Source organism: Mus musculus, chromosome 5 (assembly GCF_000001635.26).
Source record: "Mus musculus strain C57BL/6J chromosome 5, GRCm38.p6 C57BL/6J".
Lineage (NCBI taxonomy): Eukaryota > Metazoa > Chordata > Mammalia > Rodentia > Muridae > Mus > Mus musculus.
Window position 1 is genome coordinate 96,992,802 of NC_000071.6, and position 144,179 is coordinate 97,136,980.

A 144,179-nucleotide genomic window follows, 5' to 3' on the forward strand; every position below is an offset into this window, starting at 1 on the left:
CGCTGGGAGAGGGCAGTGATCATTCTCAATGATAAAGATGCCCAACAATCAGGTGCAGGTAGGCTAAACTTGGAGTCACCGATAGATCTGAGGTCTGAGCCTGGTCTCTACCCTTCCCTGAACCCAGTTTTACCACTAACTAGGCTTTTGGCCAAGTCATTTATTTATTCAGTGAGCACTATATGTCAGATATGCTGCTTGCCACTGGGATTTAAGAAAACAATGTGGGTCAGGCCCTTCCCTTAATAAAATTCTTAACAGTAGGCACACTGGATGGAGGCAGGCATGTGAGAGAAGCCTTATCATCAGGTGGCAAGAGCTGTTCCAGAAGTCTGAGGAGTACAGTGTGAAGTACCAGTGAGGGCTCAGTGCATTCAAACCTGCGACTGGAAAATGACAGAGCTCAGGAAAGTGCCCACGGCGGAGGCGGCCTTGCAGTTCTAGGCTGCAACCTACTCAGATGACCGAAAACAAAACAAAAAAAAAACGTTAAGCCTGACTGAACACTGGGCCCTGAAACAGCTTCATGAGAAGTGAAAGTGATTCAGGGGTCGCTGGAGTGAAATTGCTGAAAATTAGGGTCGATAAGTGATACTCTCTTTCAGGACAAGGAAGTAACATATGCAGACAAGTACTAGCCTGAGGCTTCTTCCTCCCCTCCCCCAAACCTGGTCCATTTATTTATTTATTTATTTAATTTGATTTTTTTTTGTAAATCAGTGTTGAGTATTCAACCTACTGGTCTTGAATATGATACCAACTTTCTAGATACCAGGATACACTTGTGGCCGCCTGTGACTCTTGCCATACAATAGGGTTCTCAATGTATATGTTTGCATATTGCCTAACAAATGGTTCATGCCTACTAAGGGTTGTAAAATAGGTTGTCATGAAGACTTGCTGGGCTAATGAACACAACTCACTTTAGAATAGCTCTGATACATGATACATGACCATTGCACTGCCTCGGCCACAGGAGGGAAGCTACACTTCTTAGGAAAAGGGCAGGATGTGGCTGCAATTCCAGTCTAGAACACATGCCTCTGTAAATGTAGCTTTTGCTCTCCAGTGGTATTTGTTGTCTCAGAGGCTTAATGCCTCTTACTGTCTGCGAACTTAGGTCTGGTCCTGGAAGCTTCTAGCCTCTGTACAATCTCATTTATGCCTAGAATGTTTTCATTCAGAGACTTGCCGGTGCATAAGCTCATCCTTTCTAGTTCTTTCTGAGCTCGGACTGGCTGGTTCAACTCAGCTGCTCTGGAGCAAACTGCTTTCCGAGATGACTCATCCAAACTGGCTTCTCTCTTGGCCTCTGACAGAATTGCTCTGCTTAGCTTCATACTAACTTTGGTGACATGTTCTAATCTTGCTCCTTCTCATTTTTTGGCTCCTTCACCTGTGTCTATCTTGTTCTCTCTCTCTGCAATTGTCCTGGTCGAACTGCCTTTTTCCTGTTTCTCTCTCTCTCTCTGTGCTCTCTTACATAGCTTTCTTTTCTTCTCTCTTCTTGTTGGGCGTATCCTATTCTGTCAAATCTTTCTCTAATTTGTCACTTTCTCTGACACTCAAGTAGATGTCACTATCAAACATGGTGCTTCCTTCTATTAACTAAGTTTACCTTCATTGTTTGGGATTAAAAGTGTGTACTAAGGTTGTGTCTGTATTCCAGCCAGAGCAACCATGTTGTGGGGTTAAAATTCTACTTACCTCCTTAGAAAGGATGGTATGTATACCTGCCATCAGAGTAAGTAAAAGGTACTATATACTTGGTGGCAGAACCCTTCCCAGTCAGGCATGTGGAGACCAAGGAATACATCCAGATGGTAAAGTTGTTGACTACTTAAAATTGCTCTTAAAAGCATGGTCAGTGGACAGAAGAGATGGCTCACTTCTTAAGAGTACTCTAGAGGAACAGGGTTCAGTCCTCAGTACACACCTGACTGCTCACAACTGTGTGTAATTCCAGCTCAAAAGGGTCCAATGTCCTCTCTTGGCCTCTGAGGGCACTAGGCATGTACATACTACATAGATATACATGTAGGCAAAATATCTATATACATAAAGCAATAGTTAAAAAAACCTTCAGAAAAAAACATAACAGTGTCAGGACACTAGAGTCATGAGAGAATTCTGAGTGTGAGAAAACACCAAGAAGAGAAGAGTCACAGACTCTTCTTTAAAACAGAGAAATGTTCGGAGTGTATTTCTGTGGCCCTCCAGGTGCAGCAGGTAGTTTACTTTGACTGTTGCTATTCACATGCTCCTATGGAAAAACATGTTTTCACCATGTGTGGCTTGGGTTTGTAATTGTACACATTACTCATGTGACTCTGCTTAACCCTCAGGATATAAATTGTCTGATGCTCTGAATAAAGTTGGCTATTAACATGAGACTTTAGCATGTCTCATTTTTAGGCCCTGTTCTCCATATTCATTCGGCCTAGTAGAGTGGTAAACAGGTCAGGATGTAGCTGAAGTTCTATTGCAGAAATGTGTTTCATGTTAAATGTGCCGTTGTGAACAGCTCAGTATCTTAAAACCTTTTTCTCAGATGTTTTAGTATTATGTAAATTTTTACATCACCAGGCCTGTGCTGTAAATGCCTTGACCTGCTGAGCCATTTCCAGGGCCTCACCACCCTTTAATTAAAGAATAGTTTCAAACAGTTATGAATTAGGAGTATATATGTGTGTGTGTGTAGTCAGATGACAGCTTACAGGAGCTGAGGTTGTGCCATGTGTCCCAGAGACTGACCTCGGGTTTTCAGGCTTGCATGCACATTTCCTCGAAACTCAATGGATGCCTTGGTGGTGACTTGTTTTCAGTAGGGTCCTAAACATTAACTTTCAAAATCCCCAGTCAGGATCTGTGGGTTCAAGGAAGTGCTTTTCTTTACCAAAGCAATGGTGGCCTTATGGTTATGGGTTTTTTATTCTCGTGTTCTGATGAGGTTAAGTTGTGTGAGGCCCAAACTGCTTGTTAAGCCAATCCAGTTTTGAATCGCACAAAATGACTAGATTTCTCCACTATTCTGCTTGAAAAAAACCACAACTAACTGTTGGAGAAAGGCGACTCCTAAGACTCCTCACAGTAAGGAAGATGGCCAGCTCATTTCTAAATGGAAACTCCCAAGTGCCACAACACATCAATCATCTGACATGTAATCCGACTTCCACTGAGCTGGAATGTACTTTAAATGTCAGGCCTTTGGATGAAGAATGTCAGTTTAGTGGGTTATGTGGCAGAAATGCCTGAATCTGGAGCCCTGTGTGTGTCGGACAAACAGCTTCTCTTCAAACAGCAGAGAGAAGAGTGAACAGAGGGTTATAAGCTGTCTTTTGAATAAGCATATTTCCTAATGTCTCTGCCCGTACCTCATTAAAAAGACAAAGAAAACAGCGGCGGAGAAAACATCATTAGGCTGATATTTGAGAAAATTGGAGAAATATTACACTATGGGTAGAGAGAAAAATTTACATTTTTTAGCTTAAGAAATTGGGAACTTCAAGCACCGTTATTATTATTTTAAATTAAAAGATCTTGGCATGCATTCCAGGCTGGCCTCCGATTCGTGGTTCTCTTGCTTCAGCTAGAATTAGCCTCGGGCTACCGAACCTATTTTCTATAGAGGCCAAGCTAGGCCTGATGGCGAGGCTTGCTCATAATCCCAGTACTAGGGGGCACAATGGCAGAGACAGGAAGATCACAAGTTTAAGGCTATCTCTGGTAGCTAATGAGGTCCAGGCCAGCTCAGGCTGTATGTGACTCCATGTCCAGGAAGTGGGCTGGAGCGAAAATCCTTCTCTTTGCACATTTTCTCCATTTTGCCATCCTTTCCACTCCCACATGCCCTCTGCCCGAATTCCTGTGCCCTTCCCACTGGCATGAGACTCTTGCAGTTTATGAAAAGTGAGGCAATCGGGAGTTCTTTTTCCAACGGGCGAATCTTTTGTTCGGGTGGGGTCAGAGATTGGTGCTGCCTCTGTTTCCAAACAGTCCTAAGTCTGCCGGCCTGGACTAAGGATCTGACCCTAACCTACTTTTTCAGAATGGCTGAAAGCGAGTAACTAAGACTTTTGATGCTCCAGGCCACAAGCCAGCTGTGTGACCTTGGGCGACAGGGTTACGTCTTCTCCAGCCAATGGCGATTAATGATATTTAAAAATCTTAATATCTTTTTCTGAACACAATCGCACGGCTCCGACATTGTACACACAGAGCTTTTAAAGCTCTCCCAAGTAATTCTTAAACCGCAGAACGCTTCTGAGAGCAAACATCCGGTACAGTGCGAGGACACCTGGGCTTCGCAAGTCGCCCCGTGGGAACCTGCGAGCTTCGCGCTGCTCCTCCGCCCACGCTCCGGGGAGCCCTGGAAAACCGATCCTCTCGGGATAGAGTCTGGAAAACTGGCTGAGACTCGAAGCCGGCAGCTTCCGAGAGTGGGTCACGCTGCTGGCGGCATTTAAGGACTCCAGAGCGGCACACACAATTCCAACCCGAGTAGCCCCACCGATCCGCGTGGGTTCCACCTCCTTGATAACCCGGACCCCGGACTTCACCCCTAGCCCCAGCCCCCACGTCGATGTGCCCGTTCCTCCTCCACGTGACACGGGCCGGAACCGTCACTTCCGGCGGCGGGGACAGCGCGCTTGCGCGCGGGGCTCGGCGCCCGGCTCTGCAAGCGGTTGGCACCGGCGCCGCGCCCCCCAACAGCCGCAAGGGGCGGGCGGCATCGGTGTGAGCCGGGCCGGGCCGAGCTGCGGTCTCCAGGGCACGCAGGCCGCCGGGCCTAGCGCCACGCCCCCCTCGGCCGGCCCCTCCCTCTTCCCGGGCAGCTCGCGCCCCGCGCGCCAGGCTCCGCCCCGGCCCCGCCCCGGCCCCGCCCTCCCCGCTGGCTCTGCGGGCGCCGGGCAGCTGCAGCGGGCGGCCAGGGCTGCGCGCTCGGGACGCGCGGAATGTGAGGCGCGGCGAGCCGCTGCGCACCGACGCTCGCGCGCGCGAAGGGCGGCGACCCCTCGAAGACGGTCGGCCGCGCCCGGCGCTCCGCTGTGCGACGCGCGGGTCTGGGCTCTCGCCCTCGCGCGCCCTAGTGCCCTCCTGGTGCCCTCCAGCGCGCCGGCGGGACCATGAAGAAGTTCTCTCGGATGCCCAAGTCGGAGGGCAGCGGCGGCGGGGCGGCGGCTGGCGGGGCCGCGGGCGGCGGGCTCGGCGGCGGCTTCGCAAGCTCGTCCATGGGGGTCCGGGTGTTCGCCGTCGGCCGCTACCAGGTCACCCTGGAGGAGTCGCTGGCCGAAGGTACGGGCGCGGCGGGAGGCAGGTGAGGGAGGCCGGGGTGTGGCGGCGGCTGCGGGGCCGGCCCGGCGGCGGCTGGACAGTGGCTCCGGTGTGAAGCCGCTGGCAGCTCCGGTGCGGGCACGATTGCCTGCTTAGGAGTTTGAAATCTTTCTCTGTTCTTCCTGGCGCGAGGAAAGAAATAGAAGACGTCCCAGTAAGTGATGTGGTGTCATGATTGGACCCGTGACTCATTAGGGGGTCAGATGGAGCAGTGCTGGGACACTGTCTGGCCGGTGTCCTGCGTTGCTTTCGGGTCCGAGCCTCCCGGACTTCCAGGGCGGTGGACTCCGCTGGGGTTTGTTTCTGCTAAAAACCAAAACAAAACAGGACTCCCAAACCACTGTATATGGCTATATGTATACAGATAATATGTCTCTCTCTCTCTCTCTCTCTGTGTATGTGTGTGTGTGTTGGCACGGTCTTCCAAGTTCAGTGGCTGCTTAGGGGTGGCGTGTGGGAGTAAACTTGAAGCACGTTTATCTTCGTTGTTTAGAATCTTCACACAAGGTCCCGTTTTTTGTCCTCTCTGTGTCATTTTGTTAGTACTTTAACAGGCAAAGTGGAACAGTTTAACTTTTCCATGTGAGGTTTTGGTGGCTCTTTTATTGTCTGAAGGAGGTTATGACAGCGTGTAAAAGCATAGCTAGGGAAAACAAAGTTTACTCCGTGTTAAAAATATTTCTTGACTTTAGTTTTGTATCTCTGGTGTAATTGGTTTGTAGAAAATACTTTCTGATTTCTTATTGCATGCCTTGACCTCTGAAGTTTTGAATGTGGAATATTAAGAAATATGTTGAAAAAGTCCCTGAGAAATAATCTCTTGTATGTATGTGAGTGACTTAAAAATAAGAATAAGAAAACCAGAGACTGTAGGGAGCCGTCTTGATATTCTGTGTTTGAAAAACAAGGCAGCTCCCATTTGTAGTTTTGAAATTCCATGAACAAAAGGAACCAGCACAAGAAAGAGCTGAGGGCTTCTGTCTATAAAATAAAGGAAAAGCAGACTTACATTATCAGGAGTGTGTGTCTTGATTTTGTAGGCCATTGTTCACATTAACAGCACCGCCCCCCCCTTCTGAACATTGGTGAAGTGGAGGGACGAGATTGCCAGATTTTGAGAAGGGTTTCTGAGTGGTTTTGATAGGTTTGTTCTATTGCAAACTTTGCTAGCTATTGATTCAAGAGGAATTTCAAGTGTGAACTAAGTTGGGTAGGTGTTAGCATCGGTGGCTGTCAACTCACGAGTATACTGTCAGTTGTTCAGTAGTACACTGAAGTGTAGCTTGAATGGTGTTAGCCCTTCTCACTGAGTTTCAGGTCTCTTAGTATTAAGAAAAGTACTAACATTTCATCAGTAGACTGTAAATCTTATAGCCCTCACTCTGTTACTCAGTAACGGAGCATTGATATCACTGTTAGAGTGTTCAGTGTGTGTGTGTGTGTGTGTGTGTGTGTGTGTACGCGTGCATGTGCAAGAGGACACACACATGAAGGTAGGCCCGTCACACCAGACTTGAGACAGTTCTGCTAAAGTTACTAGGCAAGCCTTGACTTTTCCATCCTCCTGCTTCAGCCTTCTAGTGCTGGGCTCGTACGCAGGTTGTTATCAACATGCACGGCTTCCACTGACTTTTGCTTTAAGTGTTTCTGTTTGGTATTCGTGGTGTGTATCCTGTGTGTGTGTATGCCTGTGGGTGCATGCATGTGTATGCCTGTGTACACTTGTGTGCAGAACAACGTTGTCTTCCTCACTTGCTTTCCACCTTAGTTTCTAAGACATTGATTGCACTCAGAGCTAGGCTGGCTAGGCTGGCGAGGTTGGCTAGTCAGTGAGCTCCAGTGATCCACCTGTTCTCTTTTTCTGCTAGCATTGGGGGCCCCCAGAAGAAGGCCACAGTGCTCAGCTTTTACATGGAAATTGGGGATGGGATCTGAATTTAGGTCCTGATAATTGCTTGGCAAGCACTTTACCTTTTGGTTTCTGCCTCATTAAAATTTATTTCATTAATTGCTGGGCGTGGTGGTGTTCTCTTTTAATACCAGGCAAGTGGATCTCTGTGGGTTCAAGGCCAGCCTGGGCTGCATAATAAGTTCTAAGACAGCAGGGCTACAAAGAGAGACCATGTCTCAAAAACAAAGAAAAAAAAAACCCATGAAAATAGGTACTTACTTGGCTTTAATGAGTGATCAGGTGGTAGGTGGAAGCAAAGGTTGAAGGAACTTTTATGAAAGATGGAATTTCCTGTGTTTACACGTTGGCTCCTGGGTCAGGTTTAACTCTAGAAGGCAGGGCCCTAGGCTTCTTTCCGATGAGCTGGGCTTCCCTTTCTAGAGCACACAACTGAAAGACTATTCACTTTAATTTTCAACATTCTGCAGGCTAGGTGAGATGCTAGGCACAAGTCTGGTCCACATATAAATATGATTAATCAATAATTGACAGACTTGCTTGTCATTTGAGGCAAGTGTGTGTGAAGAGGCGTGGCATTCAGCGTGACTGCTTGTCTTTTCAATATACCACTCTCTGTCTTACTCTGTAATTGACTGTGTTCTACAAGTTGGAATGAACACTGGCTTAGCAAATACTGAGTCACTGCTTCCAGGGGAAATGGCAGGGTTAGGTACCACAGAGCCTTGCTTCGCAGCATCCTGGTCGGCTGATTTATATGTGTGCCTATCCTTTGTGTTTAAAGACACCTTGTTTAGTGTCGTGTTAGTGATTTCTTTAGTATATCATATCTCTAGCTGAGGCCAAAATGAAGATTATCTCACAGGTTTTCTTTGTAGGAAAACCAGAACGTCTCTTGCACCTGTGTACTCTAGCTTGTGCCGTGCTCAGGAACCTTTTTAAACACAGAGATCACCAATAAAAAGTAACTGAGAAGCAGATTACACTCTCCGTGGCCGGGAAAGGACCCTTGCTGACGGACAGTAAGAGAGCTAAAGTAGGAACATGCAAGTGAAGAGACTCAGCTTTCCGCCCATTCGTTATATCTGCAAGTGCCAAGAAGTGCCAAGAATAGGGACTTGGGGAGTTTCAGCAAGTTGAAAAACGCGAGAGTGCTGAAATGGTGACCGGCTCTTGTCCTACACACGTGTGCATGGATTTGAGTAGTACCTTAGCTGCTGCAACCAAAGCATGTTCAGGGGCATACTTCTGTGTGCGCTGAACTGTTGGTGCAGTTCTCTCTGTGAAACACTTTATGTCCTGTCCTTCTAGTCAAGCATGTGTATGCTTGAACGTGCTTGGATCTCTCCCCTTCTCCCGCTTTCAGTTTCTACTGAAAGTTTTTAGGACTGATACCATAGCGAGGCATGTTCTTGTGTTTTCTCAAAAAGTGACTCAGTTTCAGGAGTTGAACTAATCCTGACTTAGAGCTTTTAAATGAGGCAGAGTCACCTGCCCGTCTTAGCGTGAAACAACATCCACTTGCCAAGCACATATAACTCAGTGCAGCCTTTCAGCTCTCATTAAGAGGGAGGGCTGGTTTGCTGTCCATCTGTCCATCCCAAAGAAGGGTTTTGATGCTTGTGTAGGGGAGCAGGAAGAATGCTTGTTTGTTCAGTTCTGTTCTTTTGAAACAGGGTCTCCTGTAGCTCTGGCTGGCCCCGACACTCGCAGTGTAGCTGAGTCCCAAAGTGTGAGCGCTTGCCACACACCACACTCAGGAAGTTGGTTCTTGTGGATAGTTATTTTTTCCACCCACATATTTAGTGTAGAGAATGGCCTTAAAGGGGATGTCAGGAGTATAACATGGAAGATGGGCTGAGCCAATCAATCTTGAGGTTCCCTGGGCCGAATAGGCATGGCACTGAGAGCATGGAGACGGTAATTCCTACTGTATGGTTGTGCTGCTCTCAGTAATTGGAGAATTACAGAAGTCTGTGAACATACTGCCTTCTAAGCATTGGCTGTGTGGAGTGAGTGAGTCTAAGCTGAATATTAGCTGCTCCTCATTGTTAATTTTATAGGAAAGTAGTAACATATTGTACACTTAATTTTGCAGTAAAGGCAGTAGTAAATGTTGAGTATTTTAGTGGAAGAAATCATCTTTGGCTACCCAGAGACTTAAGTTAATGTTACCAGGAGAGGACAGGAAGGATAGAAGGAGAGTTTCACAGAAATATCAACGATTGTTGGGTTCCATGTTCGTATTAAGTGTGGCTCATATACAGGTATTCTCTAGCTCAGTAGGCCCTTTAGTGTAATGCAGAAGACACATGTTAAAGAAGTAGAGACCTTTTGGTTAATGTGGTTAAAAGTGAAGAGAAAGCATATGGCCTTAGAGAGAACGGTTGAGTCTAGGGAACGAAGAAGAGCCTTTCAGCACTTTAGCAGAAGCCAAAGGGCAGGAAGGAAGTGTTGGTGAGTGAGCTGTGGAGAGAGGGCTATTGTAAAGTAGGCTGAGAAGGAGCAGGCCCTGTGTGAGGAAGACCTTCAGGAGCTGGAACGTGCTCAGAGAGCAGTGAAACATGGAGATGCTCTTGTTGAGCAGGGTCATGTGGACCGTGATGATGGGTCATGTTGGAGACAGCTCCAAGGTGGTGGTGATGGTGGACCATGGTACGGGGCTTTGCTCAGCAGGCTGAGCTGGGGTTTTATCTAAAACGTAACAGGAAGATAATGAATAATTTTTAAAAGTAACTGATTTTCCTACGGTCATACCGATTGCTAGATAGAAAATGGTTGAGAAATGTGTAAAGTGAAATGACTAAAAATGACATAGTAGAGATTAAAACGTTAGTGTTCAAATGTAAGGGGCCTTGGAGGGTCTTTTGAGGAGGGGAGAAGGGTCAACGTGACTTGCTTATACTATACCACTCTTAAACGGAAGTAGCATTTGCTAAGTACAGGACAGATTTGGGGAATGACCGAGGTTCCAGAGGTGTCTGAGAAGACATGCCTAGTGGGACTTGGGTGTGTGGTACCTGATACCCTTGCTGCAACGTCTGGAGCCACACTTTAGACAAGTGTGGAGTTGATGCCTGGAAACCTGGGCTGTTTCAAGAAGGGGCGTGGAGCTGTACTTGCTTGATCTGTTTGTGGGCCTGGCTGTTGCAGCCCTTGGTACTCTTCGACCCTCCTTCACGGTTTCACCCCTGGACTCTGCTCCAGCCTCAGTGTGCTGCTCTGCTTCTTGTGACTCTGTGACTCACATTGGTGTTTGCCTGTCACTTTACTTGGTGTAATCCCTGCTCCGAAGTAATGGTTATGGTAGCTGTTTTCTTCCTCTGGACACCTGTGGCCATTTGCTTTCATCTGTTGTATCACGTTCAGTCTTTTGTTTTGACATGTGATCCTGTTAGCCCTTAAAAACACTAAGATAGTTATTTATTGTTGGTCTCTTACCTCTCCTAGGAGATAGTAAACTTTGGGAAACTAGAAACACACACACACACACACACTCTCTCTCTCTCTCTCTCTCTCTCTCTCTCTCTCTCCCTCTCTATCTTTCCTCCCCTCCCTCCCTCCCTCCCTCCCTCATTTTCTGAGACAGGGTTTATCTGTGTAGACCTAGCTATCCTGGAACTCACTCTGTAGACCAGGCTAGCCTGCCTCTGCCTCCGGAGTGCTGGGGTCAAATGCATCTGGCTAGAAAGAATCTTAATTGCTGCTGTATGTACAAGTTCCTGTACTCTTCCACGGTCATTCAACTGTGATGATGTTTGAGTTTTAAAAGTAAACGTATTTCATTTTATTCATGATTACTGTAGACTTGAGAGTGCTGGTGCATGCCACAGCACCCGTGTAGAGGTCAGAGTGGCTAACTTTTGGGAACTTTTTTTCTCTTTCTTCCATGGGACCTTGAAGACTCAGTTCTTGTGGGCTGGTGCTTTCGTCCACTGAGGGAGCTCACAGCCCTGGATTCTGTTTCAAACCACATGCTTTTAATATAATTGAAGATGTAATTTGCAAGTTGAAAAGTACCAGTGAAGGGCTCTTTATTGGACCATCAAAATCTTTTACTCAGGCCAGGGGACTCTGCATTTTTTTATTATTATTTTTAAACGTTTGTGAGGGCAGGTTAATTCCGAGTGTCATTTCACTGAATTGCTCTAACGTCAAGACCAGCCTGGGGTCTGTGCATAGTCCCCTCATCCTGCCGACATAGCTTGCTTTATTCTGCAGAGGTGGCTTCTGAGAAAGAAAAGCACAGCAAATGAAAGCAGAGAAAGGCACAGCCCGTGCACCTGTGAGAGAGTTTTCTGTGAGTGCAAAGGAGGCGGCGAGGTCTCCAGGATTCCCGGTCCTTGGCTGCTGGCCTCTCGTGCATACCCAGTGCTTATAATTGTTCTTTCTGTGTTGAGTTCGATTCTTTAGAAACATTCCCTCCCTGAAACAGGGATTCAGTGTATGAGAAGACTGAAAATGGGATCATATGCCATTCCCACGGTATGCCAGAGGCCGGTCAGTGTGAGCAGAGCTCAGAGTCAGGCGAAAGCCTATCCTAGCCTTGTGACGGTTTGCTCTCAGAACAGCTGTCGGTTGCCACATTGAATCCGCCTGCATCTTTATCTCAGGCCACCTAGTCTCTAGAACTGTGAGAAATGAATGTTTTGTTTATATCCCAGCTTCTTAAACTGTGGGTCACCACCCCGTGGCTTATGTAACAGTGTGTGTGGGTGTGCGCGGGTGTGAAGAATTTTGGCAACAGTAAAAGGTTTCTGAATGACCAAAGACTAAAAATTAATTGAAAATCAAACGTGTAAGGCCTCCGGGGTGCTCTGGAGGCCTCCTCTGCAGCCTGGGATCTGAGCACAGAGCATGCACACCTTGCCTAGCGCATGCTGGTTTACCATGCAACATCAGCAAACACCGCCTGCAACATCTTGGCTCCGGTGGAGAGTTGGCGTTAGGAGTTGCAGTGCTTTTACTGGACACACTTTTCTGCTTTTCTAGAAACACAGTGCTTTAAGTACAGAAAAACAAAGCGGGAGGGTTTTCCTGTTGCCATCCCTCATATCAAATTAGTTTATATTCGGATTGCATTACATTACATTAGAATGTTTAAAAATTATTATTTGAATTGTTGGTTTGATTTTTATTAAAAAAATTGTTTAATGAATTTTGGCTTGAGTCTACGGCAGACTTTCTGACAATTTCTGAAATGGCCCTAAACTCATGTTTGCCATTTTGTACTGAGCGTCAACAACTATAAAGTGGAAATATCAATCAGTGGACAAACATTGAAAATACTTTGTGTTCTGAAGAATCAAATATTTAGCCAAGATATGATTCCTTGTGTCTAAGCAAATGAGGACACTCACTGCGTTAGTACATACATTTGCTTTTATTTTAATAAATGGGAAGCTGTGTGTGCCAAAGATTCCTTTACATTTCTGTACAATGTGTTGTCACTGAAGCATGATGGGAGTATCTGTTTTGCATACCGAGTACCTTTCTTAGGCAGAAGGGGCTTATGGGTGGACAAAGCTTAAGAAGCCCTGGTTGGTCCATCACCCAGCCTGTGGTATGTTGATCTAATTGGCAGGAGAGACCAAGACATTTCTGTTTTATTTAGCTTGTATTGTTACATTTGACTGGAGTGCAGACACCTGTTGTTGTGTCCCCTGCCCCTTGTTAAAATTGGGTATTGTAGGAGACATTTATTAATACAATTTTTTACTGCAAACCTTTTGTTTGCTCCTGAAACCTGTCTCAACCTATGGCCCCAGGTGTGGCATCTGTTTCTCATGTGATAGCACCTACTCAATTTTTTTCTGTTCCAATAAAAGTTTTTCGTTATTTTAAAATGTAGCCCATTTAGGAGTTGGCTTGTCCTGTGTTACCTCTACATGTTGTACTCACAGTAGACATTCAGTGTGTTTGTGAAAGGTGAATCTTTGACTTCCACATGACCAGAAGACCTAGTAAATGCTACCGTGAGCAGACCCACTCACTGGCATTCAATATGGCTGCCTGTCTCTGCTGGTTTGCAGCTAACAGTTGTTCCCCTGCCCCCTTACTCCTTTCCTTCACACTGCCACTGAGCCCCAGCCCTCAGCCCTGCTTTTATGTTCTTTGGTAGAAACTAAAATAGGAAGGAACTGGAAGACGGTACTTTATAATAGTGTAGGTATAGTATTAACTAGGTGGACAGAGACTCTGCATGAGATTGGGTTTTGAATTTTGGCTTTTTTTTTTTTTTCTGTTTACTTGTCTAGTTAATTTTTGTTTAAGTTTTATTAACGTTTATTTAGGTGTGGCTTTCAAAATGTTCTTGCTTGAGGTCCCTTGACTGGTATTGCTCCACTAAAGGAAGTCATTACATATTAGGAGCTGGGTGGTTCTAACTGGGCCGTGTATAACTCTTCTTTCGGCAGAACCCTTTTGGAGACTGGTCAGTTGCATGTGGCCATCTCTTGGGTGGGTGGGTGGGGGGTAGCACCTAGGCTTAATTGGATGGGTGGCTGAGAGGGTAAGAGATCAGGAGGAAGGGAAACATCTTTTGGGGCTCTCCTCTAGCTTTGGGACTCCACATTGGAATTACTTAGTTCTATCTTATCACCTTAGTAGACCTTGACTTTTCTTTCCGATTAGGACATTTGTAATCTTAGCACCAGGTCAGAGAGAACACCCGTGGTGTATATGGTTTTGTTCATAGCACATAGCACAGCGTCATTAACTTGACATTCTTCCATACTTCACTTCTAAGAGGCAAAAGAGTTCTGACACCCCCTTCCCTGCCTAAATGCTATAGTTACCCGTTTTCCCAGGGGCTTGATGGCTAGACCTTTGTTAGGACTGGCTTGGACTTTTACATTCTTAACTGTCTTCTTGTGAATGGGATTATCAGTAGGCTAGATTTTACTGTTCACTCTGGAATCATTAAGATATTTATACTAAAATCGTTAAGCAAAATAGTGAAATATTTCACAACTGAATCCTGTGAAGTGTTTCCCTAGGAAGCGTGATCTTATGCAGTGACTCACTTTCATTCTGTGACCTGCCTCATAGACTGCTGCTGAATGCTTGTTAGTGTCCTATCCTTGGTGTCAGGAAAGTGATGATACAGATTAACCAGTAGGGTGCGGACTTTTTGTTTTTTGTTTTTTGTTTTCAGAATTAGGGTAAATACATGTGTTGAGCTGTGCATAATCTTTTGATGATGTCTTCTGTGATGACTAACAACTTTATAAGATAGCTAATTGCAGTAATGTGGATATCAAAGTTTTTGTGATACACACACACACACACACACACACACACACACATATGGTCGATTAACATTAGGAGTATAGTAAATTCTGAATCTCATTAGTATAGTGCTATAGTTAATTGATCCAACCTGCCCAGTTAAAATCTTCACAAATAGTCAAGTGGACTGATAAGTATTTGGCATTTAAAAAAAACCTTTTATCAAAATACTACTTATATATTCCAAGTGAAAAACTTCAGAATCTCAACCCAAACGAGTGTTTTTTATTTCTAATCTAGTAAAGGTAGTGCTGTAGTTTCATTTTTGTGCTGACTCTTCATGGGAAGGGTGTAAAGAGAAGAGGGGGAACCTTGGGCTCATGGTATCAGGCAGACCGTCAGACAGCCTGTGGCCCCTGACTTTGTTTCTGGGCTGGGTGAGGTGGAGCCGTTCATCTCAGAGACACAGAAGGGTGTGGGACCTCAGGCACAACTCCAGTGCTCACTTCTTCTGTAGGACATCACCTCCCAAGAACTTGTTGCCTTGTGTGACTATAATTCAGTGTATTAACCCATGGGTGATGTCAGAGCCCATGATTCAGTGATTTCCAGCTGGGTCAAGTCTTCAACATGAGTTCTCTTCTCTTCTCTTCTCTTCTCTTCTCTTCTCTTCTCTTCTCTTCTCTTCTCTTCTCTTCAAAAAGTACTTCTTATTCATACTTGAGCACATTATTATCTTTTTATTATCTTATTTCAATGGTAGGTTTTGAATCTATGCAAGTAACCTAGATACGGTAGCTCATGGGGGCCTAGACTTAAGAGGGTGGTGCAGGAGTATTGCTTAGGATTTTATTATGAGATCCTGTCTTTAAAAGAAAAACAAAACAGAAGACAACCCTCCCAGGTCTGGATTTTCTTTCTCTCTTTTTTTAAGATTTCTTTATTCATGTATTTTGTATATGTGAGTGCTCTGTCTTCAGACACACCAGAAGAGGGAGTCAGAGATTCCATTAAAGATGGCTGTGAGCCACCATGTGGTTGCTGAATTGAACTCAGGGCCTTAATCAGTGCTCTTAACCACTAAGCCATCTCTCCAGGGTTTTATTGTTTTATTTATTTATTTATTTACTAACTATGTATTTGTGATAGTTTGATCCAAAGAAGATGTAGGAAGCACATTTATGAAATTTTTTCGTTGTTCAGAATTGGATTTTTATGAATCTCATGAATTTGTAGAACAAGACACTTTGATGCGTACATGAACAGTTTGTTTGTTTTTGCATCCCAGCACTGCTGTTGCTGGAAAGCTGCAGGCGTCTCAGAAAGTTAATGTTGCCTTGACAGGCGGCCCAAGAGGACAACTTAACAGAGACCTGTCTTAGCCATGGCTTCTGGGACAGCAAGGAGACAGAATAGCAAGAAGCCTGTGCTGCAGCAGAGTGGCTCACCTCGTGCTGCACAGAGCCAGAGAGAAGGGGAGAGCACAGATTGACCTGTAAAAGCACACCCCCATAGGCCTGTCCCTCCCTGCCCTAAAACCTCGGCACCTCTGAATGCTGCTAACAGCGAAGGACTGAGTACGAAACTTAGCCTTTTGGGTGCAGCTCATATTCAGATTGTAAGAGCCATGATGGATGATGTGAAGTCAGGTCTATTGATTTTCACCTTTTGGAAAACTAGAGATAGGATTCGTGTCTGGTGTATAAAATCCGGAATTAACGATAACATATCAGTCTCCCTTTGAAAATGATCTAAACATTGTATTGAATAGAATTAGTATTGTCGAACTGACAGTCTTTAGAGAATGCTAGTGCTCCATCAGATTTTTCATAATTGAACTGCTTATTTAATTTTAGTTCCCTCATTTTTAACTGCGGGAAGGGAAGTAGGTGATGGAGCCCAGAGTCACTGTGCTGGTGTTGGTTAGAGTGTAGCATGCCCTTAGACCTCATGGCTCTACCCTAGCACTTCTTCTAATGTGAATGCCTCGCATAGGCCCTGTGCACATACAGCAGGCCTCTTGATGAAGACGAGGACTTGCTCGTTGGTGTCAGGAGGCTGGAGGACTTTGGTATCTCTGAAAGACAGCTAGAGGCTTTTGTTTTTGGTTTTGGTTTTGGTTTTTCGAGACAGGGTTTCTCTGTATAGCTCTGGCTGTCCTGGAACTCACTCTGTAGACCAGGCTGGCCTCGAACTCAGAAATCCACCTGCCTCTGCTTCCCGAGTGCTGGGATTAAAGGTGTGCGCCACCACACCCGGCCGACAGCTAGAGTTTTTAATGATGGAGGAGTATGGGGGTGCAATGCTCCTAAACATTTTTATCTTGAGTTTCAGAGTTGAAGCTTGTTTATTCTTTTTGAAGATCATCAAATCAGGTGCTACAGCTTTTGGGGCAAGACTGATTAATTTGGAAAGTTTAAAATGAGTTGACTTACAATTCTATTGGTTTAGAGGTCCATAGTGGCAGGGAAGGCGTAGCAGCTAGAGAAGGACGCTGAGAGATCACATCTCAGCTTCCTTAGGAAGCAGGATGGGGGAAGGTAGAGGGAGAAGGGCCCGGTGCATGGAACACAACAGAAAGTAGTGTGAGGCTATAGACTCTCACCCCACTCCCCACCCCGTTAATGTACTTCCTCCAAACAGGCTCCATGACCTGAAATTCCATAACTTTTCCAAACAGCACCAACAGCTAGGAACCAAGGGGTCAAACACATCAGCCTCTGGGGGACAGTTCTCATTCAAACCACCACACCCGGCTTCCGTTGAATTAATCTGTAATTCTTCTGCAGAGAAGTTCTGCCCTACATGAGATAATGTATCCATGCTCTTCACGGTACACCATGTAGAACTACACCAGTTTTGTCAGCTGAACCCAGCAAAGCAGCGCCTAGCAGAGCAGGGTCCGTCCTAAATGGATACCCCTGTCCCTCCCTTCAGCCACCGAGAAGCACTAGTCTGTTTCTAGGAATCTGAGCAGTCTAGACACTTCCTAGAAGTAGAAGCAGATAGCATTTGTCCTTTCATGCCTGGCTTTCTTAGCATCATCTCTTCGGGACTAGTCTCTGGTATAGTTTGCCTCAGAATTTCATTCTTTTTTTGTTGTTTTGTTTTTGTTTTTTTTTTTTGTTTTTTTTGTTTTTTGGTTTTTTTTGTTTGTTTCTTGTTTTGTTCGAGACAGGGTTTCTCTGTATAGCCCTGGCTGTCCTGGAACTCAGGAGACCAGGCTGGCCTCGAACTCAGAAATTCTCCTGCCTCTGCTACCGAGTGCTGGGAATAAAGGCGTGTGCCACCATGCCCGGCAGAATTTTATTCTTTTATCTTTTATCTTTTTTTTTAAAGGCAGGGAGCCAGCTTGCCTAAGCCTCTCAAGTGCTGGGGTCACTGACCTGTGCCTTCAAAACCAGCTCCCCATCCTCTTAAAGTCTGGTGCTGCTCCATGTGTCACATGTCACATTTGGGTGTCTGTTCACCTGTTCATGGACATTTGGGTTGTTTCTACCTTAGGCTGCAATTGCGTGTATATATGTTGAGATGTATATGTGTGTTGTGTATAATATATATTTATATATATACATATATATATATGTGTATGTATATATGTGTGTATATATATATATGTGTGTGTGTGTGTGTGTGTGTGTGTTTGTATGTATGTATGTATATGGTATGCAAGAACACATGCATGAATCCCTAGTTGTACAACTTTTTGTTATCTATTCTGTGCCTAGTTTTCGGAGGCTTCCATTCTGCTTGTCATAGTGTTTGTACTGTTTACAGTCCCAGCAGTGCGCAGTGATCTCAACTTTCCAGCCTCCTCGTCTTTCCAGTACTTGGCCATGTTCTGTGATTTCTGTGAGCGTACCCTAATGATGTGTCGTGGCTTTCATGCACATGTGCCTAACCATTTGTGATTTTGAGCTCCTTCTCATTACCTAACTGGCTATGTGTTTCATATCATTAAATGACATGAGAAATGTGGCTTGCTTTTGCTGTGTAATGGTGAATACATGGTGAATAATTGAGAAAAAGCTTTCAGAATCCTGCCTTACGGAATACCATTTTTATTTGAAGGCATGGCTGACAAACTGATTATGCATTTAGATCTGGGTTCTGGCAACCAGTTCTCTCAAGTGCTGGAGTTGAGTGTCATTTAGGGAAAACAACTGACAGGTGTTATTAATGTTGGAATTTGAACTTTCAAAAAACAATTATAACCCTGGAGAACGTGTATCTGCTATTATAACGTTGACAGCCTCATTACTTTAACGGCTGAGGAGACAGGTGATATTAACAAATGCAATTTAAAAAATTGTATAATGGAACAGCTGTATAGTTTGAGGTGTATTTTCCAACACATCATTTACAAAGCACATGATTAACACATGGATATTAAATATAACAGCACAAAAAGTCAGTGATAAGGTTTCAGATGCCATATTGCAACTGGTCTTTAAGAAACAAATTGTTAGTGTTTTACCTGAGTAGGAAAGAATAACATACATACATACATAGATGTGTGTGTGTGTGTGTGTATATATATATATATATATATACATATATAATTTTCTAAGAAGACTATTAAACATAGTCTTTACCTACATCTATGTGAAACTGAATTTTCATTATATACTTCATGCAGCCAAAATAACATTACAGATTTACATATATAGACCTAGCACTAGTAAGAATCTTTTTCTATTCTGTATGGTAAAGCGGTCCTGGGTTAGGAGCTAGTAGTCATAGGTGTCTGCTGGCTAGTTTGGTCTAATACATATGATATGCATAAACACAAAATTTTAAAGCTTTATTATGAAAAATGTAAAAGATATATATATATTATTTATAAATGTATATTCATATTAAATATATGTATGTGTGTGTGTTGGTGCCTGAGATTGAACTTTGGGTCTCACATATGCTATATGGACTCTGTTTCACATACCTAGTTCCTGATAGTTTTATAATATTGATTATATATTGAAAGAAGATTATTTTATATATGTTCAGTCAAAGGAAATATATTATTAAAATTAATGTTACTAATTGATATTTTAATGTAACTGTCAGAACATGTAAAATTCTATATGGCGTACATTGTGTTAGATCGGTGCTGTTTATGGCTGAGCTAGTGTGTATTGTTGGTTGTATGGACTATACACTTTGCAGCTGATACTGCTTGTTTAGGACTCACAAATACCTGCCTCTGGTTGTTGTTGTTGTTTTGGTTAAAGGATTTTAATAGTTTGTTTCTTTCTTTCTTTATTGATTTATTTGTATGTTCTTAAACTGGCGTGGGACCAAAGAAACCTCCTTTCCTTTATTTAATTCCTTTGGGTAATTTGTTACAGCAACAGACAGGTGACTGACTCAGTCCATTAATTCTAAAAATGACTATTCTACTGTAGGAAAGAAAATGCGGGTAAGAGTAGAGAAAATATCTTATGTGGGCGTGGAGGTAAGTTGAACTGTCTGGCTGCATTCAGGCTCTGAGAGTGAGAGTTGTGAGGAGGGGTTCTGTCTGAGGAGCTGGCTGCTGTAGCTGGGTTAAAGTTTTTAGGACTGTGGCTTGGCTGCTCCAGCCTTTGATACAGTGTTTCTCAAACCCAACGCTCTACAGCCAACCTGGGCTTGTTAAACTGCTGCTCCCTCATGGGGCCTGCGCTCCTAGCAAGGGTGAGGTGATGACACTGCTTCTACTGTCACAGACCGCCTTGTCCTGTGAATCCACGAGAGCTACCGTGAATACCCACTTTGTTATGGCAGGAACCATCAGTAGACAGACACTGTGCAGAACTCAGAGACCTCTGCCTGCCTCTTGTTTCTGATTGTTCCTGTTGTGTGGAACCATAACCAGCAACTCCCAGCAGCTCAGTCTTCAGGTTCATCTAGGTCTTTAATCTCAAGAACAGTAATTCTGTATTGAGGGAAAGACTTGAGGTCTATAAGGATTCTAGGTGTTTCTTCACTGTTGGGAGTTTGACTGATGTGACATGAATACTGTGTAAATGAGGAAATCGTTGTTCCCATTATTGAGTATTCTTTTCTAGGAATAATCTCTTTTCCTCCTCCCTTCCCCCCTCAGTATGTGTCAGGGGTGGTAGCAGCAGGGTCTCACACTTTAGCCAAGGCTGCCCTGGAACGTAGCATGTAGCTCAGGCTGCTCTTGAGCTCATGCATCTCTTACTCAGGCACTCCAAGTGTGCTGAGATCCCGGGTGTGACTCCAGGTGTGCTGAGATCCCGGGTGTGAGTCCAGGTGTGCTGAGATCCCGGGTGTGGGTCCAGGTGTGCTGAGATCCCGGGTGTGGGTCTAGGTGTGCTGAGATCCTGGGTGTGGGTCCAAGTGTGCTGAGATCCCTGGTGTGAGCCACAGACTCAGTTTGTCTTTCTCCCTTTAAAATTCATTCAGTGAAGTTTTCTTCAGTTAGGTCCTGAAACTCCATAAGCTTAATAGCATATGCTCATATTGTGAATGAAATAACCTTTCATCATTAAAAAAAAAAATCATGTTGATTATTCTGATCTTTGAGATATCATAATTTGCCCTTGGTTGGTTGTGTAGTCTTACTTTAAGGCCTAAGAATCAAAGATAAAATGAAAGTCCCTATGTAGGAATGTCTTGTCTGGATGTTTTTAATGGGCTAGTCTCTCTAAAGGTGACTCATGTTAGTAAAGAAAAATTTTAAGTCACAAAATGTGAAATTATATCACTTGGTGGAAGGAAACAAAGGAAAATGGGGTGCCTTCTAGAAACCCAACCCGTTTCAGTCTCTCAGCTTTGTTGTATGGATTCTTTAATGTCACAGGATGGCTCAGGAAGTAACTTCTAGATTATAGGAATAACTTTGTAAACTTAGTTTTATTTTCTTTGTCACATGTTACCTTCCTATCCTCTCTTAACCCAGTCTCTGGCCACCATTCTTTTTGTCTCTGAATTGGACTCTGATAGGAGTTTCAATAATTGAAACTCTGCTGTACTTGTCTGTCTGTAGTGGGCTTCTTTCACTTGATTGTGTTAAGACACATGGAAGGGTAAAACCTAACAACTATGCCATGGTACTTATGAGAAAGAGCACAAAAGAGTGGACAAAGCAAAGTGCGTGGGCTTTACCAGCGCTAAGTCTTTGTGAAAGCGGATGCCGTGCTTGCCGGGAAGGAAGGTAGGAGGATCAGGGGCTGAAGGCCGCTCCGGCTACATAGACACTGCTTCAGACTCATAGAGATCCACCTCTTCCTTCTGTCCGAGTGCTGGCATTAAAGGTGTGTGCCACCTCACAGGTTATGGGAATAGTTTATAAATGTCGTAGTCGTAGACACCTGCACCAGTGAAAATGACTTGCTTTGTTTCCTTTCTTGATTACTTTCTATGTCATAAAATAAGTTGTTTGATTCTGGAAAGAATTTGCAAAAGCTGACCATGTTCCTTCCCAAGGGTGACTAAACCTGCTACTTAAGAAGTTTTAGGGAAGTCACAGTGAATTCTCTTACCCAGAAACCTTCACAGAATTTCACTGGACTTATTATTTAAAAGCATATGTGACTAATTGGTCTTTTAGGTAAAATGCCTGCCTTAAGCCAACCACACATCGTTAAGATCCATGCCGCTAAGTTGAGTGATAATTTATGCTTGGGTACTCAGTGCTTTGATGACAACGTACTCTGTGCTTGTGACACTGGCTCTGTCCAACATGTTAATTGTTGAATTTTATTTTATTTTAGAAGTACTGGGACTCAAATTCAGCACACACACGTTAGGTAACGAGTGCCCTTCCCAGCTGTTTCCTAGTCCTGTCTGAAAAGTTAACTAACTCTAATCAAACTGTTTCTATAAACTGTGCTCACACAGCTAAGAGATGGCAGTGGTATTATCACGGCTTTATGCTGGAACATTTGCAGAAATCTTCTAGTTGCCTAGAGAATTTCCCCATCCATTGTGACCCCCAGCCCCATCCACCCAGAAGTTGTTCTATTGCTCTTGGCCTTCTGGGGAAGATTGTCAGCCTAGCAGGGTCACACTGTTGCTGCCTGCCTCTCCCAGCAGCTCTCGGATGTTAGAAGCATCTCAGGTGGAGGCGAGCTCTCTTGCTCACCTCTCCTCTCTGTACAGTAGTGTTGTCTGGCTTGAGTGTCCCCTTCTTGCTCCTGTTGTGACAACTGCAGTGAGTCCAGAGCACAGCTCCCCGCTGTGCCTGGAAGACAGCTTTCCTAAGTTATCCTCCACCTTGGCTCCTATGGTCTTCCTGCCCCCTCTCCCACAGTGATCCTAGCCTTGGGATGAAGAGTATGATAACAGATGGTCCAGTTAGGGCTGAGCACTCTGCATTCTCTCATCCTGTGCATGCTGACCTGTTGGGAGTCTCTGCTGATTGCCATTTTCTGAGTGAAGAAACTTCTCGGGTGAGAGATGGGCAAAGCACTGATGTGGGGTTTCAGCCATAAGTTATTACAATACTGTGTCAGCTTATCAGAATGATGATAGCAGATTCTCCACGGCCCATGACCTACCTAGCCACAGGCTCATTAATAGGAATGGGTTCTAGCTTCTGGAGTGGCCTTAAATCCAGTCAGAAAGAGGTTAGTTACTCCCGGAAGATAGCCAAGGCCAAAGGACTGGCGAGAAGCTGGAAATGTGGTGGAAGGAAACAGGGGAAATGGGTATACTTGTTGGATACCTTTCGGAAACCTACCCCATCTTCTTTTCCTCTTTTTTTCTGTGCTGGGCTGGATTCCAGCGCTTTGTACATGGACCTTAACCTTTAAAAGCAGTTGAAGAGACGGTTTAAGGATGGGGAGAAACACGTGGAACGGGAGTGTTGAAAAGGCAGTTGGTTACATATTCCAATCCATTTCTATATGAGCTAGCATCTCCTTTTGAGATTGTGTTTTAATCACAGCGTTTCTCCCTTCTCTTCTCTCCCTCCAGAGCCTCCCATATGCCCCTGCTCACTTCCCTTAAGCCTCATGGCTTCTTTCATCAGTCAGCTCTTTGATTCATCAAAATTCATGATTTAAACGCTGTTGTAACATATTATGCTTATTTGCATAATGTCTGTAGCCATTTATAGTCATCATGATTATCTAAAGAATGGTGCTTTTGTTGTCCCAGGCTGTGCTTCCCTCCAGTGTCTGATGCGCATATAACTATTTTCATTGGGAGAGGTTTTCACGTTGATTGTAATGTTGAATGTGTATTGTTTAATATACAAGTTCTGTCTCAGTATGACTGGCTTTTAACAAAAGAGAACATTTAGCATTTTAAAGAATTTTAAAAGTATTATGTCATTACTACTTATTTTTAGGTATGTGTGGTGTATGCACACTTGTGGAGGCCAGAAAGGGCATTGGGTTTCCTGGGGCTGGAGTTAGAGGCCCCACGCAGGTGCTGGGAACAAACCCTGTTCCTTTGTAAGAATAGGACACTGCTGAGCCATCTCTCCAGCCACAGTGACCGGCTTTTCTATCAAAAGTGCGGCTTGTTTATAAGGCAGAACCCAGGCTGAACATGCCTGTTGGAAGAGTTTGACTAGCTCTACCCAGATGATGCCGGGTTGATCAAACTGGTAAGCCACAAGGATGCTATCCAAGTGGGTTCCAAAATAATCTCTTAGCCAAGTTCCCAAACAGCTCAGCAGTAGTGGCAGACTTTTTGCTTGTTAACCCAGGTCAAACACAGACTTCTTCATTGATGTGTTCCCGTTGTCCATGTTGTTGGAAAGCAGTGATGATGTGGGCTGGGTTTCCATCCCCAGTGGGGAGAGGACACACTGAGTCTGGAATACTAAGCACAGGGACTTGGGAGCAAATGTGCTCCACTCTGCCTGACAGATCTGATAAATAGCAACTAGACAAGCTTTCTTTGTAAGGGAAGAATTCTACAGATTGCTCCTTCGGTTTGAAAGTCTTGTTTGTGTTGAGTAACTCAAGGTAAAGTATTTGAAACACTGTAGCGCGTGCTTTTCTTAGAGCTGACACAGAATGGGTAAATATGTATCTGTTTCCTGAGCCAAGACTTTGGTATCAGGCTTGCAGTGTAACAGATAGAGGCTCTGCTGATGCCTCTGCAGTGTAGCAGATAGAGGCTCTCTGCCGATGCTTTGGCTCCGATTGGGATTTTCCTTGGTATCCTTTTCTGAAGTAATTACAGAAGGCACTGTGTTTCCTTGGCACGCTTGAGATGGTTGAAGTGCCAGTGGAAGCACTGGCGGGTTAGGGCCAGGGCCGTGATAAAAGGGGAGTTAACATATCCTGCTCACTGTGATCTGGTTCTTCTTCCACATTTAAAAAAAAAAAAGTGGATTTTCATTGGGGTGGATGTGAAATTACCACACATCCTGGCTTCCTTGTGGATAGTCAGGGCATATTTTAATGCTTTCTGTATGCTAGCTTTCTTAGTCTATCTTGTATATTTAACTACCTCAGAACTAGGTGACTGGGACGTAGTTGTATGGAAGTTATTTAATGTCAGGTTAGCTCAGTTTCCAGGTATTCTAAATGAGTTTTGCTTCCTGGGATCAAGTCATGTTAATGCTTTGTGTTGGAATGGCTTATACTATGCAGTACAGCTCCAGTTCTGAAGCAGGGCTGGGTATTTAACCCACTGGCTCATCACTTTTTAAAAAAGCATGAGTGCCGCCAGATGGTGGTGACTCACATCTTTAATCCCAGCACTTGGGAGGCAGAGGCAGGAGGATTTCTGAGTTTGAGGCCAGCCTGGTCTACAAAGTGAGTTCCAGGACAGCCAGAGCTATACAGAAAAACCCTGTCTCGAAAAAACAACAACAACAACAACAAAAAACACCCCCAAAAAACCCCCTCAAAAAAAAAAAAGCATGAGTGATATCATCACTTTAGTTCCCAGTCCTACAGAAAACAAGAGCAGAAGAGGGAAACATTAAAATAGCTATTTTTGCATAGTAAAAATAGAACTATTATTATAAGTTAAACATTTAAAATAAAAAACAGCAAGGTTAGGCATGATAGTAACAAAGTTCAGATTTGAATGACATTATTCCTGTACAGCAAATATCTAAATGTAGTAAATCCTAAATTATATTTTATTTCATATATGGGTTTGGAGGGTGACTATATTACAAAACATTAGTATATAATGTCAAGACTTTTGTTTTCTGCAAACAAGTTTATTTTTTTTTCTCCATTAAGAGGCATCCAAAATATTTTAAGATAGAAATATACATTTTATAATGCTAATTAACTGATTTTTCTTTACCTTGTACTGATACCTTACCAGTCTGTTTATTCCTCCATTAATTCTCCACATGATGGGTCAGTTCACAAACATAAGTCCTGAGAATTTATAACTGTAGAGTCCTGGCTCTCTTGCCTTTGGTACAGGTATGATACCAAACTATGGCTAATACTCTCTCTTTTTTTTTAAGTTGTAATTTTTTTAATGGATATTGTCTTTATTTACATTTCAAATGTTCTCCCCTTTCCCGGTTACCCCCTCCACCCCCCCAGCGATGCTAGGATGAAGCTCCTCCTTTAGAGAGCACAGTGCTCTTCTCAGCTGCATGCTACTGTCCAGGGTTTCCCTCCACTTTTCCTCATTCCGTAAAGAAGACAGTCAACTTACGGCCTTGTAAGTCAGGATTTTTATTCTTTTTGTTTGTTTGTTTTTTGAGATAGGGTCTTAACTATTTAGTCTTGAACATGCTGTACAGACCAAGCTGGCCTTGAACTGGAAGTGGTCTGCCTGCTTCTGCCTCCCATATGCTAGACTTACATATGTGTAGTGCCATGTCCTATCAAACAAATCACTCTGGGGTGGACTGCAGGTGAGCAGGGTGGAAGGAGCAGGTGAGCAGGGCTGCGGGGTGGAGGGTGGACAGCAGGTGAGCAGGGCTGCGGGGTGGAGGGTGGACAGCAGGTGAGCAGGGCTGCGGGGTGGAGGGTGGACAGCAGGTGAGCAGGGCTGTGGGGTAGAGGGGAGCAGGTGAGCAGGGCTGTGGGGTGGAGGGTGGACTGCAGGTAAGCAGGGCTGTGGGGTGGAGGGAGCAGGTGAGCAGGGCTGCGGGGTGGAGGGTGGACTGCAGGTGAGCAGGGCTGCGGGGTGGAGGGTGGACCACAGGTAAGCATGGTGGTGAAGAAGAAGCTGAAGCAGTGTGTAGAAAACAACACTTTCACATCTGGGCATGACAACTAGCACCACTATTTTACCTCAGAAGACACTGCTAGAACACTATTTCAGACCAAAACGTCCACATAGTCTAGTCACAGCATGTACACAGTGAGTTAGCCATACAACATGGACTTAGTAAATGCTCGTAGTGTGTCAGGCCCGTGCGACAGCAGGCGGAACAGTTAGCCACAGCAATCCATTGAGTTACTCATGAGCTTTAAATGCTGCACAGCGATTGAAACAAGACAACAGTAAAGCCTCAGAAGGGAGAAGAAATGAAGCAGGGCATGATGGTTATAGAGACTTAGCACAGTAAATCCAGGTGCCTGGAAAGGTAGGGGGAGCTGTATAGAGATGGGGAGGCAGGGAGAAAGTCTCAGGTGAGTGCATTCCAGGTAGAACAAAGTAAGAGTGAGGCCCCTGACATGGAGGGGTGTAGGGGTGTGGGGTGGGGTGGGGTGGGGGCGGGGGTGGGGTGGGGTGGGGAGAGGTTAGAGCAGAGGAAGAGTCAGATACTGCAGTCTTCTGTCTCAACGTAAATCTTTTCCCACTTTTTTCTGACTTCAGTGAAATGGGAGCCACAGAAAGGATGTGAACACAGAGGTGACATGTTGGGCCACTGTGTGGAAAATCAAACGAATGTAAATATCACACGCAGGAAAACCACCTGGGGGAGACTGTGATGTCATTTTGGTAAAGGTGACTAGGGCAGTAAGGATTTTGGGAAATGGACTCATGCTGTATTCCGAGGGAGGAGCATAAAGGCCGAGAGATGAAAATCGTACAAAGAATGCCCCACCACAGAGGACCACAGCCATGCAAGTGAAGGGGCCCAGACAGTGAGTCGGGCTGCACAGGTGCTCCATTTTGTGAGCAGTGAATGAAGTCAGTTGTCGAGAGCACAAGAGTGTATCCCTGGAGATTAAGGAGCACACCCTCTTTTCAGTGTGTATTTTATGACTTCTCTTTTAAGATTTTTATGCATTTATTTATAGTACTGGGGATTGAGCCTAGGGCCTTAGCCTATTCTACTATTGATCTACATCTCTACAGTTCCTTGTATTTTGAGACCGCATCTTATGTAATCCAGGCTGGCTGCCATCTCCTTATTGATGGAATTACTGATGTGTGCCAGTACGTCTGGCTTTTTAAAAATTTGTGATGTACTTATTTGGTACAGTGTGATATTTTGATACATGTGTATAGTGTGAAGTTATTAAATCCATCAACTTATTTGCCATTTCTTTGTGTTGACTATTCTAAGTTCTATTTTAACATATTTTGAAATATATCATAAACATTGCTGACTGTAGCCACCTGCTGTTCTATAGACTGAGCTTATTCTTACTGTCTAATTTTGTCATGATTGGAATAAGATTGCTTCCAGTTTTTATTGTAAAAAAGCAGAGCAATGAAGTTAATACTGAAAACAGTTTAAGAGTTAAGCGTGACCATTACATGGAAGCACATGAAGTGGTCTCGGACCGGAAATTCCCACCAAGTATGCTGACTGACTGCGTTTTGACCACCCAGGGCATTTTTGCTTCCAGGATGAAACAGTTTTTCTATTTGAAATAATATTGACAATTAATTGTCAAATTGAAAGTACTTTTTCTAGGAGGGAACCAGAAAGAACCAGAAAGCTGTTAAACAGCTTGTTATATTAATGTTAAACATGGTCTATGATAATGTGTAAATGCACAGTACACTGAGCTTGTCGGTGTAAATGCACAGTACACTGAGCTTGTCAGTGTAAATGCACAGTACACTGAGCTTGTCAGTGTAAATGCACAGTACACTGAGCTTGTCGGTGTAAATGCACAGTACACTGAGCTGGTCGGTGTAAATGCACAGTACACTGAGCTTGTCGGTGTAAATGCACAGTACACTGAGCTTGTCGGTGTAAATGCACAGTACACTGAGCTTGTCGGTGTAAATGGACAGTACACTGAGCTTGTCGGTGTAAATGCACAGTACACTGAGCTTGTCGGTGTAAATGCACAGTACACTGAGCTTGTCGGTGTAAATGCACAGTACACTGAGCTTGTCGGTGTAAATGCACAGTACACTGAGCTGGTCGGTGTAAATGCACAGTACACTGAGCTTGTCGGTGTAAATGCACAGTACACTGAGCTTGTCGGTGTAAATGCACAGTACACTGAGCTTGTCGGGAGTGGAAGTGGCCAAGATGAGCTGATGGTGTGTGCCCTGGGGAAGGGGTCCACTGCAGGCTGATGGGAACAACGGTCTATATTTAGTTATAATATTTCAGAGAGATTGAGCAATCTGATTGCTGTCTGAAGTATTACAGCTTAAGGAACTTTCGTATATTATTTTAATTTGAAGTGGTTCACTGTGTATAATCACTGTTCATAGTTGCTTGTGCCATAGGGATGTTTTTGTATGTGTTTTGAGATAGGATTTCTTGTGGCCTTGAACTCATTCTGTAGCTGAGGATGACCAAGTGCCTGCTTTTATTTCTCAAATTGTTGGGATTACAGGCTCACTTGGGTACCATTGATTTTTTTTTTTCTTCTTTAAAGGCTTTACGATATCCAGTTTAAAAATGGTTCGCCTTTTATAAGTAAGGTATCATGCTTATTAAGTCAAATTTTCTTAACAAAAATTTGGGAAGGGCATTGTTCTTTTTTGATTTCTTCACTTGTCTTGTTCTTCACTTCTGTTATTTCTAGATCCTTTTGTTCATTATTATACATTTTGTTTGGCAAGTGGGTAGATGTGGGCTGTAAAAATCATTAGAACCAGAGATTTATAGGGGAATAAAAGACATGGCTCTCTCTTGTTAGACTAGCTGTCTGCTTCCTTTGGTCTCTTTCTTATCTACAAAGTGGAAATATGTTAAATGCTATGTGATGTTACAGGAATGAAATAAAATATGAACCTCAATTCTGATTCATTCTCCTTACTGATAACAATAGCTTTGGCAAGAATGTACGTTGGTAATCATCCCTCGTTAGAAAGAGTTGCGCTTTTACGAGAAAGCCTTGGATTTGCTGACTTAACCTAGGGCTCTGTTGTACCAGAGATAAGCAGTCAATGGGAGGAAGAACCGTCTTATGCCTCAGATCACACAGACACACGTAAGTGCCTTTCCTACTTATCTGGAACAGGGTTTCAAAGTCCCATCGTTTTTCTGTGATTATGGCTGGAGCTAGGAGTTGCTGATAGTTAAGTCCTTCCTCTGTTTTGCTGATAAAATGTACAGGGAAGAAGAAAAGATCACATGGGAGGTTGCCCCCCCACCCCCCCACCCCCACCCCCGTTTGCTTTCTCTGGATACATTTCATAGGCATCACCACCCATGGCCAAGTCTTGGATAAACATGCAGTGTTTCATGTGTTGGGATGTTGGAGCTGAAGGTTGCTAGGCTACCAAAAACATTCTCTGTCACGAGAGACTTAATGGTCCCTTTGGGAAAAGTCTGTAGTGTAAAGTCAGCATTAGTGGCTGTCTTAGGAAAACTGCTTCTCAGTGGCCATGGTGAGGTTGGGTGGCAAGAGGGGAAACATTGGGAGAGCAGTGGACCTGGTTCTGATCCCCAGCTTACGTAGGGAAGGGTGGACTAAGCCCAGAGCCTCAGAGCTGTTAGAACTGGGTGGAAATAATCCCGGCACTTGGGAGACCGTGACCGGCTTGGACCAAGTGATGGAGTGCTGTCTCAGCACAAGGGCTATGGATGCAGCTCAATAGAGAAACCTCAAAGCACAAAGAAAGGTGGAAAGTGCTACAGGGAGTACCTCATGCCCACCTCGTAGATGTAACTAACCACAGAGCATTCACAACTTTCCTTTACAACATGTGGGCAGATTTAAGGACTTCTTCAGAACATTCTTACGCACAGGTAGAAGAATGTCAAAGAAATTAGCAAGTGTTAGTTTTAACAAGGGATTTGAGAAATTACCCCCTTTCCTTTATGGGAAGACTGAGCAGTTTTAGTAATTCAAAGGTTTTTTCATTTTGGTAGCATCCTGCTTCATGTTTAATACCCAATGAAATGCTGTATTAGTAAATAGTACCAGCTACACTGTGTGGTACAAACAGCAAGTGGTGAGAACTAAAGTTCATGCAATGAATAAGTCTAATTGTGTGAACATGCAGTATTTATGCAGTATGGCTTTATTGCATGATTCTGATATCTTGTAGTGACTTCCAAATTTTTTGACTTTTCCATGACTCCGTTTCAGTTTAATAATTTGTAATCAAGCCACCGGAACATAATCACCAGAACATAATTTGCTGTTTGATATGAGGGGAGTACTCTGGGGCTTATCCCAACTATGGGTGGATCCTGTTAGAATTGAAAGGAATTGCTTAGACCAAATATTGCTGAAACAAACAACCAGGAGAAAAGAATTGTTTTTACATTGAGGAGAACTTCTACTGATTGAAAGGAAAGGAAAAGTCTTAGGGAGAGAGAGAGATCCCAAGGACATGCAGTTGATCCATGGCAGAGGCCCACAAACTCAGGTAAAGATGCTTAAAGTGAGGGCTGGTGGCTCTCAGAGACAAATAGCAAACTGAGAGGCATTTCCTGTCAAATTCACAACACTTTCAGTGCTGTGGAGGTCTCCTGAGGGTGAAAGAAACCTGGCTGAGTTGCTTGCAACTAGAAGTTTCTTTGACATTTTAGCTAGTTGTTGAAAGCATTGAATTTGAATTTGAAGTCTGTTTTCCCTTTACTGACTTAGCTTGGGGAGCTTTTCTGTAGAAACAAAAGTTCCAGCCCTTAGGAATGTTGTGTTTCACTTCCCAGTACCAAGAAACAAACAAAACCAAAACCAGTTAGAACTGAGCTATCCCAGAAAGAAGTACAGCAACAGGAGGGCATTTAATGCAACATCATCAGAAATAACAACAAACAACCACACTCCCCAAGACACAGGTCACCTGAATGGCTTTTGTTATGTGATGGATTATATGTGCATATATGGTATAGTAATAGAATAGCTACTCGTTAAATCCTGCAGGGTGGCTCGATAGGTGCCAGCGTGCTTTTGCGGCTGCTGTGGTATCATTCTGTTAATGGTGGTTGTGGAAGAAGGCTGACCCTAAGACACATATGGTTGAGGGCTTTTCAGTATGATGGGACCCTTTGCCTAGTTCTGCTTGAACCATAGCCTTATGGTGCTGGATACTCAGTGGTCACCAAAGGTCGTCCTGAGATAGTGGCTCCATGTTGTATTATGCCAATGAAAATTTAAAAATGCCAACTCTGGTGAGAATATGCAAAGTGGAAGCAAGCTTTGTTTATAGAACACCGAGAGATTGAGACATAGTGAGAAGCTAAAGAAAAGAGAGAGACTCCTGAGAGATTGAGGAGTTTCCAAGAGAGGAAAAGGCTACTGAACTGCTCTGTTTAAGGTTTTTGTGGGAAAACTGGACAAGAGTGGAGGCAAGCTCTGTTGGGATTAGTTAACTCTCTGGGCTAACAGGGACTGAACCAAGAGAAGGCTGCATGCTCTGTGCTCTGTGTGTCCCTTTACTTAGCCCAGTCAGGGAGATGGCTGTGCATGTGCCTTGTTTCTGTGTCCTCTGCCCAATTCGGGGTGGCTGAAGCTGCCTCTGTCCTTCTCTGACTCAAGCTTTGTTGCTCCTGACCTTGACTTTGTGCTGTGAGTCACTTGGGCAACATTTGGATTTCCAGCCTTGTATCTCAAGGTTGTGCCTTAGACTGTCTCGTTGCTCTCACGCTCATGTGACTAGGCATGTTGCTCCTCGATGGTGCAGTGTCGCCTCTCTCCCAGCCACCACCATGTAGTTCTCTTGGTTACCCCATATTTAGCTTCCTGTCTAGAGGTGGTCTAACGTGGTCTCTTAGGTGGAAGCTTCTTGTTAGAAGTGGTCTTAGAACTTAGAAGAGAAGGACACTATCTTAGCTAGGGTTAGTGTGGTGATGAAACACCATGATCAAAAGCAACTTGGGTAGGAAAGTATTTAAGTTAGGTTTTCACATCATAGTCCATCATTGAAGGAAGGCAGGACAGGAACTCAAAACAGAGCAGGAACCTTGGAGGCAGGAGCTGAAGCAGAGGCCATGGAGCGGGGCTGCTTACTGGCTTGCTCCTCATGATTTGTACAGCTTGCTTTCTTATAGAATCCAGGACCACCAGCCCAAGTATGGCACCACCCACAACTGGGCTGGGCTCTCCCCTATCGATCACTAGTTAAGAAAATGTCTACAAGCTTACCCGAAGCCTGATCTTATGGAGTCATTGTCTCAATTGAGGCGTCCTCTTCTGTGATGACTGTAGCTGTGTCAACTTGACATAAAGCTGCCAGCACAGACACTTGCACCTTATGTGCCTCTAGGGCTTTGTGGTGGCCATCTGTCCAGCTGCCAGTGGCCCAGAGCCCTGGCCACTTCTCACCTGTCCAACTTGATTACGTCATACTCAATTCCAAGCCTCTGATTCGTCACCTCAGTGTGTCAGATGCTGCTGTTGCAACTCTGTCTTCTCTTTAACCAGCCTCTGTTTTCACTGTAGCAGTGTGAGCAGCTTACAGTGTTCGCCATGGTCCTTTCTACTACCAATGAAGAGCTAGCTCATACATGCATGGGAACACTCGTTAGAACAAGCAAACAAACGAAACTCATGTGTTTGTGTAATAGCTTGTAAAACCTAGGTAGAATTATCTACCAAAGCCTATCATCATTTAATTTTATGATCTTGTGTGTGCGAATAGTGGGGAGAGGGGAGGGAACACCTCAGTTCAGTGTTACATAAATTGTTTCATACAAGAACCCTGAGAGAGCGAGGTTTTTCTCTAGAGTGTAGATCTAAGAAGGGAAGTGACTCTGGGTTAATAAAGTCAGCAGTCGCTTTCACTGACACATGTACTTAGGCCAGTGTACCCTTATTCTCCTGTCAGGTCTGTATCCCTTGCAGATTCTCTTGTGCATTTTGAAAACATCTAGAGTGTCTCATATTTTCCAATAATAGCACAAGTTTAACAGTCATGCCTTTAACGTTTTAACAAAATCAACATGCCTATAAGAAAAACATGTTACAGAATGTTCTATACCAGAAAGGAGTCTTAAATGAATGTGAGACTCTTATCTTAGATTTGATAAAATAATTGATTTTTTAATAGCACTATCTATGTATTTCAAATGAACTACTTTCTCAGATGCAGTAAAGAGAATGTCTCAGTAACTGGAGTAGGTAAAGAAAGCATTTACTGTCTCTCACTTGAGTTCTGGAGGGAGGTTTGCTAATTCAGTGGTCCACCTGTCCTGAGCCATTTTCTTTCTAATCGCCATGGTCACAGATTATCTACATCATGTCTAAGCATCATCTTACAGAGAGGCCAGAAAGAAGAGTGGGGCCTTCCCTACCACACACTCTCATTTGGGCGGGAAATTATTCCCTGCCTTCTCAGTACCATGAACTAGAGCTGGTGAGTACCCAGCCCTAAAGTAAGTTGCTGATAAGCAAATCAGATCCCAGATTGCATGGGATACCATACACTCATCCCTGCAACTGGAGGAGAGGCCAGCTGTCTCTTCTTAGCTATATTAAATGTTAAGTAGTAGCTATACCTTGCCATCAAGATGGGTGGGTAGGAATTAGCATTACAACAAGTTATGTGAAGACATTTGTGTATCCTGAGTCACAGGTATCTGTGGAAAAGTAAGGTTTAGTCTGTTGCCCTTTGAGAGAGAAGCAGATTCACTCGAGAGGCCTATGGCTCTGTAAGTACTGTCCTCACTGATGCAGAGGCCTGTGACTCTGTAAGTACTGTCCTCACTGATGCAGAGGCCTGTGGCTCTGTAAGTACTGTCCTCACTGATGCAGAGGCCTGTGGCTCTGTAAGTACTGTCCTCACTGATGCAGAGGCCTGTGGCTCTGTTAAGTACTGTCCTCACTGATGCAGAGGCCTGTGGCTCTGTAAGTACTGTCCTCACTGATGCAGAGGCCTGTGGCTCTGTAAGTACTGTCCTCACTGATGCAGGAGGGCAGCAGGTGGCTCTCAAGCAGGAAGCTGCTCACTCTACTTACTTTTATCCTGAATATAGTCTGGTGATTTTCCTCTGTTATTTAGCTCCAAAATGAGGGGGAGGGGGAGGGGAAGGAGGAGGGAAAGAGGGAGGGAGAGGAAGGGAGGGAGGGAGGGAGGGAGGGAGGGAGGGAGAGAGAGAGAAAGAGAGAGAGAGAGAGAGAGAGTGTGAGTGAGTGAGTGAGTGAGTGAGTGTGAGAGTGAGTTAAAAAAATTTCCCACTATGTTGCCCTGGATGTCCTTGAACCAGTCTGGTTCTGAACTGACAAGAGATTTATTTGTTTCTTCATCCCAAGTGCTGGGACTAAAGGCGTGTGCCACCATGCCCAGTAAAATTATAGTATATACTTTAAATGGTAGTTTCTGATTGTTTTACATTAATTGGGCTTCCTCTCATAGGTGGATTCTCCACTGTTTTCCTGGTGCGGACTCACAGTGGGATCCGATGTGCACTGAAGCGAATGTATGTCAATAACACACCCGACCTCAACATTTGTAAAAGGGAAATCACGATTATGGTAAGTGAGAGAAATTTTCTTTTTTTTAGAAATTTGGATCCCTTTCTTTTGGTTTTATATCACATTCACAGTTTTTTAGGCAAGTTATGTATTAGTTTATACACACTTGCAAAACTTGAAAGGTCGTTCAGTTAAACTGTTCTGTGGGAATTGGTAGTTGATGGCGCCTGGCCACACGTGAGCCTAATGCCCAGGTCACCCTTTCCTCGACTGCCCAGTGTGGGTGCAGCAGGTAGGGCGCTCACTGCAAGTGTGTGGGACTGGGAGGGTAGAACACTTCACAGAATTATGTAATGCACACCAAGTTCACCTACCCGACACTTTAAGAAATGCAGTCTTCCACGTACCACGACTCCTTCTCTGTTTTCTTGTTCAACTGGTCTAGGCACTGTTTTTCTCATGCAGAAGGAGGCTCCCATCCTGAAGGTGGTGACTATATTAGCTTTCCACACATTCTACATTCATCTTGTGTTTATATCCACAGACAACAATTTGTGGTCCGTCCCCCCCCCCCCATTTCAACAGTACTGCTCTTCCCTGGTTTTCCTGTGAACTTTACAGTGTAGGGCCAGTTGTCCATCATTAAGGAAAGCTCTTACCAAATACTAGTACAGTAAAAACATCTTAGTAGACTACTAACAACCTCAGTGCTCTTGGGACCTTCTGGTTCGCACTTCTCTTCCCCCACCTTCTCAGTTCTTACCTGTGTACACATGCACACATGTGTGCATTCACTTAAACTCGACCTCTGGTAATAGAAAATTAACTGATTTAGTTAGCGCATTCACAGTATGGTATAATCACTACCTCTGTAGCTTCAATACCTTTTCATCACCCCTGAAAGAAAAGCCCTGCCCACTTAACTGCCCATTTCATGGTCCCTTCACCCAGCCCCTAGGGAGTGCCCTGTCTGCTTGGGACTTCTGCTCTGAATATTTCTGATAAATGGGGCTGTACAATGGGTTTTTTTTTATTCTTATCTCAGTGCCTGTGAGGTTTGTAGACATTGTAGTGTTCTTCAGTACTCCATTTCCTTTCTGTCACCACACGATATTCTGTCAGCATCCCAGTTAGGCATCTGGGCTGCTTGTACTTTTTTGGCTGCTGTGACTAGCTGCCACTGCTGCACACATGTGCATGTGTGTGACTAGCTGCTGCTGCAGTGCACATGTGCATGTGTGTGACTAGCTGCTGCTGCAGTGCACATGTGCATGTGTGTGACTAGCTGCTGCTGCAGTGCACATGTGCATGTGTGTGACTAGCTGTTGCTGCAGTGCACATGTGAATACATCTCCGTGAGTAGTTTCTCACCTTGGCTTATATGCCTAGGTTCTTCTGTAAATGTTTGAGGAGCAGCTAGACTTAGAGTACAAACTGAACCACACATGCTCTTCCCAGCAGTCCTCACTGACAGACAGCTTAGTTAATGCCAGTCCCACGTATCTCACTGCCAAGGGGACTTCCTTCTTTATATCAACCTCTTTATCAACACTTACAAATGTGATCTGGTTTTTTGAATATATGTGATCTGGTTTTTTGAATTCCAGTTGTTTCTGTCTCTTAGCTAGTTTAGAGATGATTAGGTTTTGAGACATTTTATAGATAAAGATATTAGCAAACAGGTTGATAAAGAATTGCTTCAAGATAATGGGGACGCTAGATTGAGTTCCCTAACTTGGGCCTAGATAATGCACTGCTGTGTATAAGTCAGTTTTTCTATGGCATTCCAGCCTGGATTTCCACCTTTATTCTCCCCCGAGTTTATGCCCATCTCCTCAGCTTTCCCAGGCAAATCTCCATGCCTCTCACTATTTCCCTGAATCCCCTCTCTTCCTGCTAGTGTTCCACGCCTGTTTCCTGCCTCAGCTCATCTGCCATCTGCTTTTTTTATTGACAGGTGATGCTTGTAAGAGATTATATTATATTGTAAGAGTTGTAGAGAGCTACAACTGAGCCGTGCTCTTTGACTCAATAGAGTTAGTATACTTCTGAGACAGGGAGAGGATACTAGCAGCTGCTCCAGTCACGTCTTTGCCTTTAAACAAGGAATAGTTGGAAGATTACACGTTTGCAGTGGTGGTCTTTAACTGCTGTTTGGCCACCCACCGCCCACTGTATGAGTTAACGTGTTTTGCGTATAGTAGTTCTGACTACAGACTGTTGTGCACAGTTGAAACTCAGTGTACTGCGAATGATAGTAGTTGCAGGATCCCTGAGTGGACTCTGACCCTCTTTGCAGCCCCCATATGCTGCTGCTGCTGACCTTGTACCGGGGGAAACGTTGTCAGACTTTCCATTTGTTATTCGCTTGCACACAGCACTAATAGTATCTTTAACCTATGCGCTCTTTCTCACAAATGTTTTTTGGCCACTTGTTCCTGTTTTAGCTTTAGTGAAAAGTACATGGACCCATGACTCCATGGAAGAGTTCAACATAAACTATAATGTTTAGGAAAAATGTATGAAACTCATTCATTAACATTAGTGCTTAATTCCTCTATTTTATTTTTATTTTATGTTGTATTTTATTTAGTTTTCAAGACAGTGTTTCTCTGTGTAGCTTGGCTATCCTGGAACTCTCTCTGTAAAGCAGGCTGACCTTGAACTCACAGAGATTCTGTCTGCCCGCCTCTGCCTCCTAGCAATTCCTTTTCTTTTTTTTTTTTTTTTTTTTAAGATAAATACTATTAGGATTCTAATACTTTATTCTTGAAAAGTATGTTATGCACGTACTTTGGTAGATTAGTTCTAACTTATATCTGTTTATTTTGTATGGATCTGTGGGGGCAGCATGTGTAGAGAGGTCAGGGCAGCTTACGGGGCTTGGCTTTGTCCTTCCACTACGTTGGTCCTGAGATTGAGCTCAGGTCCTCAGGCCTGGTGGTCGGTCAGTGTCTCCACTGGCTGAGCCATGTCACCAGCCCTTGGTAGATTATTGCTTTTATTACTTTCTTGATGGAACTTATAAACAAATGATTATTGGTTATTCATCTTAGATAATGACTGTTCCATATGTATTGAGTTTTTGATGAAGTCATAAAAATCCCTGACTGAAATACTGTATTCTCGTACCTTATTCCTGCTTTTAGAAATTTATTAAATCTAGTTATTTAAGCTTATAACCATTACTCTTAGAAGTTTAAGATTTATATTTTCTAATTTTAAAGATTTTATTTCTTTTTCACAGAAAGAGTTATCTGGCCACAAAAATATTGTCGGTTATTTGGACTGTGCTGTCAATTCAATTAGTGACAATGTGTGGGAAGTGCTTATCTTAATGGAATATTGTCGAGGTAAGTATCTGTCTTCATTTGTAGTGTGCTAAAAGAACATCCCTTTCCATGAGCATGAGGTCCGAGGTTTCTCCCAGGGCAGCTGCTACCTTCTTCTCCATGCTTTATTGCAATTTCAGCTTTAATGACTTAATTACACATGCTGTTAAAACTTATTTAAAATCTAATGATAATTTATAATTATGACAAGAGCCTGCAAATGGAGAATTAAACAAAGTGATAATTGGGTTCAAAACAAGAAACCCAGGCTAGTGAAGTTATACTTGTGGTTGTCTGTATAATTCTTTTGTAACCAAGAGTTAGCGTTGCAAGATGTACTGTAAACACATTTAGGCAGCACATGCTAGTTTTCTTAGTGAGTGTGTATCTGTGTGGGTGTGCCTGTAGGGGGATTTAAAAACATTTTTTATTATATTTCTTTGTGTGCATATGTGTGCTTGAGTTTGTGAAGGAGGGCACACACAAACAACAGTGCCCATGCGTAGGTCACAGGACCACTTGTGAGAGTGGCTCGCTCTCTCTCCTCCCATCACGTGGGTCTTAGGGATCAAACTCAGGTCCTCAGGCTGGGTAGCAGTGCCTTTTGCCAGCCCCACGCCCAGCCATAGTGCTTGCAGTCCACTGGCTTTAGAAACAGGGCATCCCAGTTGATCTAGAGCTCATTGAGTAGGCTAGGCTTGCTGGCAATGAGTCCAAAGGGTCTTCCTGTTTCTACTGCTCCAGCATTGGGATCACAGGTGCCTGCCGCCACACCTACTTCTTACAGGTGCTCTGGGATCTAGCTGAGGACTGCACACTTCAGTGCAAGCACTGTACCTACCGAGTTGTCTCCTCAGTCACCGTTGAGTTTCCTCTGTGAGATAGGATTCATATAGCACAGGCTGTTCCCGGAACTGATTCTCCATTCAAGTTATAGAGCCTGCAGTTTTTAAAAAGTGATTTTTAAATTTTTATTTTATGTGCATTGATATTTTATCTGTGTATATGTATCTGTGTGTGGGTGTCAAGCCCCCCAGAGCTGGACTTACAGACAGTTGTGAACTGCCATGAGGGGCCTGGGAATTTAACCTAGGCTTTTGGGAAAAGCAATCTTAACCACTGAGCCATGTCTCCACCACCATAGAACCTGCAGTTTAAATCATAAGCTCAATGGCTTTTATTCATTTGTGTCAGAAAATAGGAAAGCACATTTATTTAGACCTAACATAGTATTTAAAATAACTGTTTACTTGCACAGCGACCTCAATAGTAATAACACATACAAAGTACCCCTGACTTCTACTCTTCGCATGTGTGAGGAGGAGAAGGGCTCTCAGTCTATTCCCTACAAACGTAGTGTCACTCACTTGGTTTTTGAGAAGAAATATTTACCTGATGTTTGAATCATCAAGGTTTTTTTTTCACAGGAATTTTAAAATAAAGCATGATTTCTGTAGGGGCTGGAGAGAGGGCTTGCAGAGAACACAGGTTCAGGTCCCAGCTACCTATGTGCTGGCTTATAACTAACTACCAGGTTAACTAGCTCCAGGTTCAGGGGCTCTAACTCCCTCCCTCTCCCTCCCCCTCCCCTTCTCCCCCCCCCCCCACATACACATACACACTAATTTATGTGTATGGTTCAAAAAACCCAATAGCTACTGTGTTGCCACACATCTTTAATTCTTGTACTAGGGAGGCAGAGGCAGGTGACTGCCTATGAGTTTGAGTCCAGCCTGGTCTATATAGAGAGTTCTAGGCCAGTCAGGGTTACATAGACTCTTCAGAAAAAACAAAACACAAGCAAACAAACAATAGCAGCAGGAACAAAAACCCAAAAGCTGGATAGTTCTGTTCAGCCCTGGGTTGGCTAAGCAGCCTCCTGACGACTTAGGTTCAACTGTTTAATTTGAAGCAGGATTTAGCTGTCCCTTGTGAATATTTTATTTCCGCCATCTTGGATCCCCTCCTCCTATCCCTCCTTTCCCTCTGTTAGGTGTTGACTCTCTGAGTGTGTGCCTCTGAGTGGAGTCTCCAGTCTCTTGGACTAATTAGTTTTTCCTTAACTTTTTGGTGAGTTATGGGTGGAGATGGTTTTGAGATCTTGAGTTTCATGTCTTTCCTTTCCCTTTCAAGTACTGGCCAGCATTGACACTTTCGCTTCCAAGGACAGAGGAGGCTGGGGCAGGGGATGGCCAGAGATGAACACGTCTGTATTCTGTGCTACATCTGACCGTCAGTTTGGTTACCTAACAGAATGTGCAGTGGTGCAGAACTTAGACGGTGTTGCTCTGTTTTCTCTCCAGTGTAGTTGATTATTCGTTTGTTTATGTGACTGACTTTCTGCATAGAGACGATCAGGTAGCTTTCTGGTTGTCTCCATTGTTTTGAAGATCACAGTATGTACACTTCACGCATTCTTCTTGTAGGACACCCTGTTTTCTCTCTGTGTCTCTCTGTCTCTTTCTTTCTCTCTCTGTCTCTGTCTGTCTGTCTGTCTCTCAACCATGCTTGTGTTCTCATTTAAATGGATGTTTGTCTTCCCTCATTTGATTATCTTTTCATTTATTTTTGATTTCTGATTCTTTGGAAGCTTCCTTGAGTGTGTGTTTCAGGTTTTCTATAGAATTTTGTGCTTTTGCTCTATTTTAATTTTTAGTAATTCTTCCTTATTCTTTCCTGTATTTTTACAGTTGCTCTTGTTTTGTTTTTAAGCCATTTGAAATTAAGAAATTACATGTTTAGAATATTTTTTCCCTTTGCTCTAACGTTCCTTGGAGTCCTCTGCGTTGTTGCTCTGTTGTATCTCATGTGGGAAGTTTGCTGTGTGCATCACAGATCATAGCATGCCCTCTGAGCTGGCAGTTTTATCTTAAAAAGAGGAATGCAGAGGCCTGAGTTGAGTGTTCATAGTTTCTTTTCCCATGTGAATCTCCCATGGGGGAGGAGTGCTTTGGAGAAGCAGGGGATGGGAGAATGAATCCTCTTTTACTTCTTTTATGGAAGTCACTTATATATTAAGACGAGGGATCCGGTATAATACACACAGTTCAGTCACACTGGTTGTGTAGGGAAGGGAGGAGAATGGGTTATGTAACCAGTACATTACTTGCCCCATAGTCTAGCTTTTCAATACTTACAGGTATCTTCTGTGCCATGCTTCTAAATTCATGGTCTTGTACTTCTTAACTTGCTAGTTTAAAGTTAAAGCAGGGTTTTCAACCTGTGGGCCTGGACCCCTTCGGGTTTGAATGACCCTTTCATAGGGGTCACATATTAGATATCCTGCTCATGAAATATTTACGTTATGATTATAACAGTCGCAAAATTAGAGTTATGAAGTAGCAATGAAAATCACTTTATGGTTGTGGGTCACCACTCCATGAGGAACTGTTAAAGAGCTGCAGCATGAGGAAGGCTGAGAACCACTGACTTAAAGAGATAATGTGTTTTGCAGACTTTCGGACCTCACTGGTTATTTGAGTATCTTTGTATTTTTTTATGAATAACTTAGGAACAAATTATGGCAATGTGTGACTTTCTAAGTTTGTTTTGGAAGATGCTTTGTATTAATTTCTCTAAGCTGTATCTGTAGTAGCTTTTGATTAATAACAAAACCCTTGAGGATTCAGTGGCAGAAAGCAGCATTTGCTCATGATTGCTTACACATCTGTCAGTAAGCGGCTGTGGGTGGAGCCTGGCAGGGTGGTGGTGCTGAATTGTCAAAGCTTGTTCAAATGTCTGTCTAGTAGCTGTGACTAGTTGGGGTAGTTCTACTTCCTATCTTTATCGCTCTTGTTGGCCCTAGTAGGGTCTCCTGGGGTGGATTTCCCTATAGAGATAGAAGGAACAGATGCCCACAGAAGCACCTAAGCTCTCTCCCCTTCTCAGTTGGATGTGAATATGTGTGTGTGTGTGTGTGTGTGTGTGAGGGCGGGGTCTGTGAGTAAGAGTGTTGGGATGATATTTAGGACTGCAAACACAACTGATACTTTCTGAAATCTTTGATAGTTAAGAGTCTCAAAAAACAAAAACATGTTTACCTCTATGCCAGGCAGAGGTGGCGCACACTTTTAATCCCAGCACTCGGGAGGCAGAAGCAGGTGGATTTCTGATTTCGAGGCCAGCATGGTCTACAGAGTGAGTTCCAGGACAGCCTGGGCTACACAGAGAAACCCTGTCTCGAAAACCAAGAACAAAACAAAACAAAACAAAACAAAACAAAACAAAAGGGAGTCTCTGCATTAGCTTGTGCCATTGAAAGGAAAAGAAGCTTCCATGACCAAGGTTGAGAAGAACACTGTCCCTGTGTCTCAACATAAATGTTTAAAAGGCAGTGTGAGAGCTGGAGAGATGGCATAGAGGTTAAGAGTAATGTCCCCCATAGATAGGTTCTGAGTTCAATTCCTAGCAACCACATAGTGGCTCCCAACCGTCTGTAAAGAGATCTGGTATCTTCTTCTGACCTGCAGGCATGCATGCATGCAGAATGCTGTATGCATAATAAATAATTTTTAAAAATGCAGTTTGACAACATGTCCACTTAGCAAGGAACACTATTAGCAACCTCTCCCTCCTGATCAGCGGTCTCCCCAGCCGTGCGCCTTGGCTAGGTTTACAGTACCAGGACCATGGTTGCTGTAGCAGCTCCTGCTGGTTGCAGAGGCTGCAGAGGCTGAGGTGAGGGGGATCATGAGAGTTTAAGTTCAGCCTGGCAGTGAGAGGCGTAAATCCCCTCCTGCAGAACAGTGTGCTGCCTCCAGCAGGCAGCCTGCTGTGGCACCGGGCAGCAGGTCTTGTCTGGCAGGCCTACGGTGTGTGTGATCCACAGCCAGGCAAGGTTGCTGATCATTTTTCTCCCAGTCCCATCCTATTATTTCTTAATAGGAGTAAAGCATTAGTGGCTTAATTCATCAGATCCCTTTATCCTATAATAAAGGCGATATTTTAAAATGCCAGATCTATAGTTCTCTTTGGCATTTGAGGTAAAAATATGAGATGCAGCTGTCAGTGTCTGACTTGTCGGGCACTCCTCACCTTTCTTTCCTGCTTCCTTGGCTGTATCAGCACGAGGCCTGTAAGTGTTATTTGTTGTTAGATGTTTGTACACAAAATCCATCATTACCCACGTGGTCCCCCAAATCTTTGCCCTGTTAGTTTGTCATCATTCTGTGTCCATGTGACTCTCACTGAGATAAGAAAAGCCTATGTTCTTCTTTCTCCCCCTTCCTTCTCATCCTTGCCTCAATCTAAATTCAGATTTTCCAGGTGAGCTCTTACATATTACTATGCAGTGGTACAAATTATAAATCATATATTTGTGTCATTATTTTTCTCTTGAAACACTATTGATCAAATGTTTGTTTGTCACACTTTATCTAATACAAAACAGTATTGAATGACTACTGCTTCAAATAAATACATCATTAATTGTAAGGAAACTTGCAATTTCAAAAGTGGCTAAATGTTAAAAAATGGCAAATAGTATTAGCAAGACACTGTCTTGTCTAGTGTTCTGATCTCAGAGCTGTAAAACGTAGGAAAGCATGCCATGAACCAGTGCAGTGGTGGGTGTCAGGAGCGTTGTGAGAGTTAGCAGAATCATGGCTAGTGCTGCAAAGGCCTTCCTGGGGCTGGCATGGTTTGGAACATGTCCTCAGAGTTACTTGTTGTTTAGCTGGGCAGGTTGTGAACCAGATGAATAAGAAGCTGCAGACAGGCTTTACCGAGTCAGAAGTCCTACAAATCTTCTGTGATACCTGCGAAGCTGTCGCACGATTGCATCAATGTAAGACTCCCATAATCCACCGGGATCTGAAGGTAAGAACTGGGCCACACGTGTTCTACACTTCCAATTTGAAATGCCCCTTTTTTCCTCCCTGCTCCTGTCCCCTCCCCAAGACGCTGTGCAGTTTGCTTACGCGTCATGCCTGCTGTTGATTTTCTGACCTTTCTCACTAGAATATAAGGATCATGAGGCCTTTGATATTGGTTTGTTTTTGCGTGTGATAGGTGCGTGTTCTTGAACATGCGTGGTACAGAGCAGAGGTTCATTAATTGTTTAGTAAATAAATGAGTGAATGCCTCCCTCGTTTGAATGATTAAATACAACGTTATATCTTATGATAAAAGTAAAGTCTCATTTAGCATATAGGTTGTAGATGGTCATGAAAGCTAAAGTAAACTTTATTAGCATTTTAGTAATGTAAATAAGAATAAAAACAAAAGACATTGCCAGAGTAATAGTAATTTATTTGGTCCTTAACATATTTATTTGGTACAGACTGTGTTCTGAGTACTTCAAGTATTCTAACTCAATTTATTTTAACAACAATTCCATGTCATAACTATTATCTTCCCTGTTTTTCTGGTTAGAGAACCAGAGTGGGAGCAGCTAAGTAAATTGTGCAGTGACGTAAACACTAGTAAGCAGCAGCCGGGGCTCTCTCTGAACCTGGGTTGTAGTATTTAGGACACTGGAGTAGCCACAGTTTGTTTTAGTTGTTTTAACTCTGATTTCCAAGTTAAAGTGTAAATTTAAGATGATGGTGTAGGCTGCATCAGAAAAATCTACATTTGAAAATGCCTACTTTCTTAAAATTTTTGAGACTTGATATGGTAGTGCCATCACTGTAAAAAACCTGACCACATGCTTCAGGTTGCATTTAGAATATTGTATAAAATTGTCAGATGTAATGTATAAGGTGAATATGAAATATGAATGTATCTTGTCTTACTCTTGAATCTGGCCCACATATAAAAAATAATTTAAAACTAACAGCACGTCTGGTTTTAAATAGTTTGCATGTGAATATTCAAGCTAAAGAAGTTAGTCAGAAATGGATTTTAAATTTTTTCCACTATTCCTTGTCTGCAGGTGGGCTGAAGTCTAGGGATGGAGAAAAAAGAGAATTTTGACAGCTCTCAGTTGTACTTCAGAGAGGGAATTTAGGAGGTTAGGATTGAACAGTTTTACAAACCCTTCTGGCCTCCTGAGTTCTGGGTTCATCAGGAATGTCCCACTGCCTGCTCTGGTCCATCTGTCTCTGGCTTAGGTGTTGTCTGTCAGTATATATGTGTGTGTGTGTGTGTGTGCACGCGCGAGTATTTCGTATATATGTACCTAGCACCTGATCCCAGCAGGTTAAAAAACAGACAACTTTCACTTTGAAAATAGTAATCACTGATTTTCTTCTCTTAAGGTAGAAAATATTTTGCTAAATGATGCTGGAAATTATGTGCTTTGTGACTTTGGCAGTGCCACTAATAAATTTCTCAATCCTCAAAAAGATGGAGTTAATGTAGTAGAAGAAGAAATTAAAAAGTAAGTTTTTATATATTTTATTTTGTCTCATAGACATTTTGATTAACTTTGAGTCTGTGGCTAGCATTAATACAAATTTTATATTATTCCATTTGTAGATTCCTTCAAAATGAAAAGGATTAATATATGAATAGATAGTCTAATAGATATTCGATAAGTACCATGAATGATTTTTTTTGTCTGTGTGGTAAAATTAATAATGAAACATGTAGAATAAACTATAGTGGCTAATAGAACCATTAAGAAAAATTTAAGCGATTTAGAAAGATTAATTTTGAATGTTTATGAGTTTGAATGTTTTGCATGTGTGTATACATGCGTGTAGGGCCCATGGAGGTCAGAAGAAGACATTGGATCCTCTGGAACTGGACTTAGAGATGGTTGTAACCACCATATTGGTTCTGCGAACTGAACCCTGGTCTTTTGCAAGAGCAAGAAGTGTTCTTAGCCACTGAGTCACCTTTCCATCTCCTTAAGTGACTTTTGAGTTGAGCATTGTGTCTGGTGTTTACTGAAATGGGACAGTGGGTGTTTTTGAAATGTAAATTGCTTGAAACATGTTAGCTGCTGTTAAGAGTATGAACATTACATGTATCAAAAGCTAGGTAGGAGGAGTGTGAATGCTGAGACTGTATGAAGTCATCTTGCAAAACTTTCTGGAAAAATATCACACATGCTTGTAAGAACCTAACTTTTCTAATTTTAGCTTTAGAAAGTAGAACAAACTGCCTTAGAGCACTTCCTGAAGTGACATAGTTGACAGCAGTCTGTCAGAATAGGGTCTTCTCGGTAGTGTCCTTCATCATAGGTTCTCAGGACGAGGAGCTGCTCAGAGAGCTGATGTCTGACCACTTGTTTAATGCAGTTACATAGGCAGTAGTGACGTATACTATAGACTACGTATTTCTACTCAGAAAACAGCTTAGAACGACTTACTAGACTCTGCAAGAACGGGCCCTCAGTAAACATGCCTGCACGTCCCGTAGAGCACAAGGATAGAAACACTGGATGTTGGCTTCCTAGAATTCATGTCATTAAACCTCTTGTGGATGAGTATTTCTGGTGGCTCCTTGAGGTCTCAGGGATCTCTGATCTGCTAGATGTTTAATTTGTTGCATTGTGGGATATAGTTAAGGCTCAGTGCATTGTGGGATGTAACTTAGGCCCAGTTAAATTTTATGATGGTTGGAGTATGGCGGGCGAGGTCAGCTCATGAAGAGTTTCCATCCTCAGTTTAGGAGCGGATGGTCTGGTTCTTGCATTCGTTCCCAAGCACTCATTTCAGGGCCCTCTCGGGTTTTGGTTCTGGGATCTAGTGATAAAGTTCTGCCGTTGTGAAGCTTCTGTTCTGGTTCCTCTGCAGTAGCACATTGAGACATCTCGCCTGTAAGAGTAGTGTGCAAAAAGTGTGGTGTTAGGATGTTTTGATTAAATTCTCCGTGCAAAATAAACACTAAAAAAGATTTTGCTGTGATAAAGGTTGTCTGTTCATACTCTTATGATTTCTGCTATGAGATTTGAACACTACTTGATTAAAAATATCTGTTCCTAGTAGATTTGGTTTTTTTTTGTTAATGGATATTGATTTATAGTGTCTTTCAATTCCAAAGAAATTAGGTTGGTATTCATATTAGAACTGTACATAATGTGTATAATTGAGTTACAGTAACAAGATAACTTTTAAGAGAATTATAAAAACTCAGAACTTTTACTACTGTGTGTGACTGGGTGCACTAACATCTATAAACCAAACTCCTGAGGAAAGAGATGAAGTTAAATTTTGAGCATGCAGTTCTACTTTTAATATGTGAAAATATTTTGATAAGGAGGCTGTTATAGTTAATTGAGTTATTTCATGTGAGTCAACAGATATTATTTCCAATAGATGGTCATTTAAGTTTTTATTAATAAAGAAATTCAACTTTTATATAACTAGAGATACTATTGCAGTTGCTGAATAAAAGTGTCTCTGGATACTTTGTTTCATTTAACTCTTGATAAATTTTAAAAACAGTGTCATTTCTATATATTTCTGAACCCAAAAGCCTTTTAGATTGTGTTTTAGAGAAGCCTATCTTACCTGTCTTCTTGGTTTTGAATGCATCTCCTTTGTTTAATTCCTGTTGCCAGATACACGACTCTGTCGTATAGAGCACCAGAAATGATCAACCTTTATGGAGGGAAACCGATCACCACCAAGGCTGATATCTGGGTAAGGCGCCAGGCTGTGCTTGGTTGTAGCTGTCTGAGTAGAGCTGCCTGCTGTGTGTCTGCTTCCCAGAGGTCTCCTTTCCTGCAGCCAGGAGCATCTGACTCAGGGGAATGCTGGGATGCCCTTGTTGAAGAGAGGGGATAGGTGTAAGTAATGCAGCTGCCTCCACAGCCATGCTTAGGGTTTAGATTATAGGTGGATGCTCACACTTTTTGGTTTTAAATGAGTGGAATTTTTGGCTGATGGCAATGTATCTGGATGGAATTGTTAAGCAATTACACTATAACTTTCTGGAATATTTTACGTTTTTTTGAATGGAAACTAGCACAATTCTAAACATGTCATTAACTACTCTTTATTGAAGGTCCTTATTTAGTATATTTTTACTTGGATTTAATTAAACCAATAGATAGTATTAATGTATAGGAAAAAACCTGCTTAGGATCTCACATCTCTTTCAAACTTGTAAGTAAAATACGTTTTGGATTGTATGTAATAGTCTAAGAAACTATCTTAAACTCTGAATGCATTAAACAATAACTGTTGGTTACATTTGCACGAGCATATTATTAGAGTACACTTTTAAAAAGTAATTGCAGAACTTACAAAAGAGATATTTTTGTTTTTTGCATTTCATTAAAAAATTACCTATTTTATGTGTAAGGCTACATGTCACAGTGTGTGAGTGGAGGTCACAGGACAACTTTTAGAGGTTGGTTTTCTCCTTAGAACTTGGATTCCAAGCATCCCAGTCGGGCATCCAGGGTTAGCAGTGATAGCTTCCCTGCTTGAGTTACCTTGCCGGCTCCACATGTGTAAGTGTCAGCCAGTGCCTGTCTGCTTGCCGGCTACCCTAGCCTGCTCCCTCCCGGATTTGGGAAGCCATAGAGAGCCCATGAAAGAGATGGACAGTCTTGCAAAGTGGTCAGGTCTTTGGGATCTTCTTATCTGCTTATTGCAACACATTTATATATTCATTTATTTATCTATTTATTCATTTTTTTGGTCAGTGATTCTTAGGGTAGTTGATTTTTTAAGATTAAACCAAATTGGAAGAAAATTTGTTTTAATTATTTTGACATTGTTCCAGTCCCTATGATTCAGTTAAATTTCCTGTCCTTGGCATTAACATTGGATTGATTTGATAACTTATAGAAATGTTGATGGTTATGTATGTACAGAAAGCAGAATGGGTTGAAAATTAATCTATAAAGTAGAATTATGACAGGAAGTGACGGTAGCGATTTTTTTCTGGCCTACCTGTGTGGCTGCTCAGTTCCATGGCACCTGAGCGGTTTCAGCAATACAGCAGCTGCAGCCGGCTTCACGGCTTCTTTGAAACCAATGGGTGGTTTTGTTTCCTGAAGCACAAAGTGATTATCTAGTATCTTATTGCAAAGTATGGGGTCGTTCTTCATTTGTCACTTTTAAAACAAGGGTTAGTATATATGTAAATAAGTACATAAAGATCTAAAAGAAAAAGCGAGCCAACCTAGTGTCTGTCTCCATGTCCATGGGGCGTGTCCAACGCTTGTTGCTTAGCGCAAACGGAGCAGAACCACTACATGTCAGGTGGGAGTCTGCTCAGTTTGATCAAAACTTGTATTTGCTGGTTCTGTTTCAAGAAAACATGCCAATTAAAAGAACCACAGTGTTCAGGTGAAGTAGCCCTATAGCATTTTATATTTTGGCAAAACTGTTTTTCCCTTGAGAGTTTCCCTTGTAGGCTATTTTTATTCTGACATCTAGTGTGCTGACTAGAAATGCCACATTAGCTTAAATGAGGAAAATGGAACATGATGATGGCCTTCAAAACCAGCCTGCTCCATCCTTCTTTTTCTTACGAAGTTCGCATTGTGTCAAGTGACTAAGATGAGCGTACTGTGCTTACACGGTGCAAAGTCGTTCACTCTTTTTCCCACCATTCCTTTTCTGGGGGGTGGGGGCAGTGTACTTGAAAGCACTGCACATCTCAACTCCATCCTAAGAGCCCACAGTCTCCTTTTAAAGTAAGCTGGCATTGCCAAATTATGTGTGGACCCTCACATTTACTCTAAACCAAGGAAAATGTCCAAGATTTGATTGGCAGGATAAAATTGGTGGAAATGCAGTTCTCATTTGTATTGAAGGTCATCTGGATGGTGGAAGGATATAATTTAATGCAAATATTATGCCTTCACTAGTATTTTTACAGTCGTTGAATGGGGATTTCATGTTCAGTTTCTTGTTTTATCTTCCCCATAGAAAACCAGTTATCATTACCGTTTTAACCACATCGACTGGGTATTTCTAGTTAGTATCATTACCATTTTAGTAATAATATAATAGCATATCAATTTTTCAAGTAAAGGTTTGGAATTTCTAGATCATTGAAATGTCTTCACTACAAGAGTGTTATCATTGAAAATATTATTTTAAAATTAGTGTTGTACTTACAAAGGTTTCTGTATAGTATAGTCTTCATAGACATTATAAAAATACTTGTTAGTTGCGGATGGTGAGATAGATATGTGGGAAATGTAACAGCAGAAAGCTTATCTGCTAATTAGCTTAGCATCAGCCATAACGCTGATGCAGCTGTATGCTAACTGCTGGATAACTTATTTAAGTTGGAAATGCCCCTTATCCTTGTGGCTTGAAGTGTTATCTTTTGTCAAAGTGATAATTTTGTGAACCAAAAATCCTTTTTTCTTTCTTGGGAATTTAGCTCAGTGGTAGGGCGCTTAAGGCCCTGGGTTCGGTCCTCAGCTCTGGGGGGGGAAAATTCTGTCAGAGGTTTGAGCTGTGACTTAGCTGTAAATGCACTCTGCTACTTTTGTAGAAAAACTTGTCCTTTAGAATGTTTTACCTTCATGTCAGTAAGTGACTTACTGATGCTGTGAGGTTTATAAACTCATGCAAGTTTGGCAGACAGAGACCTTCTCTTTTGATGCTACTGATTAGTATAGAAAAATGTTTAGTATTATATATGGAAGCAGAATTAATTTTAATGTTTGTGTGTGTGTGTGTGTGTGTGTGTGTGTGTGTGTGTGTGCACGCGCGGTCCCACTATGTGTGTGCTAGTGCCTGTGGAGGCCAGACATGGTATCAGACTTCTGGAGCTGGAGTTAGAGGTGGTTGTGAGCTTCTGACATGGGTGCTGGGAACTGAACTCAGGTCCTCTGCGAGAGCTGCACATATGAATTGTTGAATGATTTCTCCAGCTCCAGAGAGTTAATATTTTTTTATTGCACCTAACTTGTTTTTTGCCTGTGTGTATGTGTGGAGGCCAGAGAGCTATTTGAAGACCCCTCTTCTCTTTCCACCTCATGAGCTCTGGGCATCACACTCAGGTTTTCAGAGTTGTTGGCCTTTACCCATCTTGCTGTTCCTTGAATCAGTTTTTATGTTATGAAATAATGACCGGTAAGATTTATTGTTGGTTGTCTTAACTTTGATGGACAACCTACTCATATTGTGAATCATAGAATTTAAATCACGTTTTAGAGTAAGTTTTAAGATAATTTAAGACCAGCAGTATGTTCCCTTTAATTGGGGTTACTACTGCTGTGATAGGCACCATGACCAAAAGCAGCTTTGTGGAGGAAAGGGTTTATTTTCTCTTATAGCTTCTATGTCCATCACTTAGGGAAGCCAGGGCAGAAATGTAGAGGTAGGAACTGAAACAGAGACCATAGGGGAGTGCTGCTTCTTGGCTTGCTCCCCATGGCTTACTCAGCCTGCTTTCTTACGTCCCGCAGCACCCCCTAGCCCCAGGGTGTCCCCACCCACAGTGGGCTGGGCCCTCCCAAGTCAGTCACTAATTATGAAAATGCCTCCATAAACTGCCTGAGGGCAGCTGATGGAGACATCTTCTCAGATGTAGCTGTGTCAAGTTGGCAGTACTAATTAGGACAGTACCAAGTAGATACTGTTCCATCCAAAAGGAACCAGCTTGGTTTATTTTCGCTACCCATGATACAGAGAGCAGCTTATTTAACTGGTCACAGATGCAGCAGAGAAAGATCATACTAACTACTTTTAAAAAAACATTAAACATTTTACCTGGTTAAGTAATAATTTGATCTAAAGTAGGAAGGTCTACCTTGTTGTTGGTGTGAAGTGGCCTGTGTAGCTTTGGGTTTCTTGGTGGTGGTGCTGAGGGCTGTGCTCTGTCCGGCCTTGAGTATTTAAGTGAGTGGGCTACCACTTCGGTCCAGTTCCAGCTGTGCCCTGGGCTGTTTTGTGTTCTGTGGTTGGATGCTGAGCACTAATGATGTTCCCATGTCTTTGTTTTGCAGGCCTTGGGATGTTTACTGTATAAACTTTGTTTCTTCACTCTTCCTTTTGGTGAGAGTCAGGTTGCTATCTGTGATGGCAGCTTCACCATCCCAGACAATTCTCGCTACTCCCACAACGTGCATTGCTTGATTAGTAAGTATTCGGAATGATGTATTAATATTGTTTTTTTCAGATACTGTACTTTAGTGCCTGCTGTTTATATTCTTTCTTAAATCTACATTTTTCATTTCATATAATTTTTTAAACTATAGTAAAGATATTTTTAAAAAATGGCTATATTACCTCTATAGAAGAGAAAACAATCTAATTACTAATGAGTACAAGAATATTCTTAACCTTCTAGATAAGATTTTTATAGCACATGGCAGCAATGACATTATTAAGGCAGCCAGAATTGCTGGGGACGCTTATAATAAACTTTAATTGTTCAGGTTTTGTATCTTTGAAACCAGATATCCACGTAGTTAATAAATAGCCAGATTCCCTTTCCTTCTTAAGGGCCTTTGCTTCCTTTTATAAAGAGACTATAATTTAACATTTTGTACGTGTAGATTGTAAATTTCCGAGAACGATCTCTGAGGGGAGGGCGGCTGTTGGACAGTAGCTTCGTTGGGGCAGTACTCACACCGCTCCCTCTGCTCTGACTAAAGCATCCTTAGCACTGCAGCTTCTTTTCTGCACTTTAAATACACACTTGTAGCCTCTGTGGCACAGAACAGAGTATACATATGATAAAGATAGCATTTAAACTTAGCGAAGAAAATAGTTGGAAATCGATCATTTCCTTAGCCATTTGTGAACAACGATAGAGCTAAGTCTTCCGTTTTTTTTTTCTGTTAAAACATCACATAAATAAAATATTTAAATCTAAAGAATAAGATAAATGCTGAAAGAAAATAGGCATGGATTTAATCATATGCCTAGAATATAGAAAATGTAAGTGGCCAACCCCAGGAGTTATAAAACGTAGAGCCCAGTGGCATAAAGCTTTCTGCCTTTAACTGTGCCCATCTGGCTTGGGTGTTGTGGCAAATACCTGCAATTGTAGCGAAGGGGAGACAGATGCAGGAGAACACAGCAAGGGCCTGGTCACTCTGAGTTACAGTAGGAAGATTGTCTCAATAAAGCCAAGGGCTGGGTACATATGGCTTAGGGGTAGAATGCTGGCCTAGTAGGCACATGGCTTTGGGTTCATTCTTGATGTGTATTTGAGAAGTGCCCAGTGTTCTAATGCATGGCTTTCTATAAACCAAGGAGAAGGGCTCCAAGGAAAATACTGGTCATGATGTCCAAGAGAAAGGGACATAAATGATGCAGTGTGACTTGGAAACTTTTAAAGCACAGAATTTCTATGGTACAGATTTGTTCAAAGATACTGGAATTTGGGGAATTATATCATCTTGATAAACAAAGTATTTTGTGTCATCCAGAATGGGAGCCCGAATAATGGAGAAGTGCGAAAAGGGAACAGCTGAAGCTTGGCTTTGCGCTGCCAGTGTGAACACTTAATTATGAAAGCATGTAATGCATATGTGTGTGCATGTGTGTGTGAACGTGTGTGTGTGTGTGCTTGTGTGCTGTGCTCCTGCATGACTTGGTCCTAGAATCCTGAGTGGGGTAAGGAGGGAATGAAGAAGCCAGACATCCATACGGAAAGCTAGGACCCAGTGGTGTGGACTCTGATGGAGAAGCCTCAGCATCCGTGCTCACTGAACAAGGAGGCGGTCTTCATTGCCTTAAGCACTGGTCCGGGGGTGGTGAGAAGAAGCTACAGTGCATGTTTCCTGGATACACCGTCAGTATTTGCACTTTGCCCTGAGGAGGCTGTGCCATCCCTCCAAGCCTCACCTGAAGACAGCTTTGCCACTCTCATGGGGCTGAGGCAGTAGGGTTCTTGACGTGGCAAATTCATTACTCCAGCGAGACTCAGGGACTCAGGGCATCGGCAGTCATGGGAATTTTATGATACGTATTTCTTTAGGACACCACTTGCTCTCTGCACTTGCACTGAGGGTTTTGCTTGCAGAAAGCTCCACGTCTGTTCTCTTCATACCTGTGTAATGGTGTCAGCTCTCGGCATGAGTCTCCATGGTTAAGCACCTGGCAGCATTGCTTGTGTGTGTTTCCTGGTCTGTGCCAGCACCAAGTCAAATTGGAGCTGCCTGTCTGGGCAGTCTAAGTCATGGTCCTAGGTCCCCACGGATCGGCTTGTCAGTCTAATGACATTGCTCCAGCCTTATTTTTTCAACAGGAGTTCTGTTTCAGTGCACTATTTTGTAAAATTATTTTTAAATCAGCAGACATAATTCCATGTATATTTGAGTAAATATTAAACTCTTAACTTTCTCTCTCTTATATAATAATGTTCTCAAAAAGTTTAGATGAATAGAAGCATAACATAATCCCTACTAATCATAATGCTCAAAGGTTAGAATATGGGCTTTAGTTGCTATGTTCTCTGGGTAATTGAGTTCTAATGTTTTGCTGCAGACAATTTTCTATATCATTGTAGCTATAGCTGTTTTCTTGCTGAGTATAATGTTTTAGTAATAATTGAACGTGCAGCTTTGTAGGAGTCTTGAAGTGTCTGACGGCTCAGAATGTTCTCATTGACCAGTTCTGTGTGGGAAACGGAGCAGCTCATGCATTGAAAAGTGATTTCATGCCTAAGGATTCCTGAGTTTCTCTGTGTTTATGTGTGACACCCATATGTGTGTGGGAATGTGTTTGTGTAGTGCTGTGGTAAGCATGATAATGCTGTTGATAATTTTAGGTTCAATTAGAGTTTAATTAATTGCTAGTTTACCGTGTTCCATATGCTTCTTGTATTTGACCATAAATATGAGCATTTAAGTTTCTGCTATCCATTTGATTGTGCCAGAAATGAAAAATATCAGATAAACTAAAAACATTCAAGCACATTTGGAATTATACTACACCTATGGGCTTTAAAGCAGGCCAGTGAGATGGCCCAGTGGGTAAAAGTGCTTGCTGAGCAGGTTCAGTGCTGCCAGAGCCATGTGCAGGAGCCACCGTGGAAGGAGAGAACTGAGTCCTCCCAGTTGACCCCTGACCTCCACAGTGCATGCTCACAAACCCACAGACACACCAATCAACAGTTGTAAGTCCTAATAGTTTACCTCCTTGTCAAAAATTTTATAGTTGTTATTTTTAAAATGCTGTAATAAAGTATAGAGTTTGAAAAACCAGCATTTACTTACTTATAATGTAATGCTGAAAACCTATTTGAATTCTTTGAATTCTGTTGTTTATACCTTTCACATAAGCCTTGCCTGCTTCCCATTGTCATATTTAGTTGTCTCTGTGTTTATAAAAGGCAGTTAGTGTTTTCATTGCTTTAAACTGAGTCCTGCATTCAGAAAACCGAGTATTGTATAGCTGTGCTTTCATGGTTTTTGAATTTCAAAGTTTTCAGTGCTAAATTTGATTCATTCAGTACATATACTTTTACATAATTAATTGTAGTACTAATGCTATTTATATCCATTTGATGTCACTCAGAATGTTTGAATTAATTAATCACGAGGTAATAGCCAGATTGCTAAGGCTGTGTAGTTTTGTGGTTATGTAGGTATTTGGATATACTCCTGTTAGCAGTAATCCAGAAGGAGAGGTTGTGACTGTGTATTCGTGATAAAGCTGCTTTCATTAGTCTTATCTTTCTTTCCTGTAGACTTTCCTTAAAAGCAGCAATTTTCATTTGATTTCTGTTAAATCCATGATGCTGTTGCTGTGAGAGTGGGGAGTGAGCACTTTTATTTTTGAATCTAAGAGTTGAAAAGATGGCCAACAATGGAGAATGAGAAATATCAGTAACCCCAACCCCAATTGCTTCCCTTAACCCTTATTCTTACCCTATCACTAACACTAACCGGAGCCCTATCCCTCACTCGTACCTTAACCCGAACCCTAAGCCCAACTCTTACCCTTACGTAAACACTACCCCTACCCCCACCTCTACCCTACCCTTATCCCAACCCCTACTCCTTCCCCAAAACCAAACCCCACCACTACCTTTACCCCATGCCTACCCCTGCCCTACCCCCAACTCCACACCTACACCTAACCCTACCCCCTTTTAATCTTTCCCATGCCTCAGCCTTACCCTTACCCCTACCTGGGTAGTTCTGGAGATAGACAGGGCCTGCTTACGTCACTGTCAGCTTCAGTCTCTTAAAGTGGGTCATGGACACACAGATGTGTAGCAGGGCTAGTAAAACCTGTGGAGCCCACCCATCAGACTCAGGTTTACCTGCGGCTGCTTGTCTGCTATAGAACATTAGGTACCTCCATCTGTTTCAGAGGCTCCCGCACAAATGATTGGAGAAGGCACGACTGAGAGGGAGGGTGGAGGGACCGGTTAAGTGCAGTACTCGCTGTGAGATTCTGAAAGGCACTTGAGAAGTACCACCTCTGAGTTCTGGTGGGAGCTTGTGAGTAAGTGTGGCTGCCTGCCCTTCCCTGCTGCGATCCTCCCACTGAACAGCCACCATTACAACTGTGACTTTGCGTCACACTTGGTCCTGAGGGTGTACTCTGTACATCTCTATAGGTGTTTCGGGGCACAACCTATAGCTTTGTGGTGACTCTCCTGAAGGCATGCCACACTTCATACATTCCAGAATATCCTAGTCCAGCTAGGAAGGTTCTCTGTCCCGCCTCCTCTGCACTGTGATGGCTGTACCACGGAGCTTTGTTTCTCTGGCTTTTGGTTCACAAGCTGCTTGCTGTCGTGTGGTTCTGGCACTCAGCTCTTTTATTCCAATTAAATTAATTTTAGCTCCTGTGTCGTGGAAAGCTGGAGTTGTCTTAATTCTCCTAAATGTATTATGGGAAATAAGCAGTATACATACAGAATAGTCTATTTTTCCCTGTGTCCCACTTGTCTTCAGAGGTTATTAGCATATGTCTACTCTTGTTTTATCTATGCACTCACCTGTTCTCTCACATAGTTTTGTGAAAACTACCTCAGACACATTAATATACCTTTGAAAGTAAACCAAGTGTAAGATAGGACTTCCCTGAGGACGCTCACTCATTCGTGCTGGATTATCAGCTGGCAGTTAAAGGCTCTGTCATTAACTTGTAGGGCACTCATCAGGACTATCACACATGTAGTTTCCTGGCATATTTATAGTGCCACTTACTGTCCTACTTATAGTTGAGTGTATATATATTCGGTTGTTAAATTTAGAATAATATACCTCACATGTAAACATCTTTATTAATCTACATGGGTTGACAGATGCATAAAATAAAAGTGCTTATAATGTAGTTTCAAAATTACGGTTTCTCAGAAAAAGCTTCAGAATGAACAGTGAAGTTGTCCTTTTCAGTATGTTACTGTATTACTGTAATGCATGGAGTTCACTGGGAGGGAAAACTTCATGGAAAGAGAAAATCGGTACATTCTAGGCAGGAAGACTCGGATTTCTAACAAGGCATTTCCCCTTTATGTTGGTGAAGCTGTTGGATGAGAACCGGTGCAGGGCTTAGCTTTGTCTAGGCGGAGGCATGGATCTCATTCCGTGAGACTCGACTACCGTGGTCCTGGCTGAGGTCCACTGTGACTGACTGCAGAGCCCTCACTCTCCCTGCTGCCCTGTGGGGATGTGGACGGGTGCTTGCTGTCCTTTCCTCTCACAGATGTGTATGAAGCCCAGCTGCTTGATGAGTGCTTTGCGATGAGAAGTGTGTGGAAATGAGCTGGAAGTGCCGCTGGTTTCATCAGGAACTACGGAAGTGCTGAGACCCTATCCCAGGGTGTGCTGGGCGCCTTTGTCAATAGAAGGGTCACCCAAGGGTGATGGGAGAGATTGTGTTTCTCCAAGGCTAACATTGGAAAAAATGGTTTTGTTTGTAAACAGGGGTGGGTGAGAGTTGTGATAACCCACATTATTCTTTCACTTGGAGAACGTAGTGTAATTTCTGTGTTCTCTGCCTTTGCTTCTCAAGGCACTGCCACCTCTGTTTCTTAATCTATTCCTTCCCCAGAAAGCACATCTCTTATAGAGTATGTGGTTCAGTTGTGGACTAGGATTTAAGACATTTTAGACATAGGCAATCTATTTGGAAATTAAAGATACCATTCTCTTTAATTATGCATTTGTTTGTTTGTTTTACCATTAATTTATTTATTCACTTTACATCCCAATCATGGACCCTGTCCTTCTAGTCCCCTCTCACTCAGTCCCTCCCTGCCACCTTCTCTACATACCAACCCTCTTTGCCACTGAGGGCAGATAAGGCAGCCCAGTTAGGGGAGCAGGATCCACAGGCAGTCAACAGAGTCAGGGACAGACCCTGCTCCAGTTGTTCAAGACCCATGTGAAGAACAAACTGCATATCTGCTACATACGTGCAGGGAGCATAGGTTCGGCCCATGCCTGTTCTTTCACTGCGGTTCAGTCTCTGGGAGCCCCCAAAGATCTACGCTATAGTTAAGTCCCAGCATTGAATTGGACTAGAGCTGGCAACCTTGTACTTACGGCATGCAGTAACCCAGGGAGTACATTTTACAGCTCCATTTCTTAAAGAGTTCAAGATTGTATATTATTTAAATTAAATTCTTAATGATTTCATATTGAATTTTTCTTTTTTACTATTTCAGTGTTGAGTAATTTCCATTTAAAAACATCTAGAGATTTTAAAAAAAAAGGCTCTTTTTTTTTCTCCCTGTGGATTTTACTAATGATTATTAGATATCTCATTATTTGGAGTTTAAAATTAAATCTGGGGCCTGGTGAGTTGGTTCAGTGCAGTCAGACACTTGCTGGGTGCAGAAGCCTCAAGACCTGAGTTTGATCCCTGGAATATGTGCAAGTGTGGAAGGAGGGACCACTCCACAGAGTGGTGTCCTGACAGCCGCACACGTGCCTTGACACATACCCCACCACACACACATCCATCAGTCCATAAACTAAAACAGCAACAAGAAGCCAAAGGCGCAGCCATGACTGCATTGGATAAAGTCGCCGTCTTTACTGCAAAGTGAGAGCATTTCATCTGAAAGTTCTAAACCCATGATGTTCCAAAACCTGAAACGGTGGGTGTGGACTTGATGTCGCGTGGAGAGTCTCACATCTAGTATCATGACCAGTTGTGAAAATGCAGGTGCCTTAATATCACTGTGTAAGATTCCTTCAGGATCTGTGTATGTGAGTCTGAAGGCTGTGCTTACGTGTTCTAGAGAGAGAATTTCCTGATAGAGTATTGGCTAGAGCACACAGTACAGTCCGCCCCACTTCTCTTTACTGCCAGCATGACACACAAGCGTCACAGGCTCCGGTCAGGATGCTTGAAGCCCGTTCTTTGTAGAAATGGAAGAGGCATTTCTTGGATGAAGGGAGGTGTCTGAGGAAGCGCATTCTCTACCACAGTGCTCTCCTCACTCTGCAGAGCTTCTTTTCAGCTAAACTGAATTTAGAAATTATCTCCCAGGTCTCTGTTGGAGGACTGTGAGATGTGATCTGCCGTCACCACAAGTCCTTTAAGGATGCTAACACTTAAGCCATCTTTAACGAGAGTTGAAGGGATTTATCTGCCTTTGTATCAGAAGAACTGATTTACTTCATGACATCTGTATTATAGATGCTATGATTCATGTAACAGGCAGGATTGTGTTACTCTGTGGTGACAGAAACCGAATTTGGAGCCTACATTTATAGTGAGCACCACCCACAAGGGCCTCTTCCCCTTTGATCACTAATTGAGAAAATGCCCCACAGCTGGATGTCATGGAGGCATTTCCTCACCTGAAGCTCCTTTCTCTGTGATAACTCCAGCTTGTGTCAAGTTGGGGGTCATGTTTTCAAAAGTTTAATGTCTGCCACCTCTCTGGCCTAGAGATGGTCTGTGACTGCCTCTGTAGTGCATTCATGCGACAAGTTTGCTTTCAGAAAAAGTTTCTGCCATTTTCTCTAAGCATTACCAAAGTCGTCTAGAATCAAGGGATTGTGGACTAGCAAACCCCCTTCCATAATGTGTCTCTGTAGTATTTGTCTTCAGTTAAACAGCTTACTGTTTGATCTTCTATTACAGGGTTCATGCTTGAACCAGACCCCGAGTGCAGACCTGACATATTTCAAGTATCCTACTTTGCGTTTAAATTCGCCAAAAAGGATTGTCCGGTCTCCAACATCAATGTAAGTAGTTTTTCAAATAGGTAAGACTTTAAAATCCATTTTAATTGTGTGTGTAAGCAGGCATGCATGCTCTGAGAGCTACCTGTTTCTTGACAAGTGGTCCTGATGGTGTCATGCTGTTTTTGTATGAAGCCTCATTTCTTAGACTTTGCTCAGGTATTATGGAGAACGTCAGCAGGATATCCATTTTGCACTGTGCAGAGAAGCACAACATGGCACGTGTCAGTCACAGAGCATAAGCTGTTATTAACGTATTTGATAGAAGGGTTTTAAGTGTTTTGGTTTTGTTTTTTAACCAAAAGGTGTGGTCAGGGCTGGCGAGATGGCTCAGTGGTTAAGAGCACCAATTGCTCTTCCGAAGGTTCCGAGTTCAAATCCCAGCAACCACGCGGTGGCTCACAACCTTCCGTAACAAAATCTGATGCCCTCTTCTGGAGTGTCTGAGGACGGCTACAGTGTACTTACATATAATAAATAAATAAATCTTAAAAAAAAACAAAAAACAAAACCAAAAAAACAAAAGGTGTGGTCAAATAGTATGCAGATACTAAGTCCAGTGTTAAATTAAAAAAAAGGGGGGGCTTTGAAGTGTAAATAGCAGAGGCATTGTAAAGGGAGAGACCTGACTTCAGTTACACTTATCAGTAGCTGAGTTTATATCTTTATGGTGGCCTCTTGTTCTCCTGCTGTAAAATTATGGTAGCAATTATAATGATTAATGTGTAGTCCAGTAGCCGAGGCTAGGCCAAGTAAGACACTCATTTGGGGATGACTGATTTTACTCAAAGATTTTGATTTTTCTCTCTCTTTTTGCATGCTTCCTTCCTTCCTTGCCTGCCTGCCTGCTTTCTTCTCCCCCTCCTATTTTTTAAATTTAGGGGGGGTTTTGTTGTTTTTTGTTTGTTTGTTTGTTTTGTTTTTGTTTTTTTGAGACAGAGTCTCTCTCCATAGCCTTGGCTGTCCTGGAACTCACTCTGTAGACTAGGCTGGCCTTAAAGTCACAGACTGTAAGGCTCTGACTTGCAGTCACTTCCTGCACAGTGCCGTGAACTACTCATGCCACGTTTCTGCTACTGTTAACGAAGGTTTCTAGCTTATCATTGATTCCGTAGACATTCTGGTCTGACTTGCCCTGGTTCCTTCAGGTGTAACCTCACTCTCCTACTTAGACTGTGTGATGCTCTGACCTCTCAGTGGGGAGAGTCCCTTTGCCTGAGGTGTACCTGCCTTCAGCTTTCAGTTCAGCTCCTGCTTATGGTGACCCAGACTGACACAGACACGGCTTTAAGATGAACTGTCCTCCAGGCTTTACAGCCTCATGACAGTTATGAGTAGTACTTAGAAACATGATTGTTGTCCTGGTTGTTTTCTTAGTTTCTGAAGTACAAAATATCATTGATTTATAAATGTGTTATCATTTTTTTTAATTCAAGGTTTACCCAAAAGAATAGTGTATACAGTGATTCTGTGATCATCTTCTAATGATTTCTGTGGGCATCAATATGAAGATGACATGTCTGTAAAGGGATATTTACAGAGTAAATCTGAGGAATATGTCTGAATACTAGTATTTCACGCAGTGCTTTAAAAGTTTAATAGTCTATCTATAGCATAAGATCATAACATGTTCTTTTTTTTTTCTTCTTCCAAGAATTCTTTTCTTCCATCAACTCTTCCCGAGCCGATGACTGCTACTGAAGCTGCTGCTAGGAAAAGCCAGATGAAAGCCAGGTAGGCAGGGATGCGCTGTGGCCGATGGGCATCTTGTCAGAGGAAAGGCTGTAGTTTCCATTCCATAAACACTGTCTCCACTTACCCAGTATGCCGAGTTGTTCAGTCTGTGGTGCTAGAGCTTAGATGGTAGGTGAGGAAAAACAAAAGCTCAAAGGTACACTAGAGGGCCTGACAGCAGGCTCCTGTGAGCGCCCGCTCACCAGGGAGGGCCTGAGGACCGACCCGGACTGTAGGACTGTTGATGTTGCAGGGGGCCGTCTCTGTGGACATGTGGCTGTCGTCATTTTTGACTCTGGCTAGTCTGAATTCAGGGAACTGCAGAGGCGAGTTAATAGCTATTAAGCCTATTACTTCTATTTAAGGAAGGAAAAAATAATTGTCACAGGCCATTAGTGTATGTAGTTTGTAGAATTTATGTGTGTATGTGTGCTTGGTAAAGAATCAAGTTTGAAATCTTATTTTTCAGTAATTTACTCCATTAGTAAGCTTTTGCAGGCAACTTGATTATTAAAATGAACTATGATTGGCTATTATGTAAATGATCTTGCCGACTTCATTACATTTTTAGACAGCTTGTACCATACCACTCTGGTCATCTGGTCATCTCCCCTGTTATTATTAGGAGACCTCATACCTACAATATGCTTATACAATTTTCTGGAAAAAAAATTGCCTTCCAAAGTTTTTTTTTTTAATAACTTCATGCACCATAATAGCTTTTGATCATGTGTGCTTCCCTTACCATTCTTGTCTCCTCCCACTGCCCCCCTTCACTTCCTCTTCCCAAACAACCCCCTTCTATATTACTTCCTGTCTTTCTTTTTATCACCTACTGAATTCCTTTAAGGTACCAACCGGAATTTTCTGAAATGTTGTCATGCAGTTTTTTGTTACTTTCCTTTTAGAAAGATAAGTGTTGGGGGGCTCCCTCTAGTGGTACATAGAGGTATTATGAAAGAGGGGTAGTGTGTGCTGCAGGAACTGTGGGCATGATAAATCAGGCATATACAGTGTTAGTTGTTAAATCATTTGAAATCATATTAAGTGAAGTCACTAAAAATATAGGAGAGATTTATTAATGTTTTATAGAGTTTATAAGTATAGAAAGCAAAGTTGAAAAAATATGTAATTTTCAGATTATATTGGTCCCACACTCATGCACATACTGGCAGTACTAAATGGACTGAGTGGGTATCAAAAACAAACAAACAAACAAAAGATCTCATGAAGTTGTGAGGGGCAAGTTTTGAGGGAAATAAGGAGGAAGTTGGAGGGGAGAGATTTGGGGATTGGATTTGTTTCAGATACATTGTGTGCATGTATGAATGCTAAAAATAAATTTACCTATTTTTATTGTTGTTTTGAAATGTCACTTATGTCTGCTAATCCTTGTTTTCAAAATTGTGCTTGCTGTTCTGCTGTGTGCATTTGGGGCTTATGCGGAGTCCCAGTCAGACATTTCTCCTGATTGCCATTCAGTGTTCTAGGACAACAAAGGTTGGGTGAGCAGGCAGCCTGACTTGGCAAGCACTGGCTTCTCTGGTTTTACCTGCTCTAGGAGACAGACAGCATTTTCTTTCTCTTGAGTCCAAGTGAGGGGGATTATTTCTTGTGTCTTTTTAAAGAACTGGATCTGGGTTTTGTACAAAACCCTGTGAGAACATTGCTCTCTGTGCACTCTCAGTCGTAATGCTGTCCCTTAAGTCTCCTGTACTTCCAGCTTGGCAGGCTGACGTTTCAACAGCTATGGCTGCCTGTATTGTTTTCTTTATTAGCTTTATTGAGCTGATATTCTGAGGTGGATACTTAGAAGGAAACCAGATGACTGATGTGGTCATCTGTAATAATCAACTGTGTCTGTATTTTGTAGAATGAATAGTAATTTAGAGATAATTTCATTATTTGGAATGAATTATATTTTTCTATTATAGAATAACAGATACCATTGGACCAACAGAAACCTCAATTGCACCAAGACAAAGACCAAAGGCCAATTCCACTGCTGCCACTTCCAGTGTGCTGACCATTCAGAGTTCAGCAACGCCTGTCAAAGTCCCTGCTCCTGGGGAGTTCAGCAACCACAAACCCAAAGGTAATTAGCCTTTGCAATTCTGACCTTTCGATAAGGTTTGTTTGCCTTGGAGTATAAATAAATTTAATTGACCATCGTAAAGCACAGAGCCCAGTGCTTTAAGGAAAGCCTGGCTACATGGCTCGGTCAGTAACGTGCTCGCTGTGCAGGCATGAGCACCCAGGTGGAGATCCCTGCCCCCTCAGTAAAGACAGATGGGCATGGCAGTGTGCTTCCGCAACCCAGCCTGGGTGTGAGGTGGTGCACGGTGTGGTGGGAGTGGGCCGCTGCGGGGGATGGGCTAGGGGTAGAGACAGGCCTGTTTCCGGTTTGAGGGCCAGCCAGTCCAACTGCAATGACAGCTTAGTGAGAGACTTGTCTTTAACAGAAAAACGTGGGACAGTGACTGAGGACATCCAGACCCCAACCTTTGTCCTCTGCATGTGGATGAGCCCTCTCATGTACACACACGCACACACACACACGCACGCACGCACGCACGCACGCACGCACACACGCACACACGCACCACAAGAAACTGTCTACTGATGTCCCGTAAACCAAACCTTTTTTATTTAAATTAAGGACCTCAACATAAAACCAGATACACTGAATCTGAACTATTTTTTTCTAAAGGCAAAGCAGAGTTATTAGTGATATAAATGTTTATAGAAGTCTCGGTTTGCTTTGATATATGGTCATCTCTTTGATATATGGACCCAAGCTCATCTCTTGGGTCATCAGCCGAGAGCTTTGAGGCTGGCTGTACAAGCGCAGGAGACTTAGATTGGACAGGAAGGGATTTCAAGTTCATCTCGTAGTGTTACAGGTCTCTCGAGCCTTGGGGAAGGAGCCATGTGGAGATGACAGCATAAGCACTGTCTCATTTGATTGTGAGAAATCGTTTTTATAATGCTTTTTTGTTTGAGTCAGGGTTTCTCTGTGTAGCCCTGGTTATCCTGGAACTTGTTCTGTAGACCAGGATGACCTCACACTCACAGAGATCTGCCTGCCTCTGCCTCTGTAGTGCTGGGATTAAAGGGATATGTCACCACCATCTGGCCTGTTTTTATAGTCTTAAAATGCATTATGATTGTGTAATGCCTAAAATAGATATTCCTGTAGAATATCTCCAATAGAGTAAATTTAAATTTTTAAGGTGTCAAAGATGTAGTCTGAAGAGTCACCTCCAGAAGACCCTTATTTACATAATATTTCCTGACAAATCTGTCCTGTTTTAAGTTTTTATTACAGATACTGTAGTGGTTAAGAATACATATTTGAGTCATGAATCCGATTTGAGTTTCATTTCTCCCATTTTCTTTAAACTAACATACATAATAAAAGCATGTGTAGCTGTCTACTCGGATTCCTGAGACCTTTACCTGTCTGCGTAACATAAAGCCTGATCCAGAAGTGTTATGAGATGGTAGCTGTCACTTATTACTACGTAAGTCTAGGCTCAGGGACAGCAGGCGATGCTTCTCTTTGCATTCATTACCTCGCACATTGTGGCAATGAGTTTGTGGTATTGAAATGCATCAATTGGAATATTAAATCCATGGATAGGAGAGATGACATTTTGAACTCATTTGTATATCATTCCCATTTCACTTAAAAATCATTTTCTGTGTGTAGATGTTTTGGCTGTATATATGTATACCATGTATATACTTGGTAGCAGGGTCCAGGAAAGATGTCTTGGAACTGGACTTAGAGACAGTTGTGAGCCACTGTGTATGTGATGGGACCTGACCTGATCCTCTAAGAGCAGGGATTACCCGCAGATGCTGAGCTATCCCTCCAGTCCCCAGTGACATCATTTGCTGTTATTAGTAGTGTGGTGGTGAACAGCTTTACAATCAGTTCTTGACTTCCATGCCGGTGCATTTGTCTGAGGATTATATTAAACATATCTGGGGGCTGGAGAGATGGCGCCTTGGTTAAGAGCCTTTGCTGCTCTTCCAGCAAGCCCTCACTTGGTTCCCAGTTCATACATGAGGCTGCTCAAATCTTCCTGTAAGTCCAGCTCCAAGGGCACCTGCATGAACATGCTCTCTCACACACACCTCTCGTAAAGGAAACTTTAAAGAGGAATATTCATTTACAATTTGTGAACAGTCAGATTTGACCCAAAGATTCCAGGAACTTACAGCATCAGCCACAGTTTCAGTCCCCTTTACTCTGGTCTTTGCAACATTTGAGAGTTGTCCTGAGCCATCTTGGATAGGGTAAGGCATGCAGGTGACTTTACTGGAGGTGGCCCACTGTTTTTGCATGGCTGTGATGGATAAACTGAATTGCAGGGCCTTCAGAAATTTCATCTCAGGAGTGCTTCTTGCAGCTCATATACCTTTCCTATCACTATTACATAGTATAAGGATTCCTGGGCATAGCCCACCCTATTGGGTAGATTTCCTACAGATCAACATAAAGATGAACTTTCATGAATTAATACTGTTTAGATAAATTAATGACTTTATAAAATTCCTCATTTGGTTAAAATAATTTTAGGAAGAAAGTTTTAAAAGATGGTTTTATTTTGCCAAAAAGATATAATAAAATTTGAAGCAAGTATAGAATGTGCCCACTCCTCATAGAAGGTAGGTAAAGGCTGTGTAATAAAGAATACAGTAAACTTTCACAATTACACTGAAAAGAGAAATAGGCTTGAGACAAATTTGTGATCAAAGAAAAACATTCATTTTAGGTCAGATCCAAGGGTGAAGCCACAGATGTGCTCTATGATAAAGCAAGGCCATGTGAAACCATTGCTCTGAACTTATAATGAGCTTACAGATTGGAACACTGCTTTGAACTTACTGCCCACATCCTTCTGTAACTCCCCTTTTGTGTAACATTTTATTTATTTATTTTCTAAGAACTTCTGTCTATAGAAAGTCCAGAGAAAAGAAATAAAATGTGCCTTCGGGGCCTCTGCCCCATCCATCCATTCATCCATCCATCCATCCATCCATCCATCCACCAAATGTCTATGTATGGTATTTGGGGCTCAGCCCCATCTGTACATTTATGTATATATACATGTATACGTATATGTCTATGTATGTAAACACACTTAAATATTTGTGGAGTTGGTTGAGACAGGTGGTTAGAATGTATGTGTGTATGAGTGTGCGTGTGAATCTGTGCATATTGCCTGTGTAAAAGATTTAAATTCTTTTCCTTTCCTTTCTCTTTGGTTCATGAAGAGTTAAGGAGTGTAAGCCTCTCACCTGGCCAGCGAGAGGCTCCAGGGCAAAGGAGAAAGGAACTCTACACTTAGTCCTTTACTTAATTCCCTGAGGCCGCTGCCAGCAGGAATTAATTACCAAATGCCCATCTGCTGTCTGTCTGTCTATATTTATGTACGATTAAGATAAAAAAAAGAGTTCAGAATTTTTTGCTGGGCATTCAGTTTTGTTCCATCAGTAGTATTGACCCCTTAAATCCCATCTGCTATCAGCATGATCCAAATCGCCAAGACTGCTTCCTCATTGGCTGCCTTCCCCTGGAAACTCTGTGATGCTGGGAAGGTCCCTAGCAGGTAAAAGTTTTTGAAAAATGCTTGCCCAGTGGTCGGTGAAATGATTTTTCTCTTTAGATTATTTTCTCATCCAGTGTTTTTATTAATTTAAAAAACTTGCATACAAAGTAATGGATTTTATGTTATTCTTATATATGTATGAAATATATGTACATATGTAATATTATATATGTTAACCTTCTCACTGTCCTTTCCTCTTTGTCCCCCCATAGCCCTCTTGTTCCCCCCAGATACATATTCATTGTACTTTTATGCCGCATATATTCAGTTACCCTCTCTGATCTCTCCTTTCTGTTAGATTTCTTTCTCCTCCCTAATCTCTTTTTACTTGTGTGTCAGTGTGTGTTGTATGTGTGTCTGTGCACAAATACAAGCCACAGGAGGGTGTTGAACCTCCTACTGTCTCACTCTCTGCTGCATTCTTCTGAGGCAGGTTTCTTGATGAAATGTGGAGCTAGGCTGGTAGCCAGTAAGCCCCAGTCCTGGGCAGCAGGGTACACAGCTCCGTCCTGATTGTTTATCTGGTTGCTGGGATGCAGGAGCCTCAGGCCGCACAGCACAGTGAGTGCTTTTACCCACTGAGCTTTCTCACCCAGCTCCATGCACACTCTGGAGGCAGGTTTTCTCATTGTACCTGCAGCTCACTCATGTGGCTAGGTTGACTTCCTAAGATATTTATTTGTTGGCGTAGTAGATGACAAAGTGACATTTCATGAACAGTTACAGTTATAGTAGATACTTGGTTTAAACTATGTAATGTTCAAAAAGGTCTATTATGAAACCAATGTCTTAATGACTTGAAATCTACCCATCTTAGTGAAATTGTCTGTGTATTAATGTTTTTGAAATATAGGAGCATTGAGACCTGGAAATGGGTCTGAAGTCTTAATGGTTCAGGGACCCCCTCAGCAACCCCCACAGCAGCATAGAGTCCTCCAGCAGTTGCAGCAGGGAGACTGGAGATTACAGCAACTTCATTTGCATCGTCATCCCCACCACCACCATCAGCAACAGCAACAACAGCAACAACAACAGCAGCAACAACAGCTGCAGCAACAACAGCAACAGCAACAGCAACTACTTCAAAATGCTTACTTGCAGCAGGTAGTATTTTTATGACTTTATATAGGGAAGTGGTGTTGTGAAATTCACACAGCAGTTGAGTACCATTGCATTCACTTTTGTGTTATTGATTTACAATGGGCATATCATAACGTGAACTGTATTCAAATAAACATCCTCAATTTCCTAATTGCAGAAGAATGTTTTATTAATTGACACTTGATGCTAAGTAAATAGATGTACTGTTAAAATAGATTGCACCATGGCTTTATGAAGTGAAAGTGTTTACTGATATTCAGAAATAAGCATCACAGATATATTTTAAATCTACACCAGTGCTACCATGGGAAAAATGTTTTATTTTCAAAAGAAATACTGTCTTTTTATTATTTTCTTTTCTTGCCCTTCCTGTTTGTCTGTGAGCCTGGTAACCCTGGGTCAGTTCTGCAGCTCGGTTTTTAATGTTTTCTTTTATTTTATTTTGCCTGTGTTGGCACATAGGCAAAAAGGAGGCATCATTCTGTCCTCTATAAAATCCTGCAAAATTCTAGCCTCACTAAACTTTTCTACATGGCACTTCTGTAAGCACAAGCATTTTATCATTATCCAAGGCATGTGTGAGCCAGCTGTGTACAGGACACTCCACTGGGCTGCTCCCTCTGTGGTTGGCTGACAGACACAGTGGGGGTGGTGCTGGGGAGGACAGAGGAAGAGAGTGAGGAACCTGGACTGTAAGAGGGGTCACTGGAGGCCATGAGTGTGTTAGCTTTCCTACAAACATCCTGAAAGTGTGCTGGTATACTTTTAGTTACACTCTATTTTATTACTACTTTTCAAACTAATTTGATGAACATACAGAAATTTACAGTCACAGATTATTACGGTTCTTTTATATTGTTCTTAAGATTTTACTCTCTTAATTATTGTGCCGATAAAATCAGAAATATTAAAAACAAAACAAACAAACAAACAAAACAGAACTCAGGATGGAGAAATGGCCCAGTGGCTAAGAGTACTAGTTGCTTCTCCAGAGGATGTAGGTTCAAGTCCTAGTGTCTATATGATGGTTCACAGCTATCAACAAGTCCTGTCTCAGGACATCTAGTGCTCTCGGATTCTGTGGGCATTTCGAGTACACAGTGTACCCACAGACATGCAGGCAAAACAGCAGTCATACAAAATTAAAAATAAGTAATAGTGGCCGGGCAGTGGTGGTGCATGCCTTTAATCCCAGCACTTGGGAGGCAGAGGCAGGTGGATTTCTGAGTTAGAGGTCAGCCTGGTCTACAGAGTGAGTTCCAGGACAGCCAGAGATACACAGAGAAATTCTGTCTCAAAAAAACAATAATAAATAAATAAATAAATAAAACTAAAAAAGTAATTCTGGCACTGGAAGGCATGGATATTAGTTGTCTTAGTGTTCTATTACATTGAAGAGACCATCACCAAGGAAACTTATAAATTAAAGCATGTAGTTGAGGGCTACTTAGAGTTTCAGAGGGTTAGTGTATCATCATCACTGTGGGGAACATGGCAGCAAGCACACATGCATCTGCTGGAGCAGTAACTGAGAGCTCAAATCTGATTCGTAAGTTGTTCAAAGAGAGAGTGGGCCTGGACCTAGCATGGGCTTGTGAAACCTCAAAGCTCACCTGCCACTGACACGCCTCCAACAAGGCTACACCTTCTCCAGCAAGGCCACACCTTCTAATTCTGCCCAAATATTATCATTAACTGGGGAACAGCATTGAAACATATGACCCTATCGGGGGCTTCCTCATTCAGGCCTGCACAGTGTTCATTCTGTTTCTGTTTTGTCCCCTCTCCTAGTATCAGCATGCAATGCACCAGCAGCATATACTTCAGCAACAGTTTCTAATGCACTCAGTGTATCAGCCACAACCGCCTGCATCCCAGTATCCTGCCATGGTAAGGGCTTTGTCGTGTCTAGACGTTCTTACAGGCATGTATTTCTAAGGCGGAACTTACAGTATGTATGATGCTATTTAAAATTCATTCTTCAAAACTCAGTTTGGGGCCTGGGAAGATGAGTCAGTCCAGCAAGTGTGTCATGCATGCACGAGGACATGAGTGTAAATCTTCCACACCCATTCTGAAAATCTAGGCTTAGTAACTTGCACCTGTGACCCCAGCAATGATGAGAGGAGGCAGAGATGGAAAACCTCTGGGGTTTGCTGGCCAGCCAACCTAGCCAAATCAGTGAACTGTAGGTCCAGTGAGAGAGACTGTCTCAAAAAGGAGAGAAAAGGCTCAAGACAGCAGATACTGACTGTCCACGCATGCAGATTGGCTCACGTTACTTAATGAGGGATGCTGGAGAGATGCTCCCTTGACAGTGTTGCCATGTAAGCACGAGGGCTGGGTTCAGATCCCAGGCTCCAAAAGCCAGCAGCACATGCTCCACCCCGTGCCCTCTGGGTGGGGACGGGGACAGGGACGTGGACGGGTGGCTCTTGAAGCTTATTTGTCAGCCGTCCTACCTGATAAGCTAGTTGAGCCCCAGGCTCAGGGAGATCCTGACTCTACACCAAGCTAGCGATCGATAGACATCCGATGTTGGCTTTGGCCTCCGTGTGTTCTTATGCCCTCACCCCTCCCATGCTCGTGTGTGTGTGTGTGTGTGTGTGTGTGTGTGTGTTCGCATGCACACACACACTCAAGTAAAACTGTCACTTGACATATTTTCTTTGAAGGCAGATGTCTATTCTCAAACAGCCTGCAGTTCAACTCTTGCATCTGAGAGTGGCACATTCTAACTGTCTAGTGACACTTTTGGCTGTAAGAGCCCTGTTATCTTATGTCCTCTGTCTCTTCCATTCAGCAAGTGTTTGTTGTGTGTAAGTGAAACACAGGGCAACTATGCCATGCATTTGCTCCAGGAAGCAGCCTGCCTTTTCTTCTCTGATGGGAATCAGTTTACTTAACCTATTCCTTTGTCTTTTTCTTAAACTACTTAAAGGACGAGTTTTGAATCTGGCTAAGTGAGTGTGGCTTTTGAATATTAGATGGGTTTAAATGTCTCTGTGTAGTTTTCTGCTCACAGCTCCTTCTTCAAGTGCTCAGTGATGTTGGGGGTTCCATGGGTTTCTAGTTGTGTCTCCATGGCAGGGGACAGGAAGGAGCATGGTAACTAGTGGCAGGGTGCAGTGCTTTGGTGACTTGGACATAGGCTTTGTGTTGCTTCTTGTTTCAGATGCAGCAGTATCAGCAGGCTTTCTTGCAGCAGCAGATGCTAGCTCGCCATCAGCAGCCAGCACAGCAGGTATCACCCGAGTATCTTACCTCCCCGCAAGAGTTCTCACCAGCCTTAGTTTCCTACGCCTCGTCACTTCCAGCTCAGGTTGGAACCATAGTGGACTCTTCTTACGGTGCCAACAGGCAAGTATTTTCCTGGAGGATGCAAAGGCACACACCATGGAAGTGGGCGATACTGCAGGAAGCGTGGAGTGGCTCCTGAATGAGCTCGCTTTTGCTATTACGTAGAGCTGATTCGTTCCCTCCTAGTCCTCTGTTGTACATCATCCTTTCTCCCTCTCCATCTAGCATGGCTGCCAGTTCCTCTCTGCAGACAAAGGTCAGCCACACAGAAGGACATTTAGGAGTTTATTGGTGTACACATTCAGGCATTCTTTGTAATTTAAGTAGAAACAAAATCCAAGAAAACTACTTGAGAGGTTGAAAATAAAGAATCCTTGTAGACATGTTAACTTTTTCTACTTATGTGTTGCTACTGCCTTCACCTAACTCAACCATTTGTAAAATTTGTACGATTCGGTTCAGTTGACATTTTAAGTATATCATGCATAGCAAACTTAGTGTAGTTGAGAAATTGTGAATTTTAACTATTCAGATATATTGGTTAGAATTATTGTATGGGTACTTTCTATGGGAAATCATTACAATAAATTGAAGAAATTTGGTACATTATTTCTCACATTTAGATATGATATGAATTTAGCAAGTTTTTCAGGATCTTGGAATTAAGAGTCAGTATTAAGGGTTGGGAGAGAGCTTGGTAAAGTACTTTTCCAACAAGCCTGAAAGACTTAAATTTGATCTCCAGGCTCTATTAAACAAGCAGGGAGTGAGAGCACACACTGCAACCTCAGAGGCTGTGGAGACAGAGGCAGAAGGGTCTCTGCTCAACCAACAGAGCCCAATTGACAAGGAAACAAGGTGGACAGCCCCTGAGGACCAACACTTGGGGTTGCCTTCTTCCCTCCACGTGTGAACACACACAGACATGCACAAAGATACATGTGCACACAAAGACACACCCCCTCCCGCCCCAAGGCAGGAAATATCGATATCTTTAAATATGAAACTGAAATTAATTGTTAAACTGGGTGCTGGAACAGCAAAGAGGCCCCTATGCCCAGGTTCAGGATCTGCAGCAGTAGCTGAGAGAGTAGACAGCATGAGGACAGCGACACTGTGCTGTCAATTGAATTTGTCCAGGGAGGGCAAGTGTGCCATTAGAGTTCTGTGTGTGTGAGTGAGAAAGGAGAGGGAGACAGAAGGAGAGAGGTCGGGGGAGAGGGAGAAGGAAGAGGAACGATAGAGATCTGTTACATATTGGGGAGACACCAGGAAGGAAATTTTAAAAGATTAATTCAATGACATACATTTCTGAAGCAAAAGCAGAGGTGTATAGGCTGGGACAGCCGATTGCTTTGGAGCACTCAAAGGTGTGCATCGGCGTTTGCCATTTACTTGCTCACTCTAGCTTTTGTCTGCTTAGCCCTCTTCCTTCATACATTCAGGCATTATTACAAGGAAGCTAGGGCCTAAAGTACGTGCAGGGAACACATTAGATCCCGTAGGATCTAAACTATGAAATGCGAGTAGTGCTCCAATAAAGCTATGAAGTTAGTTCCTCTGTGACGAGAGGAATGTAGCTTTTCTTGTTAGAATCACATAGTCTGCTTGATGCTAGTTCATATACACGGCTAAGCTGCTGTTTTCATTAGGAATCCACATAGCAAGGACTGAGGTAAACTCCTCAGCACTGCCCGAGCCAAGAAACAAGGAAAAAAAGCAAAACAGGGAATAATAAAAGATTAGATAGTGCGCACACTGCACAACAGTAACGTGGATCCCCTTACCCAGGTTTCCACAGTCAGTACTCCATTTTCATTGTGCACGGCTGTACTCCAGACCCTGGTGAGCTTTCAGAACTGTAAACCGTATGTAAGTCAATAGCCCTAAACCTCAGTGGTCAGTGTGTTGGCCTCATCAGTGCCACTGGGTCTCGTTGTAGCCTTGGCTGTCCCGGAGCTTACTAATCCACCAGGCTGCCCTCAGACTCCGGTCTCATCAGTCTTAAAGCGAAATAATACATACAAGAAAATCTTTCCATTTCTCCTCTGTCTGTCTGTCTGTCTGTCTGGAAATTGAAGCCAGGGCTTTGGGCCTTCCAAGCACAGATTCTTGTTAGTTGTTTCCACAGCCCCCATGCTGCTTCTTTTTTTGTTGTTGTATTTTTTTTGTTTGTTTGTTTGTTTTGTTTTTTGTTTTATTGAGACAGGGTTTCTCTGTGTAGTCCTGGCTGTCCTGGAACTCACTCGCTAGACCAGGCTGGCCTAGAACTCAGAAATCCTCCTGCCTCTGCCTCCCAAGTGCTGGGATTAAAGGCATGCACCACCATGCCTGGCCTTATTTTATGTGTCTGAGTGTTTTGTATGTGCACCACTGGGTTCCTTGTGCGCACTAAGGCCAGAACGTCTAGCCACTAGTCTCCTAGAAGTGGAGTCACAGATGGTTGTGAGCCACCATGTAGATTCTAGGAACTGAACCCAGATCCTCTGTAAGGGTAGGAAGTGCTGTTTACCACTGCGTGTCTCTCCAGCATCCCTATCTGCTTTTAATAATGAATACTATTGAGTCTTTAATTTGTTCAAAATGCTTTTAAGTATTTACAGTTATGCAAATCAAATGCCATTTAAAGAAATGCACTGTGGCAAAGTAAATAATTGTGACTACAGTAAGACAAATAGTACGTGAGGTTAGGGGTTAAGCTTCATTCTTTTGGGGTAAAAGTATAAACAATTTGTTAACCCCACACCCCAGCCTAGTGCTGGAGATGAAACTAAGGTCTTGAGTCTCATTGTGATACCATATCCCCAGCCCCTGTAGATGTGATTTAATATGTCTTTCAATTGTGTTCCAGAAACAGTCTCTGAATTCATCCAGAGTGGGAGGAGAGCGGTTCAGATAGGAAGCCAGACAGTTTGAAGCATGCTCTTTTGAGTTTTCCCACTGCTGTGTGTTTTAAGGTCTCTGCAAGTCCGTACACGTCCTGTGGACTAGGATGCAGAGGAGTGAGGGGCTAAATAAGGAGCACACTAGCGTGCAGTTACATGTGCAGGTGGTTCACACTGCAGCCGTGGTCTGTCCAACCTGTACTCTTACTTTATGTCTTTATCTTTTGGAGACAGGGTCTCACTCTAGCCTAGGTTGGCTGGGAACATACTATGTAGCTCAGGTTGGCCTTATAGGCTTAGCTGCCAGAGTGCTGGCATTCCAGGGATGAGCTACTATGGCCCACGTTTTAGTTTCTTTCTGGGATGAGTATTGAATCCCGGCTCTCATGCATACCAGGCAAGCATTTTATCCCCAAGCTACAGCCCAGGCTCATCCTGTACTTAATCTACCATCCGCACTCCAGGTCTTGCTCCAAGAGTTTGTGCAGTGTGAAGTGAGGCACTGAAAAGTTCCCTGAATTGTAATGTTATCCCTGTCACCCTCTCTCCTCTCTCAACAGGTCAGTTGCTGAGAAAGAGGCAGTTGCAAATTTTACAAATCAGAAGACCATTAGTCACCCTCCTGACATGTCAGGCTGGAATCCTTTTGGAGAAGACAATTTTTCCAAGTTAACAGAAGAGGAACTGTTGGACAGAGAATTTGACCTTCTAAGATCAAGTAAGGGACACTTGAAGGCTTATTTTGCTTCACAGTAAAATAACAGCTATATAGTTGAGCAAGGCCAAAGACTGTTAGAGGTGGTGTCAAAAATTCTTTTTGTGCACTTGAGGGAAAAATACAGGCCACTTTCTTTCATATACTGTTAAGCTGTGTTGTGTTGCACATTAGAAGTTAGTTGCCTGATAGTAGCTAATAAACTCAAGATTGCTGATATCTTAACCATTAAAAACTATCTATGAATGTGCAATTCATTACATCTTCAAAACATGGAAGGTTAATGCTCAAGTAGGGAAGACACTGTCAGTCTCTTGCCTTACTAATGGCTCTGTAGCTCTTTCCTGCACACTCAGTACGAGATAGTGTGGGTCTGAGACACCCTTGAGCATGCCCAGAGAAAGCGTGGGCTGCACGATGGTGATGGCTTGTTGTGTCCTTCACTGAGTGGTGACAGAAAGGGGCTGCTTTGTTGTCCTGATATGGCCAAAGTTTAATAATTTTTTTCCACTTTAAATCTGAAATCTCAATGTTTTTACTTGGAATCGTTAACTTTTCTCAAACTACCTAATATATACATCAAGCCTTGCCACATGTGTTTTAGAAATGATCTCTTTTGGAAGAGTGTAGGTTTGAGGAGGTTTGCAGAATTAGGGCAAGGAGCTCATTTTATGGAAAACATAGGTGATTTTCTAGTTTCTGAGGCTTGTATGTATATGTGTGTATGTATGTATATGTATGTACATGTATGCATATACATACATATACACTGAGCATCTCTGTTTTGCATATAAAGAGAAGGGCCTAAGAAATGACTCCCAGTTTCTAATTCCTGTTTTATTTAAGTAACTAGCTTTGTGAACACATTTAGTAAGTAGAGTGCTTTGTCTGAATTAGTATGTATTTTATGTAAAATTCACAGATGGCTTACATTTATGTAAAGAATTCCTGTAAGGCACTCATGTTTGACATCTGAATTTGTATTTTGTATATTGGTGATTAAGCGTGAGCATAAAAATGAATTTTAAGCCTCTGATATACATTTGTTAACTTTGATAAAAAAATCTTACCTCATATTAAAAAATGTTTTTAAATCACATTTTTGTATGGTATTTTTCCTGGAGTTTCTGTTAAGCAGCCCCAGTTTAGAAAGGATGTCAGTGGTCTTAGAAAGTAGGAAAGGGAGATTAGGAGGTAGTCAAGGCATGATAATTTATAGGATTATTTTAGTTTTTTAATGTGTGTGTGTACGAGTGCGTGCGTGCATGCGAGTGTGCATATGCTCATGTACGTGTGTTTGCATGCCTGTCTAGACCTGAAGTTAAGAGTCATCTGTGGTCCCTCTTACCTTATCATTTGAGGAACAGTCTCTCAGATGAACCCACAAGTCAAAAATAGAGTTTTTCTAGTCACTTTGTGTGGAGTCTTCCTGGCTGCCTGCTGAGCACTGGGGCTGCAGTCGGCCACCACGCACGCCTAGCATCCACACTGGGCATTTGGACTCTCTCCTTAAAGCTGGTGCAGCAAGGGTATTAACTAAGCCATCTCCCCAGCCAAGGGTTCCTTTAGAAGCAGAAAGTAAGTTTTAATGTGCTCTGAGAAGGATCTACTAACAAATACTTTTAGTTTCTTGGATTAAAGGAATATCTCTTGTTCCCCCTTCTAAATGACAAGGGCCAGGTGAAGGATCTTATTATTTTGTGTCTTATAAAATATGCTGTTTCTTTGGTGGAGGCAGGAACTGTATGCAGACATGGCTGCATGTGTAGTTTCGTCTTTTAAATTTTGGAATAACTGTTTTCACATTGGAAGATAGGCAACATCAGTGCTGCACACATGGACGTGTATACCTGTTGACAGAGGCAGCTCAGACTGCATCTCACTGCATCACAGAAGATGCCAGGTCCCAGACGAGAGCCCAGGAGCCATCCATCGCTGCCATTATAAACTACCCGCATGGCCTTGAGGAGGGGCACCAAAACCACAGGGCTTCTGCACTCCACCACATAGCATCAGAAACTCAACGTTTCCCTCCCTGCTGATGGCATCTCAGTGAGGTCACTCAGTTGCCGTGTCAGGCTCAGCCCCTGCCACTTGTAAACTGGGATCGAAGGGACAGGATTGTTAGGGGAGCTGAATAAAGTGATTGTCTCTACATAGGGGATGGGAGCCATCACCTCATGTCTTAAGATGCTTAGCTGGCATCTTGAAACTATATTTAGTTCACTAGGTTTCTTGGTAAATTAATCAAACGAGAGTCAAGAGTGTACAGCACTGACAGGATGGGCAGATGTCAGCAGGGAGGCCAATAGATAGAGTTCCATGTTCTTAACAGTAAGTGAGTGGACTGGAGTTCAAAGGAAGGAGTGGCACTTTTAGGAAAATCTATAAATCGATCGTGTCTGGGGTGCACTTCAGAAACATTCCCTTCTGCAGTCTTACTTAGGTGTAGCAGTCATCTTTGATATCTCTTCCAGTACAAAAGTAGCATATCTCACATTTGATCTGTATGGTAGAGTTGAAATCATTCTGATAAGCAGGGCCCTCCTCTAGGACCTTAATTACAGTGGAAGCCTGACTGTACACTAAAGAATGGTGGATGTTCATTATTGCTTGGTTCTTCTGTCCCCAATATTTTTTTTCCAACCTGAAGAAATAAGTTAAATGCACTTGAAATACCACATAGTTCATTTGTGCATTTGTTACTAGGCACACATGTTGTTTTCCAGAGTGGTTTGTAAAAGCACACGTCTTTGGTTAATGAAATACTTGCTGGGTGGAGACTGACCACCTTCCCGAGGCTTTTGGGTGCACACTATCCCTGCAGGTGACATAGAAGTTGCAGAGTGTCGACCATTCAGGGCTTCATTGACACTCAGGATTTTCCTGATCAAGTGGTACATGGCTATTTTGTTTAGTAGGAAAAAGATAACATTGACTAAAAAGATATATTACTTGTGTACTTCCTATAGGAAACAATTTTAAAGAAATAATAACATTTTTGAGATATTAAAACTGATATCATTGATAATATTTTTTAGTAACCTTTATGGAAATAATTGATTACCTGTAACAGGCATTTAACATGTAAAATAAACTATTGCTGCTTTAGCTCTCAGTGTAAATGAATGTAATTTATGGTATAGAATCTTTTAATGGTTCTTTTCTAATGAGAATACATTAAACCAATATTAAGTAATAATAACAAAGTTTGTCTCTGATTTTTTTTTTTAATTAAGCTTGCTGCTGTCATTATCTTTGTACCAAAGCATCAGATGAGTATGTACCCCTCAGGGGTCTAGTTGTTACGATACTTACTATGTTAAACAGGAACGGAAATAACACATGTTTGGGGAAATTGTCAACTTGGATTTGGTTAGATGGTGGTGTCCTTGTAACTGCTAATGAAGAACAGTGGAAGGTTGATTCTTGGACAAATAGATTTACTGTTTTCTGTTTAAAATTTCAACAAAATGACTAAGAGGAATAACAGAAACTCAAGGACTGGTTGTTTTGCAATCTTACTAAGTATGTGGTATAAATTTTGAATATACAACAGCTGTAAATGTAAGGGTGTCTAATTGGTTTATGGTAGTTTTCAGCCATTCACTTTTGTTTATTGTGACCTGTTACAGTGTCTTCAGTGTAGAGTAACGATTTTTAGGCACATTAGACTGACTCTGTACTACCAGTGAATACTTCTTTTTACAACTCTAGTTGTTAACTGTTAAGTCTTTGTTTGAGGGCATCATCTATTTAAGCTGCATATTTAAAATATCTTCTAGAGTATTTTGACTGCGTGGTGGTATGATGGAAAGGACTCTGCTTTCAAAATGTTAAAGTCCTACCCCTTTTCCACTGTTTGTATCATTTGAACACTTTGAGAAGAATCTGTCTTCACCTCCCAGCACAATGTTTTTATGTGTCAGGTTGAGACAGATTCCTTATGTGTAACCCAGGCTTTGTTCTAACTGAAAGAGAACCCATTCATTCGAAACTTAACACGGGTTAGGGGTGACCAGGTCTTTAAAACGTAGCTCCACAGTAAGCATTGTGTTTTCATATCTATGTGAGTGATTGTGTAGTAAGTTAATGTGTATTTATTTTGTAGTCTGTGTTCTGAGACCCAGATTATGTGAATTTTAGAAATGTTAAGTGATATAAAAATATTCCATTAAACATTGATTTTGTGTTTTGTGGGACAATAGAACATGATGCATTTTGTTATAAATGTATTCTGACTTCTGTTTGAAAATAATTAAGTAAATGAGTTTTTTTATATAACAGTAACTCCTGTATTTTTTCCTCTTGGAGACTTCTATATAACAATTAGCTACTCCCACATGAAGGTTTTTGTTGTTGTTATTGTTGTTATTATGTCTAACTGCACAGTGCTGTTTATGTATTTACCACAATTTGCTTGATTGTTGAAGATTATATACCAAATGTAAAAGAATTCCAAGAGCGATGTAGTGATTTTGCACTTTCATAAGCTAGGGAGCCATTGTTACAATCTTGTTTTGAAATTTGGAGAATATATTGAAAGTGGAGGTTTCCAAGTTCACACTTAGATTTTGTAATTCATCACACCTGTGTTATAGGGGAAGCAGCTGCTCTGTGTTAACCTCCCGACAGGGAGGATGCAGGCGTCACGGAGGCTGTTTCTAGTTCAGACTTAAGTGATTTGGGGGAATTACCCTTCTTGATGATGCCCTTGTGGCTGTCACTTGGGTTGTTCTTTTGCAGTCTGTAAGGACAGAATCTAGAGGGTGTGTAGAAGGCCGAGGAGCCCAGGAGGACCCTTTGATACGAGTGCATGCATGTTCTCTGGCATATAGATGCCCAGAGAGACCCCTCCGCTGTCCTTCCTTCATGTGCCAATGTTGCATCTCGCTACAGTAAACTGGTCATAAGATGGTCTTCATTGTCTTTCCAGAAAGATGCTATGGAGCCGGCTCTTTAGTTGGTGCTTTAACCTCTAGCCTCTTTAACTTACCAGAACAGTTCTTGAAAACAAACTAGCAAGAAAATGGATTTGACTCTTTTTTTTTCTTTCAAAATGGCTACGGAACAAAGGTCTACTTGAATGCCTAAAATTTCTTTCTTGATAAGTGTCAAATAGTACAATTTTGATTGCTTAAAATCAGAAAAGAGGCATTATACCAACAAGCCAGAAAGTGCTTAGCGGGCGCGTAAGCATCCCTAGTGAGTAAGGGAGTACTGCCATGACCGGGGATCGGGGATGAAGGTTCTTTCTCGACTGCTCTGCGATGCTCATGCTCACCCTGTGTCTCCATCCCCAGCTGCCTGCAGTCTCTCTCTGTTCTGTCCCAGGAATCACTCTGTCCTCCTGCTTTCCTTTCCTCTTTGCTACACTACAGACCACATTTGTTTTCAAACACACTGTATACATTTTGTAGTGTCTACTACTTTAATGCTTGTTTTTCATATAAGCTACGTGAGGGTAGGGGTCAGAACAGTGCTGTGCTGGATGTATTACCAAACACTGAGCTATTTGTTGGATGAATAAATACACTTTATGTGCGTGCGTGCGTGCGTGCGTGCGTGCGTGCGTGCGTGCATGTGCTTTGTTTGTATGTAATAGTACAAAGTGTTGGGGAAAATGAATAATGTCAGATGGAGTGAATTCCATTTTTCTGACTGCTGAGGATTTGAATTTACCAATTTTATGAGTGTATAACCATTTGCAGTCTTTTTTCTTCTGTAGGTTTTTGGTGAAAGTGCTAAATGTGTCTTTGTAATAAGCAGGGTTTGAAACTCAAGTTCAATATGTTACAAATACAAATAGCTAGTATTAAGTGAACCGGGCTAATTAAGTAGATTGAATTTAATGTAATCTAGCACTGATTAATCTCCTTGAACTTGATTTTGTAGTAACAAACAGGCATTCATTCACCTTCGGACAAAGCCCAGTCCTTATCAGAACAGGGCTGTGAATTATGGTTTTCAAAAAGGCTGTTGTTTTAAGTTTTACTTTGGTTTATACTGTATTTCACCTTTTGTTTAAAACCATCTTTATTTTATTTTATTTTTGTTTTGTTTCATCTTATTTTTGCAGACAGGCTCGGGGCGAGCACACCCTCAGATAAGACTGTAGACCTGCCCCCCGCTCCACATAGCCGTCCTCCGGAGGAGCCTTTTGCTTCCGTCCCTTTCATTTCTCACTCAGGCAAGTTACATGTGTGGCATCGTTGTCTGTGAAATGCTCAGAAGAGGCGGATGTTAGGTACAGAAGCTTGAAAATAGGAAGCGTGTAACTGTTAGCCATCTAATCTTCCTAACGTGTGGCCTACGGAGTTGCTGCTGTACGTTTGCCAAAGTGGGAAATGCAGTTTTTTTTCACCAGTTACTGGGCTCTACTTAAAAAAAAAATCACACGTGAAAATATCTCCTATATTTAAAATATACTTAAAATACTTTTATACTTAGCTTTTGCTTAAAAATCTGATGTTTTCCTAGCATATGCATCATTTCTTATAACTGTCTTAATGATTTTGTATTTGGTATGCCACTAACTTCGCTTCTTATGTTCATGCTTTTGATTTTAGTTCAGAAGTTGAACGCTGCTGCAACTTACTATGTAAAATTTTTCCTATTAGTAATTTCAAAGTAATTGTGTGATGCAGAACCCCTAGCAAGATTGTTTGGAATTACTGTCATATTCCGTATTCTATCTTTGCTCTCTGTCTGTCTTCCTGCATTTCTGCTTACTGCTCTTTCATTGTTAATTTTATGGATGACGCAGTATCTGTAGCAGGAACAGCTAGCTAGCTGTGTATCTGCTCAGCCTTCTGTGTGGTTCCTCACACTGCCAGTACCCTTAGTCAAAAGTGTGTTATTTTTCTTGTATTTCAAAAATGCTCATCACTTCTCAGGGATCTTAGGACTTAGTGACTTGAGTTCCTGATGCAGGAAGCAGTTTCAGTGCATTGTTGTTGTTGTTCCTCTTCAGCTGGAGCCCATTGTCCTGCCTATGCTTGCATGCACATCCCCATGCAAGCCACTCCCGAGGGACACTGGGGGAGTGGGTGGGCCTGAAGCTGGGACTTGGAGGGCCTTTCCTGGGTGCTCTTTGGGCACACACATGTTGATGTGGGGACTTTTGTAATTGGCAGTTTGTTCACACATCTGAGCTTGGGTGTCACTGTGGTTTTGTTGAACTTTGTGTGTATTCGGTTAGATGTGAACTTGTTGAGGGTTGGGAGCTTGGCTTATGTTTGATCTTGCCCAATAACCAACCCAATAATGACGTAGTAGTCATTGTTTGAAACCGTTCCGGCTCTCCGTAAAAGGCATTTCTGAATATTTCCTAGAACCGGGGCAGTTCGGATGAGAGGGCTCTCACTCTAGGACTTGTCAGCAGGGAGAGCATTACTAATACTGCAGTGGTTAGGCCTGGAAAGTCAGTGACGGAGCAGACCGGCCTAGGAGGGATCGCTGGGACAGCAATGGTATCCTGATACTTTGTAGATTCAAAGTTTACTTAAAATAAAAAGTCTAAAATAGATAATTACTATTGGGCAACTATTAGGAAGTGTAGAGATACTTTGTTGAGACATGGGAGGGAGCAATCAGCCATGGACTTCCTGGCAATAACTCTTCCATAATGTGTTTTGGTTTAAAACACATTACATTACAGAACATTCCAGGTGTGTTCTGTCTCTGAACCTTGTCTCTCTCCTCCACCGTTGTTGCTACTTTTATTTTTTTTGTGCATGTATGTGTGACTATGTGTGTGTGGGTGTTGGTGAGAGCCATAGTGGAGGTCAGAGGGTGACTGGGGAAGATGGTCTCCTCTTTCCACCCTGTGAGTTCCAGGAATTGAACTCAGGTTGTCAAGCCTGGCACCCTTTCCTGCTGAGCTGTTTGCCAGCTCCAAACTGCTGTATTTAACGCCCAGGTGCTCAGGAGCTTGCCTTGAGGATTTCTTTTTAAGCACTGCTATTACACATGCACACGCATGCACGCATGCATGCACGTACACATGCACACACGCACGCAAAATGTATATATATATATATATATATATATATATATATATAAATATATATTAAAATGTATACATACACTTAAGATGTATATGTACATTTTAATACATTGTCATTCACTAAAGTATTTTTAATTTCTCACATGTTCTAGTGTATTTTGATTAAAGGTTCAAATTCCAGATACTTGAATTACTTAATTAGTTAATGTTTAAGACAGGGTCTCACTGTGTAACCCAGGTTGTCCTGGAACTCACAGACTTATTATACATAATTATATATTAATGGTATATTAAAATCTCCCTTAACAAATCTGGCAATTTTCTTGTAATCACTATTATGCCATTCAGTTTCCTCCCAACTCATTAGTTCCCCTTTGGATATCAAAAATGCTATTCTGTGCCCAGTGACACAATGGTCCCTCAGTCCAACAGCATATCAGAGCCCAGTGACACATTCTATGATCCCAGCACCCTTCAGGCCAAAGCAGGGGATTCCAGATTGAAGGCTTGTATAGGCTACAAAGTGAGGCCCTGTCTGAGAGCAAGCAAGACAGACCCCTCAGGCACAAGACTGTGTTCTCCTTTTCCTTCCTTTGGGACATTGTTCCCCATTAGTTTCTAAGACAGTGGAAATGTGACTCTCTGAGTTGACTCTGGTACAGACAGTCCTGTTTAATGATACACTCACCTTCTGGAACATACTGGAAGTCACTGACGTTCTTGAATTGTATTTGAAGGGTTTTCACACTTACTTTGCATTTCAGTTGTATTTTGGTCCAGGTTTAATGAACTTGGGTCTGAAGGTTGGCCTACCTGTAAAGTGATGAGGTATGTCACTTCTTCCTTTAGAGTCAGTTTATGATTCTTGATGGTCAGGACTTCTTTTTCAAGATGTTGGCAATATTATTTGCCGTAATTAAAATCTGCCATATGTTCTATGGAAACGGGCTCAGAGGGTGCCAGTTACTTTGTTTAAGTCACATAATTAATAAGTAGGAATCCAGTTCTGATGTTAAACTCTTCCATAAAGAGTAGCATAAATAGTAGTAAGCAATTAAAAAATGAAATGGAAGACAACCTGCACCACCAGTCAGATAAGAAAATGGCCCATCTTATGGCATCTTGTGTTTGGAAATAGTGCTCACAGCCTGTGTGGTTGTCTTCTTGCATTCGGACTCTGCCACTTGGCCTGCCTTCAGAGCAGTCCTGCAGATTCTCATAAAACCTTTTGCTAATCCACTAATCCGGAGGCCTAACATGATAAATTGTTGGGAAATGACGGCAGGCAGTATGCTTCCAATTCACAGTGTGCTTTAAAGTGCCCCTCCCCTCCTCTGCCTGGATGATAGGACAACAGACGGCATGTAATTACAATCGCAGTTCAAGCCATTTATCCTCTATAAGCTGATACTAAAGAAAAGAGCATTGAAACAAAATTTCCTTGACACAGCAAGCTTCTTACATGATTAAAAGGATGCCAACTGTTTGCCCTTTGAGCGGAAACGAAATGGGAAGAGTTGCAGTGTAGACAGAATGTGGCAAATGTGCTTTGTCCCTGAGGAGGGGACTTTCAGCAACGTGGCTCTTCGGTAGTTTATGAATTTACAGGTATATACTTTGCAGGATTGATTTAAAATAGTGAAGCATTAACTAGGACTTCACTTCTTAAATGAAGTGTTTAAGAGAATACTGTTAACCACTGTATAAATATCCAGCCAAAGAAATGCTGTGTTAGATATCCCCTCCAAATTTGGATTGAGTATTAAAGGTTCCATTTAGCTTGTGCAAGAATATACCTTTGAAGTTTGAACATCTAGAAATTGTCTTTTGTGAAAACTTACAACCCAGAATTGGTCAGTTTATTCTCTCAACATTCTTTTGGTGAATTCCTGTTTTTGCATCTGTTTGGTGAGGTAAGCTTGTTTTCAGAACCCCCCACACTCCTCCCCTTCCCCATTCCCTGCCCAACACACATACAGTTGTGTCTGTCACCCATTGTCAGATGTGGTGACAGAGGAGGCATGGAGCCTTCAGAGTGACAGAGGAGCAGTGTCTCACAGGTTGCTAAGGTGCTTTGAAGTCAAACACTGTCTTACTCACCCATGAAAGACAAAGCAAACGTGATAAAAGATATATAAAGAACCCTTAAGGAACAGCTCAGTTCAAACACTGTTGAAGCAGAAACAACAAGTACCCATATGGTAGTACTTTCCCCTGTTATGGCATGCCGCCATAGGGGGCAAAAGGAAGCAGGCAGGCCAGCTCCTGGTCGTACTTGGCAATGCTTTGGTAAACTGTGCTGAACATTGCCTGGTGACGCTAGTCCAGAGTTTACAGGTCAGAGTTCGAAGGTAGTGTCTGCAGCAGGAGAAGTCACTGAGGCTTTAATATATGTGGCTCCAAACTCTGGTAACTATCAAATTCCTCATGTGTAAAGAGAGATTGAACTAAATGTATGTCTACAAATCCCTTGTTATTGAAAGAGTTCAGGATACAGTTGAAGCTAAGAAACAGGGTTATAATTCCAAAACAGTGAAGAGATGTAAGAGAAGGCCCAAGAACTGAAATTTGAGTGGTACTAGACTAAACCTTTCAAGAAATAGGAAGGCATGATGGCCTGTGGACATGGCAAGTCAGTTCTGAAGATGTGTTTCAAATGGAAGAGAAAGACATCTCTAGCATAGATCATAGCAAACCTTAGAGCAAACCTTACAGATCCCAGTGTATTGGGAAGTCAGTAGTGAGGAGTTGGAGAGAATGTGGAGAACTGGTGCTGCAGTAAATATCTTGACCCTTTGACACCTTCCCTGGGGCATCACAAGTGTGTAGTTAGGGCTCCATGAAGAGTACCTACAAGTGCCATGACTGCTGCCCACAGTCTCTCTGCGTCTTCACTTTAATCCCTAATAAAAGCCGTGAGGCCGATAATGCCATTCATTCTGCAGGTTAAAGAAGCAAGTCACTGAGTAATGAAACCATCTAAACTATAAGTCTTCAAGCAGCTCTCTAATTTAGCTTAAGAGGACTTTATGTTGTATGTATATTTTTAGGTAGACACCAAACAGTTGTTATTCCACTTCTTTAGTCCATGCTGAGATGTTGCTAAGGTTACTGAGTGATTGGCACATTCCATCACTGACAGTGTGGTGCACGAGGTGTGGGAGGTGAACAGTGGCTCTGGTCAGAAGGATAATTGGAGTTTGTGCTTGCTCTCTCCTGTTGCTCAGCGAGGTTCTCCTGGCTCTCGTGGTTTAAATTAGGATTTCAATGCTGGATACTTTATAAACTAAAAAGATATTTAACACTTGAAAACTTAGGGCTTTTACTGATCTCCTCAGATCTGCATTGCTTATCCTAGTCACATATTCTCAGGCTTTTGGTCTGAGTGAACTTGCACTGTTACTGGGATGCAAACAACACTTGACAAAATGATAACGTGCTCTAATTTCTGACGTATGTGTGTGGGTGGGTGGGGCGGTAGGGAAACATTTCTGCACGTGGATTGTGTCCAGAGCCCACTCTGGTCCAGGAGCTTCTGAGGTAAGGTCTTTCAGGGGAAAGTCTCGGTGTTTGAAATTGTTCGGACTCTTCACAATGTTGAATTTCTGAAAATGTTCTCTCTTAAAATTGGGAATGACGGTTTTACTTGGAATCTGAGCTAATTTAAAATTTTATTCATGTTTTTCTTACTTAAATGTGGAACATATTAATATATTACTATTTTCCCTGGAAGTCTATTTAATATGTTTCAATTAAGATTTATTTATTTTCTTATTTGGGAGACAAGTATTTTAACTAATAGCTCTCAAATGATTATTTTACTGCTATTTATTAATAAATAATAGCTTGGCCATAAAGATTTGGCCCTGCCACTTGCTTATTAAATCTGTACCTAAATGTTAAGCTTGCTTTTTTGTCCCCTGCAGTGACAGTGCATCTTGCTAGAAGACTCCAAAGACTGATCATTTTAGTGTGTTGTTCCCAGGCAGGGAGCAAGAGTAAAGAATGGTGTGGCCAGGTGTTGTCTGTATCGTGCACCAGCGCTGCTGTGTTCCCAGGAAAGTCAGGCCCAGATAAGACAAGCTGCTAAGTCCATGAAACCAGATGCTCCCCCTGTCAGTTACTAACGGTGTAACCGAGAGGATCCATTCTCAGGGTGTCTGAGCTGTGAGGAACCTGCCCAGTACTTACTGGGAGTGTTCCCATCCCCCCACCCCCCCACTTCAAACTGTTATTTTTACATTAACAATACAAATCTCAGATGATTATGTCTACAGGAGAGCCTGAAATTCAAAGCAGCATGTTCGGGATATACTCTCAGGAAATTAACTTTAGCAGTGAGATAATCCTGATTAAATTTCATAATAAATCAAATATGTATTATTTAATCTAACAGCTGGGAAGAAGCAATCTGTTCCCAGAAGCAAATAGGAATATCTGAGGCATTGTCCTGACTCTATTTATTTCAGCATCTGAGTGTTTCTTTTTCTCAAACTAGAGGAATATGTCTAAGCAAAGAAATGGTTTGTATATGCTGAGGGCAGTTTTTAGCTAGAAGTCATTTTGTAGTAGTAACTATATATATTATAACTTAAGGTACTATAGCCAGCTTGAAGTGCCCTTTGGGTGGCTGGCGAGGAGCGGGGGAGCTGTCTTTGTGCTGTAGTAAAGGGCTGAAAGCTGTAAGATAACAGTTGGCTCTCTGCACCCTTAGACCCAGCCCACTCTGGACTAAAAACACTAAAAGAAGATGCACCTCTCCTGGGCACGTTCTTATCACACCCTAAACAAACAAGAATGTATGGAGGTAGCATGATGCTGTATTAGAGTTTGTAACTCATCTATACAAAGATGGTTGATGATACGCAGGAAGAAGTAGTAGGTTATACATGCATTCCATTCTTCATAAGGCACACAAATGTCAGGATTTGAGTATCTGTGGGAGGTAACAGTACCTCCAAAGCCAAAGGATTCTAGAACTAATTTTGTTTTTGTATAATTTACATATTTCAGCTCTTAAGTAGTTCCACAGTAATGAAATGGCGGTTGACTAGCTCGGCTGCTGCAGACAGTGAAAGCCATCCAGGATTACTGTAACTTGCAGCCAGCACTTCACCTCCTCAGCAGATGGTGCTAGAGGTCTAACTGTGAGCTGGTGTTGACTTGGTAGCATGGATGCTGGTGGCGTGTTTGCAGAGGCCACATTACTGCATTTGACTCAAATAGCTTACAAAGGAGCAGGCACTGGGGGGGGATGGAGAACCATTTAAAGAATGTCTCTGTGGAGTCTGAGAACACAGGATAAAAAGGAATATGATAAATGCTTTTTATTGTTGCTTTAGTTTTAAGAAGGAGAGAGACTGTAGTAAAATCACTGTCTATACAAACCAGTTCTGGAGTTGGCTGTGACTTTTCTGCTCATTTTGAAAGCACTTCTTTCCCACGTGTTACACTGTGTCCCCATGTATATTTAAAGAGATGTCGTTTCCAGGATTACAAGTTGACTCTGGGTATGTGCATATATATTTGCTTGTATACTTGATTTTGATCAGTTCTCAAGTAGATCAGTGTTGTGGTTTTGTTTTTGTTTTGTTTGTTTTTCCTTTCACTTTCTTTTTCTTGTTGGCCAAGAATTGCTTCTTCTGTTCTTGCTTCTTCATGTGTTCCCTCGCACTTAGATTCACCCATGGCGCCTACACGTTACAGAAGCTGATTGAGTATGGTAGGGGAAGTGAATTAATCTACTTCTTGCTGCAGATGATGAGGAAGAGTTCATGTAGTGTCAGGCACTGTTGGTACCCTCCCCCTTTAAGATTTATTTTTATTGTTGGTGTACGGGTGTTTTGGCTACATGTATGTCTGCACACTACATGTATGCAGTCTTCAAGGAGGCCAGACAAGGGCATCAGATTCCCCAGGTGTTCCCTTGGTGCTTTCTTAACAAGGCAAATGAAGTACAAATCTGTTCTTAGCCCCATTTCATTCATGTTTTAAGAGTAGAGTCGCTGTCATCCTGGAGGGGTGTTTTTCTTAGCTCTGTTAGTTGTCTGTGGGAAGGAAATAATAGTGCATGAATTAGAGTGATAGCAACGTCTGAAAGAGGTGGCTTTTCCCTTTTGTTCTCTGAAGGAAAACACGCACGGCTCCTGGTTTTTCTGTTGTAACTGTGGGGAAACGAGAAACAGCCTAGATATTCTAATGACGGTAAGGATGCACATGCCTCATCTTAGCAAGCTTTCTCAAGAAACCGTGGGTTACATTGGCACTTGAGAGGGTCCATGAAGATGGCAAGAAAACCACACAGAAGTAAGTCCACAGTTAGTTGTGAAAGTGGCTCTGTGTGTCTCTTTACACTGAAGGAAGGTTTGCTTCTGTCGATCTGATCCTAAGTAGCTGAGGAAGGGTGGTCAGAAGGAAGAGTGGAAAGCGGCTGGTGTCTTCTAGACAGAATGGAGCCATTGTGGAATGGAACAGTCATCTTGGGAAGAGTGGACTCGGGGTGTGATGGGAACAGAAAGGTGCTTTGGATGATCTCTCCATGAGTCCTGCTGTGGTCAGAGATCTGGAAGGCCCCTGGGGATAGAGAGGTTTCTAGAGGAGCTGCAGGGTGGCATTTACTCAAGTCCTTGCCTTCTAATCTGTTTATACAGGTTAACATGCTACACTTCATAAAGGTAGAGAGTCGCAAATGTGGGGGCAGTCTTGGTTTCATCAAATTAGATTCTTTGGTACGAAGGCAGAGCACCAGGTGCATCCTTTCATAGGTTTAGCTGCCCGAGACCACATGACCTGTTTCATTCTTGATCCAGGATGAATCATCGGATGGTCCCCCAGGTGTCTGGGCAGTGTGCATAGTGTACGCATGGCCATCCATGAGAGCTTAAATGTCTTCTTAAGAAATTGAGTGAGGGTAACTCACTCCTCTGGAACCATGTGTGTCTTGTTTTCAACAAAAATCCATGACTGTCCAGCATTACTTCAAAGGTAATTTTTTGTTGCTGTCTTTTGGTTGTTTTTTATGTCAGAGGAACAGTGTATGGGTGAACAGTGAAAATGTGAACCTGCGTCCATTGGGTTTTGGTTTGTTGGGATGATAAATAACACTGAAGCTTTTAGCTAATTTGAAGGACCGGGCAGAAGATGACCTGTGTGGTGAAGTGTAGTCTGATGCATTGTCTGCAGTATCCTTCCCAGTCACTCGTGCCTCACTAAGGTCAAGATTTGCAATAAACTGCACAAGATGACTGGGCTCTGAGGGCCATTTTCTGTCCCTTTGCTTACAGCTGCCCCGTGCGGCTCAGGTATCTGCCACTCCCCCTGGAAGCACTTGTCTTGCTTCTGGCCACTGTGCCCACCTGGTTTTGCTCGGCTGTGGCTGTTACTTCCCAGCTTGCCTTGCACACAGCTTGTCTTCCTTGGCTGACTCCTGGGTCTCTGTCCTTGGGCTCAGCTTTGCACGTTCTTTTCTTTATCTTATTAGGTGATGATCCCGAAGGCTGTGGCCTTTTCTGTGTATTACAAAGTGATACCTTCCAGACCTGTGTTCTTCAGCTAAAACTCAGCCTCATATTAAATCACTTCACAGCTGCTTCACACGTGCATCGGGGTCTCAGAATGATGCTTTGATTGCTTCCTAATTCATTCCTCCCATGTGAACAGTAGCCACATCTCACGTTCTTTCCTGTCTCTCGTTTTCCCACCTGCGGTGGACACTGAGGACCACATGGTGTCACTTCCCAAGTCCTCTCCACCTGAAGAAAGTATTCCTGCGTTTGGCTACTGTAAGAGTGTGTGTGCACACTTTGTCAGAACCCACCTTTGAGGGTCAGAGCACAGCGTGTGGAAGTCAGTTCTCTCTCCCACCACGAGGATCCCAGGGACTAAACTCAGGGTGTCAGTCCTAAAGGCACGTGCTCTTGCTCTCTGAACACCTCCCACCCCCACCACACACACACACACACACACACACACACACACACACCTCTCCCTACAGTCTCTCACTGCCCTAGAACTTCCATAGTTGGCTAGACTGGCTTGCCAGGGAGCACCAGGGGATATTCCTTGTTTTCCCAGCACTGAGGCTACAAAGCCCGTGTGAACGTGTAGCCTTTCACATGGGTTCTGAGCAGTGTAGCGGCCCAGCCCCCTCCTGACCATGTTCCAGCCACATTATCCCAGTTTCACTATCTCAAGGTCCCAGAGCTTTTCATCTGAAGCAGCTAGAAGCTTGTCCTTTGTACGGCTCTTTCTCATGGTTCAATCCTGCCTTCTCCTTAAGGAGGTCTTTACTGACTGCTGGAGGTGTAGGCTTGGATTTATGCACCCATTTTCCCTCCTGTGAGTTTTCCAGCACATTGGAAATGTTTTGAGTACTGACACTGAGTGCAAACTCCTGAAAACAGACATTTGTTTGTTAAAGGTAGTAAGAAAATGCAAGTGACTGAATTCTGAGCTAAAAGTACCTCCCTATAGTGTCTGAATTGTCATGATATCCCTTTCTATATATACCAGTTGCCACTCTTGGAGCAGTCATTTTGGTTACACATGTGCACAGAGCTAGGAAACAGAGAGTAAGGACGATGAGATATGATAAGTAGGGATGGTTGGCCAGCCACAACACTGGAGCAGGCCTGCAGTCAAGGATTCTACCAGTTCATCAAGTACCACGTGTGCAGGGCATCGTCCAGGGGTAGTCTTGGAGGTCTGTCCTGTGGGCTGGGTCCATCAGGTGAGTTGTAAGATGTGATGCTACAGAGCAGCAGAGATGTTAGGCCAGCATGGCATCATTGATTCCCTCATGTCTGCTGGGTTCCTCATTCTGATAGCGAGTTTGAAGGACCTGGGTTGCTACTCAGTTCCCGAGCTGTCATAGAAAGAATTCAGCTATGCGTGTAATAGGTAGTACCATAGAAGACATCAGAGTTGTAGCTGAAGGCAAGACAGGACAGTACACCACACACAGGGTGGAACGTCTCAGGGCCAATAAAAGATTTCTGATAGGTAGCTAGCCATATAATGGAGGTTCCGAGTTCCGTTGTGAGGGGTACAGAAGGGAGTGAATGAATGGATGAATGAATGCGCAGGAGGAGATGGTCTTGATGTCTGCTGGCTGGAGGATCTGTGTAGCTAGAGGTGCAGTAATCTAGAGGACCTGGTGATGAAGATATCCTAAAAGGGGGCTGATACCCTTAGGAATTCCTGCCTTCGAGTACTGGTAGGATGCATAGTCTCGGGAAATAAGCATAAGAGACGTTAGACTGGAATTTCCCATGAAGATGTCAGCTAAATAGATGAATGTCAGCCAGAACTACTGCTGTCTGAGGCATATAGCTTGCAGTTTACAACTGGCTAGGCTGTAGAGGGAGAGACATGAGGACAGGGCTGTGGGGAACTTCCTAGTCTAAGGAGGTGTTGGTGGAGGAGTGTGGGCTACAGAGTTGTCAGAACTTGACAGTGTGGACTTTGCAGAGCGGCCATGTCGGAGGAACGTGAACAGTTCCTCTACCATCAGCTAGTTAGTTTTCACGACTACATATTGTACTTCAGTCCTCAGTAACTGTTTGACAAAACATCTTAGTCATAAGGAGAGGAAGAGGTAAGTGTTTGTAGTTTGGGTCAATACAAATTGATTCTCACCTCTGGAAACATTCTGTTCAGTAGGGCAGGATACTAGGAAGGTAGCACATTTTCAGGTAAACTAAGGCATCTTAAAGATGTGCTAGTCATGTGCTAGTCACTTCATGAAGTGCCTTGATAGTGCCTGTGCCCGAGTTGGTCCTTAGCTTTGATCAGTCTGTGTGGGAGAGATCCACACTACCTTAAAGCATCCGTTTCTGGAAAGCAAAGTGCAGAAACAGCACACACAGGGCACGCAGGCAGGTGGGTATTAGTAAAGAGAGGACAAACACGGGGTTGAAATGAAGACGTTTACTTGGCGAGTGGAGAGGACCGTCAGTACCCTTGTCCTATCGAGGGCCTGTATGGTGCTGTGGATGCAGTTTCTTTGTCCCAAGGGTCTGTGCCACATGTCCAGAGAGACAAGTGTGTCGGTCTGCATTTCAGGACATGGCCAGAGACTAGTAACTGTGCCTACTCCCTGGACGGACATGGCATGCCACGTGTTCAGTTTAAGAAGATACTGAAATATTGAATACTGTAATGATTTCTCTTTGAACTTTTAGGTTCTCCTGAAAAGAAAACGACGGAACATTCTCCAAATCAAAAATCTATCACTGCAAACCTTACCAAAAATGGAGGCTCAAGTCCACTATGTAAAGATCAGCGAGCCGGAAAGAAAACCTCCGAGAATCCCGTAATTAGGGGTCAAGTACAAAAGGGACATGATGATTCTGAAAGTGATTTCGAATCAGACCCCCCTTCTCCTAAGAGCAGTGAAGAAGAACAAGAGGATGAAGACGCACAGGGAGAACACGGGGACTTTAATGATGACGACACTGAGCCGGAGAACCTGGGTCACAGGCCTCTGCTGATGGACTCTGAAGATGAGGAAGAGGACGACAAACACAGCTCTGATTCAGAGTGTGAACAGGCAAAGACCAAGAGAGGAGACACGAGCTCCCTGCGCAGGGACAAACCTGGCGTGGCCCCAGACACAGCCCTCCTGACCCCGGCCCGCTCGCCTGCTGATGCGCTGACTCCCAGTCAGGAGTTCGATGTGTTTGGCGCTGTTCCCTTCTTTGCAGCGCCTGCTCCGCAGAGCCTGCAGCACAGAGGGGATGGGAAGAACCTGTCCCAGCATGCTTTTCCAGAGCAGGAGGACTTCGACGTGTTCACAAAGGCACCCTTCAACAAGAAGGTCAGCGTACAGGACTGGCCCGCGGTGGGGCCAGATGCCCGGCCTCTGCCTGCACGGCCCAGAAGTGTAGATATATTTGGCTCCACTCCCTTCCAGCCCTTCTCCGTGTCAGCCAGTAAAAGTGAAAGCAAGGAGGATGTTTTTGGGCTCGTGCCCTTTGAGGAAATAACTGGGAGTCAGCAGCAGCAGAAAGTCAAGCAGCGCAGCTTGCAGAAACTCTCCTCTCGCCAGAGACGCACAAAGCAGGATGTGTCCAAAAGCAATGGGAAGCGCCATCACGGCACCCCTACCAGCGCAAAGAAGACGCTGAAGCCCCCCTACCGCACGCCCGAGAGGGCCCGCAGACACAAGAAGGTGGGCCGCAGAGACTCCCAGAGCAGCAATGAGTTTTTAACCATTTCCGATTCCAAGGAGAACATCAGCGTCGCGCTGACTGATGGCAAAGACAGGGCCAGTGTCCTGCCATCTGACGAGAGTCTGCTGGACCCATTCGGTGCCAAGCCCTTTCATCCTCCAGACTTGTGGCACCAGCCCCATCAGGGCCTAAGCGACATCTGCGTTGATCACACCACCATTTTGCCTGGGAGGCCGCGACAGAATTCAGTACACGGGTCCTTCCACAGCGCAGAGACATTGAGAATGGATGACTTTGGTGCCGTGCCCTTTACAGAACTCGTGGTGCAAAGTGTCACTCCACAACAGTCCCAACCGGTCGAACTAGACCCCTTTGGTGCTGCTCCATTTCCTTCTAAACAGTAGATACTTCAGGTGGACTCAGCAATAACTCCTGTTTCAAAAAAGTATGAATAGTTTTATGAATCTGGAAGAAAAAGTATTTGTATAGTTGTTTATATCATACACTCTTCACAGGTTAATCAGGATAGGTGATTTTTAAATAAACCAAATGGAATTGTTTGTACAGGGTAGTAAGTGGATGCCTTCTTCAAGCAGGAGGAGGCCTAAATCGAAAGTTCCAAGGGCTTTTGCTACTGACAGCTAGCTCAGAGGTTCCCGTGGGCTCCCTGGGAAAGCTGCTGTGTAGCCGCTGAGGGACAAGAAAGCTTATCACTTCAGATATCACATGTCACCTAGGTGCACACCCCAGATGCAGCGTTTGGGGCTGAATGAATGCTTCCACCATGAGGAAACAGCCTCGAGTGCTCTTCATACACTGCTTCGTAAGGTGGAGCCAGAGGAAACTGACTGTTGTGCCTAAAAATACTGTTTCATTAAAAAACAAAACAAAACAAGTGCCATTAATAATGGACTCTGCAATGATAAGTATATGAAATAATGTATATATTAACTCACTTTAGCCCTTCTATGGTGTATGGCTCAAAACATGTATATGATAATATATATGCAGTTTCTAATCTGTCAAAAATAAATTTTTACAATGTGGAATGCCTAGAACAAAAATACAAAGAGAAATATCTGGCATTTGAAAAAAATGTAAAAGAATGATACGTAAAAAGAAAAGCAACATTTGGTACTTCAGAAAGACTTTGTCTTTGAATGGGTATTTGCCAAAACCTTTATCATCATGCCCCTACTGAAGTACATTGATAGAAGGGGGGGGGCAGGTTATATAGAAATTTAATTTCAGAAACAATGTAGCTGAAACTTTAATTTTTAAAGAAGTTTACAATGTAAAATCATGTTGCATTTACTGACCTACTTTCTGCCAGCCCCACCCTCATCCAGCACTGGGGAGTCCTGGGCTGCAGTTCCTTCAGGGTGCTCCGACAGTGACAGACTCTGCATGGACAGCCAGACCCTCAGTGGATGGAAGAACTGGGTGGTGGGACTAGGAGCTTAATTCTGCTACCCGACTGCATCAGTAGTGAAAAGAACTAAGCTACCAAATTGCCTTTTAAAAAAATATCACCAGTCATAATAAGAAACTTGAAATTTTGTAGTTGTGGTTAGTGATAGCAGTTATACATCAGTTAATGTGAATGTACTATCCGTGCGTCCTGTGTCTGTCGTAAGTTATGATTAGCTTCTTTACAGATGAGCATTTGAAGTTTCTAGGTCAACAGCTATTGCTATTGATTGCTATATTTTAAGTTGCCCCCAGTTAGTGTACCTTAATGAGTAATCTTATTAAAACCTCTTAACTTTAGTGCCCCAGAAGGTAAATCATTTGCCTACTTTCAGAGTTCAGAACTTGGAAAGAAGCAAAATACATAACCAAGGCATGGTCCTTTTATATTTCTTGTCTCCTCCTCTGCAAACTCAGTGGGGGTAGTGTGGACAGGAGCAGGCCACACCATGCCACGCAGAACCGGGCTGCACCACTTACTGTCCTGTGCCAAAGGCAGAGACTATGTTTGCACCTTTTTTTTTTCTGGTTCTCAGGTTAATTAATCTAACTAACGCAAATGGTAGTAGACCCTTTAAGCTACAAAACAGATTCAGTAATGCTTGCTTTTTAAAGTAATGATGAACTGATGTGGTCTTCTGAGTTGTGAATATGAAATCAGAGTTCCACTTGCCTTTCAATGCACTGAATATTTTAAGGTGATTCACTGACAACAACCCCTCCAGCTTACTCTGGACAAATTCTTAGGAAACAACTCTGCCACAGCTTAAAATGTTTACATTGCCTCTGACAGCCCAGCAGGTGACACTCCTCTTGGAACCCGCTCATTGGACAGATGATTTAATTGGAGGTCCAATGGGTAGCTCCTTTGCATTGCTGTTAGAGGCATTTTCTCAAGCTGAGGAGACTCCATTTAAATTTCAGTGTCAGCTGCCACTGTCACTCTGTACAGCTGAGCCTTAGGTAGCGAATTCCCTCACAAGAACTTGGCTCCCCCACTTACCAGCACCCAACACTCACTCAACAGCTGGCCCAGTTCTGGCTTAAAGAATGTCATTTGGGTGTGCCCTGTGCTTCTAAGTATGCAAAGCAGTTCTAACTAAACCCGTTAGACTTGAACATCAAAGGGAAGTCACGTGAGGAACCCAGAGTTGTCAGCTAGAAGCTTTACCAGTGCTCATTAACTCTGAATCTTCTTAAAAAGTGGACCCTTTGCTCCACTTTGAACACGTCAATAAAAGGTTAGTGTCGCCAGAGAATCTTTTAGGGCATTGAAGAAATGGATCTAGTACAGCACAGCACAGAGGTTGCTCAGTATGTAGCTGGAGAAAAGGTCTGCTCCAAGCAGGGTGAGAATGGAACTGGCTAGAATATTAAGCACTGCAGTGCTCCTCCCCTGGGCTGTGTGTCCTGGGCAGTTAGGAAATCACTTGGCTCTCAGATGTGTGCACTTTGCAGTCAGTGCTACCCTGTTTAACAGGAACTGACTCCTCTCATCTTCCTGATGGAAGATACTAAGGTGGTGCCCACTCTGGCTCCTCTCCATTCGGCCATCCAGGCCTGGGTACTTCACTAAAGCATTGTTAGAAGGTGCACGTGTATTAATATCACTACTTACGGGAAGTTTGGGTATATTTGCTTAATACCTGTAGAGTGCACAGTGAACTCTGTTATTTTTTTCTTTTCTTTTTAAGCAAAACTAGTCATCAAATTACATCCAGTTTCTGAACTGATGGTCTACTGTGAGATGATGTATCTACTGAGAGAATAGCAAATGACTGTTGGGAAAAAAAAAATCTATACTCGGTGTTGTTTTCTACTAAGATAAAAAGATACTTGCACACCACGGCTCTCTGTTATGGAATTAATGTGAATTTAAAAAGGCAATCGTTGTTTCTTTTAAGAGCATTCACGCCTATTGAGGGAGTTTACAAAAGCCACTAAAAGGAAGACATAGATGAAAATACAGAGGGCTAGGTCTGGTTTAGGTTTTTAGTCTTTTTAGTTTTTAGTTTTTTTTTTTTTTTTTTTTTTTTTTTTTTTTTTTTAGAATTCACATTGCTACTTTCGGGAGAACTGATTTCCTTACTATGTTCTTTTTGTGACTGAAAGGTCATCCTATTAATAGAAGGAGTAGTAGCCACTTGTTCTTTCTTTTGCGGTGCTGGGAACTGAACCCAGGGCCTCGCACACGCTAGGCAAGCGCTTTAGGGCTGAGCCACACCTCCAGCCTGGAAGATCCCTTTTAATTGCTGGCAAACAGCTTTAAGTGCACTTTCTTTGATTACACTTCCATGTTTTTGTTAAACTTGAATTTTCTGAAGCCTTTTATGTACCACTAAGCTAATAACTTTAATCTTTAAATAAACCGGGTTTATATCCTTAGTTATATTTCTAATTGTTATAAAACATGCTTTCTAAAGTAACTTAAGCCCTCAAATGTAGCTGGGAGACATTTGAAATAGAATTCAGTTGCTTCCCCTGTACCCAGAAAAGCACTAATTTTATTACCTTATTGCCTTTATATTGCTTAGTCTTGAATTCTGTTCACTATTTTGTTTGAGATTTAAAGTTATTTTCTTACTGTATTTATCATACCTACTGTTTTAATAATCAGCCTTCTTTAAATGCAATAAATCCCAAATGGATTGCTTATTCTTTATAATCAATGTCTTTGGAGTTTTTATTTTTATTATTTGTATCATTAAACGTTTCATGACAAACTTCTGTTCAGTTCTTCCACCCTCATCATGGATTCTGTCTCAGTTTTGTGCTCTGTTCTCGGAGAGTTCATGGGCTAGGATTTAAGAAAATGCACTTGACCTGATTTTTCTGCAACAAGAATACTTCATAACACACGTGTCACAAATTTACCAGTGTCATGCTTGGGAGGCCAGAACACGGAGCTTAGCCTTTTCAATTACGCCTCTGCCACAGGTTTTAATTTGTACCTTGTTTTTTTTGTTTGTTTTTTGCTTTTGCTTTTTTTTTTTTAATTTAAAAGACTGTTAGCATTATTTTAATTAATTTGATTAAGTATCTTAAGTATAAAAGAGGCTTTGGCATATTAAAGAAATGGACTATGTTTAAGATTGGTGCTCTAACTTGGGTGACAGAGTTGCATTCTCAGCTTAGAATGCAGTATTCCACAATCTGGAATCTGATTGGTAGCTTGTACACTTTCTCAGGTGTGAGCAGGTTCATTTTGTTTGGTATGAGTGGACTTGGGTTTTGAAGCAGTAACCAATGCAAAGCAGTTACTTAGATCTGAGTTCAAGGCCAGCCTGCTCTACAAAGTGAGTTCCAGGATAGCCAGGGCTACACAGAGAAACCCTGTCTCAAAAAACAAACAAAACAAAACAAAAAAACAAAAACACACACACCAAAAAAAAACCCAGTCTCTCCAAGGAGGAACATACACTGTTCGAGATGTTTATTGAATACTTCCTTTCTAGGACGGGCTGGCTCAAGCAACACAGGCAGCACAGCTAATACTGCTGCTGGAGCCAAGATGTCTTGGAACTCTTGTGTATTAAGAAAGCACACAGGCCCGGCATGTGCTGGGAATACCTGCATGCTGAGAGTCGCTTGATACCGCACTGGAGGGCTTTCACAGAAAACATTTTGAAGGGTAAGTTTCAGTGCAGTTCTAGACCATTCTTCTCATCCCACAAGACCACAATTCTTAGCAGCGTAAACAGTTGGTGTGACAACACATAGAGGAGACCCCTCTACCCCTTCCCTAACAGCCAAGCAGCCTCACACTGGTAGGTGGAGTTGGAAGAAAGGTGGCTGATTGGGGACTCAGACTTTCTCAGCAAGTGGCGGGAATCCGGAAGTGCAGGCCACATTAATACATTAATTCCACATTAATACAGGGCAGGGTGTATCTCTAGGGGGATACCTGCCAAGTGAAGAGTTGTACAGCTCTGCGTTCCTCAAGCACAATGTCACAATGGACACTCTGCCCAGTGGGATTACAGCTGCGACAGTCCCTGACACATCATTTGACGCTAACATGCGATTTCAGGCTGTAATGTATCACAAAGAAGGCAGGCAGCACACATTTAGTAAACCATGTTTATTTACATATGCACACTGGGCCATGCAGCTACTTAGCTGCACTTAGTGCCACAAAGATGAACAACGGCTTGCTGCGGGAAAAGGGGCTCCATGGAGGAAGATGATTGTTTATTAAGTGAGTTAACTGTGTCTCTACAAATTGTTATCATTTAAAACAGTCACAGATACTTAAAAACAGTATTTTTAAAGTCTTAGCTTTCCTAGTATGTATAAGCTACTGAGACTAGCTTTTTTTTTTTAATACTGTAGCTGGAAATACAATTTTCAACTTATTTTAATAAACTAATAAAAACAAAATGAAATATACATTACTACAAAGCTCAGATTTTAAAGCAACTGTCAAATATTCTTTAATGTGAATAAATTTTTTATCAGTAGTGCTATGCACACAGTAGATGGTCAATAAATGCTGACATACAGAAGTGTTTAGAGTTGACAGCAATCCACAGTCATTCCTTTATAATAAATACATTATAAGGATAAATGAGAACAATAGTTTTTTTTGTTTTTTACAATACTGAACATTTCAGAGAACATGGAATAACTGTCCCTCCAGTTAGACTTAGGTCTTGAATTTAAAGAACAGTTGTTTGGGAACAAAGTATGTTCTTTTTATGTGTGTTATACATTCACCAGTTATTACAGAATTCATGTACAAAAAGAAGCCAGGCATTTTAGGACTTAAAGTAAAACTTATATGGCTGGGCATGGTGGCACACACCTTTAATCCCAGCGTTTGGAAGGGAGAGGCAGGTGGCTCTCTATGACTACAAGGCCAGCCTGGTCTATATAGCAAGTTCCAGAGCTACAGAGTGGGACCCTGTCTGGAAAAAAAAAAAAAAAAAAAAAAAAACTTAAAAGGCTCAATATTTTTTAGAAGAATTCATAATAAAAATGGTTCTACATCTAAAATTACTGAATTTTACTCTTTTTTTACTTAATAACTATTTAGTATATTTCTTCTGGCCAAAATGACAAAATGTGTATTCAAGAACAACCCTGACCAATCAAGGATATTTTCTGAAAAAAATATCCTATTTTTGTTATATCCAGGTCATCTAAAATTGAGCATATGAGCTGAATTTGTAACCCTAAGATACAACAGCCACTTGCAAACAGTGTTCCATCATAACAATGGCAATGAGGTGGTGTCCTATACAGAGCTCACGGGGAAAATTCCTGCTAACATTCCAGCATGGGAAATGTAAGTTCCAAAACCACTAGACTAGAAAGAAGCCCTCTGTAGAGGCATATCTACTTTCCTGATACTGCATATACAAAGTACATTTGGGAATAAACATCAATGACAAGAAAAAAAATTGATGATACATGAGTTAATTCCATTTAAAAAAAAATATACCAGTATTTAAAACAGCTTGTCAACCTGATAGGAGACTGAGGTGGTACTCTGGTTTTAGTGGACAACAGAAGGTTTCAGGAATACTGTGAATGATTTTACTGACACATGTGGGAAGAAGAAGGTTCACACTCTCTGACAGGGCAGGGAGATCTACTACTGAGTTTAAACAAGACTAATGCTTCAGCTCTCCACTGCCCATGGTGTCCACACTTCTTACGTTGTCCGTGACTCGCTGGTACAGCGTAAGCAGGACTGGAGCCGACGTGAATGGCCTCACCGTGATCCCATGAGCCGTCTGCATGCTCTAAGGCTGCATGCTCTAAGGTCCGTTGCATGGTCAAGAAAGGGCCACCCAGATCGCATGGCCTTCAAAGTAGCACCCATACAGTTTTGAACCCATAGAACTTAGGACTACAGAATTAGAGATGAAAGTTCTTTGGGAAAACTGGGATCAAAATTCAGTGTCAAGAATCCAATTATAATATGGAATTAAATAACTGGAGCAAAATTAGTTGGCTGAGGACTGGGCTATCAGACAGAGTGCTGCTCAGGCATGGCCTAGTCTCCCATCTAAGATTCTTTTTTAAGAACAGTAGTGCACGTTTGTTTCTCTTCTCACCACCTTTCTTAAAGGCAGAATTAAGGTTTTTGCTAGCAAACATAAAAACAAACAAACAAAAAACCAAAAAAACGATCACAGCAAAAACAAAACAAAACCCTAAATGTTCCTAAGGAGAGGAGAACCTGGCTACGGGCAGTAAGTCAGGCGCCCGTTTCTCACAGACTGCACGAGGGGGTGGGGGGGTGGGGGGAGGGGGAGGGGAGGAGACCTGTGAGGACTCAGCTGTGCTGCTTAGATCGGAGCAACACAGGATGTAGCAACCCTGGCTCTGAAGAGGCACTTAAATGTGATCACTTAGTGATAATGTCCCCTCCGAGAGTCTTCACGCAGGATATGCCTCCCTTGCTCACGGACAGGAACTTTTCCTCATGAATGAAGTTGGTCTTACACACAACTTAGAGTCGTTTCATAAACTGCTGCTACTCAAAACATTCTCGACGCATTTAAGTTTCACTGCAAACCATCGTTGCAAGGGTCAAGCTCAGTTCTTACTACAGATCCAAGTATATTTTTCCATTTTTATAAAGCACTGTGACTCATCAAATAAGAAAAAGTTAAAAAAAAAAAAAGGAACCTTAGAAAAAATGGGGTCTAAACTTCCCCACTGTATATTGCTGAATGACTGGATTCACCAGGGGCCATACCTGGAGTCACAGGTGGGAAACATAGTCAGGGCAAGGCTTGCTGTGTCTGTACTGCATGACATACACCGTGGACTGATGCCACCAATACAGCATCACTACTGCAAGGACATGCCAGATCTGGTGGCTTGATCCGAGGTAGTTCAGTTGTCCTGGAAGGGAGACCAGAAAGAATGGCTGATGGTATTGTTTCAGCATGGTACTGTTTCAGTATTAAAAGAAAAACACACGTCGACCTCTGGCCAGATTAATCCAGATCCAAGTAGTTTTAGGACAATAGACTCATGTTTAAGGTTTTATTCATTCCTTAAGCATGCAAGTTAATTTCAGAAATGCTGCTCCCAACTGTTTCTAGATGACATCAGGCATGTTTGGGTAGTATAGCCTTAGACCTCAACTTTATTTTTTGAATGTTAACTTGTGTGGACCAATGAAATAACTCAGCAGGTAAAGGCCCTGCCATCGAGCTTGATGGACCCTGCTAGCCCTCAAGTCCATGGGGACTAGAATAAGAGGGAGCCTGCAGAGGGGATCCTGCCTGATCCGAGTCTTGTCCTCTGACTGATGCTTGACACTATGACAACCCCCCTTCACAGCTCATGGTTGCACACATGCAAGCACACACACACAGTAAATGTGAAAAACATTTAATGTAAGGTTTAGTTTCAGCAATTTGGTCCTTTGTCTTCCATGTCTCAACACAGGAAAGTACTGTATGAGAGACAAGAGGCGCTGGTGGTCCAGACCAGCATGGCTTAGGTGTCACTCTGCCTGCTGGAGCACATGCATCTTCTGCCTGCTAGGTGAACCTGCTCGCTGTTACACTGGGAAGGACCGTTGATCATTAATATAGGGCAGCTTCCTTATGTCCCGGTCAACAACGAGACTAACTAGCACAACTGCCGGCACTCCCTTTAGTCCTGCTATGGTGGCGTGCTGTAAACACCTCTCTAGCAGTGGTGGTAGGAAGCTCAAAGCCAGATTGGGAGCCTTGACCTACTGCGTAGGATTGTGTGTGGCACAATCCTCTCACCCGTAGGATACGCTCCTAGATACCACCCTGGAGTGATTTCCTTCAGGCATCAGAAATCACAGAGAAAACTCTAATGCACTTGTAGAACAGTGACTCTGAACCTGTCCTTTTGTAAGTGCCCTTGTGTCTTTGCTTCCTGCATTTCTTGCTGTTGTCTCTGCACATGAATTTACTGTATAAGAACAAGTTGGTATGGACAGAAGAACACAGTGGCTAATGATACTGCCCCATGATAAAGAGAACAGGGGTCCCATGACCTTGGAGTCTGATGAGCACTGTCACAAGCTCATAACCAAACAATAGTGTCAACCCCAGCCCCTGAACCCAAATCATTCTGTGACACAGAGGCCTGGGACTCACAGGAGAGCAGTCCTCTTGTCGAAAGCCCCCTGAAATTTAAAGTTATAGATTAGGAATGCTAGGAATGGAAGAATCATTCCATAATTAATAATACTGGGAAGTATTTTGATTCTCAGAAGCATTAATTCAAATGTATTTTTAGCAGAGAGCTATAAAATCGTGATGAACGGGGCCTACCTGGAAAGTACCGTTCCGGGACCTTGGAAATGTAGAACAGGAAAGCAAGAAGAGCAATCACGTACATCACAATTACTCGGGGTGCGAAGTCCTGGAAAACAAAGCAGGTTCTTTTAGGCTTCCCCAGTATTGCTGACACCTACTGGAGGTCAGTGGTGGGACTTAAAGGTTGCTGCGTCTCAATTATCCTGCTGATGGTCTCCATAGTAATGGCCTCTGATCCTTACTCCACAGGAATGATCCACAGCAACGAAGGGCAGTGTCAGCCTGAGAGTCTGGCTAGAGCTGAGACTGCCCACCTCCTCTACACAGTGGTTACAGAGCGCATGTAATGAGAGCTGAGTCAGCAGAGATTAAAGGCAGATCTCAACAGTCCTGTCTGTGCCAAGCAGGCACAGCTACAGTAGCTTTCCACATCCCAGATAAACACCCTGAACCACGGGAAGCTCGCTGTCTCTCTGCGCATGCGCGGGCCTAGAGGTCTTCCCAACTATGGTGAAAACCAGTGCGCTGAAACACACACACTGTTCCCAATTCTCATTACATACCTGATTTACCAATAATTTACATAAGAAATAAAGACACCTCTTTCCTCCTTTTCAAGTATGTGAGAACGATCCTGGCCGTCTCCAACTCCTAAGTCTCAGATTTCTAACCACCTGAGCAGCTACCTTCAACCACCAGTTAGGCCTTACCCTCCCGGAAATCTCATCTTTAGGAGCGGCAGCTTTCCTCTTCCCATCTTTAAAAAACAAGAGCTTTTCAATGAATTTCTTCGAAGTTTCCTTTTTGCTTCTTTGATAGAATGATTGGTGACCTTATTAGAATTCTGTTTTTAAGAACCACTGTCTTTGTTCTCCAGGTTTCTATCTTAAGTCTTGTGAAAATAGTATTCAAATTTTCCTAAAATACATCAGCTAAAAAGTTCTTCTTCATTATAAGCTTAGCATAATTTCCCACCTCTAAAATTAATCGTTTCTGTATCAGTTGCCAGTCATTCGTTTCTGTATCAGTTGCCAGTCATTCGTTCCTGTTAGAGTTAAACTACAGGTGGCAGCTTCTCATTCTATTGTCTTACTCTTGGAGGTCTAAGATGGCTAGAGAAATGGTGTCTCACACGGAACAGGATGGCTCGTCACAGCTGTGTTTCCTTCCTGGTCTTTTGACAAGAGGACTGCTCTCCCTTGAATCCCAGGCCTCTGTGTCACTGTCACAGAACTGCCTTTCTTGTCACTGGTTCCCCTGTGCCGCTGAGCCTCACACAGTGACAGCAAGCCCACTGACAGCCCTCCCTCTCCCAACTTAGTCTCCTGGAGTGACAGCGGCAAAGTCTGCTGATGTCTAGAGGAAGGGCTCTGTGACAGCCACCACACCAGTGAGCTTTCCTGGGTACTCACCAACACCCAGCAGTTTCACAATTTCTCTCTAGCACACACAATTTCTGTGACCCACAGGAAGACGGAGCCCTCCTGGAGCTCCTCCTGTCATTTATCGCCTGTCCGCAGGACCTGAGTAATATCAACAGCTTTTCCTTTACTTCTCAATCTCTTCTTCTTGGAGGGTTGAACAGAGTCCCTCAATTCCAGCTACCAATACACTACTGTAAACTATTGATCCCCTGTCTCCAACTCTAGGCTCACTTCAAACCCTGGGTCTACTTTTATTTACACCCTTATGTATCTCCAACCGGAAATTCCTCCTCAGCTTCTCATCCCTCACCCTAAAAAGAAACCGGGTGCCCCCACTTCTGTAACCTGTGGTCTATTATAATCCCTAGCCCAGCAGACAAACTGCAACCTCAGAAGTGGCCCTGAACCAACGTGTGTGCTCACACACTGACAGAAGAGGATGCTATTTCATTCAGTGATTCATCCGTAGTGAGTGAGGGCCACCTTACGATTTGGAATGCTTATTTATAGAGCCTAGAAACTATGTCTGTCTATGTAACTAAAGGCACGCTCCTGAAGGATTCAGAGCTACCCACATGGCCCGATTACAGCGCTTTAACCAAGGAATGAAAATGAAGGACAAAAGAACAAAGAAAAGTTCTGACCACTCTCAACCTACCTGTACAATAGGAGCACTGACTCCTCCATTGAGCCAAACCCAGTGAAGAGTAGGGATCACTCCATATCCCGAAACAGAGCAGAAGATGATGGGGCGGAGCCTCTGCCACTGCTGTGTGAGGTAGCTGGGGTGGATCTGTGCGAAGAAGACTGCCAGGATCATGGCAAGCACGGTGATCAGGTACACTTGACGCCAGTACTAGAGTGAAAGGGACACAGCGATCTGGGCGTCTCCATTAAGTATTTTGGGGGCTAGTGATTGGCCATAATATCCAAGCCACACCGCCATCCCTTTTAAAGAGCGTCGCACACAAATGTTAACTTTATGAAGTTTCTTAAGATGACAAACCAAAATTGAAAGGGAACTGGTAAAAGGCCACACTTACTCCATTGTACAAAAGCATTTTCTCAGTACCTGTTGCATGCTTGGCACAGGCAAAATGTTGTAGGAACAAGGTTGCCCATGGCATGGCCTCTCTTGGTAACTGCTCAGACTGTGGGAGGGGCAGCCTTGAGAACATGATGATAATGTAATGATAACACTGTGACCAAGTCGCAAACAATGTTGTAGAGCCACTGAAGCTAGACCAGCAAATGTTGCACGGGCTCGCTGAAGGTGTGCTTACACGGGAGATAACATCTACGCTGGTGAGGCATGCGGATGCCACTGGGGAAGGAGCAGAAGGGGCAGTGTGGCTTGGGGAAAGGCTGGAAGATGTGTCTAAGATGAACTCTGCCACGCTGACACACTTGGGGCTGCTAAGGAACACGACATAGACCCAGAACCCCAGAATGTGGCTACTGAGGCAAGGGTTCAGAGGCCAGTACAGAGGAGAGGTGGCAGGAAGCAGGAGCGATGCGGCTTGGATGGAGTGTGGATGTATGTGTGTGTGTACACACATACATACACACACACACATACACTCTGGGATAGAGTGTGGATGTATGTGTATACACACACACATACACACACACACACGCACACACACACACACACACACACTGGGATAGAGTGTGGATGCATGTCTGTACACACACACACACACACACACACACACACACTCTGGGATGGAGTGTGGATGTATGTGTACACACACACACATACACACACACACACACACACTGGGATAGAGTGTGGATGCATGTCTGTACACACACACACACATCAGATTTAAGGGACAATTTGATATAACCCAAAGTCTTAATAGCTGACTCTTGGAGAGAAAGCAGCTATTAAGACTTCTATTAAGAGAAGTTCAACCCTTTCTAGCTTGAGGAGCCACATAGATGGCTTCCACTAAAGAGATCAATGATGGTCTAAGTTTTCGGAGGATAAGGGAAGCCTGGAAGAATGGTCATTCAGACAAAAAGAGTTTAGATCCAGTGAAGTATATGTGAGCAGTTATGAAGTACTTAGTCCCTAGCTGAACAGTGAATAGGTGTGGAGAGCCGTGCCATTAACAATCGCCATTATAAGATGGCTCTGGCTTCCACTGCGCCTAACTAATAAACAAGCCTTATGCGCAAGTGCAAGAGTAAGTACACGCCCAGTCACTGCCCATCTCGGGGTAGTAATGGGGTGATGGGCGAGCAACTAATCAGGTGCTGTCACGCCACATCAGGTGCTGAAATGTCACGCTGCGGGCTATATAAGCAGCACCATTTTCCGGGTTCGGGGTCTTCCTTATGTTGAAGCAATAAAAGTTTTGCCGTAGAAGGATCCAGTTGTCCGAGTGAATTCTTGCCAACGAGCTACTAGCTCGGGCGAGAAATAGGGGTTTAGGCTCAAAAGTCAGCTCCACAAAGTGCAAGCATCTTTACCGAGGCTCCCAGGCTGTGGGCTGCCCAGGTCTAGAAATTACCTGTCAGATCGTTTGTCTTGTGTGAACCCAAATGTTCCGTCTGGATCAAGGGTCCAGTTTTCGGCTCATTCTCAAAGTGGTTTATGTCCCTTGAAAGGCAGGAGCCACTACAGGAACTACATGCTGGGAGCCACAGATGCCTGGGAGAAGGCAGGAATTTCTCTTCTATGTAATTGTGGACTATTAATGCCATAGTTTTCTACTCTTTTTCTAGGTTTATTTTTTATTTTTTATAAAATAAGTTTCTTATTTTGATACTTAGGAGGAGGTAAACAACAAATGTAAGTGCTGTGTAAAGCGCAGTTTCGGTAGGACTGCACAGCAGCCTTCTCCGCAGCTTGTCTCCTTCCATGCCTTTCCGTTAAGGATGCACAGAGTCACACACAGAATGAGTCCCTTTTACTTCTGGGTACACACGATCAGTGTACTAGTAAAATCCAGTTGATGGTCACAGTAATTACATATGTATTTAATGATATGCTATTTCATAACGTAACTAGGTCTGAAAATCACATACACAGTTAATAATGGCCCTCACATATTCAAACCTAAGGCTGTTTTCTTTGGTAGTTCAATTTTTCTTTCCAAACTTGATGTGTATGGGTGTTTTGCTGGCATGTATGTCTGTAGACCATGTGCACGCCTGATGCCACAGAGACCAGAAGAGATACTGAGGCTACAGAGTGCTGCGAGCTGACATGGGGGTGCTGGGAATCAAACCTGGGTCCTCTGGAAGACTTTTACAAACTAGTTTTATTGTTTGGTTCTTCTATTGGATATTTTCTTTACTTACATTTTAAATGTTATCCCCTTTCCTGGTTTCCCCTCCGAAAACCCCCTACCTGCTCCCTCTTCCCCCTGCTCACCAACCCACCTACTTCCTGGCCCTGGCATTCCCCTACACTGGGGCATCAAGCCTTCACAGGACCAAGGGTCTCTCCTTCCACTGATGACTAGGCCATCCTCTGCTACATAAGCGGCTGGAGCCATGAGTGCCGCCTTGTGTTTTCTTTGGTTGGTGGTTTAGTCCCTGGGAGCTCTGGGGGTACTGGCTAGTTCACATTGTTGTTCCTCCTACGGGGCTGCAAATCCCTTCAGCTCCTTGTGTCCTTTCTCTAACTCCTGCATTGAGGACCTTGTGCTCCAATGGTTGGCTGTGAGCATCCACTTCTGTATTTGTCAGGCTCTGGCAGAGCCTCTCAGGAGACAGCTATATCAGACTCCTGTCAGCAAGCACCTGTTGGCATCCACAATAGTGTCTGGGTTTGGGGTCTGTATATGGGATGGATGCCCAGGTCGGGCAGTTACTGGATGGCCTTTCCTTCAGTCTCTGTATCTCCTCCCATGGGAGCTCCAACAGTGAGAGGTACCAAACTAGTTTTATAAACTGGGCTGCAGTGGACGCACTGCACAGGGAGGGAAGCTGGAGCAGGACACACGGACATACTCTGCTCATTGGGGAAGAATGACAACTCCGAGCAGATGTGCTGCTCCTGGGACAGAGGCATAGTGTGGGTTCAGGACAAGGTGCAGTGAGAGAGGAGCCAAAAATCAAAGTGTGCAGCACTTGGGCGGGGCTGGCAGACACTCTCTTTCACTGTTTGGAGACAGGGATTTGTCCTATAGCTTAACCTGGCCTGGGAGTTGAGGACCTGTGCCTCTCTGTCCTGAGTTACACAATTACAGACATACGCTGTTATGGTCTGCATGTTGTATCGCCATACGTATAGTCATAGTTTCCATCAGAAAATTAAAAAAAAAAACAAAAAAACAAAACAAAACAACAACAACAAAAAACTATGGACCCAAAGTAGATGTGAGCGAGCACAGAAATCTTCTGAAAATTAAGTTTGTCGTTCCCCCGCCCCGTTCATTTGTGTCCATAGATTTAAACCAGTGCAAGAAGCCCCAAATCCTATCAGAAGATAGAGTGTGAAAGTTCTAAGCACTTACATTATTGCAATAAAATGCATAAAATACTCCTGAGACATAGCAGCCCAGTATTCCAATAGAAATTCCTGCATAATCCAATGCCATCCATCTCCGACAAGTTTTTTCTGACCGATGACAGGAAAAAAGATGATAGCCCACCGAGCAAAGCATGCAGACCTACAAAAGGAAAAGCAGGCCGTAAGAACGAAGGGTGAAAACGGAGAGCTGAGCAATCCATGGATGGTGCTCAGGGCTACGGCTTAGACCCCCGCAGGACCTACAAGTCGGGGACAATTCCTCGCAATGCATCCATCACAGGGCAAACCGTCACTGATGTCAGGTTCACGAGTTCACCAGTAAAGTGGAGACCACCATCACCAAAGACTTACATATTATAGTTACTTTAAAACACAAAACTGTAAATAAATAGCAAAAATTGGGAAAATAATATAATGCAAATATTTTTAAGTGCAAATATTTCTAAAATACCTCCTAAGGTTATTGTGATCCATGAATGTGTTTACTTTTATACCCATCATTAAATCATACATCTCTTAGGAGAGATCAAAGGATACAGAATTGTACACTGTAAAATACAAGCCCCAAATCATTTAATCTATTCCTTAGAGGTGACTATTGATAGCACATTACATGTCCCTGTAACATGTGTTCCAAGGACCTGTAATATACACGTCTATGAACACATGATAAATACTTTAAAGTTAATCAAATTGACTTATTGTAATTAATGTACTTTCCTGTTATCATTGTGAGACAATGTCTCAATATGAGCTATGATTGGTCTGAAACTCACTACATAAACAAGGCTGGCCTTGAACTCAGAGACCCCCTTCCTCTGGGTCAGAGGTGCTGGCTTAAAGTTTGTGCCAATATTCTGTTTTTTTGTTTGTTTGCTTGTTTGTTTTTCCAGATCGTATAAATCTTTCACATTTTAGAGTATAGGCCACCACACCTGGCTAAAAGTTGTTTTGTTTGTTTGTTTGTTTGTTTTGTTTTTAACTTAAAGACTATAGGTTACTTCAAAGTTCTAAGTAAATATGGCTTCATTATACCCATGAAAAATAAAATGTGTATGTTTTCCAAATGGACAGCAAAGCTACTCACGTAGTTGCTCTGAGGACTTGTAACTGCTATCAGCCACTTGTAACTGTTGTGTGTCACACAATGCAAGGGATATAAAGAGGAGACTTCTACTCTCTAGGAGATTTTTTTCTTTTTTTGAGAAAGCCTGTTATAGAACGTCTGTAGAGGTCAGCGGAGACTGTAGAAAAGCAAGGAAAGGTGGTATTGGCTGTGTGGTGCATGTGATGGGGTGGCAGGTGCGCCTGGCAGAAGGGAAAACATCATAGAAGGGAGGGCTGCCACTTGAGCTGTGCCAACATCCAGCCAGAGTTCATAGGGCACTTTGGGGGAGGGGTCCACAAAGACAAGCCATATAATGAAAAGTATGAAACCAATAAAAAACGAAGTGCAAATTAAAGCGACTACACAACAAGGTGCTCTCTAACTTTGCAACTGTGGCCCAGGTACAAAGCTTCTGACGACATGGGGACCACCTTTACAGAGTTGTAGACTAGACAAGCACAGCCCTGGGGAACAAAGCTGAGTTTACCAAGTCAGTGACACTCGAGTGGAGAAAACGGGACAGTAACCCGTGAGGCAGGCCCACTGACAGATGTATTCTGAGCAGCTGGCTGCTAGAGACATGGGCATCCAGCTGTTTGTTATTAAGCAAACCTAACCAGCTTGAGGAGACTGGGTGTCCACGCTGGTAATACCACCAGAGTTAGTTCATCTGCTGCCACAGCCTTTATTGGTGCGTGGCTTTTGACTATAAAGCCACCATAGGTGGCTGGCCCAGTCACATGTCCACCTCAGCTGTGTTTTCTGGTTATCCCTGAGCTGACATGCACAAGCCTAGAGCGCACCCTGAGAGCGACCTCAGTGCCTCACAGAATGACGTAAGAGGTAGCAGCAAGGGAGGCAGCAAAATGACCTCAGCTTGGAAGCGGCCAGCAGCCAGGCAGAGGGATGACGTGAGGCAGCCATGTGTGCACAATGCCTATTAGAACTGCCACGGCAAGGCTACCCGTGGGAGTGGGATTTCAGATGACTTTTTCTTTCCTTCATAAACTTTGAGCTGCTTGACTGTGGACACGAGTATATAGTAACTGACAGTAATTATAAAAATCAGTAATAAATGTGGTCCCATTGTGAAGAGAGGCATCTAAGGAAGAAAAGCTACAGTATCAAAAGGAAAAGAAAATTATCCCAATAAAGCAGTCCATATTTTAAAAGGTGAATCTACATTTTGTGTGCTCTGTTTGAAGAGGTTAAGAGTCCCTGAGAGATTAGGATTTTGGCTAGTATGTTATGTTTCAGATCCAGCAGAAAGCATCCTATGGTGTGCTTCACCATCCAAGTGGGAAGATAGTTACAGGGTGCCTCTGTGTACACCAGCACACTGGCAGGGTACCAGAGTGCGCCATGACCTGGCCCGTGTCCGCTGCCTGCTCTCCTTCCTCTCCTGCTGTTCCAGGACTCAGATGGAAGACGAATCCCCCTGTGTGTGGAAAGCGCTAAGTTGCCTGCTGCTTCTGGCCCTTGCATAGCATTTCCCCAGCTGAATGCTCCAGTTTACTTTTCTGCCCTCCTACAGATGTGACTTGATCTCACTGGCGTGCTTATTCTATTCAACCTTACACATGACTGCGGCATGGGGCATGGAAGTGCACAGGGACATTAAATAAGCAGCTGTCACACTAAAGTTGAAATTACTAAAAAGAAAATTTAAGATGTTTCTAATATGCCTCTTAGGCCTTTCGGACCCAAGTTTGAAGCAAAATGACAAAGTCTGCAATCTAAGATGTACTAAAACCACTATGTGGTGGATTCCTAGGCTCTCCTCTCCAAGTGCAGAGCGCTGGCCTGAGTCTGTCAGGAGCAAGCGTGACGTTGCCTTTTCTTCTCATTTCCACATGGCTCTGTACGCCGAGTTCTTGTAAACCATCAAAATGTCAATGGGCTATGGCCCGTATTTATCTCCTGTCTTAACATTTCAACTCTGCTGGTGTAACAGTGCTCAAAAGGTACAGGAGTAACCAACCACTATCCGATTGGATTGAAGTCCCACTCCATGACATGGACCCCACAGCGGACACTGCCTGGGAGGACAAAAACCTAGGACTAGATAGGCCATGGACCTACCTAGTGTGGAAAAACAGATGTGACTGTTCTGCTATGAGAATGCAGCACTACAGTAAGTCCTAATGATGCTCTGCTACACGCAGAGGTCCATGTCTTGCTCCACCATCATCAGAAGAGCTTCCTCTAAAAATAAATAGACCAAACGCAGGGACCCACAGCCGGACAATGCGTGGAGAGTGAGAGAGCTAGAAATGCCAGTTCTAAGTGGGATGTCGCTATCAAATCTTCCTCATGGTTCCGGGAACTCAGCAGAAGAGGAGGTGGTAGGAATGTTAGAGCCAGGGGACAGATGACACCTAAGGAAAGAGTGCATTCCAGACACAACAGGACTGATACACAAATGAACTCACACAGACTGGGTTGTCATGCCCAGGGCCTGAACAGGCCTAAGCAGATGAGGTGCCAGTACTGAGAAGCTATCTCCAATGGATAACCATTCACAAAGTAAACACTGTTCCTCTCCAGTGGAGTCACACCGGGTATACCAACCTAAAGGCAGCCCCTTGCCCAGGAAGAGATGGCCAACACAAAATGAACTTAAGAAATTTCTGAGATTATATACACACACACACATATATATATATATTCACACACACACATATAAAACTTAATGATTTTTTAGGGCATTTTTTTTAAACCTTATTTGTCTTTTGCTTATATATTATGGTTTCTGATTTTGTGTCTTTATGGGCTTTCCATGAATATGTGCCTCTGAGTGTGTGTGTGTGTGTGTGTGTGTGTGTGTGTGTGTGTGTGTTTCTCTTGCTTTTTGTCCCTCTCCGTTTCTTCTGTTCATCTCTGGTTTGTTTGTGTATCTGTCTGTTTTCTAAAGAGAGAAAAGGAAGGCATGGAGTTGGATGGGTGGGAAGGTGGGAAGGATCTGGAGGAGGTGGGGATAGGGGATGTGGTAGTCAAAAAAATGGTCTGTTTGAAAATTATCCAATGTTAAATTTAAAGATATTTCTATAGATCCTTGGAAAAGTACAAGTATAACATAACAAAAGTTAAAGACAAATAAAAATGTGATCAATTTGAAACCAAGCAACTGCAAAAGGACCTGAGGAAACCAACTCTGAAGCATTAGACCAACGGTAGCAAGGTCGGGCAGTGAGAGAGAGCAAGGCAGTGTGGAGACAGGAGATGCGAGGCCCACGTGTATTTAACCATCAGAAAGAAGCAGTCCTTCCAAACAGGTTCTCAGGAGACACTTCTGTCAGATAACAGAGTACAGTCAGACTCATCCTAGTGTTCAGCTTACAGCCAAGATGTCTACAGAGATTACAAAGCAAGGGATGGCCACGAGAGCCCATAATCCTGGCATTTCATGAAGTGGGAAGCTAAGAAGAATTCAAGTTCAAGGCCAGCCTGGGCTACACAATGGGGCCCTGCCTCAGCCTGGGGTGGGGTGGAGTCCTAGTCCCCACCATCTGCTGTAATAACAACTCCCAATACACTCTGTGGGCTTACGCTATGAAAGCAGAGATAAGCTGCCCCATGTGCCCTCTGGAGGGCTGCTCAAAGCAATGGGTCTGAAGATCCCTGTGCAAGCATTCCTGACAAAGGTTCTCTTCACCCCAAACGGTCTGCAGAACCACTCACCTGGAAGCAGAAAAGACAAATGGAGCAAATCACAAAGTCTTCTCTGGATGCGCTGGCGGAAGGCAGCACGGATGTCATGTCATATATCCCCAGGGTGAAGAAGAGAAAGAAACCCAGCAAATGACTCCAGATGTTTACCGTCTCATTAGACAGGATAAACAAACTACAAAGAAAACAAACACACAGCTCAGATCCCCTGTGGCTCAGTGGTTAGGGACTAGGGGAGGTGCTCAGCCTCAGCCCTCTCTGCTTTTCTAACACTGGATGTCCGGCTACTATTTATGCGAATTTCTCCCATTTGCAATAATCCTGGGAGTGACAGCTAGGTTCAACCCTCACTACTCTCACTACTTCTTTCCTCCGATTGCATCACTGTTGAAAGCAGAGTCTTTGCTCAGAACCCTCCCTTTCTCCAGAAATGAAGCAAGCGTGCCCACACTGGCAGTCAGCTAGCAAACTGTCAGGGGCAGTAACCAAGATGCTGCTCATGCAAGGTGAGGCATAAACATAAAATACCTTGTAAGCATTTGTTAAATACACGTACAAAGTTCAGTGCATCTAGGAGAGACAGAATACACACAAAGGAACCCGATAGAGAGGTCCTGAAGACAGGGAGGCATGCCAGAGCAATTTTGCTATGCAGGTTCTGAAACCAGTTTCAGCTTCAGGTGGCATGAGCTTGCCCCTTTTCGGAGCAATAGGAGATTCCTTTGTATTTGGGTACTACCTGTACTCTTAAAATGTCTTGGCAGCACAGGCTGGCAGAGACTCTATTATTCAAACCAGGAATCAATTTCTTCATCCATAAAGAAAAGGCACTGCGTTTGGTGCTCCTGTTTGCTTCCAACTCTTTCGAAATTCTGGGAAATGGTTCTTCGTTTTTCTATAAGGTGATATCATGACTGAAGATTTAAATACTCCTGCACGTCTCTAGCAAAGCCAAATCTTTAGTTAAACTAACACCTTGGCTGCTAACAAATCAGTTTTCTTTTCGGTGGGGAGCAGGGTAAGGTTTAATTATTCTTATTTCCTGCTTGTGGGTGTTTTACCTATACTGTCTGTCTGTTTGTGTATCACATGTGTGCCCAGTACCTGCAGAAGCTAGAAGGCATCAGGTCCCTTGGAACTGGAGTTATAGACAGTTGTGAGCTGCCATGTAGGTGCTGGAAATTGAAGGCAAGTCCTCTGGGAGGGCAGCCAAAGCTCTTAAGCACTGAACAATCCCCCCACGCCCAAGCCCTGAATCAGAAGTTGTGAAGAACACGAATGTACAACTAGCTGTGTGCAGCAGTCCCTTCGGGTCTCACGGCCTTATCTGTATGAGGGCAAAACATGGTGAAGTCTCCATAATCAAGAATAAAGAATATTGTGTATCTGGAGACGCAGACTTTATCATGCCTACCATCAACATAAAGGCTCTCTGCAATTGGGGGAGGAACTAACAGAATGCTCTAGAAGCATCTAATTACAGGGCTGTTTTGGCAAGCAGCGCTACATTCTGCCTGTTGCCTCAGCACTCATTGGATGGAACCCAGTATAACCTGATTAACTAAACATACTCTATCCATGTTCCTTCCCAGGAACAGAGGCAGGTAGAATGGATGGACATATAAAACCTCTCTTCACGTGTAAAATCTGTCTGTGAGACTCTTGAAAGTTAGAAGAAGAGAGGCTAAAGGTCCAACTTGGATAAGATCAACATTGTAGGAAGACTATCCCCACAAAAGACAAAGTAGTACTGTCAGAAAAGCTGGGCACTCGTAAATTTTGTTTATCTTCAAAATCAACAGGTTAACTCTTGCTCAAATTTCTGAAGCAGTTAAGAGGCATGTTTGTGAACTTGCATCTGACTCAACAACTCAAGATCTAACGTTTTATAAGTCCTGGTTTCAACTCCTTCAGATTTGGACTCAAGACATCAGAATGCAGAGGAGCACTGCTGGGTGGGTACAATATTCACAGCAGTCCACTTCTGGCCTGTCTCCTCCATCCCCACAGCAGGGCCTAGCTCTGATTTCTTAATTATGTACCAGAAGCACTGGGGAGATAAAGCAGTAATTAAAACTCAAATTGTGACATCCACTTGGTCATCCATTCAAACAAGGCCACAAAAATCCTTTCAAGGCAGTACAAAAAGAAATGGGATGGGGAAAGACTGTGCTGGAGAGATCAATAAACGCACACGTGGCTGCTAGTTGGGCAATTCAACAGCCCACACTGTGGGAAGCAGAGATGGCCACTCCAGTGACCTGGAGGGCTGCACCATGCTTCTGATAGAGCAAAAACTTTAGTACATACAGTGAGGTCTGACAGAAGACTACCCTGAAAACCAAAGCCATTTTTAAAATTTTCTTTTTAAACAGAAGCTTCTGAGACTCTCATTTTAAAGCTCTAAATCAACAAACCCATGTTGTTTGGAGGCTTCTAAGGTGTTCTGTTGGTCTGGCTGTCCCCTTTCAGAGTTCTTTGCTACAGGGTTTCTCCTACACAGCACTTTCCACAATTACTATTATGTAATAGTGTAATTATCCCTTTAGTGTCTGCCACTCAGGCTAGACCTCAGCAGCTTCATGGGAACGAGGACCATGCCTGCCTTCTGCAACTGGTATAGTGCCTATTAGCTAGCAGAGCCTCAATGCGCATTTGGTAGATGATTGAATGAATCAGGGCTTCCCACATACATATGCACAACAATGTGGACCTGTCTGCTATTGAATGGACATTCAGCTGGCCAACACTTCTGAATCCCCACAGAGCTGCCCTAGAAACACAGCTCAGGTATACAAAGCAAATAAGGTTCGGCCTTTGTCAGTAGGGAAGATTCCAACCCATATCCCCAGTGATTACCAAATGGAAAAAAGGATGTAAAAGCGCTTTGTAAACAGCAAAGGGCCAATGGAGAAGGGAACGATGACCACTGTAAATATCATTGTTATTTCGTGGATCAAGGGCCCGCGGAGGAGAGAGAGCAGAAAAAAGATAAAGGGCCCAAAGGTGAGGAATTGATGCGCACAGAGAATAGCGGAGAAAGATGGGGAGAGCAGACAAAAAGCGTGAGAGGAGAGGATGCGCCGCAGGGAGCAGCCACTGTACCTTTTGATACACAGTCTGGAAGGAAGGTAGGCCCGGTAGCCGTCGGTGATGTAGGGGTTGTCTTTGAGGGATACCGGGATCTGTTCATAGGTGTAGAGGCGGATGCCGCGGGGTACCAGGACCGGCCAGTATTGGTAGCTGCCCAGCTCGATGTAGTGCGCACTCTTCAGCAGCTTCTGATGCATGGTTCCCAGGCGCCGGCCCGGCCCCGCCTCCCCGGGGAGGGGGCTTTGCCGCTGGCGCCCCCGCCCCGGAGCCGCCGCCGCTGAGCCAGGAGCTTCGGCCCGCGTCTGCTCAGGCCCGGCTCCGCTACACACACCTCCGCCGCTTCAGCTCTGGACGGCCGCCGGCGTCGCAGCCTGGTCTGACGTCAGCGCGCCGAAAAGCCCCGCCCTCTCCACGCCCCTCGCCTTGGCGGCCCGCCCTTCCTTCGGGCTTTACCAGCAGGACCCGCCTGCCGCCCCGTCCTTTACCTGGCTGGAGAGCCCCCTAGTTCCTCCTTCGCCAGCCAGTCAACCTCTGGCCCCGCCCTACTGGGTGTCCCGCCCCTAGCCAAACCCTCTTAGCCGGTCCACCGCTAGTCCCGCCCTTCTACCCGGGCCGCCCCTAGTCCCGCCCCCATCCGGCCCGCCCCTAGCCCCGCCCTTCTGCTCTGCCCGCCCCTAGCCCCGCCCCTATCTGGCCCACCCCTAACTCCAATCAGGTCCGCCCATCTCCCTTCAGCTTCAGGTGAAAAATCCAAATCCAAGTACGACCAAATCCAAGTGATTCTTTTTTTTCTGTTTTCCATTAGAAGTGATATTTACTGTATTTTGAATAACAAGAAGAGAGTAACAGAAAGGTAAATAATTCAAGCTAACTTACAGCTGGATGGTGTATTGTTGATGAGATACACACAGAAGGGACCTTGGTGTGGATTTTTTGTTTTTGTTTTGTTTTGTTTGTTTTTGACTACTAGGTACATTAGGATTTTTTATATATTATATTTATTAACAAGTTAAGGTCGTATTTAGGACAAGACACATATCATAGTAATTCATATAAATATCTACCTATATACACTGATACAGCTGTGTGAACTGAGGAATTATTTTATGATGGCAAGGTTAAACTTGAAACTTATCTTTAAAGTACGTTTATAAGAGGTAAGAAATGTGATCATGTCTTCAAGGTGAGTCACTACTGAGTGAGAGTCATCTGGTAATTATCTTTGAGTTCAGGGGAAGACCATGAAAATGTAAATATATATATTAAAAGACCATAAATATTTTATTGTTGGACAGTTTATCAGTCGGGAAAGAGACTCATTCTGGATATCACCAATCGTTTTGTTTTAGTTCAAACTGTCTAACTCAGATTTCTTTCTTTTATAGAATACAATGATACTTTATAAAACTTAATGTTTTTCCATATAATATATCCTGATCACTGCTTTCTTTCCCCCATCTTCTTCCAAATCACTCCTACCTTCTCGCCATTGAAATTCCATGCCCTTTTCCTCTCTCTAGAAAACAGACAGGTAGTTTAAAAATAAAACTATGAAACAAATAAAACAAAGGAAAAGCACAATAAACACAAATGTACAGAGATATGTACACATAGAAGCACACAAATACAGACAACTCTATAAAAAACACAAAATCAGAAACCATAATACAAGCAAAAGATCAACAGATAAAAAAGTCCAGCAATGTGGGACAAAACTTTTTTTTTTGGTAAGGCAAAGGACATTGTCAATGGGACAAAATGGCAGACTGGGCAAAGATCTTCACTAACTCTTCATCAGACAGTGGGCTAATATCCAAAATATATAAATATACAAAGAATTCAAGAAGTTAGACTCCAAAAAAACCAAACCAAAACCAAACAAAACAAAAAAACCAACCAACCAACCAAACAACAACAACAAAACCCAAATAGCCCATTTTTTTAAAAATGAGGTACAGAACTAAACAGAGAATTCTCAACAAAGGAATCTTTGAGTGACTGAGAAGTACTTAATGAAATGTTCAACATCCTTAGTCATTGGGGAAATGCAAATCAAAACGACCCTGAGATTCCACCTCACACCAGTCAGAATGGCTAAAATAAAAAACTCAGGTGACAGCAGATGCTGGTGAGGATGTGGAGAACAGGAAGACTCCTCGAGTGGTGCAGGGGTTGCGAACTTATACAACCACTCTGGAAATCAATCTGGCTGTTTCCCAGAAAATTGGAAATAGTACTACCCCAAGACCCAGCTATACCACTCCTGGGCATATACCCAAAAGATGCTCCACCATACCACAAGGACACATGCTCCGCTATGTTCATAGCAGCTTGTAGAGAGCCTTTTGGGGTGCCACTTGGCAGGAGTCTGACATTGGGCATGACAAGGAAATGGCCTTCAGGCAGGAATCTGACTTTAGGGCATAATAAGGAAGTAAGTTTCATCGAGAATCTAACTTTAGGTTGTAATAGGGAAGTGGGGTAAGGCAGGAATTTTAATCTTAGGGTGCAACAAAAGAAGTAGACTTTAGGTAAGATTTTGGGCTTGGACAAGGAAGTGGGCTCAAGTATTTTGGTCATCATGACAAGCGCCCCCCGCCCTCCTTTTTAACAACTAAGTTTTACTCTTTTTTTGTTAGATATTTTCTTTATTTACATTTCAAATGTTATTCCCCATCCTAGTTTCCCCTCCAAAAAGCCCCTCCCTCCTCGCCCTGATCCCCAACCCACCCACTCCCATTCTTGGTCCTGGCATTCCCCTACAGGACCTAGGGCTCTCCTCCCATTGATGACCGACTAGGCCACCCTCTGCTACATATACAGCTAGAGCCACAAGTTCCACCATGTGTTTTCTTTGATTGGTGGTTTAGTTCTAAGGAGCTCTGGGGGTACTGTTTAGTCCATATTGATGTTCTCCCATCAATATGGGGCTTCAAACCCCTTCAGGTCCTTGGGTACTTTCTCTAGTTCCTTCATTGGGGACCTTGTGCTCCATCCAATGGATGCATGTGAGCCCTTTTAAACAACTGTCATGGGAGTAATCATGGCAGTAATCACTTTGCTTACTGCCTTGTTAGTTCCTTATTGTACTACTGCTCACCCTTAATACTTGCATGTAATTTAAATGGTATAAAAAGCAGATTGGGAAAATTAAACTTGCCTTCAGTTTCAGAATTGACTGGGGTCATGCTACAATGTTGTCTAACTGTCTTTTTTCTTTTAAATCCTCACTCCCGTGCTGGAGAACCTGTTGACTGGCTGAGTGGTCTTGGTCAGCAGCTTTAATTGTAATAGCCAGAAACTCAAAGCAACCCAGATATCCCTTAGCCAAAGAATGGATACGGAAAAGGTGGTACATTTACAGAATGGAATACTATTCAGCTATTAAAAACAAGGACACTGTGAATGTTGCAGGCAAATGGATGGAACTAGAAAATATCCTGAGGTAACCCAGACACAAAAAGACGTGCATGGTCTGTACTCACTGATAAGTGGATATTAGCCAGAAATTTCAGAATACTCACGATATACCCCACAGATCCAACGAAGTTAAACAAGAAGGAAGGCCCAAGTGAGGATGCTTGAATCCCACTTAGAAAGGGGAACAAAATAGTCATGGGAGGCAGAGGGACAGAGGGGTCTGGGTGGGGAAGGGGGAGTAGGGGGGAAGATCAGGCATGAGAGACAAGCGAGAGGCCCAGAGGGCCAGGAGAATGAATGAATGAATGGAAATCTGCAGCAGCTGGGGGTAGGGATTATATCATTTTCTCAGCCACCACCAAAGTTCCTTGCTAACAACCTATGAACACATATGAATATTTTAAACAAAGTGTTAAGTGACACTGTCAGAGAAATGAGGACTTGACTGTGGAAATGTGTGCCTTTATGCTAAGTTTGATGTGGGGAGTGGAGAATTCTACAGAGTTAGGAATGGACAAAAAGAGCAGGATCTGGCAGGAATAAATGGAAGTAGGAAGGCATTAAGTCCCCAAATTCCTCTTGACTTCAAGCGCCAGGGGTAGGACTTTTCTTGGAAGAGATCCCTTGACCTACTTTCAAGCATGTAGATCAAAATTCACTTATGACCATTCATTATGTCTCCTCTTAGGAAATCAGAGGAAGATAAAAGAGAGCTTGTAGGTTTTATGGCCAGTTTTGGAGAGAGGAGTTCTCATCTGAATTACCCATCTCATTGGGCAGAAGGTTTACTTCCTGTGACCCAAGTGGGAACGGGAGAGAGAGAAAGGAATGCTGCCTGGTTTTTAATTGTGCTTTCAAATTAGCTTACAAAGTTTCCATATGAGTGTTTTCAAAGGTCCCTAGTGAGTGTGAATGTTCTGCCTTCCTGTCCCTCCATCCCTATTCCTGCTTAACCCTTTAATTCCTGGTATTTCCCTTTCCACCTTCACATGCTCTCTACTATCCTCTCACCCTCTACGCACCACCTCACCCATGCTATGGTCTCTCTTTAGCTTCCTGTTCTTTACAAATGAACCAGGATATACGGGATCTCAGTAGGAGAACATGGTGTCCTTTGAATGTATAGCCAGGAATGTAGAGCGGGATCATATAATATTTTTTTTAGCTTTCTGAGGAACCTCCACATTGATTTCCACAGTGGCTATACTGATTTATACTCCCACCCCTCACGTATGGCTAACAATGTTGAGTGAACCCTTTAAAAAGTATTTACTAGCTATTTTTATTTCGTTTGAGTATTCTCTGTTTATCTTTTGATTGGATTGTTTGTTTTCACTTTTGGGGGGCATTCAGTTTCTTAAGTTCTTTGTATATTCTAGATAATAATCCTTGGGTGGATATACGCCTGGACCTATACTGTAGTCTGTTTCTTCTTTGATTGACAGTTTCCTTTGCCCAGCATGGTAGCACATGCTCTTAATCCCGGCATGTGAGAGATGAAGCTCTGGGAATTCCAGACCAGGCAGGGCTACATTGTAAGAACCCATCTCCAATGAAATGAATGGATTTTTAAAAAAAGGTTTTCCCTATTTCTCTTTTATTGAAAATAGATTTTTTTCATACAATATATTCTGATTGTGGTTTCCCCCAACTCCTCCCAAATTCTCTCCACCTCTCCTCCTATCCAAATCCATTACTTTCCACTCTCTTTCTTATTAGAAAACAAAATAAAGCAGGCATCCAGTACCCAATCTGGTGCACACCTGTGTAGACCCCGTTGCATGTGTGTCTCATGTGTGTCTGCTGTGCTGTGTTCGGAAGGCCTTTTCCCCTCATGCCTATCATTCCCATTGACTCTTGAAATCTTTTCTTCAGAGTTCCCCAAGGCCTGATGAGAGATGTCCCATTTAGGACTGCGTGTTGCAAGCTCTCTCAGTCTCTGCACATTGTTCATTTGTGGGTCTCCATTTGTTCCCATCTACCAAATGATCCATTGATCTATGGGTATAGCAGATTGTCAATAATCAGGAGTCATTTTATTGCTGTGTGCTTTTAGCAGAAAAGTAGTACTTCATTTTCTCCTAGGTTTTGGCCTATAGGGAGGGCTTTGACACCTGAGCAGTGCCAGGGATCGGTCCTTCTCATGGACTGGGCCTTCAACCCAATTAAATACTGGCTGGTTCTCCCTCAAGTGTGCTTCTATTGCATTAGCACATCTGTGCAAGTCATCATTGTACATGGAAGGGTTGGAAGCTGGGTTGGTGTTTATCTTTTATCTATCTATCTATCTATCTATCTATCTATCTATCTATCTATCTATCTATCTATCTATCTACCTACCTACCTATCTATCTATCTATCTATCTATCTATCTATCTATCTATCTATTTATTTTTTAAACATGGGCACTTGGTGCTCTGAACCACCTTTGAGTCCCATCAGGTTTGGGTATGTTGTGTTTTTATTTCACTCATTTCATTTTCACTCAATTATAAAGAAGTTTTAAATTCCTTTCTTAATTTCTGTCTTGAGCCATTTTTCATCCAGTGGAGAGCTGTTTAGTATCCGTGATGTTGTAAGTGTTCTGGTACTTGTGTTGTTGTTAATATCCAGCTTTAGTATGTTGGAATCTCGGGGAGTTATTTCAATTTTCTTGTATGTCTTTAGACTTGTTTTGTATCCAAGTACGTGGCCCCTTTTGGAGAAAGTTGCATGAGGTGCTAAGAAGGTATATCCTTTTGGGTTTGGGGGGAATGTTCTGTAAATATCTATTAAGTCTGTTTATGACGGCAGTTTGCTCTGGCATTTCTCTGTTTAGGTTTTTTCTGAATGACCTGTATGTTGGCATAAGAGGGGTACTGAAGTCACTCACTATCACCACGTGACAGTCAATATGGGATTTTAGCTGTAGTCATGTTTATGGGCATGTGTGCCCTTGTGTTTGGAGTACAGATGTGTAGAACTGTAATATACTCTCCGTGATTTTTTTTCCTCTAAGTGTGCAATGCCCTCCCCTATTTTTTCTGATTAATTTTGTTTTGAAGTCTATTTCATTTTTCAGATGTTGAAATGGATGCAGCAGCTTGGTTATTGGGTCCTATTTTCATTTTCTATCCGTTTACCCTGATGTGATGTCTATCCTTGATATTAAGGTGTATTTCTTGGATACAACAGAAGGATGGGTCCTGGTTTTTAATCCAATCTGTTAGTCTGTGTCTTTTTATTTGGAAGTTGAGGCCATTGATGTCGAGAGTTATCAATGAGCAGTGTTGATTGCTCTTATTTTGTTGTTGGGATGTGTATTTCCTCCCTCTCTTTTGATTTGCTTGTCTTGGATATTTATTCTTTGTGTTTTCTTGGGAGTAGTTAACTTCAGGCTGAAGTTTTCCTAGTGCCTTCTGTGGGGCTGGGTCTGTAGATAAATACTGCTTGAATTTTTTTTTTTTGTAGAATATTTTTCTTTTGCACTCTATTGTCACTGAAAATTTTGTTGAGTATAGCAGTCTGGGCTGGTGTCTGTCATCTCTTAGAATTTGTAGAGCATCTGTCTATTTAGAATCTCCATTGAAAAATCAGATGCTGGGGCTGGAGAGATGGCTCAGTGGTTAAGAGTGCTGACTGCTCTTCCAAAGGTCCTGAGTTCAAATCCCAGCAACCACATGGTGGCTCACAACCATCTGTAATGAGATCTGACGCCCTCTTCTGGTGTGTCTGAAGACAGCTACAGTGTACTTATGTGTAATAATAAATAAATCTAAAAACGAAAGAAAGAAAGAGAGAGAGAGAGAGAGAGAGAGAGAGAGAGAGAGAGAGAGAGAGAGAGAGAAAGAAAGAAAAAAGAAAGAAAATTAAGATGCTATTCTAGTGGGTCTTCCTTTGTATGTTACTTGGTCTTTTCCCCCTTGCAACTTTTAAAATTCTTTCATTGTTCTGTATGTTCAGTGTTGTAATTATTGTGTCTTAAGGAATTCTTTTCTGGCTCAGTCTATTTGGTGTTCTGTATGCTTCTTGCAACTTGATAAGTACCTCCTTCTTTAGGCTAGAGAACTTTTCATCTATCATTTTGTTGAAAATATCTTCTTTGCTTCTGATCTGGGTTTCTTCTCCTTCCTCTACTATATCATGCATAGATTCGTCTTTGTTAAAGTGTTACCGATTTCTTGGATCCTTTGTTTCTGAAGTCTTTAAAATTTCACATTTTCTTTGGTCAAGATTCTAATTTCTTCTATCTTGTCTTCAGTGCCTGTGATTCCCTCTCCCATCTCTTGTAGTCTGTGAGGCTCGCCTCTGAGGCAGCTGTTTAAGTTCCTAATTTTTTCTTTTTCAGTTTTACCTCAGTTTGGATTTTCTTTATTGATCCCATTTTCACATGTTGGACTGTTTTCTTCATTTCATGTCAAGGGGTTGTTTGTGTCTTTAAAGACTTCATGAATGGATTTGTTCATATCCTCTTTAATGTGCTTTGCCTAATTAATAATACCTATCTGGAAGTTCTTGTCTTGTGCTTCAGCTAGTATTGCATTTCTCAGGGCCGACAGTTGTAGGACTGCTGGGGTCTCATAGACACACTGTCTTGGACGTTTTGATTGATTGGCAACCAGACATCCGGCTTTGGGATAATTGTAATTCTAGATGCTGATATCTGTTCTTGCTTTTATTTAGTGGTTTCTGTTGCCCACTCTGGATCTTAGAAAAATGGGTTGTCTAGTAGGGAGAGCTTCTGAGAGCCTGCTGTCTTGCTGTTTGGCCACTAGGTATCCTAGGTGTTTGTAGGTACTGGAAGCTAACAATGGGGATTTGTTGGTGGAGTAGTTGTCAGAGGGTTCACAGGAGGGAGGGAAGCTGTCTTTGCCATAATAGTTTGCATTACATAGTCCCCTGAGAACAGAGGCAGAGGGGTAGAAGAGGTCCCAGCAGGTGGTCTGCTATAGGTCTGAATTATTATCACTGGATGACATAATTGGGGGATAAATAATGGGAGAGAGTGAAGATCACCTGTTTCCCTGGGTGATGGGGTCAGCATGTTTTCAGAGAGTACCTCTGAGTGTTTGGTGGCTGAGACAGAGGGATGGGGCTTTATAAATTTGTGTATTGTTGGCCTTATTTTCTGAGCAACTGGGGTCCTAGCCAGAATGCCCTCATCTATACCTTCGTCTTAAAGTGTACTCTCCACTCTTTTCTTTTGCTTTTGAGCCCCAGGTCTTATGCTATGGTTCTTGGGTACATTTAGTGTTGGGTTTTGTGCGGGGTAAGATAACGGCTTAGTTTCATTCTTCTATATAGAGATATCTAGTTTTTCCAGAACCACTTGTTGAAGATGCTGGTTTTTCTCCAATGTGTACTTTTTGTGTCTTTGTTAAATACAAGGTGTTTGTATTGTATGGCCTTGTATTTTGGTCCCCTGTTCTATTCTATTGGTCTATCTAACTTTTGTGCGAGTACTATGCCATCTGTGTTACTTTGTCTGTGACGTATAACTTGACATTAGGGATGATGGTCGCTCCCAGAGGTATTCATTTTGTTCAGTGTTGCTTTATCAGTAACCTTTTGTGCTTTCATGCAAATTTTAAGATTTCTATTTCTGTGAAGAACATCACTGTCTATTTGATTTGGTCTGTATTGATTCTGTAGATTGCTTTTGGTAGGATGATCATCTTCACAGTATTGCTATTTTCCAACTCACGAGCATGGGAGGTCTTTCCATCTTCTAGAATCTTCCACCATTTGGTTCTTCAGGTTTTAGTTTTGTTATAGAAGTCTTTTGTATCTTTGCTTAGGTGTATTCCAAGGTATTTCTTTAGGCTATTAAAGTGGAAGTCCTCTGCCCCTCCAGTTTTTCTTTTTCGAGTGTGGCTGTCATTGGCGTGCAGAAAGGGTAATGGTTTCTACCTGTTAATTTCATACCCTGTTAGTTGGCTGAAAGTGTTTATCAGTTCTAAGAGTTTTTTAATGGATTATGTATAAAATCCTATCACCTGCAAAAAAGATACGTTGACTTCTTCCTTTCCTATTTATACCCTCTTCCCCCTCTCATGCCTATTGTGATAGCTAAGGCTTCAAGTGTTGTATTGAGTAAAAGTGAAGAAAGTAAGCAACCTTGCCTTGCTTTTGAATTTAGTGGAAAACATTTTTGTCAAGGAAACATTTTTGTTTATTGAGATGACCATGCGATTTCTGCGCTTGGGAACATTTATGTCAGTTAAAACATGCATTGATTTACATATATTGAAACATCCCACATCTCTGAAATAAGGCAAACTTGATTGTGGTGAACATTTTTGATATTTTCTTGATTCTGGTGTGTCAGTATTTTATTGAGAGTATTTGCATGTAAATGATCAGGAAAACTGATCTGTAATCTTAATTTTTATCGGGTCCCTATCTGGCTTTGAGATGAGTGTAACTTAGCTTTCTAAAGAGAGCGGGTGGGGCTCCACCCTTTTCTACTTATGGAGAGCTGGGGACGCATCGGTGGTAACCGTTTTTCAAATGTTTGGGGAAATTCACCAGTGAATCTATCTGAGCCTAGATTGTTCATAGCTGGGATAATTGTAAATTATAGCTTCCGTCCACTGTTTGGTATAAATCTGTTTAAATTGTTGGTCTAATCTTGGTTTAAAAATCTGTTCAATTCTCTAAAATTGTCCACTTCATTGGAATATCTGTTTTTTGTGTAAGAGACAATTTTCTGAATATCGCTGGTGCCTATTAATGGCGACCTTTCCATTTCTTTACTTTGGGTCTTCTCTCTTTTTGCTTTGGTTAGTTTCACGAAGTGTTTGTCTATCGTTCCTACACTTCCTTGGCTTTTTCAGACTGAGCATCTCTACATAGACCTGGCTCCCCTGGAGCTCTCTGTGTCGAACAGGCTGGCCTTGAACTCCGAGAGATTCACTTGTCTCTGCCTCTCAGGTGCTGGAATAAAAGTTGTGTGCCATCACACTTGGCTTGTTCATCTCATTAAAGAGCCAACAGCTTGTTCACTCTTTGCCTTGTTTTTGTTTGTTTCCAGTTCACTATTTTCTCCCCTGACTGTAATAGCTTCTTTCTTTGTACTGATTTAGAGTTTCGCTTGTGCTTCTGGGCCCCGAGGTACATAATTTATCTTTTTGAGATCATTTTGGTTTCTTAATGTAGGCACTTAGAGATGTGAACTCCATTCTTAGGGTCTGTTGATTCTATCACATGTGTTTTGATATGCTATGTTTTCATTTTCTTCTAGGATTTTTTATTCTTGAATTATTCAAGGACCCATTTGTCATTCCACCGTGTGTTACTTAATCTTCATGTCTCTGTGTATGTTCTAAGGTTTCCATGCTGTTGACTTTTTTTTTTTTAAGTCTCATACCATTGTGATCTGATAGGATACCAACAGCTATTTCAATTTCCTGTCCTTGTTTCTGAGACTTGATTTATTTTGGAGACAGTTCTGTGGGACATTGAGAGGACTGTGGACTCTGGAGCAGTTTAATAGAATGTTCTGTAGGTGTCAGTAAAATCCACCTGCTGTCATCTAATTACCACCCCCGCCCCCTTGGGAAGATGTGTCAATTTGTGATACCAAAGGGGAACTGAAGGCACATAGCTCTTCTGTGCTAGTGTTAATCTGTGTCCTTCTGCCTCATAGAATTTGTTTCTTTGGCTATGTTCAGGGCATGCATGTTTTGAACCTCTACATCCTCTTGATGGACTGTTTCCTTAATCTGTATGGAGTAGCCACTTTTACCTTTTCTCGTTAGTTTTGGTTTGAATGATGTGAGGACAGTGATGCCTACCTGATTTGGGCCTGTTTGCCTGGAATGTGCATTCTCATCCTGTCATCCTAAGGTTGTATCTGGCTGTTGAAGTGATGCACTCTTCTTGAAGGCAGCAATTACAGGGTCCCTGCTTTTACTAGTGTGTGTTTTCCGATCAGAGACTTGGTATCTTCAATATTGAACATTATAACTGGACAGGTGTATGTTGGTTCTTGTTATTTTGTGGATGTTTCGTGTTCTTTTTTCCTTTTTATGCTCAGGTTTAGTTTTTTCCTCCTTCAGTCTGACAGATTCATTCAATTGTTTTCTGTAGAGCTGGCTTAGTGGTTATAAATTCCTTTAACCTATTTTAATTTCTGGAAGTTTCCATTTTTTCCTTCAATGATGACAGAAAGCTTTGCTGGGTATGTTAATCTGGGATGGAAACTGTTGTCTTTCAGAACTTGAAGTGCATCTGTCCAGGCCTCCTGCTTTTAAAGTTTTAATTGAATAATCTGCTGTTATTCTGATGGGCCTGCTAGATATGTGCCTTGGTGTTTCTCTCTTATTGTTTTCAATATACATCTTTATTCTGTATGGTTAGTGTGTGAATAACAGTATGAGGAGGGGGATACTTTATGGGGTACAACTTTGAAGATCAAGTTACATAGGCAAATGCCATACCTACTCAAATGTCATCTTTATTAAATGTAGAGGGTTGATACTGAAATAATTTTTAATCAAGAGCATTGTTCTTCTTACCGACTCATAAACTATTCACAGTATAAACACATGCATAAGCATAAAATAAAGAATGGAAGATAGTTGGTTTCTAGCTTGAGGATGCTCCCAAATTAGACCATTAAGTGCCTCCATGACAGTTTTGATCATTCTTTTTTAAAAGTTATGATTATTGTTTGTTAGTTGTGACCGGAATATTGCTGTGTTACTTAGGATCTCTTGGAACTCATGATTTTCCTTCTTCAGCCTACCGAAGCCTGGATAAGAGATCCCTTCCCCCGACCAGCTTTTGATGTGGTCTGCTTTGTATATATGTGTGCTGTGCAGAGGTACTGCTCTGCTCACACATCTTTTGTTACATTTTATTTCATGCTAGAGTGCTAGGGTAGGCTGCCCCAGGCTGTCCTCAAACTGCTGATGCCCTTGCCTGAGTCGTCTGAGTGCTGGGACCGTGGTGTGGACCACCACCTCCTCACTGTGGAAGGCCATCTGGGTTTGTCTTTGTTTGATTTCTGCTACTGGGATAAACACTGTGACCCAGAGCAGCCCTTGACTTCTAGGCTTGCCCGCTTGCCATTCAGCAGTTGTTACTTCATGACTTTGTGTATGTTTGATCTGATAGGATACAGGAGCCATGTCAAGTCCCTGTATTTGTTGAGACTTACTCTGTGTCCTGATACTTTGGGTTTATTTCATCTTACAAGTTGTAGCCCATCACCCCGGTACACTACCCAGAGGCACACTAGAGAGCAGGAAACAGTACAGCTTGCCGATGCTAAGCTCCTCTGTTGCTCTAAGAGTCCTGCCTTTTATTCTGAAATGTTTACAGAGTAGGAGAGAGTTCTGATTCATCATAAACAATGTACAGACATTGGACAATGATGTTTAATCTCCAAATGGCTGAACTTTCAACACTGAATTCTCTTACAAGTGATAAACATGGTTTGATAACCAAGAAGACACTAAGTGAGTAACCACAGGGTTAAAAAAAAAAACTAAAAAAACCCAAAAAACAAAAACAAAAAACCCCAGGTGTATTGACTTACCCTGTAATCCCAGATTTAGGGAGGCAGAGATTGGGGATTTCTGTGGGTTCCAGGCCAGCCTCAGCTACAGAGGGAGGCCTTGTCTGTTAATCTATGCGCTTCTTCTCTATCTCGGCACTCATCTTGGTAGCATCAGATCTCAGCCTCAGATCTATCTTAATTTTAAAACCATAGCCAGCACTTACCAACATTTTCCAGCATCATGGAGGGAGCATGGGTTCTATGCCCAGATGAGTCTGAGAATTACCTCTGTGACTGCCTATGAACGAGGCTTTGCGTCTTCTTTCTGTTAAGTGAGCTTCATTCCAAGCAACTTAATGACTTGTCGAGGGTATCAAATGAAAACATACACCAAGTATTGGCTGTAGAAAAGACATTGATAATGTTCAGTTCCTTCTTCTGTGGCATCTTTAATTTCCTGATGAATAAATGCCTCATTGACAAGTTTGTTCAAGTCTGATGAGATCCCCGGTTTAAGAGACTGGAAAGAGTTAGTTAAATAAAGCCAGTGATATCAAATATTCATCAGGTGCAGTCAATGGGCCCTCTTAAAATTAGCGAACAATATTAATGTAAAGAAAACAAAATAGTGAAGAATTTGGGATACAAAACTATTTTTTTTTCTTTGAAACTTATTTCTTAGTCATGAATTCTAACCCATGACTACTTGGTTCTAGTAAGTGAGCAAATTGTGTTTCTTATTTGATCGAATTGCTGTGTCGTTATTTTTAGCACTTAAATTTGATTAGAAACAGGACTACTTCCGGCAGAGCTCAAAATCCTACACAAATTCCAACATGAAAGAAAGAACAGTCAATGTAACGGGTAAAGAGTTATGCACGTGAGGTCCTTCTCACAAGTGAGAATGAGTTTAACAGTTCTCTTGGGTCTGAATGGCATTTTTAGAGCTGAGGCAGAACAGCGCTGGCTTGGTTATCCAGCTGTTGGCTGTGCGAAGCTTAGGGCCATATCCCTACCACGTGCAGAATGTGCTCGACACAATTTACCCAGAGTACCTTGCAACGCAGCGGCGCTTTCGGAATAGGTCAGCATTGCCCAGACCGACACTGAGAAAACAAACCACAGGAAGTTGAATGTTCTTGGGAGTGAGATGACTGGGGAAGAATTTAAAGCATAAAGTGTATTTTTAAGGATGAGTGGAGTGAGCGAAGGGAGCTGGGGTGCCCAGAGTCTTATCAGCCACTGTAAACTCTTCAAAGTCAGAGAACAGAGCTGGCTTTTTGTACACAGGCTGAATAACGCAGGACTGGAAAGTATGCACAGCAAATACTTATTGAGCAGACAAGGGGTTGTGTGCCCTAAAGTGAAGGGTGGGTGTCTATTCCGAATGAGGAGGAGCAGAACTCCGCAAACTATATGTACGCCCCAGCTTTGTTGAAGACCCTGGAGTTGTACATGGAGGTGGACGGTTGTGAGCTCCTTTTATAAGGTCTATAATAATGACGTTGCTCAGTCATTGAAGCGCCTGTGTGGGTAAGGACGAGGAAAGCTGGACATGATGACATGTGCCTGTAATCCTGCCCTCTGGATGTGGAGGCTCCCTGGAGCTTGCTGGCTCGCTAGCCTTGCTGAATCAGTGAGCTCCTGGCCAAGTAAAACAGCCTGTCTCAAAGAAAAAATGCAGAGGGACAGGTAAAAGTCCATGGACATTGACTCTGGTCTACACGCTAGCGTGTGAAAACACACACAGACACACAGACACACAGACACACACAGATACACACACACACACACACACTCACACACACACACACACACACTAAAGGACAGATTCCTTTATGTCTTCAAGGGTTCCTAATAAAACCAGAGCAGTGTTCTGAATAACATCTCTTTTCAAGTCATGTTATTTTGGCTTTCAATGCTAGGAAATGCAATATGAAGGACCACACTACCGTTGGGATTTTATTGTGGGAGAGGCACTTCCAGAGTTCTAGGGGTCACCTGTGCATTTTATCTGTAGTTACACTGTTTTCCTGCAGATGGCACTCTTCTCCCGCAGAACCGTTACCCTTGGACCACCCTGCCCCACTTCCCTGCTGCATAAGACTATGCTGATAGGGAAAGAAATGAAAGGTTTTAAGGTTGGCAAAAGCTTTTGAAAGGGACTCAGTTTATTATCAATATTTGAGTTAAACATCCTAAATGTAAACTAGGCGTACCATTAGAAAACTATATTTAATGAAAAGATAGAAACCCACGATTTATTTTTTGTAAAGTCTAAATTTCGGTTCCATTTTCCTCAGGGAATTCATGAGGAAAGTTACTTCGGAAGCTTAGGTACAGGAGGCAGAAGGAAGGCTTGGTCCCTCTGCGCTTCATCTCGAACCATTCCTCTAGCTCACTTTTGACTTCTTAGGATTTCAGGTAATGGTCTGAGCTTGTAAGGTCAGATGGACAGCTGATAAATTGTGACTGTATTTTGGTGGTGGCCCAGTTCATAGGCCTCACTTCCACCTGGGTCTCAGTTGGTTTTTCCTGCTGCCCTGAAGTCATAGTTGGTTCTAGAGATGCTGGCCCTCAGGATCTTGCCAAGTGTAGGATGGAAACATGAAGCAGAGGTATCAAAGGGCCCAGGACTAACAACTGTGTTAGTCCTACACCTGACAATCACAAGACACGCCTTTGGGCTTGTGCTGCAGTCTTCATGGCCCACTATGGGAGCCGTGTTTAGCTCCTGTACGGTTCTAGCCAGTTAGAATGTTGTGTTCAGAGACAGTGCTTGCTTTCTGGTAACTGTTTGAAACATAGGGGTTCCCATCTCAGTGACCTGAGATTTTTACCCATTCCATCAGCTGCAATGTCGAGGTGGTACTTTTCAGGGGTGGCCTGCTAATCATTAGCTTGTCAATCATGAGGATTATTGTTAAGAAAATCAAAGTGAATTCTTAACTCTCAGCTACAGAACCAGAAGTTTTAAGAAAACACAGCTAGAGAGCAACAAAGCAGAGGGCACTCGGGGACTACTAGCAGGTTTTGGAGCACTGGTTTAAAAAAAAAAATCTGATATTAGTCCTGGCCTGCCCTGCTTTCTCTTTCCATTGGTGATATTTGTCTTAATCTTTAGCTTCTAGTTAGCATTATTTTTGCTATCTTTTTATGTGTAGGTGTTTTGCCTTCATGTACGACTACAACGTGCCTGTGCAATGTCCTCAGAAACAGGAGAGGGCATGGGATGTGCTTGGACTGGAATTAGAGCAACAGTGAACTGCCACGCTGGTGCTGGGATTGAGTCTGGATTCTCTAAATGGCCAGTGCTTAAACTGCTGACTCATCACTCCGGCTTCGTATTTGTTAGTTTTTATTTTCAATTAAGATTCATCCCTAAGGACTTTACTCCCTAAAATGAGCTGAGAATGGCCAGCGTTCAATGTGTGTAAGAAAACATCCATGCCATTAGCTTCAAGGAATCCTAAATTCTCTCCCTAGTTTTCCTGGGCTGGTCAGAAAGCTGGAATGCCTTTTTTTCCCTCCTTTTCCTGTTGGTTCATCTGTTCTGACTATTCTTTTCTTCCATTTCTTCCTTTGCAAGGAATGCTCTTTAAAGACCTGATCTTAAAATTCCACCATAGGCAGAGTCTTTCCTTGAGAAACTGTCTTAAAAATCCCCCAGGAGGAAGCAGCTAGCCAGTCACAACTCCGGGCATTGGGACTCTGCTCTCTGCAACTTTGTTTCCTCTCATCCTGGGATTCATTTTCATCTTGTCTAGAAACCTGAGAGGAAGCCCTACACAATCGGAGGAGAGGCCCTTGGTATTGCAAACATCATATGCCCCAGTACAGGGGAATACCAGGGCCAGGAAGCAGGACTGGGTGGGTTGGGGAGCAGGGCGGGGGGGGGGGGGGGGTATAGGGGGCTTTGGAGATAGCATTTGAAATGTAAATGAAGAAAATATTTAATAAAATGCCTTAAAATAAATTTTTAAAAGACCTCATTGAACCAGTGAATAAAATGATTTTAATGTTTAAAAAAAAAAAAAGTTAAATAATCCCCAATGCATGGGCGGACTATTTAAGGATAAAGAAACCCAACTCCTACCTGTCCAAAGGGATAGGGCAAGCAATAGTGAGAGCTCCCTGGGGGGGAATACTTTTCTGTAAACACGAACAAACCCACTAAGGTAAATGTGCACACCCTAATTCTGTTTCCATACTGGAACGCGAGACTCTATTCACACTAACCGGAAGTGCCGTATTTCGTTCATATCTACATCCCAGCTCTCAGTACAGTACCTGCCACGCGGTAATACCTATTGAAATGAAACTCAAAAAGCTGCCCATGGATCGGCCCGTGTTACTTCCTGTTCATCAATAAAAGATAGCCTCACTTTCTGTGAGAATTTGTAAGAATGTGTCTAACACGTTCTTACAAATAGAGTTATGGGATTTGTCCTGGGTGCAGCAGCGTCTTAGAGGAAGATGCAAGAATAGATATCTGGGATATTCTTAGCCGGTTGCAATGCACCCTGTGTTGGGTAGAGGGCAATGTTGGCACACAAAATGTAAGACAAGCATTTTCAGAAGAGGCGTCCAGGCTTCAGTCAGTTGCTTGCGCCTCATTTCCATCGCAGCAGCCAGCACCAGCACCACCACCGTTATTAATGGCGGCCTATGTCATGGCTAGTAAGTGGGACCACTGATTTTCTTTTGAACCCAAGTTTTCTCACTGTTAGCTCAATAGGTTTCCCTGGGACATTATAATGATTTCTTTCAATGGATTTGTCTTTTGCTAGTTACGTATGTCTCGTTATAAGAGTAATATTACCGGGGGCTGGAGAGATGGCTCAGTGGTTAAGGTCACTAACTGCTCTTCCAAAGGTCCTGAGTTCAAACCCCAGCAACCACCTGGTGGCTCACAACTGACACTCTCTCCTGGTGTGTCTGAGGACAGCTACAGTGTACTTACATATAAAAATAAATAACAAATAAATCATTTAAAAAAGATTAATATCATTGCAGAAATTCAAACTTAGAAGAGTTTATTTTTTTATTTATTTTCTTTAAATTTTTTTTGTTGATGTTCTTTCCACTGCCTCCTCTTTCTCTTTCTTCTTAAGACAAACAAGGTCTCACTCTGCAACCCAGACTAGCCTGAAACTCGTGGTCATCCTCCTGCATCAGCTTCTAGGCAGAGCATTTATGCTTATAAAGGCAAAAGTTCCCATGACTTTAACCCTCTCTCATACACAAAGTATAGTTTTTAGTATTTTCCTATGTTTGAACAGATCTATTGCTGTAGCATAAATGAAAACATACTACATATATATATATATGTTCATATATATGTATATATAATCATTAACAACTCTATGTCTCATTGTCTTAAATTGGTCAGTAGACAATCTGGGTTGATATGTTACTCAACTTCATGTACTTTTTAAAACTGATACTTGTGGGATACATCAAGATGTTGATCCTGCAGTGCCTAGCAATTGTTTTTTTCTCCTATTCTTTCCAGATTAGCATTATTGTGATTTTAGCCATTTTAATTTGTAACACATGGTGTGATTCAAAGCACTGAGTCTTAGCATCTGTCAATGATAAGATCATTCCTTTTAGTGATATGAGGATAGTTGCCAATAGCGTGGCAGAATTTGGCGGTCCATTGTGATGTTGTTAATGGCAGCAAAAAAGAACTTATGGGGAATGGCTTTTTCTACTTAAGCCTCAGCCAGTTCTTTGAAGTTTCCTTTAGCTCTCCACACAAAATTAAAACCAAGGAAACTTTGGATTTTTTCCAAAGCAAAATCATTTTCCCCCCTATGTCCAAGGTTTGTATGATACAGATAATTTAATGGGGCTAGCTGATATTGGTATGTCACTTCTCAATGTGTTGACATTGTATGCTGGAGTGATAATAACAGGGTATGTATGGAGGTGCAGGGAATGGAAACCTATGGGATGCGGGAGATGGGGTGCACAGAGATCGTCGGATGAGAGCAGTAGACTTTGGAGTATCTGGGTATCAGCAGAGTTTGGAGTACCTGAGTACTGTCTTTGAGAGCACTGATGTGAGAGTTTCTTGATTTGAACTCGGCTGTTTATATCTCATACTGTTCCTCTGAGCTTCAGATTTTGTGTGCATCTTTCTTATGTGTTTGAACATCTAAGCAGGCTATAAATATGCATTGTGCAGGATATAATATGTATTGTGCTCACCAAGAATATTTTCCTGGTTGTCCTTTCTCATAATTTGTAAGTAAACACATACTTGAGATGTTGGGAATGTGTGCCCATTATCCTGATACTGGTTAAATAAAATGATTTGACATTACTGATATCATACAGTTCTTGAAGACAGGGCTAATTTCTTTTGGATAGTCCTAATTGTTCAACATGAAAAACATCCATGAATTGGTTCTTAATATGTAAGGCTGGCTGGTTGACTTTCCAGGTGGGTAGACAGATGAATAAACCACGAGGCTGGGCTCCTTCTAACAGGGGGCTATCTTAAGTTGCTTCTTAGTAAATATTTTAGTGTCCTAAGGACACGTCTGACTAATTACACAAGTATACTGTGGTAACTGATCTAGATGTTATCTTTGGATGTATTAAAAACTGATTCAATTTGTCACAGTTTAAAGAACCCACCAGATTGATGGATTAACACAAAATACATAGTGAATATGATTGAGAAATTTTGTGTAACTCAGCTTTCAAAGATACATTTTTCTTAAATATTATCATAATCATATCTGGGGCTTGGCAAATGATATGATCTCCATATAAGCCTTAAGGCATAGAATTTCTTTTTTGGGTGCTGGAAAACAAACTTAGGCCTCATGAATATGTACAGTATTTTACAGCAGAGTCACAATTCAGCCCTGGATTAAAAAAAATTCCCTCTCCTTTGATAGAAACATTGTCTGATTAGGGTAAGACAATGGTATCACCAGGAACCAAGAAAAGGAAGAAAACTAAGAATACTCGTATGACCAACCGAAACGTGCACTCTACCAAGAGTTGTATTTCCACCAATTTACTGGGGTAACAGTGATGGGGTGACGTGAATTCTGGAAACCATTGTCCTTTGCTGTTTTCTTTTAAGTCAAAGTTCCTCTTCCTGTAGCTCGTTAGATACCGCCTTTTTCATGCTCATGGGTGCTTAGACACACATGTCTGATGGTGGAGATGGTACAGAGTGATAAGGTCACATTCCTGGGCTCACCATTGAACCAAGAGAGCCTAGTCAGTCCTCTTTACTCAACACTAGCTAGTCTATCTGGTTAAAGGACCTAATTAGACCTCTTTGCTCAACACTAACTAGTTTACCTGGTTAAGGAACCTAGTTACTGTTCGTTGCTCAATACTAACTAGTCTACCTGGTTAAGGTATGACCTAGTTAATCACCTTTGCTCAACACTTACTAGTCTATCTAGTTAAGGGGCCTATTTAGCCCTTCTTGCTTAGCAGTAACTAGTCTATCTGATTTTGAGAGATCATGACTCAGTCTTTTTTGGTTTTATTTTTCTTATTATCACTCCCCATCCAGAAAACAAAATAGAAAAGTGAGTCAGGTGGATGCTATAATAACCTATACTAAGCCTCATTTTTTTTCCATCAGAATTTTATGTGATTATTTAAATGTCATGGAAGAAAATGGGAATCACTAGAAATATGCGTTTACTTGGAGATTTCCCCGTGGAAAGGTAGGCGCTTATATTCTTTGGTTGATATTCTGGTATAACGTAGCTGAGGTAACTGCAATCTTCTTCAGAATGACGGAAGAGAAGCTGTTTATTTTGTGTGATCTAAAATGTAACATTTCAAAGCCATTGGTGCTATATTAACATTTCTTTATTGGCTTATGATTGGCACAAAATTTAATCTGTAGATAGACAGGCAAAAAAAAAAAAAAAAAAAAAAAACCATGACTGCATTTTACTCAAGTTTACCTAACTTCCATTAACCCAAACTGCACTGGGTTAAATAATGTTCTTCACCTCAATTTTTGCCCACCGAGGATCAGTGAATGTGACCCCATTTTAAAATGAGGTCTTTGCCAGATATATTCAAATTCAGATGAGATCATGCCGAGGTAGGTCAGACTCTTAAGAAGCAATTGGAAAATTGGGCCCAGTGCACTGAGGGAAAGCCATGTGGAGTTGGAGGCAGTGGTTGGAGACATGCTTCTGTAAGTGGAGGAACAGGAAGAGCTGCTGGAGACTGCTAGACGACAGGAGACAAGGGTACTCTCTTCCTTAGGGACTTCGAGGGGATATGGCCTTGCCACCATCTGAACTTCAGAAGCGCCCCTGTGAAGAGAATTAGTGTTCAAAATGTCACTATTGTCCCTGTAGGAAACTTGAGGCTAGAGAGTAGAAACAAGAGGATAGGAAGGGGTCTTTTTCATTCCCTCATAAGCCTCTACTTTGAAGCCATAAATACTATACTATATACACTGACTTTGGATAGAGTGTGTTAATGACAAGAAATTATTGAGTTATCAACTATTATTACATAAAATTTACACCCACACTTCCAGGGAAAGATATTTAAAAACCCTTCCAGCTTCATATAAACGAACTTTTAACTTATAGGCTTAAACAGGTATTAGCAGTTCTTTGTGATTTCTGGATTGGCTAGGGAGCCAAATCATCTATATTGGGGGACAGACTTTCCATTCTGGTGCCCAAACTGCTGATTAACTCAGATGATTTATCTAAGCCACATCAGGTTAGGAAATCCTGGGCGGAGAATGTCTTGCTTCTCTTAACAGCTGCCGTCACAGGCAACTTTTATTTTGTTGGGCTTTTGATTTTCTTATTAACGCATGTTAGATGCTCAGACATTGCTATTGCTAAGATGATGCTACCGTACATTTCCTTTATGATTTAGGGCCATAATATGAATGGAAGTAGTTTTTCACATTCAGACTGCAGAGACACTGATATAAAAATCCTTCTAATGTCAGTTTTTGGAAGTTCTCTTATTCGACTGCTATAGTCTATCATTCAACAATCTACATCTGTATCTATGTATATCTAATATATATATATATATATATATATATATATATATATATATATATTGTATATTTTTCCTTCACATGAGTTTCATTAGCTCAGAAAAGAAGCTGCTGGTTAAAGAGATTCGCTAACAGTGACTAAAGGCCATGTTTCCCAGACTGCCCTGCCTTTAGATGTGCTAAAGTTTCTGTTAGTAGACAGAGTGGAGAAGTGAGGCCTCCAAGTGCTCATCCGAGTCCTGAAGCCTGTAAATATGCCTCTGCCAGAGAGATTCAGGGCGCTTAAGAGACTGTGTTGTAGTGGCTTACCCAGTAGAGTGCTACTGGGAAGTAATGGAACCTTTAGGAGGTGGGGCCGAGTGAGAGATCTTTAAGTCATTGGATGGGGAGTGTGTACTTCCAAAGGAAATGGTACTACTAGGACCTCCTCTTCAGCTTCCAGGCCATGGAGAGAAACTTTCCATTTGCTCTCAGCTCTTGACATGATTTACCTCACAGGCCCAGATCATTGACGCCAACCAACCATGAGAACAACCGAAGAAGACCCTTTCCCTTGGTAAGTGATTATCTCAAGGAGTTAAGAATTAGAGAGCTATCTGTTTTTCGGATTTCCCCTTTCCTGTAGCAGTTCTGGCAGGCAGTTCAGTTTTAGTAGGAGACACTGATGCCCGAGGGGCTGGAACACCAGGATAAGGAACTTACGCCATGATCAAGGGATAGTTATCAGGAGTCTGTTCTCTCCCTCTACGATGTGAGTTCCAGGAGGTGGGAATAATCCAATTCAAGTTGTCAATCGTGACGAAAAGTGCCTTTACTCCTTAAAAGTTCCTCCTGGTCTGCGGGAAATACTTTCCATAATGACTGAAAACTACAGAAACATCCCTTCCTTTAATCCTAGTATGAAGTAACTCTCAGAATCTACTCTAAACTGACCCCCCCCCCCTAATTTTTTTTAAACAAAGGATGATATATGTCCCCCGAATGAAAGATTTCTCTATCAGTGAACTCTGCTTTTAGGCTTATGGTATTTCATTCCATTTTGTATTGAGGTAGATATCAATTTAGTCAATAAGAACACGAGTAAGAGAAACACTTCAATTTTGTATGTGTCCAAATATAGATGAGTAGGTGAATCCTTTAGTGATCCCCCCCTCTCTCCCCATTTCAAATAGCAAAGTTGGTTTCCTGCTCTGGGTTCTGTAATAAAGTAGCTTGGAGCATCTCACCTCACCACCCTTCCTCTGAGCCATCTTATCTACCCGATACAGGATGATCGCAGCAGTCACTGTTTGAAATTACAATGCTCCCCAACAGACTGAGGAGCTTTGAGTTAGAGTGTGAGTCCACTGAGTTTCTCCCCAGCGAGCTTCTCCTAATGATTTTAAATTGATCTGTTGGAAAGAAAATGCCTTTGCAAGTTTTAATCTTGTCTTCAGTGTATGACCCTGCATAAGGTCTTTTCGAGGAATGAGTGATAGTTTAAATTCATGCCTTCTAGCTGTGACTTTGTGTATGAAGGAGAGTGCCATCTTTCTTCTGATGCTTTCCTCAGAAGAAAATCCCCACCAGGGGACTTTTTTTGAGGAGTTGTAGCATGGGGGTCTGTGTGCTCCCTGTGTGTTGATACACTGAACAGGGAATGTTGATGAGGCACGAGGCAGAACAGCTTGTCCCTCCACAGCTATTTTGACTTTGCAATGTTGGCAGCAGTTGAGAGAGAAAGAGAGAGAGAGAGAGAGAGAGAGAGAGAGAGAGAGAGAGAGAGAGAGAGAGAGAGAAGGGGAAAAAGAGGAAAAAGTTGAGTGTGTTAATTAACTAAACACATGGTGCGTAGAAGGCTAAGGAACATCTAGGCTATTCTTGGTCTCCAGAGCACAGGAACTTTTGCTTCTAGTTCATGAATGAACAGCACTTGGAGTGTCTCTAAATGTCCTCGGTCTTTGTGTTAACAGGAACAATTGGTGCTGCTAATGAAGCACCATTCGAGCATTCAATTATCAGGTCTTAGCACGAGGAAGAGATGGCCAAATAACGGCTGCCTTAACAGATCCAGAATAAGGCTACGAATAGGAGACCAATTGCCAAAAATACCCCAGTTATGTTATATACTAGTCACTAAGGATTATCCAGAAGAAATGAACAGTAAGTTGTACTAGAACAGAGAGGCTTTTTAGAGAAAATAAGTGACAGTTTTGAGTTGTATATATATATATGGTAATGTGTCAGTTCTGAACTAAGGCTTTAAGAGGCATGGCTGTTTTCTTTGGCCTCTCTTATATTTCTGCCATCTGCCGTGACTGCAGCATGCCACTGTTAGCCAGAGTTCTTTTTGCTTGAGTTTCAGAAACCCAGATACAAGAAACCAGCTTGAATCTGTGCCAGTCTGGGACTAGTTGAGCTCTGCCAACTTATTACTGACCTGCAGACAGGTGAGAGAGAAATAGATGGGTATTCTGTTTGTTTGTTTGTTTGTTTGTTTCTTTGAAACTTCTGAGGTTTAGCAATTGTTTACTGTGTAGACTACTGGCAAAACCTCAACGAATACACTTTAACTAAATGTCTCTTTTACAGAAGTTGTTAGCATGCGAGGCAGATCTTAGAGCCTGCCTCAGTTTCCCTTTGTCATGTTAGTTTCTCATCCCAAGCTGTCATTGTGGCTTACCACCAGCTCTAACACAGAACCTATGATACTCATAGCCTTTGCAGTTCACATGAAGCCCACAGCTGTATGTGGTACCTAGAGTCTTATCCACCACCGAAAGAGCTAATGACTCAACTCAGGAGTGTGCTGCATTGTCCTGGATTAATCTCTGATCATAGGAAGCAGAAGGTGGGTGGGAGAAAGTAAACACCCCTTCCTCTTCTGCTGCTCACGCGCTATCCCAACCACAGAACTACATAGCTTATTTGGAGAAGCCTTGAATGGCCCAGCAGATACTTCTGTCAAGTGACCTGTGCTTTTTATAGCTTATTCGGAAGCAGTGAGTGTCCAGCATTGGCAACAGATCATTCTGTATGGCTCTCCATTCCTCCTTGACTCATTGTCTTTCACCTTGAGTTCCTGCCCAACTTCTTGTGATGCTGAATCATGGAGTGGAAGTGTAAAGCAGGTAAGCAAGCGTTCCCCTCTCCCTTTTTATGGTCATGGTCAGGTCTTATCACACCAGTAGAAATTCTAACTAAGACTCTGTGTGTATCTGACTGTGAATGCATATATGCCTGTATATGTGTGCCTGTGTAGACCAGAGAATAACCTTGAGTGTAATTCTTCTGTAGCCATACCCCTTGGCTTTTGAGACAAGGTCTCTCATTTGTCCTGGAACTTGACAATGGGACGAGTTTGCCAGGCCAGAGAGACCCCAAGGATTCCCTGGCTCTGCCGCCCAGCACTAGGGTTACCAGGGTGTGCCACTCACCCAGATACTTTACACAGGCTCTGTGGATCAATTGCAGGTCTTCAGGTTGTGGATCAAACATTTCACTGGCTGAGCTGTCTCCCCAGACCAATCATATCTGTGTGTCACATTTTCAATAACACAAACTACAAAATGGATCATGAGATTTGTGGGCTCTATTGTGCCCAGATTGCCTGATATAGTATATTGCATATAGTAAATATACAGGATACTATTTTAGTTAGTATGAAATTTATCTAATAAGCAACTTACTAAAATTCCATTATCGGCAGTATTATGATATATCTAAGGCTATTCTATGTAGCACTTGCACATTTTAAATTAAAGATTGGAATAAGCTGGTATTTATTATAATAGGATAATTTCTTTTCCACCCTTTTTCATAGAGG

General features: G+C 42.7%; 2 protein-coding genes and 1 long non-coding RNA gene across 10 annotated transcripts in view; 2 read left to right on the top strand and 1 right to left on the bottom strand.

Annotated features, from left to right (window-relative positions):
* Positions 1-4,870: 4,870 nt before the first annotated feature.
* Positions 4,871-98,247, top strand: Bmp2k (BMP2 inducible kinase). 3 transcript variants are annotated; one of them, NM_080708.1, is made up of 16 exons: positions 4,888-5,295; positions 35,030-35,148; positions 38,336-38,441; positions 44,095-44,237; positions 45,620-45,741; positions 47,872-47,953; positions 52,234-52,366; positions 60,296-60,399; positions 62,051-62,130; positions 64,065-64,225; positions 68,605-68,855; positions 70,644-70,742; positions 72,028-72,212; positions 75,598-75,755; positions 81,832-81,942; positions 93,942-98,247. In NM_080708.1, the coding sequence occupies exons 1-16, from the start codon at positions 5,127-5,129 to the stop codon at positions 95,333-95,335; spliced, it is 3,417 nt and encodes a 1,138-aa protein (NP_542439.1). In that variant the 5' UTR covers positions 4,888-5,126; the 3' UTR covers positions 95,336-98,247. The 3 variants fall into 3 exon arrangements, with proteins under 3 accessions (XP_006534851.1, XP_006534852.1, NP_542439.1); XM_006534788.4 differs by lacking the exons at positions 81,832-81,942; positions 93,942-98,247 and adding an exon at positions 77,565-80,038 and having other exon boundaries at positions 4,871-5,295; XM_006534789.4 differs by lacking the exons at positions 81,832-81,942; positions 93,942-98,247 and adding an exon at positions 77,569-77,711 and having other exon boundaries at positions 4,871-5,295.
* Positions 88,563-118,948, bottom strand: Paqr3 (progestin and adipoQ receptor family member III). Of its 6 annotated transcripts, none has more exons than XM_006534876.3 (7): positions 118,458-118,948; positions 115,365-115,527; positions 110,559-110,714; positions 106,745-106,879; positions 104,678-104,768; positions 103,111-103,259; positions 88,563-95,363 (listed from the first exon to the last, which is right to left on the bottom strand). In XM_006534876.3, the coding sequence occupies exons 1-6, from the start codon at positions 118,640-118,642 to the stop codon at positions 103,117-103,119; spliced, it is 873 nt and encodes a 290-aa protein (XP_006534939.1). In that variant the 5' UTR covers positions 118,643-118,948; the 3' UTR covers positions 88,563-95,363; positions 103,111-103,116. The 6 variants fall into 6 exon arrangements, with proteins under 6 accessions (XP_006534939.1, NP_940814.1, NP_001346839.1 ...); NM_198422.3 differs by having other exon boundaries at positions 89,074-89,807; positions 106,745-106,942; positions 118,458-118,795; NM_001359910.1 differs by having other exon boundaries at positions 94,183-95,363; positions 106,745-106,942; positions 118,458-118,795.
* A 20,024-nt stretch (positions 118,949-138,972) lies between these two features.
* Gm33609 overlaps positions 138,973-144,179 on the top strand; it is an 18,076-nt gene continuing 12,869 nt past the window's right edge. Inside the window, exons 1-4 of the long non-coding RNA XR_003955944.1 lie at positions 138,973-139,055; positions 140,810-140,930; positions 142,719-142,803; positions 143,072-143,484. This is a non-coding gene — a long non-coding RNA (predicted gene, 33609). The remainder of the gene's footprint in view (positions 139,056-140,809; positions 140,931-142,718; positions 142,804-143,071; positions 143,485-144,179) is intronic.

Excerpts from the sequence above, each read along its gene's own strand:
- Bmp2k (NM_080708.1), top strand. The coding sequence starts at position 5,127 with ATGAAGAAGTTCTCTCGGATGCCCAAGTCGGAGGGCAGCGGCGGCGGG. Across the intron at positions 35,149-38,335 it reads AAAGGGAAATCACGATTATG|AAAGAGTTATCTGGCCACAA; the intron begins GTAAGTGAGAGA and ends TCTTTTTCACAG. Across the intron at positions 62,131-64,064 it reads AAAAGCCAGATGAAAGCCAG|AATAACAGATACCATTGGAC; the intron begins GTAGGCAGGGAT and ends TTTCTATTATAG.
- Paqr3 (NM_198422.3), bottom strand. The coding sequence starts at position 118,642 with ATGCATCAGAAGCTGCTGAAGAGTGCGCACTACATCGAGCTGGGCAGC. Across the intron at positions 115,528-118,457 it reads TCCAGACTGTGTATCAAAAG|TTTGTTTATCCTGTCTAATG; the intron begins GTACAGTGGCTG and ends TTTTCTTTGTAG. Across the intron at positions 106,943-110,558 it reads ATGCATTTTATTGCAATAAT|TACTGGCGTCAAGTGTACCT; the intron begins GTAAGTGCTTAG and ends CTTTCACTCTAG.